This window comes from Camponotus floridanus, unplaced genomic scaffold (genome assembly GCF_003227725.1).
Source record: "Camponotus floridanus strain SB8 unplaced genomic scaffold, Cflo_v7.5 scaffold9, whole genome shotgun sequence".
In the NCBI taxonomy this organism is placed as follows: Eukaryota; Metazoa; Arthropoda; class Insecta; order Hymenoptera; family Formicidae; genus Camponotus; species Camponotus floridanus.
In genome coordinates this window covers 1,035,356-1,179,534 of record NW_020229860.1, presented here as the reverse complement: position 1 = coordinate 1,179,534, position 144,179 = coordinate 1,035,356, and the positions used below count along the sequence as shown (strand labels likewise).

Here is a 144,179-nt window from a genome sequence, read left to right as displayed (position 1 = left end):
TCCGTCGTAATCTATGTGCGGAAGTGCGTGTACGATTAATATTGAGAGTGCAAAGTGTCGTGCGATTATCGTATTTTATTGCGCGATCGTAATTAACAATGTTTTCACGAGTGAGTGTCATAAAGAAACAGCAAAGACGAACAAGAGGAGTGAAAGAAGCCCGAACGAGAAACGATGGGACAATCATAGAGCACGGTTTGTAATTTAATTTAATAAACGGTTATTATTTAATTTAATATTTATATGTGTGTGTGTATGTGCATATATATGAGATTAATCGTTCTAAATTTATGTTCAGTAGTAAACTATTTTATATAATATATATTATTATTATTATTTAAAAAAATATATATATATGTACATAGTATATTCTAAATTTTATTTTAAAATACTTGCTTTATTTATGTAATAGAATTTTTTCTAATATTGAAATTTTTTATATAAGTAAAAATATAAATTTGCGATATAAAAATATTTTAAAATTATATTTAAAACTTATAATTATTTTGATGTTAGCTTATATTTAAGTAACACAAACAAGGAGGAATTAGATTTTTATTGAAAGACATGGTAGTATCTCGCATGAAATACATCTTTTTTTTATATATCATATTTTATAAAAGTTTTGTTATTTTTTTGAGAGTCACATTATAATAATTTTTTATTTAATATTTAATATTAATTCTAATAGCTTTTTTATTAAAAATTTATTTAGTATGGAAATTCAATTATGCGTAATAATTATTTTTTTAATATTGTTTTATTTGAAGATTGTTTTATAATTTGAATTATTTATTTGTATTTTACAGATCAACTGTTGTATATACTACAATTGCGTCATTGTCCATCATATCGGTGAGTGCACAAAACTAATTTTTATTTTATATATATATTTTTTAAATAGATATATATATTTTTTTTAAATAGATTTGCGATTTATATCAAATAAATCGGTTAAAATCTTTTTTTACATAATAATTAATATAAAAAAATTAATTTAAATTTGCTTATAATTAACAAATTTTTAATTTTTAGTTAAAGAACCGTTCCATATTTTAATAAATCTCAATATTTTATTTCACGCGAGTATTTCAATTATTAAATATAATAATATTTATCACATTTTTATATTTTGTTTAAATAATATTTATATTGCTATTTATATTTATATTATTATATTTATGTTCTATTATTATATTTACATTACGAAACATGCGTCAACTTTAATATTGATATAACTTCGATTTCCATTTTAAGTATGAACACCGCAAACAAATATCACTTGATGAATAATAATAGCCGATGCGTTCTTCTGCAAAAAAAAGTTCCCTGAATTAGAATCCAGCGCATGTCCACTGAACGGAAAGTATATGAGATGTGCGTGCGTTATTGGCGCAGCAACAAAAATTATTTACTCTTCCGCTTCTTTCCCATTCAATCGCGGCGCGGATTATGCGCGCGCGAATAAACGATGAGAAGGCCGGATTAATTTGTCAGTGACAGCTCGCAAAATTCGAACCGATGTCCAGATACGTTGAATCGCGCGCATCAAATAATATCGCAGCAATCATATTACGAAACAGGCAAATACGTCAACGCAACGTGTATACACTGAATAATGCATTGTTGGTGCAGCTAATGCACGGTCAGCTACTGTACGGATACCATCCCCGTATAATTGGGAGCCGTGTTTGCGAATCAAAGTCATCATCGGCCGTCATCGCGGGCATGCTGATGAAACGAGCAGACGGTAGCACCTCCCATTGAACAAATACTGTTTCCGTGGGTGAGGTTTAAAAGGTCGCCGAGCTTCGTCGCTCTTGGTTTACCGCGAAAATCGCTTTGTGCATAACTTAACGCGATGTAATATAACGTTATTTCGCGATTCAATAAATTAGCTACGTTGTATTTATACAAATCAAACAAGTTTTTGGGGGATTCTGATAAATAACACTATATTATTCTCTTCTTAAATAATAAAAGAAATACATAATAGGGAACGTGCGCCCGCTAAAAATTGCAGACGTATTTTGATGTGTACAACCAGTGCCTTCGAAAAATTCATAAACTCTTAGGCAATATTTCCTCCAGTCTCCGCAATATTTTTCAAATTGCCCGACGAGAAATATCGTCCTTTCGTCTCGTTCTGTGTCTTTTTTGCGGTTCATGTTATAAAGGGACCACGATTCCCTTGCACATCTCCGTACGACATTTGGACGCGGATAGGTGGCAGGACATACAATAATGGTCGGACGAGTTTTATAGATGCCGCGGTCCACTGTCCAACGGTCCGGTCCAGCATAAGGGCCAATAAGGTGGGTCGCGTCTTCCTTGGCAGAATTTCAGCCAGAACGAAATTACATTCCGTCAGCTTTCGGCCGCGCGTGTTCAAGATTTTCCCTCGAGCGTGTGCGTACTCGTACGTGGAATGCGATCCAGAGAGAAAAGATGCTTCTCCAGACGGTATAAAAGTCGTCTGCAATTAGCCGCTATTTCCCCTGGCGCTGCGTCGAACGTCGTCGATCCTGGAAATTTATTTCCATGACAAAAGAGGAAGTAAGGGCGACCGACAGACCTCGGGAAAATTTATTCGAATGCCATGAACGATTCCGCTGGAAAAATTGTGATTCGGGTTTAATGAATCTTTCTCGAGTCGAGAAGATAAATTGATGGAATAGAGCAATCGTATACTGCACGCTATAGTAACGGTGCATAATAATTATAGATTTTCAATCTGACTTGTGATATCTGACTTGTGAATATATTTTGATGGATTCCTAACATTATTTCTATTTTATCTCTTTACTTTTAAAAAATATATCATTCAATTCTACAGGGGAATATATTTTTTTAATGTAAATATTGTATTGTACTGTTAAATTATGTTTTTACTTAAAGAATACTTTAAAGTTAATACACAAAGACATCGTCGAGGAAACAAAATTCTCGTCAAAATTTTTCGGTACCTACGCCAATGATCGCGTAACCCGGTAGCAGGTCCCCATCCCACACCTGCGGCTCAGCCTCTGCCTCTCATTATCCCAACTTGATCTTTCGAAAGATACACTCGAACTTTCGTTATTTATCACGGGGTTAACGATCAGAATTTTTAAAGACTCCGTTTGGAAACACCTTCTTATATTAACCTTCATATCAATACAGGAGATTCTATATTGCATATATTTAAAATAAAATATTTACATATATTTACAATTAAAAAATCAATATTTTACTTAAATATTTTATGTAGAGTATCCTTGTTGAAAATTAAAATTAAAAGTTGTAAATGTACAATTACACATTTCATATGATTGACATATAAATAAAAGATATTTTACATCTTTTTTATATATGTTTTCTGCTCTGTATATTTACTTAAAATTTAAAATATTAAATATATAATAGATATTATTTAATTATTAATATTTAATCATTTTCGGTACACACACACACATCAAAAAGGTATACAAGTTAGATATTTATTTATATGCGGTATATATAGAATATTTTATAATCAAATTAACATCGGTTTAATCTTTTTCACGGAGAGATCGTGCAGCATCACGGTCAAAATAGAAATTAGAATCCGTCTACAGCAGCCCGCTTTCTTTTCTTTCTTTTCGGCTCCCTTTTCGTTCTGGTCAGAGAAACTTATTTTATTCGGATAGCATCGTGAACAGAATCAACCAAGCGGGAAACCAGTAGCTACCTTGCCTCGGCTTAGTCGGTGACTTGAGCTAGAGACAGGTCCGAGACCCACATGTGCGTTAATAAACTCTCTGTTGCCGCCTATAATATGTTCTAAAATCCTGACGCGGCACTAGAATCGTTTCTGCTTTATTATGTTCTTTTCTTCCGGAAAAAAAAAAACGTTTATTAAACTCAAAAGAGCAGAGAAACCTCTTTCAATGAAGAAAATTTGAATCCACGATTGCAATTCCTCAAAGAATTAGTAAAACATTTTTTTCAGAATATCTTACTAACGTGGACTTTTAGATCTTTTATCAAATTTAATTCTCGTACAATATTAATTGCGATGACATATTAGTCCCGAGCCAAGTTTTCCAATTACTTGGAGTTAATTATCATGTGTCAACGTGGTTAACTCTCTCCCGGAAGGGCCAAAAGAAACGCCATACGAACTTATTAAACATATGCTCGCGTTTTTCCTGACCGCGCAGCGGACACCCCTCGACTTCGGAATGATAATAGCTCGTAATCCGTCTAGCTATAGCGCTACAATGATTGGGGTTGAGGGTCGGGAGTCGCTTCCAAATTCACCTACGGTGGGGTCGAGGCCGGGGCGCCCTGTATATTCTATTTGTATACATCGTGGTCCTGGAATAGAAAACACCATATGGCGCGCGCAGGTGTACCCGAAGGCGATTAGGACCCGTTCGCATGAATTTACATTAATACGCTTCGGGATTTACGTCGTTTACCGGATTTATTATTTCGAACGTGATTCGACGCTTTTTCGAACAGGTAAAGCAGCAATTTCTGCTGTTCATTACCCCGACATAATATAATTTATTATATAAGCTCCTTTAATTGTCAAAATGGCTCCTGATTAGATTGAACGATACAATTCTAGTACGTTTAAAATATTGAAGAAAAATGTGGGGACGTGAAAAATTCTCATTCTTTACGTAAAAGATTATAAAGCAATAAATTAATATAAAATGATTAAAAAAATTAATAAACGCATAACGACTTGTTATTTCTGTAAAAATTATTATCGGTTACTACAATATATATATCGTAGAAAGTTTGTTATTGTTAAATGTAAAATAATTTTATATTTTCTGAATGTTATTTGTTAAATGAATTAGAATTGTATGAGTTTTGTCAAACATATAGTTAGTTACTCGTTGCATCCCTCGCTTCTCATTTTCGAAACATTATATTTCTGGAAAAAATTCCGGAAACACCGTGTGGTCCTCCATGCAAGATGACGTCACGCAAATTTCGGATCAACAGCGTACACGCGATGCCCACCTGTGCGCGCGTATTTTAATTTCGCGATCCCGCGGTGAGATTATCGGCACCCGATTAGGATCCTCGTGGATGCATTAACGATTTCCATTAGCATAGATCTATCGTAGATCTTGCATAACAATCGGACAGGGGAGATTTGCATACATTGCATATCTCGTGCATGAGTAACCGGCACACGTGGTCGAATTCACAACGTGTGCTTGTCTCGTCTTCTTCCTTTATTTTTCTCCGATCGGAATCCATTGAACTATTTTCAGAAATGTATAATATAGTTCGTTCAATTTAACATTAATTAAAATTTTATTTAAATGAAATTATTAACGCAAAAATCCTAGATTCGAAAATAAAACGAGCAGTGTTACGTTATTGTCAAGATGCAATTACGATATTGATAATACAATTTTGTAAAAATTCACAATTACATGCTCTCTGTCTAACTGCGCATTCGGTGATAATTATGATCATCGACCGAAATCCGAGGATAAGCGTTTCGTGTCTCTGATTCATGGCTGTGACACCCTTTTAGAAAGAAAAAGATTACACCATCCGAGTGTGTGCACACTGCACGCATTTACGTGGCGTAACGGGAAGACGTGAGTCAGCTCAATTTGCCGATGAACTCCGCCGTCTGGAGGAGCAGGTATACGGAATCGGTCCGTCCAAGCATTAGCGGGTGCGTGCGGTCGATCGCGCGAGTGTGCGTGTAAGTCTGTGTTGCGTACACCTGTGTGAGAGCAAGCGCGAGAGTGCTACAATGATTGTTATTGCGTAAAGTCGTTTGGAAACGACGATGGAGTGGCAATTAAGCCCGGAGAGTGTCGGGCGCCAATCCGATGCAATATTTCACCTGGACGCCTTATGACGTGATAAACAAAGTCATTACTGCGCGACTCGGCGAACATAAGGCGGGCGAAACTCATTCATTCACCCTTGAGTGAATTATTAAACAAAAAATCAGAACAGATTATTGTTTAAAGGGGCCTGCCCCTACGCGTTAATATCACGTACACACGCGCTGTCGCAATTACACATTGCTTAAAGTATCTGTCTGTACTTGAGAACAATTTTAATTTCCTCGAGAGAAGAAGATAACATAGAGATCCGAGCTATTTTTCAAACAAATTAATTTGTAATAATATATATAAAGAGAGATAAATATGATTATATATATCGTATCGTTATTTTTGCATTAAAAATCTTGTGGGATAATATATATAATATATTTACAAAAAACAATCATATAAAAGTATAATCTTTTTATATGATATAAAGATATATAGAATAATTATATAATTTTTATTACATAAAAATTTCTCTCGGAATATTTGATAATGTCAGTGTTCGAATATCCATGTCCGAATAAAGATTTATCCATGGCATCTGTGATATTAATTTTACGCCAATACCGGCACATATTTTTTTCGCAAATAACAATGATGATTCCTTCATGGGGATCAACGAAGGAAGGAGGAGCCGATTCAATCTGGCTCTTCGATCGTAGGACAAATTCAGCCTAAAGGGAGGATCAGCTGTCACCGTTGATGAGCAAGGGCTTCGAAGGGCCAAGGATGCGGGGTACGTTTTATATGGGAAGTCGCGACAAGTCCCGACATCTAGACGCCAGCGTAGAAGGGAGAACGCAGGATTTTATGTCCCGTAACTCCCTCGGGAGCCCCACGTTTATGTTCTACCCTGTCATCATGATGTCCACCTACACGCCGGACAAAACAAAACACTATCCGAGCTCTTTTTCTCCATCTCTCTTTCTCTTTATTCTCCTCTCTCTCTCTCCCCCACCTCTCTGTCGTAATAGGAATTCGTCCGCGACGAGGAAATGCCACGCATTTCTGCGAGGAGAAAAGTGTTCAAGCTCTGACTTTCATTCTTTCGCTTTTATTTCGTCAGGGCGACTCGGGAATGCCTATCGACTTCCCTCGTAGACGAGCGTATCTTAATTGCGGCTGCAATTTTAGCTCGATTGATATAGATGGTGTACAATCTTAACGCGACGATTGACACATAATGACGTAGACTTTTATTTGAATTAAAAGAGCATGGATCTCAATATTGTTATTTGCAGAATAAATTTTTTTCAAAAAGAAAAGAATATAATATTGCATCGCTATAAAAGTTTATCTCTTTTTAATTGTATTGAGCGTCATATATCGCGCTTAATAAATGTGTCTGAAATTGTGTATCATAACTTTGTTTGAATAAGTGGCATATCTTTTTTAAATTTAACATGTTTACATCGCTTCAGTAATTTCTGCAAAATTAAATTTAAATCGTAAAAAAATTTTAATAGTTTGACATAAGTTGTCTGCGAAAGAATGTAATGCAGGTATTTCTTTTATGGAATATACGGACATTTCTGTTTCGTTTTCCTTCTATTGTCATCTACATTCGCTCTCTTTACATTATAGACGTTACATCGATGTTTCACGCTCGCAAACGTGACCTGTATTTTCTCTCATGATTGTCATGTTTATTCATGTCTGAACTACGTCATCTTTGCACCACTTTATGCATCACGTTTATGCATCGACATCATAATTGACGGTACATCGACCCTGAAACGATCATATATTACAGAAAACATTTTGCTTATATTATTATAAAAATTGCTTTAATTTTATTTTGAAGGACTGATATGATTGCCTTTCTTTTCCTCTCTCGATATTATAAAAAGGATACATTTATTTCTATAATAATACGTTATAATATCGGCAGCTGTCGCGCTTTTATACTCTTTCGTATCTTCATATGCATGTATAACCCTCGATTTGTCTTCTGTCACTGGATTAGTGTATTATCATTGTATAAATTAATGTATGAATATTGCTAATTTGGGACGAGAAGAACGAGGGGAAGAGAACGCGTGAATGTAAAAACTTCGTCTTCGTATATTAATTTAAGACGAATTCTATTCTTAAAGTAACAGTCTACACACGTGTAACACTCTGATAGATTTACCGTGACTAATCTTTCATATATCTTCATCATCTCGTCTACTTACTTCGGCTTATTGTTAGTACTTGGAAATAGGCATGCGATTAATCACAATCGTGGATTCAAATTTCCGCATTGCGAGAGTTTTATAACGGCACGTAGCGTTTATCGTCTTACTCTGATCGATAATTTTTTAAATCTATCCTCTCTGTTTCTCGTACATATCGTCTAACTAGTAATTTCATTATTGCACGTATTTTTTCGTACCTCGGTACACAATAAAATTGTTTCGGAAATCGCAAAGATCGCCGCCGAGGATTGTAGTATCTCGTACGGTCGATTTATCATCAGATCGCGTGAGTAGCGACGGGCAATGAAATTTACCGCGAATGTAGAATGACCGGAGAAAAAGGCAGGAATCACAACACGGCAATAATTCTCGAACCGGCAAATGCTACGCGTGATAACTATAACGTTAGCGGGCGCAACGATCATTATCGAAATAACTTGAGCCAAGGGGCGTATCGTGCGCGCGAGATTTTACGTCTCATTTCGTTTACGGCGGGGAGCTCTCATTGTGGATATGCGTGTACATTTTTCCGCGCAGATCCGCTGGATTTCCGCAAGTTTTAATTCCCGCTTTAAACGTTGGCAGGCAATGTACCGCTTCGCATCCTCTTGGCACGGGCTTTCGCTTAAAATTTAAGAGGCTTTCCCGTAATACTGCTTTACGCCAGATTTCACTGCAACCCTTGAACCTACGATAATTTATCATTCAACCGACATGCGATATACAAAAAAAAATATATAATATTGTTGTGGAATTTTTTTACACAAGTTACAGAGAATAAAAAATACATACATCTGCTATATTTCCAAAGCGAAAGTTATAAATTGGCAATAGCGATGTGGATCATCGTCCATATCAATCAGCCCGTCATATCGATTACAGTTGCGACATTGCACTCGTCGCAAATTGCGTTTGCTGTTGGATTAAATGCAAATTTCGGCCGCAATTGGCTCGGTCACGAATTACAAATCGCGTATTACGATTCCCGATGTGTTATTCGACCGGTAATTATATCACGTCGGCCTCATTAACACCGTCGTACGCGTTACACGTTTCGCCGCAATTTCAACCATGCTCGAAAAAAATTCTCGTCTCGCGAAAGATAGAGCGAAAAGGCTATAAAAGAATATGATAATCCCATCGGACACGCTCCGCAAAGTATTTCATGGAAATCACGCCCGTCATTAACATCGCACAGCGTTACCGATGCAAAGTAATGACGACGATGCGCGCACGCCTTATAACTCGGCGCATTATGCCGCTGCATCACGGTTATAATTTATTTCGTATTACGGTCCTCGTACATCGAAGTGCCCGGTGATCCCTGGCGAATCGCCGGCTGCCCCAAGTCGATAAAATCGCGCCGCGACGCCTAGTTTTACGATCGACAGGGGTCAAGCGAGAGGTGTCATTGAACGTGTCACTCAAACTATGCTCGCGATAATGCAATGACCGATAAATGCAAGATTTAAAGCATTGACGCGATCAGGAATCTAGAGTGCGTCGGACGTGAACTTTCGTAAAGCTGAGTCAGACATTGAGGTCGCGAACTCTAAACACGCAGAAGAAATTTGTATACGTTTTACTTTACTATAATAAGAAATAACTATTTAATTCAAGTCACCAGCGTTTATATTTTTTATACATTTTTAAAATAATTATCTTATTCCTTATGCGACAAATTTATTGCATTAATTATTAATATTAATTTATTGCAAATATTAATTTTTAAATATTATAAATATTATTTTATTATTAAAATGTATTGCATTATTAAAATGAAAATTCCTATTTTAATATCATATGTACATTTCTAATTTTATTATATTAGAGCATATATTTCTACAGTCAAGAATGACAAGGTAATTTTAAATGATGAGACAATCTGATGTCATGGCACTTTAACACGCACGAAATAATAACGAAATAACGCTATTAGAAGATAACGTTTTCTATTCACAATACGTATTGAAAGGCCGTATTTTATCGTAATAAACTCACATCCGGCAATCCTGATGGAATTCGGGGCGGGATTTGGTCGAGAAGAGAATACGATTCACGTATAGGTCGGTTCATCGGCCTGTTTTATCGTAGCACCTGCGATAATCGCTGATGCATGTCGCCCTAAAATCCGAGAGCCATCACCTTCGTAGTCGTAAAACTGATGAGTTATTAGTACGTTAACGAGCGCAGCGCGGCTCCCTCCATTTATTTCCGATCTGCTCGTCAGAGAGAATAACGGGCAGATCGTTTCGCGTCGCACATTGTCCGAAAAACGGTGCGAAATTGAGTTTTGAGAGAGGGCCAGGAATATCATGACCCTAGGTGTTGTACGATCATAAAGGACACGCTACGATGTCGACACTCCCATGATTCTCATAATGGAAGAATTGACGAGTAGCATCATGAATCGTACATAATGTCCGTTAAAAGGTACGGTTACATGCTATGTTGTAATATCAGAGATTTTTAATCTTTTTCATGTTTATTACTATCTCGATTTTTAACTGTCAGTTTAATTTCTAAGTAGTACGTTATAAATTTCTTTATCGATTAATAATTTATTATTTTAACAAAAATCAAGAAAACATATCGAATTTATATTTATTTCATCCAAGAACACACGTGTATTATTCATCAGGTGCGTGTCTTTTTGATGTAATCTGTATATATAACGTCGTATTCCTGCAATCTCGAATCTTGCAGCCTCCAATCAGCTGAGGACACGTAGTCGGATTAGTCATTCGTGCAGAGAGAAATTCTCTGATTCCATCGGATCGTATATAGATAGCTTTGACGTCAATACGTACCTTAAAATGCTCGGATGCGGTGTGTGGTGTGTGGAATTGCACCTTTTCACAGGCGAGAGACTTCCACGACTTGATCCGTATTTACGTACCAATAAGCGTAAAATTGGCCTAACTGCTCTGTGCGAGACGAGCGAGGAGAGGAGGAAGAGGAGAAGCCTCGGGAGAGAGAAATAAGAGGAGAGGCTGGGCAATCATGCGTAATTGAATTCACCTTTGTGCGTGGGAGTCGGTCCGGAACTATATGAATATTCAATTCCTCAATTTGCCGCGCGAGCATACACGTTCAATTTGGCGAGAAGCGTCAAGGAGTTATAGAGCGGCGCTTCAGGAGCGACGAGACACCATCGTCGACGACCAATTAGGATCGGGCTCTCGTGTACCGAGAGACAAACCGCTCCGTACCTAGTTTGACAGCGTGTTTCTGCTCGGCAAACACATTCGATCTGCCTTACGGTCTCTAGATATTTGTCTTCAAACAGCGACAGCGACAGTCACACCTATCGATGGAAGGCTGAGAGAGAGAGAGAAGGAGAGAGAGAAGCGACAAATGGCGATACGAATGGCGCGCTTGGCGTAACGAAAACGAACGTTTTATTAGGATTGATTGCAGCGCGTACGGCAAGTGGCAAGATCGTAACGACGAAATTTTATTGCCAGGAAGTCGATCTCGCGCCGCACACGCGCGCACCTTATATAATGTACGTCGCGAGTTTCGCTCGATTGCTACATAATGCGAAATGTAATATGCCCCAGTAACATTACTAATAAATAAATAGAGAGAATCTCTTCATCTTATACATATATATATATATATATATATATATATATATATATATATATGTAAAGTATTACGTATGATCATATTTCTAAGAAAGAGGAATATTAGGAAAGACTTTGAAAAATACGAATGAAAATCCTGCATCCACATATCTCTCGGAATATCCGCGATTTTTCGCGCGTAAAATTCTAGCAGCAATTTCTTTCCATGAATTCACCGCCATTAATTTCTTACAAACGGACGTGCAGTCGTTTAAATAAACTGTTCGTGTAACGATTTTCCAGACGGGCAAGCGGGTGGAAACGCGGACGTTTGTTTTAAAGAGAGATTTTCGCCGTGTTTTCCTACGCGACCGGCGAGTCGGGGAGGAAGGGGGAGGGGGAAGTTTCGGGATTCGCCGACACGGTGCGTACGCATGCATGCACGCACGCACGTGTACGCATATCCGACGCGACTGTACTTTGGAGCGACTCCAGAGTCCGAATTTACGCCGGTGTATAATGGCGTCGTGCGGGCATTACTTACACCCGATGATTACAATCAACAGCCATTCAGAGAAACCACCCTCCGGGGCGTGTACGCTCGCTGTTTTACTTTCCGTTTGAGCGATGCGAGCCGCCACGTGACCGCAATCACAACGCTGTTTGTAGATACTTACGCAACTGTTTAACAAATATATCGGTGGGAGGAGAGGCTGCACGCTTCTCCGCAAGATTGTTCGGATTAGTTACCCGCGATATGATCTTTCCGCATAAGTGTCGGATCGAAGAAAAATAATTTCGATCGCATAAATACGAAATTCGGATTGGCCGCTTATTTCTTTGTTTCATCCTTAAACACAGTAGGAGGCTAATTTAATTTTTCGTAATATTATCTAAATGATAAAGAAGCATTGCTTCGTATAAATATTATGAGCTGCTATTTAACAGAAACAATTAAATTAATATCTTGAGTTTATGCGTCTTTCGGATATAAATTTCAGATCTAGTAAAATAAATAAAATCGACATATACGTCGCGACAATACGCGGAGGTGATAAACGTCATGAGATTAGTCTGACTTTTGTATCGTAAATAAACCATGCATAAAATCTACTAGATGCAGTTGGAGAATATAATTAAATAGTAGATATAATTATGCGAATCTGCTATAATAAACTTACCGCAGAGATAATGCATTCGAATGAATATTCAATTTGCGTATATGCAGGATCAAATTAATGTGAAAGGTCTGTTAATTTATATCGCGATAGATAGACTTTTTATCAATACAATTTTATTGCTTTTCTCTCTTTTTTGTGCATCTAATTATTCGATCGTATATTCACTTTTTGTATTCTTTCTTACCTGACTACCTCATAATAGGAGTATAAAACAAGTCGTAATACATATTCATATATTTAATAGCATATTTATACCGTTTATCTTTCATTTTAAAATTTAAATAAAAAAATTAAAATTAAAATTGTATACCGCTTATCATTTTATAAATACATTTTATAAATACATTACTACAAATCATGCGACATAGATAGACTTTTTCTGATTATTAAGTCGCGTATGAATTCTTTTTTATTCTTGGTTTTTTCTTTCGCAGCATATTGATCGCGAGTTGTAAAATGGTACATCTAGAATCGAGTAACAGATCACTGTCCGAATTAAGGTATTAAGTTTAAGTATCCGATTGATGCCGCTCATAAACGCGCTGTCTTCCTTGTGCTGGATCCTCATCATGTGATCTTCGTGACTGACGATTTGCATCATGTAAGAACTTGACAGCTGCGTTCAGCAGAAGAAGCTACTTTGCAACTGTTGTAAAATTTGTGAGCCTGATTGATGTATGCTCTTAATTTTGACTGAATCTAAGAGCATATACCAATCAGACTCACGAATTTTACATCAGTTGCAAAACAGCTGTTTCTGCTGAGAGCAACCATTGTCGTACCGCACGAGGAAAAGCCGTGAAGATGGTTGCTGGATTAATGTCACTTGAACGTGGGTGGCCCAGTGAGTGCCAAGAAGTGGTGAAAGGTTAGCCGTTGATAGATGAACACGATCGGAGGTTTCTCAATTTATTTATGATCACATAAATAATGACGATCATAAATAAAGGGACCATAACCCCTTGAAAATTCCCTGAAAGTATTTTACGCCGATCCTATAAATTGTAGAATCAAACTCTGTTATTGTAAAATAAGCAGAAATCGAGAATTATACAATTAAAGAAAGTATCTCGTTTGATTCGGCAGGACCGACGAAACGTACATGTATTTAAATATGTATTGTAATATTTAATTTGCATAACCTTATTAGAAAACTATTTAGTATCATAAAATTTTTGACAATGAGATTAATCGTCTTAATTAAAGGTTGATTTTTTGTCTCATAAATTTCAGTTTTTATATTGAATTTAATATTCGCCCAATAGTATCATTGGGGAATTATATTAGGCTACATAAATATATATTTCTATTAATTTGCTGTTTGATTAAAAGTTTTTAAAGTAAGAAAAGAGATGTAAACATTGATGAAATATTTACTCTCATATTGCCCTCTTTCTCTCTCTTTCTCTTCTCTCTTTGTTCCGAAAATATTTCCCGGCGCTCTCGCGCCGTTATATCTAAATCAGGCCGTAGTCGTTGCGTGAAAAAACAGCGAGCTTCGCATACGCACCCGCGCCATTAGACGCGGCGCATTACGTTTTGTTCTGCGTTTAATTTTGGCAGTTTTCGCCGCGCCCTCGCGCGCTAACAAGCGTCGCAGGCGCCGCAGCGGCGGCGCGTAATTAACAACACTAATTTTAATTGCTATGCAACAAAGAGCGGATGAGAGCGGATTCCCACGAGACTCCTATGAGCGCTCCGTTGATGAACGATAATTTCGCCAGATTCTCTTTTGTCCTTTCCTCTCTCTTCCTCCCTCCCTTCCTCCCTCTCTTTCTCTCTCTTTCTGTCTCTCTCTTCCATTCTCTTCCTTTCCATTCATTTTTGCCACTCGGCAGTTATTCGATTCGGTTCCTCGCGGCAGGAAAAAAGCGTCCTTTTTCATTGAAAGACGCAATTTAATTTTCGTGCACGCACGGTTTGCGGGAGAGGCGGGGTTCGTTCGCGGAATAAGCTTGCAATTCGGCTGTTGCAGTTTCTCGCATGAGAAAACACGGCGCAGAGACACGCTGCGTAGCTTCCCCGATTCGTGCCCGAGCAACAAGCATTCGCGTCTAATTGGCGGATAAAATATGCGAAAATTAAACTCCATTGCTTCGTGTGTGTCATGTAAATAACGAGAAGTAAAACGTTTGCTCGGTAAAGAAATTGTGATTCGGAATTATTTATCGTCAATATGTCTAAAGATACGCGCGAATAGGCTTCGCGAAATAAAAAAATTCCGAAAATGCTAGCGATTGGATCGTCAACGTCGATGAAACGGGAAAAACACGGCCCGCGATGGAAAGCGGTATACGCATGGCCCGGATAATCACATTGGACACTGATCGGTGGCCAGACAGGTGAGCCAGCGATGAAAATCCCATCAGGGCGGTAGTCATGAATAAAAAATTTGTATGGTCTATCAGGGCATCTGGTTGACCAGACACCCCGCATTAAGGCTGATATCCAGAAACACTCTGCGAGATTGTTATACCACCCCCCGGCCCACCCCTCGCGTCGCTCTAACACCCTCGGAAATTCGATGGTCCGGGTAAACTACCCCTTATTGCCACGCTGATCGACTCTGACGAGAGGGGTAATCGAGCCCGTTTCTCGCTCGTCATTTTTTTCTTTTGCTGGGACAAAACTAATAAAACGATCGATTGCGCGCGTCATACGATCCGTTTATGTAATACACAAATTCGGTTTCGAATATATATATATTTTTTAAATAGCAATTTACTGTTTATATCAAATGCAAATCCTATGAAAATGATAACGCGTACAAAGCTTTCAGGGGACAATATATAATGAGCTTAATTCCGGATTTGATTATCTTCTTCTTTGCAGACGCGTGTTTAACAGATACAAATGACGTGCCAAACGAATATAATCGTATTAAGTCGTCGTGTGACTAAAGTTTTCCCCCACTATTCCTCTCTATCCTCCAATTCCATCTCTTTTTTATCCGTCGGATTTTAATCTCGTAATGTCAAAGCTGTGCTTGGATACTGGGAATCATTAGTCAAACTGTCATACTGATATTAATAGTCCACAAGTATCGAAGTATGCACTCTATGGAAATGCATTTCATTTATTTCCCAGCCGGTGGAGTGACATTGTTGAATGACTTCGGCCTCTTTTTCCCGATTTTTCTCCCAGACCGACATCTCGGTAGCCGTCTTACGCTATGCTTTCGCGTCTCGAGAACTCGACGGTGAATTTGCACCTTTTCGCGATACCAGATCACTCTACAAGCCATTATGGCGGAAGCAATATTACGCAGATTGAAATAGCGTTCGGCTATGAATATCGTGTTATTACATATAAAATTACGAAAAACTATATAAATAAACTATTAATAAATATCCAATAATTAAATATTTAATTATTAAATATTTAATATGTAATTATTGTCATACAGTTTTGTTTTTAAATATTAAAATATCATTAATTAAAATGATTTATAGATTTTTCATATCAGCGAGATAATTTCGATAGGTTTCGAATAAATCAGATGAAAATATTATTTACATTTTGATATTTTTACGCGATATTTATTTCTATTTTCTCTTTCATATATATTTTTTTTAGCAATATTATACGATATATAATATTATATATTATAATATTACACGAATGTAAAATAAAACTGGTGAGCTATCACATCGTAATAAAATCGTTTATTCATTATGTATTTTCATTATTTAGATATATTATTTGAGACGTAAAGGACCGTGAATACGATTCATTATTGGAAAATGCAGCGATAAACGCAATGACTCATAATTCGGTTGACATGTTCCAAGTAATCTAAGGAACATACATTACGATCCCAGTATTAAAAATAACTCGGCCGTTATTCTATCATCGTGACCACAGGCACTTTCTGCTGCCACTTGATAAAATCTTATCTCATTATTTCACCTATAGTTACGTCGCGCCGCTTGCTACCAGGATCTGACTGTACAAAAAGAATACACCGCTGTCGAGATAAGGTCTAGCCGCAGCTGCAAAATCGAAGTTCGAAATCACGCTACTGGAATTCACGGCGAAACAGGCCGATAAAATTGAACAGGTTTCAGTGCGTCCTTGAAATTAATCACATTCCGGAGCGAGTGCTCATCACAGAGGATGAGATTAAATCGAAGAAAATGCATGGTAATATGTGTATAAAGATAAAGAAATCAATAAAAATAATTTCGATAAACACAGTAATAACGGGTAGTAAAACAAAGCTTTGACAATGTTATTATCGCGAAGGGAATAGCCATCCGATAAAAAGCTTGGCGACTGTGCATCGTCGATTATGCTGTTTGCAAATCGCGCGAGCATCGAGCCGACTTCCCGTACCGCGGCATCCGTCAGGGACACACCGGCTGTTGTACGCGGAATAATTAGCAGCATCGTGCAAGGTGTATAGGGGATCTAACAAGGTTAGCTAGTCTGTTGGCTAGCGCGTGGGGGCCTTACGCGCGAGAAGGCGCCCCTGCAAACCGCACCGTTGGCATCTCCAGGTAGGGGCCCAACGGTCGGATGACTCATCGGGGCCCGGACATAATGATGCTCGTGATGATGACGATATCATGACGGTGGCAATGACTGCGAGACCCCTATCGCGAAGTTACCCCCTCGACGCAACCTAATGCAACGCGCCCCACGTGTACGAACGAGTTCTTAGTCATCAAGTCATCCGGAACCGTGAGCTTCCATTTTTTTCATTTCCTTTTCTTCACCTTCCCGTCGCACCACCTGATTCGCACACGTGTAGAACAGGCGACTAGACCGATGTCTAGGTCAATGTACGGTGTGAATTCACTGCCGATCACGTGAGTCATCGCGCGCAGACCGGTGCAAACGACTTTACAGGAGAACGAGCCACATCCCTGGCTCGAAAGTGCCGAGCATCTAGGATACACGTCGCATTTGGCGGCTCGGTCTTCGTGGAATGCGAAATATTTTGGGTCGACGAACTTCGACATTTGTCTGCCGCCGACGCCGCCGGTGCATACGAATACGTTAACCCGGGCGACCGAGGGCGGGGATTAATTTTTATAGACTCGGAGATCGAGAAAAATATCGTCGCCACCCGGACCGGACGGACATTTGAATATTCCCACGAAGGGAGTTTCACAAAGAACATTAATGAAACTATAGGTTATATACTTAGATATATATATTTTTAACGATTAATAAAAAATGATTAATTATTTTTCAGCGAAATATCTTTTCTTTGCTAAGCAGAAATATTGTCTTTAACACTTAGATTTCAGAAAAATTATTGATAGCAACAACAAATACGATACGTATTACGAAAAATCCCGATACGTTATGTTTTTTTTTCTACAAATAAAATAAAAAAATATTTTTTTTTATTTTATTTGTAGAAAAAAAAACATAACGTATCGGGAATTTTAAAACGGTATAGAAACTGTTTCATTACTGTTCGACTTTAATATTAAAACATCAATGCGGGCTGAAGAAACATCAGAAAAATTTATTCGAGCGTTGATTGGCTCCATTGTTAATTCATGGGTGAAAAACAACCGTAACATTCGGAAAACACCTCGGCGCGGCAGAACAAGAATCGTTTTTCAGATTGCAATAACAGAACGTTTTTGCTCGTACTTCGCCAACAATGCGTTCGACCGTGCCAGCCACTTGAACGGCATAGCTGCGGGGCAATGATACATGTGCAAGTGGAACACCGCTGCTAATTGGTTAATCGTGTCCATCAGTGCGTCCCGGAGAAAATAGGGAGACCGCGGAAAGCCGAAGGCGCTCGCGTGAATGTCGAGAATAATTTTTTGCGCGTTAGTTAGAATGCACCAGAATAAGTAGTAAACTAACCGAAAGTACTATTCCGCGAAGTCGGTTCGCTACCATCATCTGGGCAATGAGAACATAAATGAATAACATCGTGTGTGCCAAGTATAAAAAGTGCATGTATGAATGTGATTTGAAGATTGACAACTAATCGATCAGCTTATCTAATTTTTCTGTCTGCTTTCTATTTTTTTTCTTTTAATTTTTATCTCAATATTATTTTTTTAAATTTGTTGCTTACATTTGTCAATTATTTGCTATACACAATATATTATTATTATTGCATATTATTTGCTATAAACAAAGTTTACAAGAAATAATTCTTTTTATATAAATATCAAATAAAAATTAAAGTTACGATATTATTGAGATAAAAATTAATCGTACGGATTATATAAATATTTAATAGATAATTATTTGCACACTATGGTAGATTAAATGGGAAAGTTTTCCTTTTTTTTCTCTGTCTTACATCATAGGATTCTCCTCTTTCCTCGTTCATCGCACTCTTCGCTCTTTTTTCCCACTTCCAATCATTTCTTACCATATTCTCTCTTGAAGACCAGTAGTCGCTGATTCGTTTAGGCACACTCTCGAGCCTCGAGAATAAAGAGACGGAAGGAGGGAAGATGAAGAGAGGGGTAGAGGAGAATTGCACAATCGAACATTGCCTTCTACGAGCGGACGATGGTTCCTGAACGTGACGCATAACTCATGCGGCTGGAACCAGAAGCAGGTCACACCATTTCACCAATGATTTGCGCTCGAATAAAATCATATTATAGGACGCTGCCGCGTACGTTCACAAGAATGCATAACTCGCGGCACGATAAGACAATCACGAATAACTGCATCGTGCAATCGGATTAGCGTTATCTATAAAACACGTAATTCTTGCCATATTGATTTTGCATCTGAGAAAATTTATATATGTATTAGAAATTTAAATTTATTTCGACAAGAAAAGAAAATTTTTTATTTAAAATAAAAGAACAAATTTTTTGAGATGGAAATAAAGATATTTGTCGCTCTCGAGGAAATTATGTCAAATCGAGACATAACATTACGATTGAAATATAAGAGTGGATGAATCATACATATTTTTAGATATGAAATCTTAGATATAAATCCAAGCGCGACATTTATACACTGTAGGCAATAACATGTCGCTATTTACACTAGTACAGCTCATAATATTTCACGCACGAGATATAATTAGCGTAATCAAAATCATTTATCTCTTACTCTTTTTTATTGCTCTTTTTTTTTAAGAAATAGCAAGATTGATTTCACAAACTTCTGATTTCTCGATACAACTTTTTAACAATTCAATTTTATTCTGATAAAGTAGTAAGAAAACCCTCTGCCTCGAGAACCTTGTTTACGATTTGCGATAAGGTTTTCGTTCGTCAGTGTCCCGAATTTCCCTCACGGCAAGCGCGTTTTTTCGATCGAACAGGTCCCTGAAACAGCGAGATAACGAGTGCATAGCCCTGCAGGCGAATGATGCAACATCGTGTGTATGTATTTGCGGATTCCACGGGGATAAAAAAAAATCCGAGCACCTCTCTAATTATTTATCATCGTATTCGAGAGAAAAAAAATAGAAATTAGCGAACCAGCTTGTTTCCTCTCGACTAATACTTTCATCTAAAGAGGATTTTGGCCAGCCGAATTCCGGTTTGGATTAACGAGAGAACTCTACGGGGTCTTCTTTATTTCCCTTTGGTCAAAAATATGTTTTTCCAAGCTGGTGGTAAAGCTCGTGCGGGACAGAGCGTGTTTAATCGTGTTTCAGGAAATTTAAATTCATCGAAGCGGAATCTGTTTTAATCTATATTTAAAAACAATTAACACACACACACACACATATATATATATATATATATATATATATATATATATATATGTATTCAATAATAAACATTTTCTTTCTTATTTTCACATAAAGTTCTTACATAAACTCTTAATAAATGTCATTACATCTATCGACAACGATACTTTTTTCGGGTAGCAAGCGTGAAGCTACGCCCGTCTTCGTGACGAGAAATACAGTAACGTAAATGGATGACGTTAAAAAGAGTCCAAGAGTATAAATTTGTAAATCGTTGTGTCATTGACTCGTTGCCAGAATGCGCAAGCATGAAGAGATAATGAGACGGAGTAAAAAGGAAGAAAGGGACGATCGACATGACATCACTCATCCATAATTTTGCGATTCAGAACGACTTCCTTCTTACGAATTCGGTGGATAACTTCCGTGAACTGTCACTGCAATCATAAAAAATGATAAATGCGTACAATCTTTTCCTACACAATATTCGTCTTTCTATTTAAATCAGATTTTTTTTTGTAATATAAATGATCATAATCTTACTTATTGACTGTATAATAAATGAGAATTGTATTTCAATGAAAAATATGATTATATAATTTAAAAAAGCTTATTTTAATCTCTTCTTATCTTCACAATTCATTAAAAACTGAAAATTTTTGAAAAGAGATATCGAAAGAACAAGTCAACGAATGCAAAAAATTGAAAAATAGACAAAGTCTATGCCGAATCATGAAAAATAAAATAACTTTGGATTTAGATTTGACTTAAGATTTAAAAAAGTTTATCTTCTTAAAAGCGATTAATCAATATGTTTATAAAAATTTTTGGGAAGACATCGAAGAAAAGAAATTGAACAAAAAAATCGAATGGCAGGTAGACACACGCAGACGTCATAAGGTGAAGCTATACCGGATTGTGGTAAAAGATGGATAAGAGCTATAGTGGATAAGAAAGATGGTGGAAGGGAAAGATTGGGATAAAAAGCAAGGATCGACGTAGCCTCACTAACCCATAATTTCCGAAAGGGCTCCCTCCAGGCCCTCGGGCCTGAACAGAGAACCGGTAAATGATTCCTCGGAATCGCGAAAGCGAGTTTGTATACCTGGTCTGGTCCTCCGTGCATCCCGAGGTCAAGGAACGTCTCTTATTGACCGTCTCTATTGGGCCGGCCGCGAAAAGGAGATCGTGAGGCTTTCCGCATATTGCGGTTGCACAGCGCGAACTTATTGTTAAAATAATTCATCGTTACTTTTTGGCTTCCCGTAATAATCTCGCGTAACGCCCACCGATTATACGCGCGTTGACCATCGCCGCCGGCGATTTCCCATACGGCAACACCATAGGGCTCCTCTCTGCTCGCTCCCCCGCGCCGCATTCACCCTCCCACTCATGGTTCGTCTATCAGTTTCTCTTTCTTCCACTGACTAAGCATTGCTCTCTCGCGTTTATTAAAATGCATCGTGTACGAGACGCACCGGAGCATCCCCATTCGTGGCTCCCATAACAAAATTACTGGGATTAGGGCCTCTCTCTCCCACGCTAACCACCGTTCTAGCTTGTGCCCTAATTCCATCTTCATGACGATCCACAGAAAACGCACGCGTTTCGCCGTTCTTTTGCTCGCGCATCGCACCGCAATCCAAGGTTGTTGTCCAAGCCCTTCCATCATTTTTTTTTTTCGTGAACCGTGTCGTTTAGAAGGTTGAAATGCGATCTAATAGCATAATTTCTAGTTCCTTGTACTGATTTATTTCTACTCGCATTGGAGTCGAGTGTCTAAGCATTTATGAGAATTTTAATCTGTCCGCATGGAGCTTCCAACGATTCTCTTCCTTCTGTCTTTATATTGAATTCCCCGAGACTTTCTTATAGACCAAAAGGGTTTTATAGCCAATAAAAAAACCAGTTATGCCAGCGTGTTTCTACGGTGTATATCGTTTCCATTTCATCAGATCTATCGATGTTATTCCGATATACTGAATGTATCTGTTGCTCGCTATACCCTATAATTACGTGGCTCGAATAACGCGTTTAATGCTAATGTAATTTCGTTCCAGTAAACGATCGTTCTGTATTCCTTTGTTCTTTTATTGTTCGATTATTCGCATTTTAAAACATTGGATGCGTATCGTGCGAGCCGACTAAAAAAGAATAATACATTTTTCGTCAAGATATAACTCAATATTATTTTACAAAGCGGGTATATAATATTTATATATTTTTTATAATTTTATATTTTTTATATTTAATCGGATGAAAATAAAAGTAAACCAAATTTAAAGAAAAAGAGAGAGAGAGAGAGAGAGAGAGAGAGAGAGAGAGAGAGAGAGAGAAACTATGTTAGCGTTTGCATTGTTTTTGTAATGGACCGTCAATGCTAATAATATTATCGACATGCTTTTAATATTTAGTGCACCTTACTTGCATTTCGCATTACTAGAAAATCATTAGTCATAATTTTTATTTTGATCACAGGTAATAGTATACACACCTGTGGATCACGAAGCACTTCTTCAGGCCTCAAATAGAATACAATAGATTTGGCACTACTGCCAATTCCTTCCTTTTCTAAAAATACTTTTCCACGCGGAAACATCACCTGTCGATTTATTCCGTCTTATGTTTGCGAGCGAACTTGAATCAACCGAGCGGAATTTTTCCGATGCGCAGTAGAGTCTCATCGATAGCAGGATTCACCGTATGAGTCTTGAAAGTCTCAGAAAACCTTTCCCGATTCCAGGAAGCACGCACTTCTCGCGAGAAGAAACGAGAAAGGAGAAGCTTTTTGTCCTTCTCACAGAAGATGCCATAAAGATAGAGACCCTGTCGAGCGGGACCAGTTTTCGAGTCTTTAGCCTTCCTTCTCTTCTCTCGTTTATTACGTGACGCGCGAATCTTTTCAGAAATCCCAACGAAAACGGACAAGAAACGACAACCAAAGGAGAGAGAGAGAGAGAGAGAGAGAGAGAGAGAGAGAGAGAGAGAGAGAGAGAATAAGGAGGCATAGAAAGGAAGAACGAGAATAAAATAGTGCCAGATGTGACATCGTTGCACGCAAAGAAATCCTCAAAATAAACTCTTGCAAATCTTTCGTCAAATAAAACCAGTGATCTATTATAGTAATAACGCAGAATAGAGTGCATTATCTGTGGTGAAGAGTGCATTTAAAAGGAAACTAACTTCTTTTGGGGACTGATTAGGTCAAACTGACAATATGAGATAAAGAAGTATGAAAGTATCAGATAAAATAAAGGAAAGTATTAAATACGAGAAGAAAGAAAACAACAAAATTCGTCTAAGTTCAAATTCACTCCTTTAGAATCAACAAATCCGAAACTATGCAATTTCGATGAATATCCCATTATGTTTTGCTTCAGTTCACACGATGTTTTTTTCATAAGCTATTAGTATCCTACTGCGCTAGCACCTAGTAAAATTTTAAATATTTTAACTTGATAGTAATATGTTCGTTAAAGGAAGAAAAAACGTATTTATTTAGTAGTATTTTAAAATACACAATGCTTTTTAAATGTTAACAAACTAATATAATAGCAGCTAGTGAAAAGCATTGTGTGAATGAACGTAGCTTTACACATTTCTTTTTGAACAAACAGTCTTTGGAAAAAAATAAAATATCTTTTCCTACAAACTAATCCTTTCTGAAAGAAAAAAAGGACCTTTAACAGTATGGTAAAACATTTGGGATTTCGAAACTAGCCAGTTGACAAATGTATTTTAGAAGTAAACAACTGTTATTTATTTTTAAAAACGGCGCAAATTATGATTCTTTAAAATAATAAATTCACATAGAGCAGCAATAAAATTATAATATGTTATAAGCTTTAACATATGATCAAATGGTTCTACATTTTCCGGACAAATTTTTGACATATTGCGTTTCATAAATTTCATAAACAAATTTAATTATAAAATTATACGTGAAAGAGAGAAAGAGAGAAGGAAAGAGACAAAAATAATAATGAATAAAAATTACAGTACAAAATCTTTAATAATGTTCTCTTCAATTCTGAGGATAAATGGTAACTCCAAACGCGTTTTCACATTTTTTCTGATCGTATAACATTATCATACAACTCTATTTTTGTGAATTTAAAACAAATTTAATATATGAACAAATCGCTCGTGACGCTATGATGAAAGGGAAACCATTCAAGTCATAGAGGTAGACTTCTTTGATTCTTGTAAGTATAACAGGTATCTATCATAGCTCTTGAAAATAACTACACACCCTGGAAAAACGAGAACAATAGAGAAAAATATCTTTTGTTGTGTGAAATTGTGTCTCAGGTTTATTCGTAGAATCGCACAATATCACTTTTGTATTACTTCATCTAATAATAATATGCCTTTATTTTCGCAAAATTCCATGCCTTTTCGTTTAGTGCGTTTTATTTATGATTTCATGTAAAATATGTTAAGACAAAATTTTATCTTAAATTATGAGATTTAAAATTAGATATTTTTAATTGACGCGTTTTAAATATCGAAGAGAATATCTAACATTATATCCAAAATCCTGAAAATACGTATACATATATACATAAAAAATAATAATTTTTAAATTGGGCCCGGACGAATTCCGATACAAAGTATGATGAATATTTTTAATGCTTTCATTCCCAGGGGAAACATAAGAAATATTAAGGTTGATCTTAATGCTGCCTAAAAAGGTGAAAAAAGATTTTTGTTTTTATTGTTCGCGTATTTATTTCCCTACCTGCATATTTGTTCATTGTATGAATGCATTACTGACACTATTGTTATTATTATAGTTATGACATATTTCAAATATTTTTTGATAATGAGAATTAGTGAAATATAAATTTTAAAGATTGAAATTAGCACTTGGAAAATTAGTTTCTTCTATAAATATCATATTTGGAAGACTTTTCGCATTTAAATTTACGCGAAATGATCATAATATTAATATAGTTACTATAAAAATTTTGTATTTTTTTTTAAAAAAGAGATATTCTTTCTAAATTAAACGGATAAAAATGTAAAAATATATCAAAGAAACAAATTTTCGTAAATGCTACGTGTTAATGTCGTCGTGATACATTCCGCAAAATAGCTATTATAAGAAAAGTGTAAAATGCATTTTCGCAGATTATGAGTATATCTGAATCCGTAGTAGCCTTTGTGTTTCTGTGGCAGGATAGCATTAGGCTGGGTCTACAATAGGTAATTTAGGTCTTAAGCTTTAAGAAATTGACCAATCATAGTATGAAGAGAATACTCGACTGTGATTGGTCAATTTCTTAAGGCTTAGGGCTTAAATTATCTATTGTAGATCGGGACTTATGCGTATTATTTCCCAGTCTCTGGGAAGAGACCGGGCGGATTTCGTTTTCTCATCTTTCGCAGCACATGAAATATATCGAGGAGCATTTATAACCCGCTCCGAAGTCGGTCGTTGTTCGCACGTTATCGGGCAAAAATATCGGCCGCTCTACGCAATCCTCGCATCCTGCATGAAAAATCGCCTTCCTGGCGCATTTCCTGGAGCATTTCCTCTCGAAACCGACATCGGTCTCGTCATTCCGTGTGAAATTAACGAGATCGCGCGCCGCACGAAAATGCAAGTCGGCAGATTCGGTCGCGATTAGAAGCGCCTTATTACTGAATTATGCGGTGGACGACTTCCGGCCAACGAACATCTCTTAATTACGCTGCGTGCAAGTTAAAACGTCTGTGGCGTAGATCCGTATTTTCTGAGAAAAATAATTTCTTGTCAGAAGCCTCGCCACGAAATCGTATGAAATTTCTACGAACGGATGGTTTAGCTTTCAATTTAAGAGAACAAAGGGAAACGAAAAGGGAATTAAAAAGTGTCAAGTGAGAGAACAAAGCAAATTGCAAGTAAATTCTATTTTAATAAAAGAGTGAATGAATTTATTATATTTATTTAGTATTAAAATTCAAACTCATACACAATCAAATACTTTAGTGTATTTTTAAAGAATATATAATTTAAAAAAAAATGCATGTAAAATTTCGAGTCTAGATGACAAAAAATGAAAATTTATTTTTAATCATGATAATATTCCAGAGCTATAAATAAATTCTTCTATATATTTCAAAATGTTTATTTTAGTTCATTTATTTGCGATTCACGAGACTTCCTTGGCATTTGAGATGCTCGCCATAAGAATCGATGTATATACTGTTTAGCATTTATGAAAAATGAAAGTATAATCCAATTGTCACACTCTTATTAGCATTAACATTTCCAAAAGTTAATAAAAGCCTTAAAAATGCATGTAACTAAATATATGTAAATATATATTTTATATATTTTTTGCAATTTTTATCATTTTTATGGCATCAAAAATTTATTTAGACACAAAAATCTATGTTAAAAAATTGAAATTTTCGTTATTATTTTGCATGTATGTTGACATTTCTCGAACAACCGTGATTGATTTTTATAGATAGGATTTATAGGATATAAATCGAGAATGTCAATATGGTTGAACTCTAACAAAGCTTTATTTTCCTGCGATTTTAAATGCGTATGTGTATATGTATGGGAGAGAGAAGAAGTCCTATATTGTCTTAATAGATGTTTGTAAATAATGTTTAATTGTACTTTTCGTGAAATTTCCTTTGTTTCCATTTTTTAAGCTATTTAGATCTCAGCACAATATCAGCATAATACTTAATTTTGTAATTAAAGTTGAATTTTTTATATTTAGTTTATGTTTACTTCGCCTAGTAATCAAAAGTACTAATTATTTGATCATTTTATTTAAAACAAAACTTTCAATGGTCGTTATGATATGGAAATTAATTTTTTCTAATAACAGTATAGCTCTGTCATTTATTTCGTCTTGTTCTCAATCGCATAATAAGTCCAATCTAGCATATTCATAAGAGATTACATGATGCAAAGATAAGTGTGCAGTGATGTCAGTAGTGTCTTTGTTAGTTCATTTCTTCGAATGAGTCATCGAATTTGTTTCCTCCCAATGTGCTTGTCGACGATTGGTTTTAAATTTTTAATGGTCAATGCGAAAAACATCCCTTCTTTTTAAGAAATCTCAGATCTCGACCGGCTGCTGGGTCGAACCAAACCTGTTCCTTCGCATCCCGTTTATGATTCATCTCGCTTCTGAGTAACCTGCTTGATATTTCACTGAAAGTCTGTCACGACATACCTTTCGCTTTTGATGAGTCAATGATTACGGATATCTTGTAAATAGTTATCTCTTTTCTATACATAACTATTGTTTTTGTTGCATTACATTCGGACGATCAAATCGATCATGCAGATAATATTAATAAGTCAAAATCGATCGATGCGTTTTACATGTGTATCATATATATATCTCACATTGTATTTCTTATCTATCGCGATGTTTTGTGAAATACAAAGACATATTTAGAGCGAAATAGATTCATGTTATCTTATCCACAGTTTCTGATTTGTATACTTTTATCATTGGAAATGTGTTTTAAGTCTACCGGATGATTAGAATCATTTTATTAAGTTGCATTTTAGTAAGTTGCAAATGTTAATGAATAAATGTTAATTGAATAAAATATGTATTTCTTTACCTTAATAAGATTACTGTGCAATATGATTAATATAAACTTTTCTTCTTCATCTTCTAATTTAATGTTTTTTTAATATAAGAAATGCAAACTCTTTTTAATTTTTATCAGGAACTATAGAACTATGAAAAGTGCTATCAAAATTCTTAGTTTTTTTTTTTAAATTTCGTATATTGTCGTGCCAGCTTTATAGACACCTTGAACTTTTAATTCTAAAGTTATTATTATTTATTATTATAAATTATAAAATTAAAAGTAACACTAAAATACACATATATTAATTGTGTATGTATACAATTAGCATTCGTGTTCCATTTTAGTGTTATTTTTAATTTTATAACATAATAATAATTATAACAATAATAGCTCTGTAAACAATGCAGTTATAGAGCAATACGCAGTTAAAGTCCTCTGTGATTTATAATTAATATCGTCCCTCAACTCGAACATCTTGTGTCTTCTCTCTAGAGAACCCTAGATGCTAAACAAAAGAATAAAGATGACAATAAATCAACTGGAAAGGAATGGCAACATGGGAATAGCCAGATCTATATTTGGGGGGAGGGGGGATGGGCTAAAAAATATTTCTGTACTTTGGTGACTATCATTTATTTTTTTAATTATTCGTTTTGTAAATTTTTAAATATTACAAAATTTTTTAATACATCACGAAACAACAAATCTAACATTAAATATTTAACTTTTTAATAAGCACAAAACAACAAATTAAATAGTTAAATATTAAGATCTAACTTAGAATTTTTTTAGAAAAACAAGCATCTCTTTAGACAAAGAAATTATTACACAATGCTTTATTTCTTAAATTTGATATAAACAAAGAAAATTAATTAACAAAATTATTTAAATTATTATTTAAATTATTTACAATTTTAATTAACAAAACTCTTTTTTTGAGACTTTCAGTCATTGACTTGAAGGCTCGAATGAATGCCACTGAAGTAGCAGGTAGGAATAAGAATATAAAATAAGAAAAGAATACAAAAAGATATTTTATAGAATTCGACAAAAGAAGAGACTTTACTTGGATATGAACTACCCCTAGTAGATTTATTGCCTAGTATCTGCCAATAAGGCAGATGGAAAAGTATGGCTTATGATCATCTTAGTATGGCCAATAAGGAAAAGAGCAAAGTATCTTTGTCACGCCCATCTCTATCCTAGGAAAGACATTTGTTGATGGAAGAAATCTTGGTAGAGATTTGTTGATCTTACCTTTTCGTCCCCTCTTCTGTTTCGCCCTTTAAAAGAACATCCGACGAAACGCACGTTTTTATTTTAATAATTATATTCAACATGAATACATTAGTGTCCATTGCCTGTATTTATTGTTAGAGAGAAACTTAGTGACATTTGGAAACATTATTACCCGTTATATTTAAGTGAGTATCTGCTAATTGTGTTAGTAAATAGCTTAATCTCAGATTTAAATTTAATCTTAAATTTATCGGAAATCGATGAAAGTGAAGCGTGGTAGATTATTTTAATTTAATCGATATTGAACATTTTTGTGTAAAACAAAGTGCAAAAATAGAAACAGAAAGTAAATAAAGAAGTGTGTGTGTATGTAAGAAAAAGCGATATATACAGAGAGAGAGAAAGAGAGAGAGAGAGAGAGAGAGAGAGAGAGAGAGAGAGAGAGAGAAGGAGAAACAAATAAAAAGAAAAAAATTACAAAAGACAAAAAAATATAATTTATCCTGTTCCTTCAAAAAGTGAAACTGTAAAAAAAGAAACACGATACACATATAAAAATTAATACGTGAATAGAAACCACAGCTTGATCCGGTTTACGATAACACGTACCGTTTGCAATGTTATTTCTAAGAATTGCATCATTATAACGAATCATCATAAGCGAAAGGCCAATTAATAAAAAATTATTTGTGATTAGTATGTACGATGGAATAATAATGAAAAAGAAATATATACAGGAAAATCTCTCGCATGCTTCTCTTTCATAAAAATTACAATATTCGATATTTTGAAAACACAGCTTTGTCTAACACATATTTTAATTTTGTGTTTCAGGACTACGTTTTCAATCGCAATAAAACGTTCTTTGGAGCTATAGTAAAACCAGTCGTCGCCTTATCGCCGTCGGAGGAAAAAAAGCAGGTAAAATTAGAAAAAAATACTATATGCGCATATATCAGAAAATTTCTTTATAGAGAGCATTTTTTTCAAAAAAAATATTCTACGTCACGATTTACTGTCATCGATTTTATCATCAAATAGTTGTGACATTTCTTCAAGAAGCATGTAATAATGAAATTATTTAGTACATTTCATATTATTACGAAAGAAAGGAATAAAAAATTTTTTTGCTAATGATACGCGGGGTAAATGTAATAATTAATAATGTATTTTGTTATGTGTCGATAATGTAAGAGAAAGCTGTAATATTTACGTTATATCGTTTTATAATTAATCAATAATGATACGGCCTCTTGTCATGACTAAATTGCAATCGTCTTTATTACATCTTAATGATAGCTGACGGTAAATACTTATCCTCAAGTGCAACGTAGGACGTGTCTGCGTATTACATGCTTACCCGTGAACCTCCGTGAATACTCGGTCAATTATTGATTGTTGTGTGCGCAATTGGACATTTTTGCTCGTGAATATTTTATCGGTCGCGCATCGTTCTTTATTGTCGCAGCGTTTAACGTTACGAACGTATTTGTCAATAACAGGTTGTAAGACACGTAAATCAAGCTCAGCCGTCGTGCGTAAAATTGAAACAGCATCAGCATCAGGGGAAAAACCAAAATTGCCCCGAAACGTTTATTAAACTCGTCCCATCGTATGTATAAAAACGTAGCCGGGCGATCGAACCGCGATAAAAACGGATTTTGCGCAGAGACCTCGTCCGCGATCGTAACTACGTTCGATATTTATCGTGACGGTTCACGGCTCCGCCGTCTCTTAAAAAACCGCAAGAACGCGGCAGACAAGAAACCTTGCGGCTAAAGAGCGACGATTTCGTTACCACATCCGCAAACACCCTCGCGAAGTTCCGGCCTCGCGATCCATCATTCGTATCCGACTATCATTCGCGTTTGATAGTCGCATATATAATATGTATATGCGTATATAAGAAAGGCATTTCCTAAACATCAATTTTTATTCATTATTTTTATTATTTATTTCAATTTTACTATGATTTTTCACTCACGAGATCATTTATCTTTACTATTTTGTTCTCCAATATTGGATGGAACTTTCCCTATTTATGGCTAAATCAAATGGTATCGTGTGCTCTTATTCTTCAAAGCTACTTTTCGCTGTTTCTGCTGACCTTAAAAGTGATAATTGTACGTCGAAGCGTGACAGGTAGAAATAACGTGTAATTTTTTTCGTACACTTTGGTCATTTCTCGAGAAACTAATTCGCCGCGACTTCCTCCCTTGACACTGGGATTCACTTATCGTGGAAATCACCGTAATGAACGCATCAATGTGTCTCGAGGGTTTCGTGACTAACGTTACGAAACGTTCTCGGAAGCAAGTTCTTTCACTCCAGGCAGTTAGCACGTAGGCGACGGCTTAAAATTGCAAAATTGCAGATATTAGTCGTACTTTTGCAGCTGCACGATGAATCCGTACGTACGTACACGCATGTATCCGCGTTTGCTGTACTTGCAATGAGAATTATGCATTGAGTTGTTTTGAGATGTTTACCTCGCAGTCCTTCTCACTTATGTCATTTATCTTGTAGTCCTTCTATTTATTTATCTATCTCTCAAAACGTTTATCAACGATAAGACAGAGAGTATTATTTGTCTTGTATAGTATAACTGCGTTTGGTCGAAAGGCTCTGGATTCTACGTATTTTATTAATCTATATTTTAGTATATAATCTTCACGAGAAGTTAATCTCACATGTTCTTCTTTAAATATAATTAATCTTGAATAATATTATATTTAAAACGCAAACGGATGTCGAGAATGACTACGAAAGAGATGCGTGCCCACGATTTTCCGGCTCTATTATTTTCAGCTTCCTATTTTTTTTTACCCGTTATCATCAGCCACGTGGATGAAATGAGGCCATATAGTGAAACATGTCCGTGAGATACATATATTCGTGGCTGTTCAAACATCTATTATTTACAGAAGAGTGCGCGCGAAATCTGGCTCGATAAAACTGAAAGGTGAACGCACTAATGACTCGATTAAAATGATAAGACATGCAATTCGTAATATCAATCTGATAAGTTGAGTCATCTTTCGAATTTGATTCTTTTTCTGTTGTTTCTCGCGGTAACTCACTTTAAAATATATAAAGTAAAATAATAAATATATAAAATAAAATAATAAATATATAAATAATAAATATATAAAATAAAATAATACAATATATAAATATATAAAAGAGATGAGAAAAACGTAAACAATTTTTATTTACAAAGTTAATTTGTTGCGATACAAAAAGTATAAGACAATAAAATAGCAATTTTTCCTTTGTACATAATTGCAGCTCCGTTCTTACTCCGGCCGCCTATTACGGAGAGCGTTTAATAACGCTACTCTCGCCGCGTTAACCTTGTAAGCGATGGCAACAGCGTGTCTGTAATACTACGAAGAGACATAAAACCCGTTCGAACATGTGGACGCGTGTCGCGCGACGAGCGATAACACTCCCCACCGCGGTAATTGCCCCGATAATTAAGCCGCTTCATTAATCGCGAGAGACCTTAAACTTTAGACTTTTCTTCCTCGGCGTTTCTATACCGATGGAACAGATATATTTATATACATAACTGATGTTTTGGCTATGAATCATTCTCTATAAGCATACGCTATCTCTCATAGATTCATTTTAACGACGTGGTATGTTTATGTACATGGCGTACATAAACATGATTTTCATAAATACAAAGTATAAATTTCGCCTACATGGTTCGATGATAACTGGATTGAATTTTTACAAATTTACGCACTTATCTTTATATATTTTATTAAACCAATAGTCTTCAATCATCATCACTTATGGTTGACGAGTGTGCTCACTTTAACGGTTATATGAAATGAAAACCCTCTTGTTGGCGTGGAGGATTCTACCATCGGATGAATGAAGAGATAGTGTACTTTGCTTAGAGTTACAAACAGGCGCGACGATAACTTACACGCACGTCATAATTTATTATCGCGAGTTCTCCTGCTCCAAAATTGCGTCAGATATTGCGAGGCCTCGAAATGCATGGCCGCGATTTGTCTCTCTTTTTCTTCTCTCTACGGTGTATTTTATCCTGGGCTGCAAACTGTAATCGACGGAGTACGCGAATCAGTCCATCACGAGATCATCGTGATCAAGGTATACGCTCGAGAAACAAAGTAGCGGGGATTCTCCGACCGATGACCATCGTTCGCCCACGCGACCGCGTCGTTCTAAAAATATACAGCCCGGTCCTACGGTGCTACCGGTTTTAAATCTCGGACGATTGCGTTGCGCGATGCTCTTTCCACCGAAATAAAACGATAGACAGACGACGAGATTGTGGAAGAGATAGGAGAGAGCGAGAGCGAGAAAAAGAGTGAGAGGGGAGGAGGGGGGGAACATGGTTGCTCTTGTCGAAGTGTTTTTTTATGACTCTCAACTCGCGGATCGTTAATCTTGATCACCGAGAAGCACCTGCGACATTGACTCCGATCGGTTCGGGAATCCTGAAAGTAATTAAACTGACATTTGCATCTGCGATTAATAGATTCGGCGAGATATCGCGTCGATCGAAAATCTTTGCACGATGGAAAGCCATTCGAGCAGCCGATTATTTATTTATTACAATCGTTATAATCGCGTTTGGCGGCTAAAATTCGATAAAATTTCCAAAAATTGATCAATAAGAAAGTGATGCGTGACGCATTTAATCAGAGATTTCGCTGATATCATGCCTATAATCGTGCTATCTCTAAACTACTACCAAAGGAACAATTTTGTCGGAATTATTGATTGAATCGGATATTGATTGAAAGCTTATCTAGAACTCGATAAGATGTATTTTATTAGAACGTGTATATCAAAGAAAATGAAGTTGAAGTTTTTTTAAGGAAATTTAACGATCTCGAGTCTTCTGTGATTGCATTTTATAATGCTTCTTTTCAGTCAAATCTCTCTTATTTTTCTGTAACGATAATGTGACAGATTGTGTACTTTCTATGCCTACTCAGCGATCTTAATCTAATCTGTCAAGACATTTCGTTGCTTATATTGTGTAACATTTCGCAATTTCACCTTTCTCATATATCTCTTAAATAAAATGTACTTTATTCGTAAAAAGTATTAGAAAATACTCTTCAAAGTTCTCTCGAGACAAAATTTAATCTTGTTAAAAGAAATGAATTGTCGTATAATGATGATACTCTCGTCCCTTTTATTGATGTCACCTCCTTACTTTCGCATATATTGAGACAATGGTTTCATACTCGTAGACGAAGTTTCGTAGAAGTGGTGCTTCTCGTAACGAGTAATTCCCATGACAAACGTTCGCGATAAGCGTATGCGTATCGATTGGCGAAACTCAGGCTCGAGGGATATCACTGATCGCCAATGATTTTGCGGCAAAATTATCACCAATGTCGAGCTCCACCGTCTTTTATAAGTATCGATCCATCGATATCAGACACATCATTCGTCGTTGAACGATCTACGGCACAACATCTATCTAACATCTCAGCGCACATCGACTCCGATTTCCACGATCTATAGGTAATGTCATCTCTCTGTAACGTCATCCCCGACGTGCCGAGATTCACCTGGCCTTTAACTCCCGCATCTGATATCCAATGACAATACCTCTCCCCTCCCGTCTCCACTCATAGCATTAATCTCTTCCCTCCCCCTCTCTCCCTCCTCTCTCTCTCTCTCTCTCTCTTCCTTCTCCTATTTGTGTACGCAGACACGTAACATACTGCCAACAGACCTAGATTGTCCCTCGATTCAAGTGGCGCGCACGTTTACGCTCTCGAGACTGTTTAACGCGCTCGCTAGTGCACATCTCTCGAGTCTATGTTACGTTATGCAATTCAGCATGTGAATGGAAATTCGCAAGTACTCGAATTCTTCCACGATTTAATTTGTGCGCCAGTCTTATTCGAGCAATGCTGTATATTTTACAAGTGCTAAAATCAAATATGTCAATATCGAGAAAAATTTTAAAGAATACATACACAATGCGTTTTCGTTTAGTACGCTTTTCATCGCAAAATGCGTAATTTATAAAATTCGCTAAATATTATGCGAATTGTATGTACAAAGAGAAAAATATTAATATTAGTATAATATCAATTTCCTTGATTCGCGTTGAATATGGGATCTCGTATTTATTTATACACTCGCACTCTGTAGTTAAGTGTGTGTGTGTGTGTGTGTGTGTGTGTGTGTGTGTGTGTGTGTGTATGCCTGCATGTATGTACACGTGTATGCATCGTGAATCAGTGCACGCGATAGGGGCATATTGTGCATTTTTATTTCTCTCTGTTTGTCCATTCATCGGTATTCTGTACGAAAAAAAAATTGTAACGTACTGCGATATATATATATATATATATATATATATATATATATATATATGTACATGCATATGTCGTGAGCATCGTTTGCGTCGTCATAAATTATCGGGAAATTGAGCACCCCACTCATGTGTTTGTTCGCTCATCCGTTCCTAATTAATTATAAGCATGAGCTTATTAACTCCGCGTAGTCATTCGAGCGATTCGAGTTAATCTTTGACACTGCAGACTGATACTCGTTATTATCTGAACGTCTATTATAATCGTCGGAGAGAGTATAATCAACAATTATCATAACAATATTACCGCAATAGTGCTTATCATTAATATCGATGACGTACGATTCGCGATTTCGCCACTGCACACGAATTACTCGAAACTACTCATTTACTAAAAAAAGGAATATCTGGATATTAAAATTCCAGTGAATTAAACTTGCATAAAATCAAAGAATTAAAATCATTTGGAAAACGAACGAAATTTTTTTTTCTTTTTTAGCTTCTTCGAGAATTTAATTCCTTCCTTTTTTTCTTAATCGAGATAATGCAAACAGTTTCGATTGGCGGTAGTAAATCCCACCCCTGTACAAAGGTCGCGCTCGGTCTCGCGTAAACTGCGCAGTTGCGCTCGAGTGTCATACGCGCCTTTACTCCGGTAGTGTTCGCTCGTGTGCGGGGCCTCTCACTCTCTCCCTCGTCGAGAGATCCCATTGCTACGTGCTACACGCTCCGCTCTCGCTCCAAGATCGTGTCGCGCGCGCGGCGCACTGCAGAAATGCACTTGCGTCTTCCAAGCGCGCAACGAGTCGCCCTCGCGTATCACGTCTATCAAAAGCCGCAAGACGTAATGCGAAATATATAGACGTGGGAACAATGTACGCGATATTTTCTCGTAGCAGAAAAATATTTATCCTTGTCTAATCTCGATAAAGGAAAAGTAGCGATCATACGTCTTCCTATTAAATCTACTATTAAATGAATACGATTTTGTCCTTATTTTATCGCCCGCGCAAAATCTCGATCTCCCAACATAAATATCCTGGAATATTAAAAAAATACGTTATTCGAGTCCATAGGGCACACCCTCCCCGGACGCAGCGTGTATCTGGCGACTGCAAACGCATGATTGCAGTAAATATTGGCGTTCAAACGGAGCTCACTCGCGACGTCCGAGGAGCGGATAATGTATTGTCACGCTCCCCGCGCGCGCGCGCCCATCCCCCACCCCGGAGTAAATCGACTACCCTCCCCAGGCCGCTTTATTTTTCGCCACACGAGAGTTGCGCGCGCACGTCTCCCCACCGCTCGACCAATCGGCCGCGCGAGCGGCAGCGGAGTAAGGGAAGAGCCGGTTGTGCTGCCGCGAGGCAGAACGTGCGGATCGACTGACTGTGAAAGCACAGCATCATTACCACGCCAGACCTCGAGGAGAACAGACGTGTTTCTCGTTACTCTGACCTCAGTCGAGATCTCGTGTCGCTCGTAGTAGTTTACCGCCCGCTCTCGTCTCTCGCCGTACTCTTGTTTTCGGCGCGCCGCCGATTTGACACGCGTGTGATATATCGCGCCAAAGAAGAGACCGCGGACCCGGTGGACCGGGTGTCGACGATTTTCCGATCTCGTCGCGTTCATCTTCGCACGCGCCTCCGAGGCTCACGTGACGGCTCGCGCGACGACTCTCGCCTGTGTGTTTACTCTTGCGAGTGAGACGTGAATCAACTGGTGCGGCTGTCAGATCACTGTGAGAAGCAAGGACGTTGAACGCTTGTGCTTTGACGAGAGCTTTCCGCTTTTTGACTCTCCTCGAGGTGAGAAACGTCGCCACGTCGCCTCTTCGCAAAGTTCGGCGTACGTCGAGCTCGGTGTTGAAGTTGGCCAACGATAGCTCGCGGGAAGGGGACAGTTTCGTATCTCGCGATTCCCATCGAGGCCAAGAGCGCGAAAGTGAGATTCTCGAGACGCAGATTTCCTCGGATGCACTCCGATTTGATCGGTCGCGCGCGAAGAAGAATAAAAAAACTCTTTCCTCCGGTCTACACGCGCACACGCGTACACGTGTATACGCGAACCCTGGGGGCTGCTGCGTGCGCGCACCACGTGCGATCCACTACGATGAACGTTGGAAGCGTGCGTGCGCCGGTGAACTGAACGGTCACGTGCGGCATCTAATACGCGTTCTAATACGCGCCGCGCGATTCATTGCGAGGACTTGTATGTAGATAGACATCGTTCGAGACTCTGAACGAGGGCGATCAGGTGCGCGGGAAGAGTGTGCAGTGAGCTCGACCACGAACATTGTTTGCTTTCGTTGCAGTGCGTCGTTGCGGAGCGAGAAACTAAACGGAACTCCCGGAGTGCGTTTACCTGCGCCTACGTTCGAGGACGAAGAGAAGAAAAGAAAAGAAAAGAGAAGAGAAAAGACAAGAAGAGAGGAAGCGAAGAAGGCTCTAACCATGGCGATACCATTCTTGCCCGGCGATGACAACGACGAGGGAACGCAAACGAGAGAACAATTGATGCTGCAGCTATATGTAACGCTACACAATGCCCTTCGGAGCAGGAACGCCCACCATCCGTCGCGAAATCGTGAGTTGTACGAATTTATAAAATTTTTGCACCTTAGCGTCTCTTTCTATCTCGCGAAGTACATGCGGGAAAAATCAATGATTTATCGGACGAAAAAGATGAATGCGAAAAAAAAAAGAAAATAATTGTCAGACAATTGTCTTGCGTGCTTGAAACTGCACTCCAGCAACTCGATTCGAAGATTAATAATGAAATTATTCGTCATTCGTGCTTCAAATGAATTAGTAACTGTATGTAATAAAGAAAGGAGAGAGAAATTTTTGAGACCGATTATCGTGTGATATGCTTGGTATCATTGAATTGTGTGATTAACAAACCATAATTTTGACTGAAAAAAAATTTTTAAAGTAAAAAATTATACATGAAAATGATAAAAATAGATTGTTTTTGTTCTCATAGAAGTTCTCATAGATGTTGCATAAATAGCATAGATAATAATATAGATATAATAATAATAATTATTATAATAATAATAACAATAATAACAATGATAACAATAATAATAGTAATAATAATAATAATAATAATAATAATATAGATGTAGGCTAGAATTTATTTATTTTATTTATTAATTGTATTTGAGAAAAAATGTGATACTGACGGTTTACTGACGTATGAAAGATAAATGTTACCTTTCCTGATATTTTGTAAAGCGATTATCGTGAGAGTACCGATGCGACCTCTCTTCGCGTCTATCTATCGATTGCGCGACGCAATTGTTGGAAATAAAGCGCAATATGCGCTATTCTCGTTTATGATTGTATACTCGTAGATTATAAAGCAATAAGCAAAGTATGGAATATAGTATGGAAAAAGTAAGATATAAGAAGTCTTGATTTTTTGTAAAAATATCACAATTACGATTGATTAATAAACTTCTAAATAAAAACAAGACAGTACAAAAAACAAAACAATCTCTTGATCTCGTTCATGATGATTTCGCAAACTCACCACTTTCGTTAAAGCTACTACTGGTTGTAACGATGCTATCTAAATTTTAAAGACGTTAAAATTACCCGAATATCAAAGCCATTAGATTACCAAAGCTGTCAGAATTGGAATAGCGCAACGAGAGAATGGTCGATAACATCTCGGACAAAATTCTGGAGTGCAACACGTGGTTGTGGCGGGGAACAATTCAGAGCAGCGCAAGAAATATGAGAGGGATCCACGTATGACATTTTAATTTCTGCGCCCAGCGTTATTAATTTTTTCTTTCGCGTTGCGAATAATTCATACAGGCTGTTTCGAAAAATATATTTGTCAACATGCGTCGTAAAAATTTATGTTCCCATCGTGACGTTCAAAATGATCGATTGAAAATATAAATATAATATTGAAATTATATGTACACTTTTTGTGTTTCAAATAACGAAAATTTAAAATATATCAGAGAAAAAAGAGAAAGCTATAGACCGTTACGCATTTACTAAAAATGTCAAACCGTCCTTTCTTGACCTGCTCTGTTGACAATTGGAGAAACTTTCGGGTTTTTCGCATATGTTGCATCACATTGCCGAAAATTGCATTATTGACTCGGGTCATTGTCCTTGTGAATCACCGTTGAAACATTCGGTCCAGCAAAATCTTAAAAACCTTGACTTTCAACTTTGTACGATGACTCGAGCCTGTATCTTTGACGTCATTCTAGACGTAAAAATAATAGGACATCTTCAAGCATTATCCTCGCGATAAGTAATATCCTGCTATCATTCTTTTGGCATAAGTTACATCATGTTGGAAATAGTAATATCCTCACAGGAATAATTTATTTCACTTTTATATTTTTGTGCGCTTCTAAATTGTATCTTAAAATACAATCAAAGTTTACGAAACTTGCATATATTTTTCGTCGTAAAATATAACACTTGAAATAAATCTATAAATTCTACTTCAATAAAACGATTATTCTTTTACATTTACGAAAACGTATAAAGATATCTATAAGATATTTCATTCAATATTGCATCAACATAAGTCCATTTCTTGATATTTTTAACAATGTTTTGTCATTTTGGAAAAGAGTATGTGCGGATTAGATGGCTTTCGGAAATAAATACTGCATATATTTACATATAAATATAAATTATTCCATACGCGGAGGTGCAATTTTGCGTTTAGAAAAATCGCTCGTAGATCTATTCGATGGAATATCTCTCGCGAAATCTCGATGGCTCATATTCGGCTCACTGTAAAGTTGAGCTTTACGAAAGTACAGCACGAGAGGGGCAGTTCTATACTGCACGCGAATAGAACAGATGTAACGTGGGTGTAGAGCATCGAGCGAAACAGAAAGAGAGAAAGAGAGTACGGCAGACGATGTCCGGCCATGACCCTGCCCCGCTGGTCGTGCCTCCTTTACGAAGAAAAGAGAGGAGGCCAGAAGAGCGAGAAGGTTTGGTGATGCGTACGAGGAGGATACGAGCGCGAGAGAAGGAAAACGAAAACGAAAGAGAAAGATCACTGGTCAGTCGCAGCGCACGCACTAAAACACACTATAAAATTATGCGCAGCCGATGCTGCGACGAAGCCCCGAATGTCGATCGTGCTAGCGCATCTTATAAAAAGATTGCGACTATCGCGATATTATCGATTGCTCTTTCATTCTCTTCGTTTTATCTTTTCTCTCTTTTTTTCGTCGCTTTGTAAATTAAATAGACAATTCGCGAGAGATTCGATTCTCGTTAAAATCTCGAATATGTGCGTGCGAAATGATTTCGAAAAATTTTTTATTTCTGAGTAAAAATTATAATATCTCGATCAAAATATGTGTAAAAGGTTGATAGTCGTGCGACTTGTTGAAACTGATAAATCTCCATCAATATTGGAACCTCCCACAAATGGAGCAACATCACGATTGAAATTTTATCGACAAACGACAAACGTCACAAAATTTGCTTACTTCAATTTAATTGCAGTTTGATAATCGTGATTGAGAAAAATCTCTGCAGATTATAATTACGTAAAATACGTGTATATCACTTTGATGCATTAAAAATATATTGAGAGAATCAAGTAGACTACAGTCGCTACCGCATATTACACTTGGTGGCTGGAATCGTTAATGAATATCATTTGTACAATGAATAATTTATGGAGATTTAATCTTTCGCGGCCGTGATGGATAATGTAATCCGCGGATAAATTCCCCGCTTTATTGTATAATATATTTTATTGCATTTTGTGTGCCCGGTATACGAATAAAGCTGTACGTCAGGCAGAACATAATTATGTCCCACAGACAATAATCAAATCTTCAATCGTAATATATCGTTTTAATGCGAATACACGCTCCTCTTATTTTACCATGCGGGTAATTTTCGTTTACTGGCCAAATTGTGAAAATTCAAAAACGTTGTCATTTGATTGACGAATATTCAAAGGTTATTTGCTATTTATTCTACTTATCAGAGAGGATTCATTCTCTATAGCTTAATATATAATATAATTATCCATAATTGATTTATTAATTATATAATTAATTCGTCAATCAATCTATAATTCGTGGAGATATGTATCTCCTCTTTTTCGAAGCTGATGAAATTTATTAAAGATAAAAGATCTTTGAGAGGGCAATTGAAAAATAAGAAATTAGCATTCTTCATGTATATCCAAACATGTAATGAACAATTGGAAATAATGTATCTCGCATTTACATCGGATTATGTAGTCAACGCATCGAACCTCGGGATCCATCGTTGCGCGCGTTTAAATCACACGTTACGATGCTCGCGGGCCATTATTTCACGAACGGAAATAGTGCCGGGCCCGTGCGCGCGAGGAGGGTCAATAACCATAGTTGCCGCGCTTTCGCGAGAGAAGATGCAGAATTGCCGCCGCGAGCGCCCGCTCGCTCGGTTGCATCAAATCGGGGGTTGTTATTTATAGGAACAGCTGTGGGCAGTCCCCCGCGCGCGCCTAGAGTCTTCTCGTAACACATTTGCAGAAAACTTCCCCCTCGTGTCGTCGGCAAACGCCTCGCGAAAGCGCGATGATCGTCGCGATTACGCGCGCGCGAATATATTTTAAGATCGCCACCTCTCCGTTCCTTTTTAAGGGAAAGATACAATCGATCCGAACGTCGCTCGATCATTCTAATGGGATGTTTACTCGAAATCGAGCGCCGAAACGACGCTGCGAATTAAGCATGGCGTATGATTCGACTCATCTCTCGCATCTGCCTCCTCTCTGCGCCTCTTTCCCACAAACAGGTCTGATAAGAGCCGAATCAAATGATCGGGATCATCGCGCGCTCTAATCGGAGGAGTTTGATTTCTCGGTACGAGAAAGATCGGGTGACGTTCGTGTAACGCGATACGCACTTGACACTGAACTTGGTATTACGTTACTCTCTTTCTCTCTCTCTCTCTCTCTCTCTCTCTCTCTCTCTCTCTCTCTCTCTTTCTCTCTTTCGTAAATCCTCTTGTAGCAGCTGCTCACAATTTTGGACTGAATACCCATCCGCGCGCTAAAATCACCCTTGAAACTTGACATTTCTCGAATTTCTGCAATTATATAATATATAAAAATCATTAATTACATTAACGTGGGCGCTTTTTCATCATCGACAAACCGAGCGTGAAAGCCACGACGACTATGACTTGCTTGTTTTATCGAAGGATATCCCACTTAGAGTAGCGGCGGACGGGATCGATGCCCGTCGAGATGAGAGAACAGTGACTGGAGAGTCTATAGACTTCATGAAATATTGAAAGGAATTCGTCATTGCAGATTGCCGGGTCTCTCCACCGCTTCCCGCCATTCATATATACTTGGCGAGAGCGCGACTGCTATTGACAGAATTCTTCAAAAATTCATCGCATCCCTCATTCGCGCGGACGGAGATCCTCCGATCCTCCCCTGCCTCCCATCCTCGCATCGACGATCCGTTATCGTCGGAAGCGCATGTAAACCACGCTTTATCTCGTCGCAAGGCAGACACACTCGAGGGCACGACGCCGCTTCTTTTTATCTATTCGCCCGACGAGCTTATCGAATTTTTCTTCCTCCCTCTCTCGCTTTGTTTCTTCGTAGTTTTTCTCTCGGAGAACGCCTCGTTAAACGTCGATAAATCAGCATCACGCGCGAAAAGCAAACGATAATAAACGCGTGTTGTAGCGGTTTCCGGATCGCGGACAGACGCGGACGTTTAATTAATTGTCGGTGCGGTCGTTGGTCGTTATGCAAGCGTCGCTGATTGAGATAAAAGAACGATCATTGGAATACAACGTAATAATGTGGTTCAAAGTAATGGAATAGTAACAAGAAGTCACTCTAGATCGCACCTTTTTTCAGTCTGTAATTATCAACCGTGCGTCCGTTCGAGATTCTATATATAATGACGCTTAAATCTGTTATTACAATTACATAAGGATAGTTAAAGTTGAATAATTGGTGCGTTTTACGATGAAGTAATAGCGGCGGATTAGAGGTATATAATCGTCAATTCAGAAAAATGAGCGCGAAAAAACGTGTAGATGTTTCCCAACAATTTTCCGTAATATTTAAATAACATACGAGTCGTTTTTCCGCTCCTTTTTAAACCGTTTATGAATCATTTTGTAATCAACGTTTGTAAATGAGGTCGTTCCCCGCAAATGAATATTTATCTTCGACGGACGCGCATCTTTCCGGTTTGTTAATTCCAGCGCTGATTGAAGCGGTCAACAGGCCTCTTCGCTAATTTTGGTGTAGTACTACTAACTACCTGCAGCGACATTAATAATTCATCGAGAAGATAATATCCGCTCTTTGCTCCTCCATCGATGCACCAGCATTAACGCGCGGTGCAAAACATTTTTACGGTCTCCTGAAGCAGCGCGTTTCTGATAGACCGCATCAGATAGGGGCACGCGTATCCACCGGCTCATGAAATTCGGCAGATCTTATCTACGCGAGCCTTTTCCTCTCCTGCGTCGCCGAGATTCCGTCCCGACTCTCGCATTATATATTTATCGCGATTTGTCATCAAAATTTTATCGAGCGTGAGTCAGGTGCGCGTATGCATTCCTGGGATCCTTCGACGCGCATCGCGGAACGAATTGATTTTTTTTTCTTTCTTTGCACATCTTTAGTTCTTCCAAATTGTTGCTTTGGTTCCTCCCTATCTCCATCGCGTCACAATTCAGTTACTTGATGAAGTAACTTGAGACATGCACGTGAGTCATATTAAAAAAAAGAGAGAGAGACTCCGTATGTATATTAATTAAAGTCCTTCGCAGTTTTTAAAAATAATTTCTGATTGCATGCGCAACGCTCGTTGACGTTATCTTTTGCATATTTTGATGAAATATAGTTAATCAAAAGTTCAGTCCTTTCTTAAGACGTCCAGATGCCACGCTGATTAATGCAGTGGCTTGTCCTTGCGCGATCTTTGTAAAACGCACTTTTCGAGAGTTAAAAATAACGATAAAGATACAACGATAATAATATCCGCGCACGGGCATTCGAATAGATTCTGATTTTACTCTGACGAAATAATTCTAAATGTCATATAAGAAATATAATTTATTGAAAAATTTAAATTACTATCATTCGAATTACAAATTATTAAATTATAATAACGGATGCAAGAAACTTTAATTTTGTTATTACGAGAAAATGCGAAAGAGAAGGATGAGAAATGCGACGAGGCTTAAAAATAGGAGACTGACAAGTGACACTTCGTAAGAAGCACGGAGCGAATAAATATTACTCTCTTATCTTCATCGCTTTGTCCTTTACCTTCGCGTATGACTGATGGACTCGAATCACGCTCCGCAAATTTATCAGGGACAACGAAGGAGAACGGCTCGATGGGGAAGGGAAAAGGGGGAGGGGGACCGTGACGAGGAACACGTGAGACGAACAGGCGATAAAAGAATGAGACAATTGCGAGGAAGTGCAACGGGCGTACAATGGAAAAGTGGGGAGGGTGGGTACTTTTTAATTTTCGCGACTCACGAAATGCATCCTGCGTCGCACGTGTCCCGGAGCGCGATTCGAAGAGCCGGTCACATGCGTCTTTGCATCGCAGATCGTTGCCTCTTCGGCGAATTGCCCTTCGCGGAATCGATTTCCGCTCGCGCGCGCGTTTGCCCGCTACAAAACTCGTCTGATTATTACCGAGTATTCGCGAAATAATGACGGTGGCCGGGGACGACCGTTGCGTTAATAATCGTGATTGTTGGACCGACATCGAAATTGCGGCCGCTGCGTAAAGCCGCGTTCGTAACAAATCGATGAACGCGAACGTTCAAAAATAAATATCAAAATAAACGTGGAATTAATTATTAAAAAATTTTGCATTTTATTTAAAGAATTTTTTAAAAAACTTTGTACATTAAAAAAACTTATTTGAATCGATCTTCAATATTGTCATGATATCGATTTTATAAATATTGAATATTCTACTTATCGAAGGTATTTAAAAATATACTGAATAGTCAACGATAATTTAATTTCCAACCAATTGGGACAAGTCGAATAGTTATTAGAAATGCATGCCTAATATCGTTCGCGTCGTAACCGTGCGGTTGACGTAACATTATTGCGGCATATATTTTCTTTTTTTTTTTAATAGCATTTCGATTGCGCGATACCAGGCGGGATAACGCGCCTGGTAATATTGTCGGCATGTTAAAATCGCCGATAGATAATGACGCCTTTTATTAATCAGCTATTAAACGCAATGCGCCGCGAATCCGACAGATCGACCTTTCTGTTCGCCCCTCGATCGATCGACGGTGCATCGCGTTACGTGTAACCTTTCGACTGGTACGCGCGCTTTGTATAATCCCTCTCGAAACGTATAATATATTCGACATCGCAAGTCAGGCATGAGCCGAATACACAGTGAATCCGCGGCTTTTGTTTGAAGCGTTTACTGTGTAAATTATCCGTTTCTGTTTACAGAGTAAGAGTATGAATTTATGATGTTAATTTTATCCTACTAATTCTAGCGAACGATATCTATATTTAAACGATTAATCGTATCTAATATATCTATATTTAGACGATTAATCGTAGACTTTGTCAAATGAATGAAAAGATTTCCGTTTAATCTTTGGCTATTTCAATATTTCAATTTTTTTGTTACGTTATCACATCATCATTTATTAGAATTAATATTAAATTTATTAAAATTACAATTTAATTTATAATTTCACGATATGAAATTATTAATTACGCAAGATTGATTCTCAATGTAAATAGCAGCTGAGCGGAATTCTTAAGAGAACATCAATTATCAATTGCCTAAATGTCAAGATACATTACGTCTTTTCGAAATGAGGAATCACGATAGATCTGCGAAACGACGTAGTTACAACCGTGTGCTCGCTGTTTCATTGTCCCGGAAAAATATGTAAAAGAGTAGCGCGATAAAAAGAGCGTCCGATTGTCGCACACACGCATATGTATACGCATATGCACGCGCGCAAAGAAGCGGCCGAGGTGCATTTTACGTATTTCGTGTATGTCGTATGTACGCGATGCTGTGCAGCGCTTCGGCGGCCTTGAGAGAGGTTCTTTGTGCGTTCACTGCGCGCGTATATACACCTACACAGTCAAAATCGGCTCGCGCCGTTACATGCATACACTGTAACAAGTTGCGTTGCGCTTATGTACAAAGGGCGCTCCGTGTGACTCACATGCTCGCATATGCTACCGTCTCCGTCTCCCTCGCTCCTTCTTCCAGTGTTGATCTTTCTTTTCTTCTCTCCCTCCGTCCTATTCCATTTATCCACTTCTCTCTCCCTTCTCATTCCTATCATATATATACATGTGTGTGCGTATGCGTGGATATATGTATATCGCGTTTCTTTCTATTTTCTGCGTTTCTTCTCTCTCTCTCTCTCTTTGTCGGTCAACGTCTCTATCCTTGGAGCGTGCACATAAGCTCGAACCAGATATACGCGCCAAAGTGTGCACACATGAGACCGTGAAGAGTTGCATGCGGGTGTCGGCCACGTGCGCGCTGCACTTTTTGCTCGCGGGGCAACCTTCGGCTTTTATGCGTCGCGCGCGCCAGCGCTGGAACTTTACGCCCTTTTCGGCGATTTGCCACGACGAGCTTTTCGATGCGCGTCGTTGAACAAAGGTGATACGAGAAAAATGTTTTTTGTGGAAATGCCTCGAGTTTTTTTTTTTTTTGATAAACGATGCTGTCGGCCAGAAATGTATGTACTAATTCGACTCGTTCTCTAAGGTCTCTCGTGTGATATATTTTATTAGATTTCTACTAGGTCTTATTATATTTATATGTCACCCAATTGTCTTAGGATAATCTATCTTATTGCATTATTGCATTATTGTTGTAATTTATTTGATAAATAATTATAATTGACATTTGTATGTCTCTCTTTTCGATTATTTCTTGCAAGACGCATCTCTCTCTGTACGTTGTTTTTTCTAGATTTATAATTTTTGGTGTTTGCGTATTAGTCAACTAAATTAATTAGAAATCAATTTCCAAAGAGATATCGCGTCTCGCGGCTGAATTACGGATAACTATCGCTTATCTCTCCATCGGAGGCCACACATCAAGTAATAATAAATAACGAGTTCGATTATTATAAATCTCTGTGCAAAGGTTCCAGGCATTCTCACGCGGGCCACGTCGAGTGACATTTGGCTGGAAAAACAAGTAGAAAGCAACGGGGCGTCGATGCCACGTATGTTTCGCAAGCAACGAAAAGCACGGCCGGTCGCATCTTTCTCTCTCTCTCTCTCTCTCTCTCTCTCTCTCTCTCTCTCTCTCTCTCTCTCTCTCTCTCTCTCTCTCTCTCTCTCTCTCTCTCTCTCTTTCTCCTTCTATCGCGGATGCTGCGGCACTCTCGACGAGCTATCGAAGATCCCGCGACGGCGAACGGCGGAGGCCGTAATCGAGTGTAGGTGACGACAATGTGTGCGTCGTTGCACAAGTGAAAGAGCCCCGGGGCCTCTACTCGAAATGTCAAGGATGCAACCATGTGCGCGGTTACTCGCGAGAGAAGGCGAGGGAGGAGGGAGAGAAAAGAGGGATGCGTAGAGTCCGCGAGACAATGGGCGGCCGGGAGGCACCGTAGGATTGTTATTTTGTCACGCATGGGGCTCCCCGGCCGTGTATTCGCGTATCCATCCATCGCGCGAAAATGAAAAGTGGCCGTGTCTAAATGTTTCTAGAGCCTAACAGTACGGTGAGCAACGCGTTGTAGATTCTGCTTTCACCGCGGATTCGTCGGACGGTCTTTCAAGGTTGCAATCACAAGAGCAGAGGAGCGTGATGACATCGCGCGATTCTGTTTCGTAACGCACGACAAGTGTTTTCTCGATGCTCCGTTATCCGTAGGGAAGGAATGACGTCATCGGTTCGCGCTGCTGTATCTTACATGCAATCTTATCCGATACTGATTATACGAGATGAGGAAATATTTATTTATAAAAACTAACTATTTCTGTGATAAGTAAACAGTATTAGAATCCTTTTATTCTCCAACTCGAGAAAACAACGCAGTCGTTGGTAAATAAAACTGCGTTAGTCGATGACGCGATAACAAGAAGAAGAATAGAATCTCGACTGGCAAATAAGTGACGACATAAGTATGCGATGGAAAGCGTGTTACTCTCGGTGGCAGAAGTCGAGACTTTATCGATGAGCACTGTTCTACGAAATCATAGTTGTGAGAGATAAAATGGCACGTACATATATACATATCTAGACACGAGACAGGCAGTCTGCCGCGAAACATGATAACGCACGTTTCTCAAGCATAGATAGTGACATGTGTTTGTCGAACTCGCAAAACAGAATCATTCCGTTTAAAGCCTCTCGCTAGGTTGACAGTTGTTGTATCATCGAAAAAATGCGCTCGGGAATTTAAAAGTGCTTTATGCCAGGGAAATTAAACATTAATATATACACGATTGCGCTGTTTATTGTATTTTTACCCTGCATAAAAATAATTGCTTGCGCGAAATTAGAGAGCACGATTGTATATTTCTTATATTTTTACCTAGATAAAATCGTGTGCATATGTGACTCAGGAGATTCTCTCTCGTAACATGCGGCAAATGTCGAAACTGCGAGGAAAAGGTTGTCCCGCGAATCACCCGTTAGAAATTTTAAAGCTATCATTACTCAACAATGTTGTTCTCGCCATACACGGACTGCACGTTTACCTTGCAGCGAGCACTTTGTGTATTAAAACCTTATAAGCGAAGTAATTGTCTCATACTCCAGTCACCGGAATGGAAAGTCACCATTGTGTGACGTAATTTACGTGTAATCAATCGTCGTTATATGAGCGTGGCGACACGAATACCCGGTGCTCGTACGTTCGTTTCCCGACGCGTTCAGGGAGTTGTAAAACGCGATCATTATTAATTTACATATCACGCGACTGCTCGTTAAACACACGCGTAAAGGGAATCTCGAGTCGAGATGACGAATTCCTTCGCCACAATCTTTGTCTGTTCACATTGTAAATTAAATATGAATCTTAAAGAAATGCTCATTTTTTTTTTTCTAGATCGAGCACGTCGACCCGGCGGTCGCGAGGCCCAGCAGCCTCTGGTGATTTTTCTACAACCCGGCAACGCCGAAGATCTATCGAATCTGCCATTGCCGGATCTGGTGCAATCGGCCCTAGATCAGCTGCCACCGCCGTCGCCCCAGGTGACGGTATCCGTCCCCAACAGCCCGATGAGAGACGCGACCTTCCAGTTCCCCGAGTGCACAAACGGCGGCGGTGCGCCGCCGCCGAGCCCAAGGCCACGGCCGCGAAGACGCTTCGCCTCGGAGAGCTCCATCATGGAAACGGGCCCGATCGAGGTGAGCAACTGCAACAACGGGAACACCTGCTGCTGCCTGATCCTCAACGAGAGGCAGTCGTGGACGAGCGTGGGTGCCAATCTCAGGAACATCGCCGGCGACTTTCATGCATGCAGGACCAAGGTCAGTGTTGTTACGCAATCGCGATTAAATCGCGGGGAAAGAATGCAGATTGCGGATCTCAATGCGGAATAACGTTTCGAATACATGGAGATCCTTGCGTTCTTTCCCCGCGATTCGATAACGCTTGACACTTCATATTGGATGTGGAAAACGTTTATCAAATTTTTTACATACAATTTTTACAGCTTACGAAATTAGATTTATTTTCCACCGGTTGGTCGGTAATTTTTCGAACACTGCTGACGTTGTCATCGTCGTTTTCTATTCTATTCGCCGCTGATGGTATAATATAGGAGCAGTTTACGGTGAGAGGAGTACAGGTGTAAAATGCCTCGTATAAAAATTGTACGGCACCCGTTTCCGCGCACGCACGGGAGCCATCGTGTAACTTTTCACTCCACGCGTCGCAATTTCATCTTCCCCATGAAGGGCTTTTATTCGTCATAAAGCCACCCTCGCGTCGCGGGTATTATAAAACGTAACGAATATGCGCAACGAGAGGTCCTCCGGCGGGTGTTTAGTTTAAAATTTCGCTCACCCTCGAATCTCCTATTAAATTCCTATCGTTTAATTTACAAATTTTATCACCGGTTTTATAAACGTATATATATATATATATATATATATATATATATATATATATATATATATCTTTTATATATTTCTACATAATACATTTTATTCATGAATTTTTCACAGAAAAATGAAACGTGACGGGCTCCAAAATATCTTTAGCTTAACATAATTAAAATTGACATTTCCCTTATATAAGATTCAGCTTATTATTTCAATGCATTCACAGACACTATTTGTCTCGTTTAATTGGTCTATATTTGTTTCAACGACATCGTGAACTGAAAACGAATTAGATAAGATTCAGATCCTTCTGATATTCCAAGATTTAATAGTGTCGCGAATGATTCAGGACTTCAGGTTTTATTCCGAAATTTCCAGGCATTCCATTACGATAGATTCGTGGTGTTAGGTGTGTTTATTTCTTTAAGAAAGATAGAAACTATCGTTGAATGGGGTCCATAAACGCGAATTTAGTTATATCAGAGTATCCCGACGACGTATATATGTGTGTATGTATGTGTATGCGTGTCCCGTGGGTGCAATAAATATCGGTTTCACCATCGTCGAGACGTCTAATATTGCCCCCCGTGAGTACGTGCCCCGTGCCATCGGCACTTCATCAAAACTCCCGCCCCCCCCTCCACCCCTCCTGACGATCACGGCTCGGTCGTTCGATCAAATATGTATCGCCGACCGGTATGGTTCTTCCGCGGGATTTTACGACGGTTCTCCTCTCTCGTTCGCAGTCGGAAGAAAGGAAGCAGCGATTGTTGTGTGCGTTGGCGAACGGGCGGATAAGAGAGATGAATCGGGAGATATTTGATACGTGTACTAGAGGCACGTAATGTCATCATCCGCGAGATTAACGCAGCGTGGTTGAAACGGTGTCTACGATATTATCTTGATGGATCGATATCCTTGCGCATTGGTAGCTCGAGAGAGAGGTAGCTTAGACAGAGAGACATGTACGGAGATATGCGGGGCTAGACACCTTGCTAGAAAGAAACGGCAAACGTTTTTCGTGCTGCGGAAAATTAATTGTATAAACACTGCTTTGCTAAAGATGCCAAGAAACACACGTAAAGATCGCAATTCTTGCTTAATGAAAATTTGAATTTCAAACGTTCTTTAACACATTCTACTCGATTATGAATGCAATCTCCTGTTGCCTACTAACCGAGTATATTACGCGATGTTCACGATACCGACAATTCATTCGGCTCATCATTTTTACAGACTGCGCGAAAGAATTATTGAGCTCAATTATTGCGGAAAGTTTCTGATTAATGCTTTGACAGAATTACGAGATATCCATCCCATCGCCATTAAGGATGTTTTGTATGTACAATCCCAGCAAAAAGTAGCTGAAAATTAATATTGACGAATATCCACTTTTGATGTATTTTGAGTATAAGAAATTGTGTGGAATATTCCAATTTGATCTTAGCTACAGTACAGAGATGTATTTTTTAATATTTATTACGTTTTTATTGAAATATTCCGAATTTTGTTAATCGAAATGATTAACTTTTGGCAGAAAATTTCACCTTGTGACAGATACATGGCCAACTTTATTAAATTATATTTAATATCTTTTTAACCAGTTAATACTTGTATAATATTATTTGACCAAATATTTCCTCTGTATCTAAACTTTTGCAAATTTTAAACAAATTCTGAATATTATTTCCATGTGTTTTTGTCATTTAAATCGACGTGGTTATACGTTTCCCATAAGAATACATGTTAATTCGGTGCAAATTAAAATCCTTATAACTTGTGAACGCTTTAGTGAATCGATTTAAAAATTGTACCGAAGATTCTAAACATATGTAAGGACATTCTGTACAATTTTCATTAAATTCTCAATATTTTGAAAAGGTACAAAACATCCTTAAGAGACTGCGGAGAGTCGTTCAAATATGTATCGATGAGCGAGACAATTCTCTCCGGCTTTACGACGACTCTTGTTTGCCGTTGCGGATTGGAAGAAATTGAATGGCGGGAGGATGAGACATTAATAGAGAAGGAAAGACGTAGAGGAAGAAAAAGAAGTGAAGGGAGTAGGATCGTAAACGCGAAATAGAAAGGGTGTTCCTCTTTTATTCCGCCTCCGCTTTTATCCGCTTTAAAGGTCTGTCGGCGTGATACCCAATCCCGGAACGTCTAATTATTGCTGGTTAAGTGCCGGTAATTGAAGGGAGCGAACAGACCCGTGAAATTGAAGAAATCTTTCCTCCTCGCCCGTCTGTAGAGGAGATCGGATACCTATCGGTTCCTCGGTAACTCGAGCAGCGTCTTGTTGATAATTCGAATCGCCGAGAATCCTCAGAATCGTCCTACTCTCTTGTTTGTGCGCGCCCGAAGAAATTGAAATGTCAGATTAATTACCGCTGGCAACAGATTCATATATCGGTGAACGCGTAGCCTTGTGCGCCTTACGTCTTTTATTGCTTTATAAAAGTTGAAATTAAGTCATTTTGTCATTTAATAAAATCAATATCTCGAAATATAAATAATCAACGTCGAATTAAATCGTGTCAAATACAAATTTGTCGCAACTGCTTGTAACATTTTCGCATTGACGATTTCCTCGCATGACGGAACGTGGGACATACGTCGTTCTCGCTCCATTTCTGTCGCTGTAAATTCATAAGTGACTGTCAAATGTATTATCGCGTAAGCACGTAGCGGTCGAAGCTCGCCATCGGATCGCGGCTAAAAGCTTTTCGCGGCCTAAACTTCCGGCAATACGTCATAAGTCATGGAGATCCTCTCGTATGTTCCCTTCCCGCGCCCCTTCTCCTCGCGTCTACCCATCACGGGAAACCACCGACGGCGCTTTACATATGCATGGAGAGTAAGCGAGCATGTAAACGGCTAAGTGGCCACATCCCCTTACGTGAAAGTTAAGTGGGCATGGCAGCACGAGCCGTGGCCACAGGCCGAGAAAATTATCTTCAATTATCTCGTGCAATCGGAATCCTCCTCCTCCCCTCGCCCCGCTTGTTTGCTCCTACTCCGATCTCGCTCTTTCGATTAGCCTTTCGACTGATCGTCGCTTCTGCACTCGCTCCGTAATGGGATAGTCGTACGCATTTTCGTTGACCTCCGCGTAGAGAGGGTTTGCACCTGGTGCACTCGCTGCTTTTTATGTAATATACGGGATTATGAGCGAGCGGGCGCGCGTGTAACGCGCCGTAAAACGCGAGATATAGCGCTCCGACGTGTCAGAAACGGGGAAATAGCCGGCTCTCCTCGTATCGCTCGGGAAATTGAAGCCAGGCAATTTCCCCCGCGAGGGAATATCGATACCGCGCGTTTCGAGAGACTCATTACTCGCTGAATACGCTGAATCCTCGCGTGCATCGAGAGTCTATCTAAAAACTTGCCAAACAATCCGATCCGATTTATCTTCGGGGGGGGAAAATCCTCCGTTTCCACGAAAGCGAAACAACGCCGACAGCGAAACAGCGCGTTGACATTTATCTAGTAGTTCAAACGATCTGACCGACGCGCAAATTGATGCATTAGCGTACCCTCCTCACGGTGAGATAACGGATCTTTCGCGATGGCGCAACCCGAGGAGAGGGAGATAGGGGAAGGAGGGCAGAGAGGGGTTCGGCGCAAGAAAGTCGTCGATATTTCTTCGGTCGTTTCTTCACCGCACGCAAACCGCTCGACTCTCGCTTACGTCTTATTTTCACCTTCGCCGGCGTATCCTACGATCCTACCCACTCTCGGCGACGCCACTCTTGCTTACGCGGCCGCGCTACTGCGCGTAATCTGCGCGCAAATTTATGACGCTTTGTCACGCTGCGCAAACTTCCCGCTCGCCCGCTCGTTGCCGCTTTATTGAAAACTTGAGAGAAAATGATCGTATATACCGCGCCTGTTCGATTTCGCCTGCCGGCGCCGTTTAGCCGATAATTTATATAATGCTTCATGCATCTAACGATACATGTAATAATAATAATAATAATATTCTCCGCTTGAGATAAGCGACCGTCTCGCGAAAAATAGTGAAAGTCGCGAATAATTTCTGCAATACGACGATAATCAGCATCCAGACGCGGTTTATATTATATTTGTAGACGGAAATCGCGCAATCGTAAGAATCGATGCTGATCGACATTTAATTAATATCGATCAATATATAACATGTCGACTGATAATAATGGGAAATTTCTTTCCATTTAATTTTTAAAAATGAATCTTGCGAGGAATAAGATAACGACATGCGATATGCATTCTTGTTTACGTTTTTACTTGGAGATGGTACTTTTGTTACCGCCGATCATTCGGTGTCGGTAGACGCAGCTCGTTTCATCGGTCGTTTCATTGCGCGTTACCGAACGAGTGCCAACCGCAACTTCTGTTTTCCATCAGCTTTTTCTTACTTAGCCTCCGCGGCAAAACATTGGAGCCGGGCGATTGGCCGTTTCCACGGCAAACCACGCAATTACGTTGCACAATAATCCATCTTACCAGTAGTAGTCGCGCGTGGCTGTAAAGGCCTCTCTATCGCCCCGCGTCTCTGAAAAGGAAGACGGAGAGAGAGAGAGAGAGACGAACGCTCAACGTCGCCCTCCTTCTCTCTCCATCTTGCAAAAGTCGCTCGTGCGTAATCGTTTTTTGGCATCCTTTTCCGCGATCGAATTCGAATCGTAAATCGGCGCGAGCGCGATTTTTACCTCGATGATTTATCTCACCGCACGCAAATTGATTTACTTTGAGAGACATATAATGGGAAACGAGCGACTTCTTATTTCGTTACAATGACTTGCTATTTTTTTATTTATTAATACGACAAGTGAACCGAGATAGCCCCTTTACAAGCGTGAGAAGGCGATATAAGTATTGATTCTCCTTTCGCAATGCACTTTTGAAGAATTAGTTGCGGTTGGTAGCGCAATCACCGGGAAATTTACATTTTACGATTCATCCGTCGTAAAGCAACGAGCGCGCTGCATCTTTTCTAATAGTTTACTTTCCAATCCATGATGCTTTTTTGTTATATTTTTAATTGTACTATTTTACTGCCGTATATAATTGTGTGTGTCCTTGTTTTTTCCTCTCTTCAAATCCACAGGATTACCTCACCTATCGTGACGACGCATTTTTCTCTTTTTCCATTTTCCTTCCATTCTCCACCCTTAAACGCACATTGAATATTTCAGTTTCTGACAATTATTTAATATGTGTTTTCTATTTAATATTTCTTTTAAAATGATAAAAATTTCTTATTTATCTCTTGCATTATACACTTTATAAATATAAACAATACATATATCTGTCACACATTTCATTTTCTGTAAACCAATTTTGACTATAAAAAATGTTGACTATAAAAAATGTTGACTATAAAAAATTTTTCTGCTTTTATACAAATGACGTAGACGAGCCATATATATTTCTCAAAGAAACATTTTCTCTCAAATCATGGAGCTATAAAACGACAGCGATATTTCTATAGCTCCTTTTATACGCGCGGAGAATAACCGTGTGTTTCAAAGAAAAAGAGAGAGAAAACTAGAAAGAAAGAGAGAGAGAGAGAGAGAGAGAGTTCACCCGCGGTTATTGTCACAGGTGGCCGGTCTCGCAGCTCCTCGTACGTGTTAAACATTAACGGGCGTAGATCACGCCCGGTGGATCTCTCCCTGCGAGACTCGCCCTACGGAATCAACGCGTGATTCCGCGGCGAGAGGATGGGACACTATTAATTGACGAATAGAACTCCCACGACGGAGCACTCTCGCGCCCTCCCACATAATTCTCTCTTAATGTGACATTTCTCGTCTACTCCTCTTACTTTCCGCCCTATCCACATCCGAGATAATCTTTCTTCTCGCGTCGACGACGAATCGAATGTTTTTCCCGCACGTGATTGCGAACGTACGAGAGCGTGCGATTCTCCCTTTCTCACTCTCCGTCTTCATGGGGTCGAACCAGCGAAGCTGTCCAGATATTATGGTCGTCCCATAAAAGCCCGCCACCTCGGCGATTGGGCTTTCCCCGGGCATTTATTATTGCGCGTCCGGTCGCAGCGAGTGGATTAAGACGAGACGGGAATCGGAAGTCGCGGGTCGGAGCCGAGATAACGTCGGCGCGGGAGGGAAAGGGGAAGCAGACAGAATGGAGAAACAAAAGGAACCCTTGGGAGTTAATCGTCCCGCGGCAGGGGATTGTTCTTTCACGCGAGATATTACGAGAGATCGTATCGTATCGAGATCTGCGATAATTTTCTCGGACTTCGGCTAGGTCGATGTAATGGATTTTTTATGCGTTCTCCTCGTATTGTATTCTAGATAAGGCCACTTCTCTAGCTATACTTTACAGAGATATATTAATCATTTTCGGCAGGAATTGTCACGTCATCTCGCATATAACTTGTCTCGAGAAATATATAAATCGACGATAAAAGTAGAAATTTTTAATTTTTGTAGGGTGAAATTTTACAAACGAATTTTCGCAAAATCCATAGAATAATCTGACTCGTCTTCTTTAATGCGGCATTCTCGCTAATACGCGGAATTATTATATAGCGGATATTATATATCGGATTCACATTCGCGGATAGCACAAGCTAATTGGATAAGTATCGTTCATAAGTACGTTCTAACGGAATTTCTTTTTGCGCGCGAGCCATTCGCACGAAGTGGCCCCGCCAGGCACCAACATCAGTAGCCGCGAGCGTCAGTCGATGCAATGGAAGTTAATTGGGTAATTAGTGTCGTTAATAAGCAGGCTTTAATTGAACTTTTTTTTCCGGGTCGCGAGTGGTTTGCGCGTTCGTAAAGGAAACGTAAGGGAGTAGACGCGCTGTAGACTTTGCGAGACGCGATATTTTTCCCTTCTATAACGTCGTCGTCGTCGTCGTCGTCGTCGTCGTCGTCTTCGTGTAAATTTGTAGGGATAAGGGGACTCGATAAAACGACCGCGCCGCTTTTTCTTCCCCTTTTTTCTCCTCCGTCGAAGGCTTAGCCGCAAGAGAGTGCCGGATCGTCGGTAATTCCGTCCAATTAGGACACTCCCAATTAGGAACCTTAACCCCGCGCGTCATTCCTTTCCGTACCCCATTCTCCAACTTTCCGGATCTACTACGCGGAGACTTACGACAGGTCGCCTTCGCCAAGTCTTGGCGAAAGTATCGGAGAAACTTGGTTACGCTCGCTTATCGGATGTCGGATACTTTGGTTCATTTTTACAGAGATTAGCGACTTAACTGCTGATATTACAATGTTTATTTCATTTTATCCACGTGCTTTCCAGATGTCAAGCTCATGATACTTTGACATCGTGTTTTAGTGCTTTAAATATCTAATTTAGCGACGTTCTCTTTACTTACGTCACAAAATCGAATGATATTGAACGATCTATGTTACTGTTTGTTGTTGCAGGATGCCGAGATCGAGAAGTCGAGGTTGCCAGTAATCAGTCCGGGTTTATCCAACGGTCGCAACAGCAACTCGTCATCCGCCGATAGCCTCCTATCGCTGCTGATCCCGACGCCGTTGCGAGAGACCCTCTGGGCAACGGTTGCTCTGTACCTCGGCTGGAGACTTGTCTCCCGCTTGCGATAGACGCATCGGTCTTGCCCAGCCAGCGTTCCTGTGGACGACGATCATGTCAGCGACCGGAATGACGGCATTGAAAGTCGTTAGAATGGACTTCCGCCAGCAATTCCTTTCTGGATGTCTTCCGGAAGTCCTGGAATCCTCGATCGGACTGATCGTCTCGAGAGAAGGAAGAAAACAGTCTGCGGCGCGTACTGCGCATCTCACTTTGTGATCGGATGATGGATTATCGAGGTAGACGTATCGAGAAGACGTACAATCTCTCGTTTGAATATTCACTCCGATTGTATTTTGTATATCTGTTTTGTATCTTGCGCGTCCCTGCGCGCAACTACGCGAGAATGCGCTTGTTTGATTTTGATCGGATCTTGCAGGTCTATCTGACTGTTTAGAAGATATTGATATAATCGATGATCGAATCATGATGATGATAGTATCAGTGCTGATTTCTAATTTTGATAAATAATAATTTAATCATTGATTCCATAATAATGATAATAATTATAATTATATTAAATATTGATTTATTTAACAATTGATTATTAGAATAATTGATTACAATCTTTGATTTGATAATTGAGAATCGATAATGATAATTATTAATAAAATTGATAATTGTGATCATTGATAATTATATTGCTTTGAATCAGAGTCCCTCTCTATTTAATGTGGCTCCCTTCAATCCGACGAGTAATAAGATTTCCGACTAAGAACCTATTTGTAGAGTTCCGATTTCTTGATTATTTTCTATCGATGTTAAGTCGACATCGAAAGAAATCACTCGCCCGATCTATTTCTACCTCGCTGCTATTCGTCGCGAGAGTTGCGTGCTGTCGATAAATTATGACTGTGATTGCTGTAAAATGACGAGGCGAGTAGGCAACGGCGGAGTGGCGATGAATTACAAAGTACAAGTGCATTCTCGCGCGATGCAGGAGTCACTCTTTCGAACGCTGTACGTGCCGATAGTTTGCCCTGCGGATCCGTAAGCGGAGGGCGAAAGACAGGAGGGGGCTAGAGAGTTTTAGGGGAGATAACCCGGGCGAGAGTAACCGAATTGCATATTACGTCGCGTCGGAGCCCGAGACGACACGAGGAGGGAGAGGGTATAGAGGGGCGAGCCAAGGACGAGATCCAAAGAGGATTAAACCCAATAATCAAATGATGATCTCATTACGGATAAATAAAGAGAATTAAATAAAGTAGTGTGATTACACGGGAACGAGAGAGGGCGGACCGCAACGTCCCTTATTCTCCGACGTCTTCTCTTTGCACATCCGTCCCTCTCTTGGTCTCGCCAAGATAGAAAGACTACTCTTCGATACGCGGTTTGTAGATAACGCGGTCTCTCGACCGATACCGCTCGACGGGATCGAAATTTTTTTTTTTCAAGTTTTTTTTTTCTAACGATGCCACGCTGTGCGACATTTCGCGAGGTTTGCTCAATATATTTGGTCTGATGATATCGCGAACCTAATCAACGAATCTATTCCGTCTCGATTACAATCGATTGAGATTTTCCTTACGATCGATCGGCCTTGCTTAATGTCGGAACGGCGCGGAACATATGTATATACATAAAGAGAGAGAGAGAGAGGGATGAGTATGCGTGTTTGCATTTAGAGGGATGACGACATATTCCAAAAATATAAGATAATAGGGGACGCTGCGAGGACGTGAGGTGGAGACAGGGGAGCAAACTTGCGTATGTATAGAGGATTTTATCTAAAATAATAAACAAACTCAGTAAATAAGTCGATGTTATAATAATTAAAATAGATAATCGATTATATAGACCGAGGATCGCAGCATCTTGATTGGCTAGCTGCGATTCCCGTGGACAGTTTTCAAATGATCTCCGGTAGCTTAGCTATTAGGTAGGCGCCCTCGTCCATGCGGGACGCCTTTCGCGACACATTGGAAGGAGCACTTCCCTCTTTCCCCTGTGCGTACTTTTTCTACAACTCGTCTGTATTCTTCTCTTTCCTTCTCTTCTCCGCGCGTTTCTATCCCTTTTCTTTTGTCGGCAAATTGTCTATCGATTCTCTCGCTCTGAATCACCTGTTTTTGACGCGATTCCCTCCGTTTCGCTTCCCCGCTTCGCAGTTCTATATAATTTACCGATGACGATTTTGTTGCGCGCGATGTAACGTAATCTCTGATGATCTCGAACGTAGCGTGTATCGATAGAATATCATATATTGTTTTCACTCGACAATCCAGAGAGTCTCGATTTTCACGGTCGAGCGGATCAGGATTTTTCATTTCGTGATTTTTCTTAGGGTTCTACGGGAACGGCGAAGAAAAGAGCGAGTGAAGGGGAGGAAACGCGTATATTCTCGGGCTTTCGGTTGCAGACTATCCAGACCAAAACTATCTGAGGCTGCTGTGTATAGTCGTCCCTGCGGGCCGCGTTTTCTCTTTTCTCCCGAGTACAAGTCTATTGCGTTTTTCCTTTGTCTCCCTATTGATAGGCTGATTGTGACGTTACTCCGTCGAAGTATTCCAATGTGTAGGTCCATAGTATTTATTTATAGGCGATACAGTTTTTCTATTCGTCTAATAGGCGTTTGAGAAATAAATAGTATATATGCGCGGGCGAGATATATTACTGCCATTTTTCGAGATAAGCAAATTCTCGCCAAACGCTTCCGTGGGAGCGGTTTTGTGGAAAGTCAATAATAATGTCGGTGTCCGTAATTCTTAAAGACGAAGTAGTTAGCGTCGCTGAGACACAAATATTTTAAGAAAATATGAGAATTCGTGAAACGCGCTGCAAGGAGAAGTCGTCTTAGACGACGAAAAAATGAGTATTTAACGCGTCGTTTTAATCTCGGCACGCGCAAATTTTCGAGTCTTTATCATGTGTATTTTCATCATATTTTAGCGCTCCATTCTGTCGTGTTTTTGCGAGAATATTTCTCATGTTTAGAAACTCAAATCTATTTCCACGGAACGCGAGTCAACCGTTGAATCAAATTATACATAAATGGTGAGATTAGATTTCCATCGAAGCATTTAGCAAGTGAATTTAATATATAAATAAATTTATAAATTTAATATATAAATAACAATTGTGCGTGATTTTTGAATTTACTAAAATAAAAGAATAAAAGAATAAAAAGTTGCTGCAGTAGATTGTTTAAAAGATGATCTTTATATACATATACATATAAATTGTAGAGTTTTAACATTTCACGTTTATCTCATGGAATCTAATTTCACAAGATAATATTTACAATTTTACATAAATAATTTTTCGTCATATTTATCTGGAAATTTGGGCTCTTACAATCGGCGTGTCAAAATTGTCAACATTTGATGAAATTGTCAAAATTTGAATAATGCGCCGATGATCGAATTCGCGCCAACTGTCAGGACCAACTGTATTGACAGCTGTTGCGAAAAATTTGTCTGAATTTAATTTAACGGTGTGATTCGCCTCGCACTCTCATCTCGGCAGAATCTCTAATATTCGATCAGGTTTCCTCTGTGCAGCTTGCTCCTTTCGCGGAGAGAGCACGCAACGGTACAAGATTATCGTGTATACATATTAATACGATATAGATAGTGTTTGTCGTTGTCATGGGGAGGACCACGAGTTTTAAGGGGAGGACGACTCTTACTCTCGTGGAGGTTGTTGCATTCCGACCAAAGGGAAAAATTCCCGTTTTCCTGCAGCGCGATAAAACGTGGCGCGTGACGGCCTAAAAAAAGGTCGCAGCCATTTAATTCTTTTTACTCCGTATAGATAGGGAAAGGCAGAGCGAATTCGCCGAATTTGGCCCGGGGACGGAATATATTATATATATATATATATATATACACATACGTGTTGGAGAAAAATTGAAAGTGAGAAAACACGGCGCATGTACATAGTCGCTTTTTTTCGGGGCCGTAAAAAACGCGATAACTTCGAACTACGGTTTTTTCCCCCGATATATTTTTTTTTACTTTTTTGTTCTTTTTTTTAGATTAATTGCTCTATAAAAGCACTTAGGTAATAGTCAGCCATATTGAAGATATAATGATATATAGATAAACGCATATATATTATAAAAATATATATATATATAATATGGAAGATATATATAAAAGCATATATATATATTTTAAATGGTATATTCGGGGATATTATTGTTTCGGGAGAGATGATAACCCGTTATATGCGGAGGAAAGAGAATCGTATATTTCAATAGGGTTATGTGCCCAGAGAAAGTATAACGGAGAGGTGGTGTTACAAGGATAGTGGAGATTAGACGATTCTTCGGAGATTGATGAAGATCGAAGGGCGTAAGTCGAAGGTGGGAAATAAGCTATAACTGTGACTATGCGGATCATGGGGGGCAGGCTGTCGATACGCTTACTCAAAGAGAGATAATTTCGCATCTGGGATAATTTAACCGCATCTTTTAAACAACTTTTGACATGGGAAGACACGAGAAACGCGGTCTTCTCGAGGGTCTTTCCGCGTTGGAAGAAAAACAAAAAGAGTCAGCAATATATGTATATATGTACATATTTTGCACGCGCAATATATAAGAATAAGTGCACATACACACACACATACACAATGTGACGGAAAAGAATGCAGCGGTAGACGCAGCCCGCCCACCCGAGATCCCCGCGCGTCAAAGCGTCACTGTGATCTCGTAATTATTAATAAAATATCCGATTATTATAACGAATAATCATATTGAATACTATAATACATCCTTCCCCTTCCCTCTTCTATGACAAAGAGAACCCCTCCCTTCCCGGAGACGATTTAACGTACTTTTGCAATTGCGGTTGCGCTTTTCTCTCATTGCATTTCTTTGGCCCACCTTGTTCTGTTTTTTTTTCTTTTTCTTTATTTTTTTATAGTACGCGTTCGCGCGCGCGTTAGTTTGTAATAATCTCATAAGATTAAGTATATGTTAACGAATCTTTCATATGATCTCCTGGAGGTATCGATTGTTACGCGAATTCAGCGGTCGACGCCGTTCGTTTCCGCCCGTCCGCGCACAGAAAGTCTTTTTTTCTCTCTCTCTCTCTCTCTCTTTCTCCCGTCTCTTTCTCGATTTTTTCTATCCCTCTCGATTAACGGTTCGTCAAAACGAACGGCATCGGCGCTCGATTGGCCGATACCTCAATTAGATAAAGATAGGATTATTAGGATTAAAGAGAGATAAACCATTATATTCGACGTGAGGCGAAGGATGACGGCGTTGTTGTAGCGATCTTACTCGGATAGCTAGGTTTATAACAACGAAAAAACTGTTTATCGCTGCGTTCGCACTCAATAATCATCTACGACATAGTACGATCACTAATTATTATTATTATTATTATTATTATTATTATTATTATTATTATTATTATATATTATTGATTATTTTATTATTTCTATCATTATACTCGTCGCAAAACATGTGAAAGCTCGAGGTCTCAAACTCCCCGGCGCTATAAAGAGATAATCGCTAGTCTTATCGGACCAACCATTGAGATTCGTGTATTTTTGTTTAACGACGCATATTTTCTAAGATCGAGATTTCCCTCTCATACATACATATATATACATACATATATATATATATATATATATATATATATATTTACAAATATATATATATCTATATTTTTTTTGTTTTAAATAATCGATTAAACCTCTCTCCTCCTAGAAAGGCAATGTTTGCCTTTCCTATAATTGCGATCCCGAAGTATCGAGTTGGAAAGTATTGAAGGGAAGATGGGCTCTTTCGGATTCGCGCGCGCAGATAAATTTTTAATAGGACCTCTCCGGATATCAATCGATACGAGACGACGAATATCGGATCGAAGTGCACTGACACTTGTATTTCTCCGTAAAAACACTCTTCTATCAGTAACAAGCTATTATAGTACGTCACATAACGCATGCATTTCGATTGTGATCGATACTCTTTTCGCGCAGGAACGGACGAGCCCCTCTTGCCCTTCGGTTCAAGTAACAAATTGAAATTGTATGGAGACAAGAACTCATTGTACCCAAAATTACATCTATATATACATATTTACGCTGACACGGCATACAAACGTGTATGCATATTACATGATTACATGTACACACAGACATACACTTGCCCTTAATACTATTGTAATTGTCTAAGATCTTATGAGAAATTTTCGTTTGCTCAGACTGTATAAGTTTGCCATAAAATGACTGTTGTACGTTCTTCGGATGTGTAGTACTCGTGTCTAGAAGTAAGAGAATTATTCGCGATTCTATCGCCCCAGCCACAGTCAGGTGCCAACCGTCGCTCACGGTTTCGTTCTCTTTAGCGGAGCACGCTGGGACACGTAACAGTGACCCTCGGCTCCGATCGATAGGTCGATCATTTGTGTCACCGTGCCACTTGGAAACCCCGCTTTTCTCTGAGTCCCTCGAGTGTAACTCGCTCGACGCTCGAAATACGTATCTCGATTTCATCTCGTCCGTTGATTTAGTATTTACGCAACCGTCTTGTCTTATTTAATTCTGACCATTGACTTACGTCACGAACTTTCAAATATATACAAACACGACAAGAGGATATTTATATTCTGGTTAAAAATTTTGTAAATATAATTAATTTTTTTTTCGAGGGTAATTGTTGGCAAAATAAAATCTTTTTTTTTGAAAGATATTCTAACAAGAAAGTTTTATCAGATTCTTTACGTGTAATTCGCAAATCTTTATCGCATTTGTTTCATAATCGCTCCATGTGATAAAGTTGATCGAATCAAAACGAGAAGCGAGCGAGTCACACTCGGCGGACCATCTTTGCCTATCTCTTTGCTATGTAATCTTTTGTGCTCCAATTTAAATAGCAAGAAGCTCGTAAACTCTGAATGCCTACAAAAATACGTTACCTGTAGCCAAATGTCCCGTGGACCATATAGACCGCCGCGATCTATACGTTATTTGCGAAAGAAGGAAAACGATAGGAAAAAAGAGAGAACGAGGAAATATGTATTTGGGTCGATCGAGCGTGCGTGAAATCGTATGAAAGGGAGCGTACAAAGAGAGCGAGAATGAGAGAGAGAGAGAGAAAGAAAGAGAATAACTTGATAACAAAAAATAAAAAAATTTTAACCGTTAGAATTTTCCTCCCCAGAACAAACTGTTATGGGGTCTCTCAAGTCGTATGTAAAGCTCGCAACTGCCTTGTGATAGAGTCTGGACTGCAAATAATTCCGACACGTGACAGAGATAATATATAATCGGGCTGTAAAGACTGTCAATGGAATACGATCAATGTGTATAATAAAACATAGAAGAGACAAAAAAAGACACATAGAAAAGACAATACATCTCGTTGATCAATTTTCGTCCAGCTGACCAATCCAAAGAAGCGACCAAATAAGTGAGGAGGGAAATGATGCGAGCGCTTTGCACGACACTTGAGGTGCTTTTCTTTATCTTTTCTTTTCTTTTCTATCGACAACACTGAGATGCGATATTGAGATGCTATACGCGTGTCCGTTATTTTTTTCTTTTTTTATTTTTGTTCTTTTTTTTATTTTTAGATATATGTATGTCTTTCGTTTTTTTTTTTTTTTTTAGCTTCGATTATCCCGACGCGAGTGATGGACGGAAGATGTACGGCGGTCACGTGATATATATTATACAAAATATATGGTATTATGTAATAATCTTCCTTCTTTAGTGCAGATGTGAGCGAAAGAGAGCAGAGTACTGTTGATTTGTTTTTTATTTTTAGTTTTGTCTCTCCTCTTTATCTCCCCTATTAATTTCGATCGTTTCGACTCTCTCGTAACGATCCACTTGTCTCCTCCGTCTTCTGCAACTCGACTTTACTTTCTTTTCTTTTTTTTTTTTGCGTTTTGTTTCTCCGCGCCTCCAATTAAATTTCGACTTAAGACGGTAGCTCTCCGAGCGGTCTAGGAGTGTTTTCGAGGCGAGGAGAAAAACCCCGAACAGAAAACTCTTGAGCTCCTCCTCTCTCGTCGTTTCTTCCCGTCATTTCGACCTGGAGCAGCGACGGTAGCGAGAATGTCACAATAATCAACGCAGAATGCAAGGACGCTCGAGAGAATATATCTCCTCTGTTTCTTTTTTTTTGTTTTCCTCTTTTTTTATGTTTTCGTCTACCGTTTTTTCTCCTTATTTCTCTTCTCCCTCTCGTATCCTCCTCTCTCTCTCTCCTCTTTCGCGTCTTATTGATGTTTTTAGTTTTAAACGAACGTATGGTCGCGCGATTGTCGGGATGTGCCTCGGCTCCTCGCGCGAAATTTCGCGGGATACTGCCGTCGATTATCCCCGAACGAATGGAAAAAGGGGATAATACGTGAAAGTGATAAAAAAAAAAAAAACACATAACGAGAAGCCGGTGCGTATCTGGCGCGCGGATCTAATCATACAATGCAATGCTGTGCTATTATAAGTCATTACATATACCATATGTTATCGATTACTTTTGGTTTTAGTTTATGACAATTTTTCGTGTTATTAATTTTATTGAGTATGATTTTAAGTACTATGTGCGCGGACGTTTATGATTATTATCTATTAATAGATTATTATTATTATTATTATTATTATTATTATTATTATTATTATTATTATTGCCGAATTTAATTATTATTATTATTATTATTATTAATATTATAATATTAAAAAAGAGATATCATTACTATTATGATTATATTATCATTGTAATCTTAATATTTTGTAACCATCATCACTCCCCATGGTCGATTACTTTTACGAATCGCTCTCACGTCCGCTGTCCGACCGCCGGTCGACGAAGCGACCTCCGGAAGCCGCTGCTGCAACGAGAGAGGAGTCCGACTACTTATCGTTGTACACTTTCGTTCTTTTCCCTTTTCGCATGCTCTCGTTTCTCTCATGATGCGCGGCGCCTCGGAGGCGCGACGACGACCATTGGGAGTTCGCAAAGGGACGGGGGCATCTCTCCGCTACCCACCATGTCTTTCATTGTACAGATTTTTTCACTTTTATATAGTTATCTCGATATATCGTAACGTTACGCAACATCGATTGCGGCGGTGGCCCCACTTATGCGTCGCCGTATCATTATTGTACGTTTTTGATTTTTCTATTGAATAAATGTGAACACGCCGAAAGCATTGACACACATGTATCTTGATATTATATCATCACGCTCCTTCACCCGATCCTGTCTCTTGTCATCTTATGCCATTTATGTTAAATGTGTTAGTGAAAATTTTATTTTTATTCCGAATGTATAGACGAATAAATCCAAGTATAGAATCAATTTTATTTTAAATAAATTATAGAATAAATCTTAATTGTATTGACAAGAATTAGAGAGAGAGCGTGATTATATATAGATGAAGCAGACGCCTTGGTTGCCCAATTTGTATCGATCTGCGCGGGTCGGTCATAGTGTTTAGAATCATTCTAATGGGTTTCCTGAGACGTGCCATCTGCGAAGCTCATTATTAAGGGATGCGACCGCAAACCAATCGAGCGTTGTGCCCCATTCTATTCAGCGTTCTGAATCTAACGCGGACCGCAAGACGTTGGGTTGCCGGTTGTTCCGTATGCCGGATTAGAGCCTGGCAATTGCTTTGTAACGGGCTCAGACAACGGTATATGCAAATCAGGAAATTGAAATATTAATGGCAAATTAGGCGCTACCGATATTTTCTAGCGCACGTGTGCGGCATGTCTCTCTATGTAGGTAAGTAAGATATCTCTTTAATAATATTACATGTATAATAATGGTTTTGTTTAAAAATCGAGAGGAGAAATCAGTGGTAACGATGGTAACATTGTGCAAATGCATCATTAGGAAGATTTTCCGGTGTATCGCTTTTGCAGTTCGCGCTACGTCAACGAAATTGCATATCGGTGGTTTCGAATAACGAGGGCGCGCATATGCCACCCGTGAATTTTCCCCTCTTTCCGAGCCTCATTTTTGCTTCGATTTTCACTCGCGTGTTTCCCCGTGGATTAACTCGATCCGAAACAACAGCAAACAAGAGAGCGCACATATCCGGCGTGTAACTGAAAAAAGATCACGCCGATGTAACAGCGCGCGTGGAGAATATTCGCGGCGCTTTGCTATGTTTTTAATAACACGGGCTATATATCGGAAACGCAGGTGTGGAAGGTCGAATAAAGTAGAAATGCGCAAACCGAAACATGTATGGAAACTAGCGAACCAATGAAACAATAGATTTAATTGAACGTGCAAACTATGTACATCAGTTATACATATATATTTTTTCGTATCTGAAAAATATGTCGAGTGTTGAAATATTTTCAATTTCAATTTTCAATCTGACATTTGATACTTTAAGCAGATTTTTTAAACTACTTATATTGTAACTTTGCTTTTCTTTTTTAAATTTCTAAGTGGGAAATTGTTCATTTACCATCTATTTAAATTAAAAAGTTTAATGTCTACATTTAAAAAAATCTATCAAAGTCGTCTTGAATCATAGATGTGAGAAAAATTAAGATTGAAAATAGCAACCAAATTTCGATTTGAAATCATATTGCGCATAAATATGAATATGATGAATAAAAAACTATTTTTCATTTTGGAGAGGATCTCTTATATGACAATGAAAAATGGCGTCAGTGATATTTATATATGAAAACGTACACGGAAAATTGTTTTTCTAATCGATCGAGTATAAATAAAAAATCTCTCTTAAATCATCAAATCGTAATAAATTATCAACTATATGTTTTGTTTATTTTTTTAACTATTCAAGTACTCGAAATCATTTAAGCAATCTAAGCGTTAAAATCCCGAACGATGGATATCTGTTTTTCCTTTTAATTCTAGCCATCGTTCGCAATCTCGATCGATTCGGAAACCGCGTGCAAACAACGCGGAAACGCGTTCGAGCGGCGTGAATGAAAAATATATTCGCAAATCTGTACGGCGTCGGTACGTTGCGTCGCATGTGATAGTCTCGGAAATCGCGGAGAAAAACGCGAGTGGGAGGCGAGCGGGAGTTAAACCGAGTGCACATGTCGCCAAAAGCGCGCGTGTCACCGGGTAGAGAAAGCGCCTGTATATCTGGCGTGCATCCATATGCAGATCCCCATTGATATGACAACATTTACATACTGCATATTCGCTCTGGGCCATATACTCGCATCGCCAATTCCCCATTGTTGGCTTTCGGCCACCAGTGCGTTTGATTGACATTATTGGTCGCGCCGCTGACACCAGATTACATTTCTATTTGCATACATTCGCGAACCAGTTTGAGCCCATCCGCTCGCCTACGTGTAACTCGCTCTCGTAGTAATGTCCCTCTCTCGTTTTGCGTTTTCGTCCGCGTCGACGATTGGACAACGATTCTCGTCGAGGCTCTTCTCGCGCGTGTCATATTTTTGCACGCGGGATGCAAGCGCGATAGACGCCGATGATTTAGGGGCGGGTGTTTTTCCCGCGATTCTGAAGGGTAGCAAAATAATTTGTTATACATTTAAGGCTTGTTCTGAATACTCATTATTAACATTTATTGATATTCAAGCATAGTCGAATCTAAATAACTTATCTTATCTTTACAACTTAATTATTTGCGATCAATTTTGTATAAGATCCATATATTACTCGCTTTAATGTAGCCGAAAGTCAACAGTGAGAAATCTGCAAGCGAGTATATATGTAATCTAGAGCAAATAGGCAGCACGTAAATGTGTCGTATAAATTTCTCTTTAAACATTATAAAGTAAACGTACATGTCTCTCTCAATAATTTTTTCTGAACAAAATTAACGTCTATATATTGCAAATTATTATATAGACACGTAATCGTTATATTACCCAAGCAGTTTGCCGCTTGGCTTGTGTGAAAAGTCTATCGCAGTACCCTTTAATCACACTGTGAAGTGAGTACACGTGTCGATATCTTCCACCGACTGCACCGTGTTGCGCTATCAAATTTTTATTTATCGGGCTCGGCGAGAGAGAGGAAGATCGCGGCTTCCGTTCGATTAGATGTCGTTGCGAAAGAAACAATAGATAGCCGGCCACAAAAGGGCGCGTGTCAGGCGTTAGTGGGTTATGGCGGTTAGCCCTTTATTGGTGACCCTTCGGCCCGTGAAATATGAACGTCGCCTTTGTCCGCGAATAAGCGCGTCGCGCGGATATTAAACGCGGATATGCGAGCTTTATCCGCGAAAATTAGACTATATGAGTAACTACTCTCGCGGAAAAGGAGCGAGAGGAGTTTTTGAATGGACCGGTGATCGATTGTTCTTGATCACTTATTAAGTTTCAATAGCGCGTGGGAAAGCTAGTGCTTAATAGAAATTGTTACTTTAAAAATTGATATTTAATAATAAAATAATAATGAAAATTGTAAGTAATAATAAAATTATATCATGAAAAACTTGTGTGTTTAGATTTATATTTTATGAAATATATGTATAGCGGAAAAGATTTCGCGGCTTTCTAGCATTACACTATACAATTCCATTGTACTTAAAAATTGTCTCCGATTATTATCAAAATCAATAAGAAGGAATAGTCTTATAACTTGTGTTGAAAATATTATATGTGGAGGATAATATAAAAAAACGTTATGCAAACAATGTGGGGACATGAAATTTAAAAAAAAATGAGTCTGAATACATATAAGATTTAAATAAAATAATTAAATAGAGTTTTGAACAGTCTATAATATTTCCAATATTAAATTATGTATTTATATGTTTGTTTTGATGAATGTAACAATCTATAAAAATAATTTTATTTTTCAAATCTAAGAAAATATTTTTTTTCAATAATAAGTGAATGCGTAAACACGCATGAATATATATAAATACGATATTGATAACTTATGATAAGATATCTTTGATAAGATATGATTTAGAGAATCTATTGTTTTAGTGGTAGCAATTCTCTGTTCCAAAAAGATTTACGATTGTTTTTTCTTTTTAATATTAAGAGACTAATAAAAATTTAAAAAAAATTGAGGAGGAGTATAAAAAAATACCATCTTATGTGTGACACTACATAAGCATACGTAAAGCATATTCAAAATTATATTATCTTACAATGTATAATGTGTGATGCTACATAATGTATACTCACAAGTATTATTATTTTGAATGGCATTTAAAATATATGATAAATACATTTTTTTTAAGTGATTATCGTTTGGATTATTTAAACTATGTTATCTCAAGATCCTTATCAATATACACGTATGTACGTAAAAACCTCAAGATAACTATAGATAGATAAAACTGAGACGACTGGATAAACCACTGCGCAGTTAAATACAACAGCGAGAATATATACCGGCCAATGTTACAAGCACACTTTCTATCGTTGCAGTAGTAAACAGTCAAACCGCGTGATCGGACAAAAAAGTCGCGGAGTTATTGCGTCGCGGGCATTGCACGGATTTTCTCGTCTCGCTCTCGCTCGTGCCACGCATGACTTATTTTTTGCATACATCAGGTGTTTCGCGTGTTTTCTGACGCGCGCGCGCGACAGAATATAACCGGGTTAGACGAGTGGTGCGATCTAAAATGATTCAAGGTGACGGAACGTGACAATCGTGCGGTTAACATTAAAATGCGATGACTAACTAAGATAGATAAGGACTAATTACGTAGAAAACTTTGTTCTTTATTTGCAACAGAGAAGGATTATTGCGTATTGTAACTTTTGTATCTAGCACGTGCGGCGAAGAAAAGATACACGCCCACTTTCTACTCGAAAATTTCATCGATTCGATGATATAAAACGCTTGCAAGATATGACTCGATAAATATTTGTTCAAGTAAAATAAGACCTGTCAAAGCGAGGAAAAAGAAACACTGGACTCGCTTTCATAGATGTGATAAAATACAATGAGTCATGATGATTTTTTTAAATCATTATACATGTGCATATCTCCGGGCTTGCAAACAATACAACCAATGAAAAGGGCTATATAATAATGGCGCTTATCGAGAAACATCCAATAAAAATGCGACTTTTATGTGTGACGTAAGCGCAATACAATTTCGTAGATTAACTCACGTCTAAAATAGTGCGGTGAATCACCGGTTTTTGATTGCATCGATATCGTGGTATTTTTCTTATCAATATGTAATCAGTATCATACATTTTTCATAAATCTTTTGTAGAATTTATCAATGATAAGTGCATAGAACGATAAAATTACAGGCTTTAAAGAAATGAGTAGACAAATAGAGAGACAATTAACAAATGTGAGTACTAATAAAGATGATCGAATTTTAATAATCAATAATCTGTCTCGAAATTTTTCCCTTATTTTTACTTTCAATTTGCAATCTAACTCAACCTAATACTTTGAAAGCAGCATGAAATTATCCTTTTTTTTGAAATTATTTAATCTATAATTATGCCGAAAACTTGTCTCTTACAATTAGACCTCTAATGGAAAATATGTATTTATTGTCTATTTGAAATAAAAAGTATATGAGAGCTCAATTTCTATACAAAATAAAACTATCAACATTTTCTAAAATCTATAAATGTACAAAAATTAAAAATAGGAACAAAATTTCGATTTGGGAATTTATTATCTTCTGAAAAATATCGTTACATGAAATATTGTAAATGCAAAATTTCTCTTTATATTGTAACATAATATTTATAATTTTGACGCCAATAATAGTAACAGCAATGTTAACAGATTATAACTTGATTCGCAACGTCCTAGCCGGACTTGTTGCTCAACAATGTTCTGAAGAACCCAGAGAGACTTAGAACATAGATATAGGACAATCCTCCGATAACCCACATGTGGTATCGGGATGCTTCATGCGACGCGTCATGAATCAGCCTTCGGAGACAACCTCACTGGAGCGGTAACGAGCCGATACACCTCGAGAGCAAGCATTTAATCACGCGGAAAAGCTGACCGAATAAACAGTGATCGATCTACAATCTACAGCTAGGTGAGCGAGGCGATACGAGAGCGGGACTACCGCGTGTACACAGGTGCGAGCCACGCGACACTGCGTACGTGCGTGCGTACATGCGTACGCAATCGTGTACACATCGCTGGCCGCGAAAGGAGAGAACAGTTTGTCATATCGCTAGACTGCCTGTCGCCTGTGGCTCTTTATCGGCTTTTTCTCCAGTATGATTGTCGTCCTCGGCAACCAGTCGACCGATAATGATTCACTTCCTGCGATATGGTAAATCAGGTGTCGCGAGGACAAATCATCCACAGATACTCGTCGACGTACCTGAAGATTGTAGAAGCAACGGATGAGGAAACAGTCTTGTTACAGAAATACTAACCGAGCTTGAAATTGAGAAAAAGAAGCGCACCCCGAGTTATACAGTCGGTTAGGATAAAGTCGTTTCTCGTATTCCTGAAGCAAGTAGTTTTGCTGCGCGACCTCATTGTCTTCTTCTAATCGTCTCGTGCTCGAGCTCGAAATGACTGGATGCAGACGAGTCGTCCTGAAAGCGGAGTAACCGTGGAGAACGGGGTATACTTTGCGAAGGTAATACTAATAGCCTAGAGATGTTCCGAGGATGTGCGCGCACTTGTGGGCGGAAATGGTATCGTAAAGCGGCTATTATGACGCGGCTCGTCTTTTGTGCGGATAATAAAGACGGTGATGTTATTATTATTATTACTACTATTATTATAATATCGCGGCATGGAAAACACACTTGTTTCCCGGGTATCGTTACTCGAGAGAGCTTAACGTAAAAGACTGCCGGAAGGAACTTGAAAGCAGGTTTACCGAGGAACAAGCGGGAGATAGTAAAACCCAGGAAATGATATTTAAGAAATGCTATATAATGATAAAAGTTAAAGTTGAAAGAGGAATACAATAAATGGAACTCACGTGTCAGATAAAATAATTTATTTAAATTTGAATTTATTTAAATTTATTTAATTTTTCAAGAAAGATATTGATGTTATTATATTAATTGATGTATGATAATTGTCGTATATATATATAAACATTTTATATGTATCAGCAATTTTTTATTTCATATTATTACAACTCGGACTTTATAGATATCATTTGACAACTGCAGCGTAGAAGTTTTTCTCCTTCATTCTTACGTAATATGTCAGCAGGTAATCTACCGAGAGATACGATGGGAACTTTTAGACTATGGCGCATGAATAACCGTCGCCCTCAACCTCATCATTCGTTTACCAAAGAGGTTGCCAAGAATTTTTACGGACGATGGAAGAATTGTTGAATTTAACAGCTGCGCCAGACTTCGGAGTAGCGGACCATGAACAGACTCACGAGATGGCCCGTAAGAAGATTTAAGAAAAATATTGCCCGCGGCGCAGTGTTTACGATTCCCCTTTATCGCAAAAACTCCGATGGACGTGATAAATATTGATAAACGCAATAAATATTAATAAGTACGGCTCGACCAATCTCTTCCGTTTAGCGATTTCCAACACTTTACATTCGTTAAAAGAGTATTTTAAAGGAGTATTTTATTCGTAACATATAATTGACTTCTCTCTCTTATTCACTACATTGTTTTTTTCGCATCGCTCTCCTCTCACGTGCTCTTTCGTCCTCTTATTTTCTTCTTTGCCAGATTCTCGCAATTTCTCCTCCTTCCTCCTTCAATCATCAATCCACCGGCCAACGAATCTCGCGGTGAAACCAGTTTCTAGCTCGCTTATTTCGTACTCTGTATTTGCGCAACAATATATATTGGCGCCGATCGTGTTTGCTCAAAGCAAGTGTCGTTTTTTCTTCAGCCGCGTGATTATTCGTTCGCGAACGGCTTCCGCGATTCACGATGATCAAAATCGCCGCACTATTTCATCACAAATGTTTTTCCGATGAATTTTATGCGCAGCGAAAGCCAACACCTATTCCGTTTGTTCATCCCGCGATTCACGCCTTGCATAATTCGCATCGACGCGCCATTAGCATATCGAACCACAAGTCATCGCGTGAGTTATGATGGAAAGGGTTGAATTGTGCACGAAATTATTCGAGCGTCGAATTTAAATGCGCTGCCCCGGAACAGAGAGTCAAGTGATATTAATTGTCGTGACAAAAAGAGCCGAGGAGTCACGAGGAAGAGGGCCGCCTTTGGACGAAACTAATTGCTCGCGAAGAGAGTCGCGTGTCACAGACATCCAAAGAGATGAGTTGAAACAATGTCAAGGCAGAGAAGGTCAAGAGCAAGAAAATTCGAGAAAAGTGAAAAAAACCGTTTATTGAAAATTTTGTTGTTATCTGTTAATTACAGCGCACATTTATAATTTAATATAATTTGCTGTTATGATAATGATTAAAGTATTCCAAGATAAGCAGTGGCTACAATATTCACTACAGGACGCTACAGGACACTAAAGGACGCTAAATATTATAAAGTGTCTCATCGATATAAATAAATGTAATTATTACCGGTAGCATTAACGCATAGAGATAATTAGCGCGATAACGCGAGCATATCTCGGCGATATAAGATTTAACAAAATAAACGAAAAAAGTATTGAGAGAGAGAGAGAGATAGAAAGTAAAAGGAACGACGAATCTTAATGAATTTCTAGGAAGCTAATAATTTCTCTTCCTAGATCGTATCGCGCATGCGCCCCAGGGCTTTTTATTACATTTCAAGTTCGTAAATGTGCAGCCGGGAATTAATTAACCACCTTCCGAGCGAGCAAGAACGAATAAAAATTCATTCGCTCTCGTAATAAGTCCGATAAGCGCAACATAATTTATTGTTTTCTCCTTCGATACGCTGAAATTGATGCATTCATCATTATCCTGTCCGCGAGTATATTAACGTGCGTACCGTTACAATCGCTCGAGTATCGATCTTTTTTTTTTTAAATAAATGTTGTGAAATAAGGAAGTGTCTATACTCGATATATTCATTAATCACAATAAAATATTTGCACTGCACGAACGGTTATTGTTTAAGCATCATTTTTCAGATTCAACTTTTCATGCAAAACTAATTATATTTACGAAAAATGTCAATTTGAATCGTAAACCGAGTGATCGGAAGAAACGCGATCGACATCGTGTCTTCTAATGTCTCCTCATGGATGATAATTACATATTACCTCGCTGCCGATACCACTATTTAATCCGATTCTTCCGATCGCAAAACGCGGTATTAATTAAATGCCGCTCCCGGGAGTAAGATCTATCTCTTATGCAACGCGGACATAATAATTAAAGCGCGGTGATTATCAGTCCGTGCTCCCCGCGATCGGTATCTCAATTGTTTACGCTTCGAAAGGCCGCGCTCCCGAAGACGCTTGTTCACGCTTGTGCGTGCAGCAGCACGCAAAATGCCGGTCCCGTCTATACAGAGTATAATTACGACGCTCGCTTTGCAGTGAGTCTTGCGAAATAGTCGTAACCGGAATCTAATCGCTGGCATATCGAGTCCTGATAATTAACGCTGTTTGATAATTAAGTGACTTCGTCGGCTGACCGGCTCGGCTCGGTTGGGCTCGGAGATGAAACGGAATAGTCGCGTGCTGCTACGAGAGACGGTAGAGAGATAATCGGCTTATTTGCAGCGTCAGAGAGAGAGAGGGGGGGGAGAGGAGAGAGGATAGAAATCGCGCGCGTTTGTCATTCAAGCCGCACGCTGTCGCAGTGTCTCCCAAAGCAATTTCGTTGCGAAAATCGCGAATCGAATTTTTCCTTAATCCCCGCTACTGTCGGCATTATGTTTTATTTTTCAATTTTCGTGAAGAATATCCGTATCTCTATTTTAAAGTATTATAATACAAGTATTATAATACTTTGCATTGATTTACAAATTAGCAACAATGCGTTATTGACACACACGTAATTGGGAATTATATTAAAATATTTTTTTTAAACAAAACGATGCGTTAATATTTTCGAAATGCCTCAGGACTTTAGCGATTATCTCGTGGGATTTATTTGTCGAGATACAGTTTTGAGAAACACGGTGTTATCCGGCATATTTTACACCAATACTTGTGGAATATTATTTATCAAACTGTCAAATTAGATCGCTTGACGATATTGATTGTTGAGAATTTTGAAACGGATAATACAGTTAATATGGCTTTAGCGTGTCTTTGGATATTTCTTAAGCGAGAATTAACTAATAAAATATCATCGATAACTATAATAGTGCGAAAATGGCAAAAGATTCTTATATAGACCAAGAAAAAAATTTATTAATGTATGAGATGAAGATTATTCTCAGCTGTTAAATTCAATTTAAGATTTACCGATCCCTTCTTATTGCTTGTCTATAAGATATTTAATTAATATCTTACAAATATTATTATAATAATTATTGCAACGAAGTAGAAAAATGTAATTGTATTCGTAATTATTTTATTCTTTAATAGGCCGATAAATCTCAATAATCTTTTAATCTGTCTTTAAGTTTGTCGTCATAAGATCAGCCTTATCGCGTAATATTATCGCAAGCAGCGCTGAATAAAAATCATTCAACAAATCGAAGCGATTGACCACAAAAAAAGCCATAAATCTGTCGTTATCTCACAAACATTATTGTATTATTTAAGGACAAAAAAATGATTGATTTTATTATCTTTGCTGTAATCTTTAAATAATAATTATTTCTTGTTTTTATCGATATGAACATCCAAACATTGTGCGAAATTACAATCATCAATTTTCACAAACATAAATCGTTACGATTCAATTTTCATCTCGTTACGTAACTTTTTTTTTAAACTTTACGAACAGTAAGTTAATGGAATTTAACGGCAAGACTTGTATATAACGTACATCAAGAATCGCAATTACCTTCTGCGGAAGTAAAAACGGCATTATAATCGTGCGATGTGAAATGTACACAGAAACCGACCGTAGGGGGTGAAAGGCTAACAATCGTTAATTCGACTTGAAAAGAATGAGTGGAGAACGATCGGTGGCGTGAAGTCTATAATTATCGGCCACTGCAGGTTTGGCGTGTGCCTCTTTATTAGAGGCGAATGCATAGTACAGCGATGAGTTTCACATTCGAAGCTTTAAGAAAGATTCGAGAAAAAAGATGATATTATAACGTAATGAAGAGATCTCTCCCATGTGTGACTAAATTGTAAACAATATTCACATTACATAAATTATATTTATATTTTCAGTAATACAATTATGCATACAATATACGCTTACATATCTTTGCAAATGTATTATATGAGAAGTTTCTCAAAAATCAAACGATCAAATGAGTCCAAATTATTAGGAATCATATGATTAGTGTTATTAAAATTAAAAACGTGAAGTAGTTTAGTTTGGCTTCTGAGAGGTTCATATAATATATTTGCAAAGATATAATTGTAATTACATATCTGAAATGTGTAAAGCTATTAAAGTATTTAAAAGAGAATTACATTAAACGATGTAATCGCAGCCGAAAATGTGATTTTTCGCGGCGGCGAATCTCTCTCCGATTTTTCTCCCGCGATCGACTAACGCGAGAGGGGAAGAAGGGAGGAAAGAGCACGGAGGTTCGTATAATTATAGCACTTTTTAAATGGCAGTCCGACCCCGCACGCGTCTCTCCATTATGATGCATGGGAGTCGAATTTCGACCCCATCGGCCAGCCGCAGCAACCCCAACGTATTGTCGGCTTAATAATACACGCCGCCGTGTACAAAGTGCGGGGCTCCTTGCACGTATACGTCACTGACACCGTATAATCACATCTCGGGCGAGCGAGCGGTGCCTCCCGGTCATGATTCATGCGCATTACGAATATCAAATACTCGGAAAGCGAGCAAATATCGCTCTCGCCATGGAGAGACATTAAGGGTGGCGTTTCGCGACTCACCCACACACAAACCGACGCAATAATCATACGTCGCCGCTGCCTTCTCTCTGTTTTGTTTGCAGAAATTATATCATTGACATAACGACAGTCCCTGTACTCTTTTTACGCCGATACGACATGATATAATTATATTTGACTTCCTTGCAAAGTTATAATTTCCATCGTGACAGCACCGTTATTTTGTTTTAGACTTTGGCAGTTATAATGCGTTTTACACACAGCGTAGTGTTATAATATAACAATATCTCTCTCTCGATTTTTTATTGTGGGAAACTGTCACTATCATTTTCTGGTTCTTTAGCGTGTACTTGAAACTTTATCTAAAATCAAATTTTTTGTTCCAATATGACGCAAGTAATTTAATCGCGTGTCAGTATTTTCGTATTATTCGTATATTACAATTTTTTTAATTAAAAATTTGATATATTAAATTAAGAAATTATATATTTCTTATCTTATTTGTTGTTTGTATATGATAACGCATGTTTTCAAATGTAGATATTGTTACATAAGGAGCAAATTGCTATGAAATTATTTCTACGTACACACATACACATACTGTTTCTTCAAACAAAATTACGATTTGCTCTTTCACAATTCGCGTACATCTTTATCCCGCGATTTCTTGACATAAACGACACATTCGTGGCTTTTTACTCGCGCGCAAACCTTCATCCGACTGTAGCTTCGAAGGAGGTCGCTCGAGAAAAAATTCGCGAGACTAGCTGTATACAAAGGCCCGAACATAGTACGTCTGACGTAACGTCCTCGAAGACAAATTAGCCCGGCGAGGTGGAACGAGCATCTAATCGAGCAGAGCCTAAAACGTCTCGAAGACGATGCTCTATGAAGATTGCCAGCCCTCGGGGCCACGAACCGCCACTTATGAAGTATTATCCGCGTTAGTCGGGGTTAGCTCGACGTCTTTCACTCATCATCTTTCTTTCCTTCTCTCTTTCTCCCTCCCTCTCTCTCTCTCTCTCTTTTCACCTTCTAGCTCACCTATCTTCTTCTTAGAAGGTATCAGCCACTTCTTCAATCGCAATTTCTCTCGCGCGGCACGTCGTGATAATTTGCCTCACGAAGGAGTTATGACGCATCGCGTAGATTTCATTGCATTGACAGATAGTTATATATGATTCTCATCAACACTATTTAGTTATGCAACATAAGAAGAGGAATATTTGAGAATTTTGAGATCTTACATATTAGATCGCTATATATATTGTGTTTTAAAGATTGAGATCGTAAATATAATTTTCATGCTTTATTTTACATTGTACACGTTCGCAGCCAACGCTATCTATAAACTCCGTCAACGCTTTTAATTAAAAAACCGACAAATCCCGGCAGCTGACAAGCGATCGACGTGACGTGCCAAGGGGCGTTCTTAGAATTCTGTTTACACGTCCCTTATCCGCGACGATCTCGAGCGAAATCCGGAGTCGGTCCAGCCGCATAATCCCGGCCGCATTAAAGCGTCTGGTCGCATTAAAAAAAAACCGATCCTCTGCGCATCGTTTGGCTTTCCCTGCGACACTCGTTTGGCTTTGCGTGCAAACTCGAGGTACTAGGGGCGACGACATAAAGGAAGAAGGAAGCAGAAGAATGAAGGAGAAGGAAGGAAATTGACGGGATAAAAGGTAGTAGAGAGGAAGGTAGAAAGAGAGGGAAAGAGACGAGCAGGCACCCTTCGGCGATGATACGAAAATACTGACACGCGTCCGACGATTGATCCACGACACGTGTCTTCAATGCTGCAATCAGCGTAGTTGACTGACGTTGTACGGTGCTACCCGCAGCCAGATTCATTATTTATGAACGATTTGAAAACTGATCTGCCGAATAAAGTGGTCTTTTTTAAAGATGTGGGAGGATCGACCGTGCACCCCCTGGGCGGTTTTGCATCGCATGGTGTGCATAGAGTTTATAATCTTCTAACGCCGCCACAAACATTCGTAAAAATATTTTGAGAGAGATTTATAACACACGCAAGAAGATACGGAATGAATATAAAAATATTTTAATCGCGATTATAGCTTTTTATATGCACGTTATTATTTTCTAGCTTATAGCGTGAAAAGAATTTCTTAAAATAAATATTCTAAACTTTCTAATATGAAACGCATATCTATATTTGTCATCCATTGACCGTTCATCCCTCCGACAATTGGTACGACGTCTCCACAAGGAATAAGAGAAATCTGACGAACTGTGATAGCAGAAGGTGGAGGGTATCTTTTCTTTTGTACCGGTAGAGATACCCACTTATCCGGTGGTTTGACCAGCGCGTCAGAATTTCACGGATTTTCAGGGACCCCAAACGCGAGACCGCGAAGGGAAGGATCGCCGAAGGACATGAATTTTCATTCTCACCGAATTATTCTGTCCGTCAAGCGGCCGAGGGTGGATGGGAGGCGAGAGGGGGAATCCGTTTTCAACAGGAGATTCTTTTGTGCAGGCGAATTGGCGTTCTCGGTGACAAAGATTCGACACTCCGAATTGAAAAGTCTATCGAGAAGAAAAGGATAGTCCATGGTATATTGCGACGGTAAGATATTGAGGCATTGTGAATCGCTCGTGGGGAAAAATATACGGCTAAATAAGGTCGTGGTGGTGTTTTATGGTCGTATGGGGAAGGGGGTGAGGGTGTATTCGAGAATTTATGTCTTATTTTCGGACCAACTTGGATGTTGGAGTAGCTACTGCAGTCTGATTAGATCGCGCACCGTTAAAGCTGCTTAGCAGGGTTTGATTTAGTGAATCTTGATTGTATTTCACGTACATATATCTTGAGGGAATTAGAATTTCTTTTTTATAAGACTCAACAACGTAAACTATACTATTTAACGAAATAGTCTCATGAAATATAATTATAAAATTATTTCTATACTTTTTAAATTCTATTAATATGAATATTTTTATTATTATTTTTATTTTTCTCTCCAAATGACTTCATTAATCGTTAGCCATGATATTCGAGTTTATTTCGAATTTAGAAATCCGTTGCAAATTTCACTTTCCAAGATGGCTGTTTGGAAATCTCATCAAAGATGTCTTACTAATCCCTTCACGTCGAGAAAATACTGGTTTTTCCTCGGCGTGTGATAAGTTCTCCTTGGTCCTTTCCTTGGATCACCTGAAATCAATGATGGTGGATTCTACCTGCATTTTTCCCTTTTGTTGGGATGACCTACCACAATCGTGCGGCAGATCCTTTGTTGAAAGGACCAAGCTACGTCGCACATAGAAGCTCCTTTGCATCAACCATCCACCAATTCGGGAGGATTTGTTTCGGCACTTGGGGCGTGGTAAGCCGACATGAGACCAACGCGCCCCCCGACGAGGTTAATAATGAGGAATTATCGTCGCGATACAATAGGCCTGTAGGAAATCCTCTTTGATCCTCTCGATGAAAATAATACCGCACTAATAGAGTGAGATTATAGCCGTAAGACGATGACGTCACCGTTGCTTCGCATTCTAGTTGCACTCTCGGCAATACCTGTTATAACTGGCTCTATTCACTTTGACATTCAGTAGCATCACCCAACAATCCACCTTCTCTTCTAACTCAAAAATTTAATTTAATTATAACATCAATCGTGAATTAAATATAATATATTAAATTAAAAAAGATTTGAAATCCAAGAGATAAAAAATATATTTACGGATCAATTAACATTACATAATTTTATGAAGGAAGTATATTATATATACCTCCCGCAGCGAATTATAAATCAACGGTCTCCATCGCGCACAGTACGTGTTCCTCGTAAAACACTTTGTTCCGCGTGTCACGATGCGTGAAACGAATCTTTGTAAAGTTCCTACGTAGATCGCAGAGCGTATCACGCGACATTGGATGTATCAGAAGGCTAATTGTCTTCCGCTGTCAGTTGCACCCTACTTGGCCCTGTCCGGGGCACACGCCCCTTTAGGCTACGGCATTGCCGTGGACTCGGCCGTACCATTTTCACATCCCCCCTGCGTCGAGTCCATGAACGCGATGCACGCCCCAAATTACACGCCAGAAAGGATAAAATAATTACACGTTGTCCGCCGCTTTTTCGACGTTGCGCGTTCCATTTCTACAACGTCACCGAGCGGCGAGCCGCTATTTGGAGAAAGTCATACGTGAATTTTACAGCTGCGTGTCAAACGTTTCACACCGCAAACAGATAAACGACAATACGTTGTACAATAAATATTTTTTTCATTTTAATAACGAATTTTTTGACAAAAATTCTTTTTTAGAACCAATTGCTTCCCTTTTTAGAAAAAAATTTGCGAAAAAATATTCTTTGATGTAAGTTTTTAACATTCAAAAAATATCTTTAATTCAAATGTCTTATATGTATATATAATTTTTGTTTAAGACTTATACATATATTTTATACTTCAAATTTGCATTATTCACATGTACGCATGCAAGAAAAAATGCATGAGAAATGCAAGATGTCATCACATGAGACGTGAGAAAAAAAATATGAGTCAGGGAGTAACATCCTTAATAAACGGGAGGGCTGCCGAAAGGCGTGTACGATCACCTGTCGAGGAAGCTTCAACCTTACGTGGCTAAAATTGCTAAGCGGGAAAGATACACACTTAAGTTGATCATAGACGTTATCGGCTTACGCTTTGCAAAATTCATGATACTGATCGAAAATTATTACGAATTATCAAGTATGATTGCACATCATCATAAACCTAGCAAAGAATCTTTGGACAACTGATATTTCATGAAGACACGTCCTTACATGGATGAAAATATATTAAGAGAGGATAATTTATAATTTCGAAAATTGTGTGCTCATGATTTATTGCTTTATATAATCTTACAGGATAGATAAATGTCAAATTAAATAGTTTTCAGCGAAATAATAATAAAAATAAAAAACTATAAAGCTATCGATAAATTTTAATCTTATATCTATATAATATAATTAATCCTAAAATTATACATATATTGTGTCGAACGCTTTAGAAAGATATAAAATCATCTATTATGAGAAAAGGTGAGGTAGGCGAATAGAGAGAATCCCTTGCATCAGCGAGGATAGAATATGCCTTCGCACGTAGAATGGTCGATGCTTGCCTATCGACATCAAAATTGAATTTTCAGCTGAGTCTACAATTTCTAAATTCTGCTAGCCATGCACATCGATGCCGTGATGTAATGGATAAAAAGAGTATATAACTGTGTAATATTAAAAGAATGAATAGAATAAAAAAATTAAATGACTTGTTAAATAACTTGTCCCCTCATTTATGTGAGCGCGTTTGTTTGCGAGCCACTCGGGCTGCCGAATCTCAGGCGATTGTGAAAGGTATATATAATGTGAGATTTAAAATATACAATTTAAAACAATATACATATAATTAATTTTTATTAATAATTAAAGTGTATATTAAACAATAGTAATCAAATTAATTTGTTAATCTTTTCCTCCAGCTTATGTAACATCAATTATTTCAATAGATAAAATGTATAAATTTTGCATATAACAGAAGGAATATATCATCATGAGAAATGTCATTTCTCGTGATTCTGAAATGATTATTCTAAAATTTCTCCAAAATGAAAATCGATGATTAATGCGGAAAACGAAATGTACCATGAGATGTCGAGTCTGAAACTTCAGGGGTAAAACGTAATATGCGAACACCTTGCTCCTTTGATTCCTGAAAAATATTCCATAAAGATAATTTTAGATATCATGCAATATGTATTAAGTTTAGAAATCATGTGTGTTCATTTATTAATGTAAATTTAAATTTGGTCTCAAAAGATTATGTTTGCAAATATTATTGCAAGCCGAATAATTCTTAACTTTAATTTTATTTATTCGAAACAAAATATTACCTGAGGAAAGAATGGAATAGGATCTTGTGAAAACATATTAGAGCTCTGTAAATCTGTCAAAAATTCGGAAAATCTATTTCCTGATGAGCGATGATCGTTTCCGTCTTTTAAAGATTCTTCATTCAAAAACACTACTTGTCCTGAGCCCTCCAGCGTATTATCTTTCGAAAAAAAGTTTTTTCCATAATCTTGAGCAGTTGAAATAATGTCGAGGTTTAATTTGCCTGTTCCGGTCCGATCAGCCTCTGCTCCTACGATGCCTGGGGGTAAAGCTTTTCGTCCTTTTTCCCCAAAGGATTTCAGTTTATTTTTGTTGTCGAGAAAAACAAGTTATTTAATTCATGGAAAACATTAATTTGAACGTCGTGATAAATTAACGGGACAATCTCTACCTCGTGAAACGTAAGATGATTGGGGTAAGCTGTGTTCGCCTCTGCTGAAAAAGCGGAAGAATCCGCCGTTGTGATTGTTCAGGTAATGCACCAGTTTGTCGGGATTACGCGGACACCTAGGAAACGCGCGATAACACATGGCCGGATTTCCGTTGCTGCTGTAACCCAGCACGACAGCTCGGGCGAAATTCAACATGGGAGACGCTTCTGCCGAACCGGCAAGCCATCTGAAAATATAATGAGAAACTAAGTATAATGATTTCACCATGTTTAATTTTCACATTTTTAGTACGTCGGAATTTTATTGATATCGTGTTTCGTTTGGCAAAATTAGTGCTTCTCTATCGCATGTATTATGTTTCGCGAAAATATACATACTGAGCGAAAGTACTTCTTCCAAATTCCTCCAAATAATGTTGTTTATCATTTCCCATCGATGCCTGTTTATATCTTCCTGGTGGCTTCCCACTCGCTACTTCGCAAAGTATTCTAGGCACACACTTTAGATCGTCGTAGCGGGAGATTGATGACAGAGCATTAAAAAGATTTATTCCGAGTCCGCCAAACTGGTTGACAGATTCACTTGGATAATTTAATTGATAATTACTAGTAGTAGGATTCAATGGAAAATCTTGAGGTATCTACGAGATATTTATAAATAATAATAAATAATAATAATAAGTTTTGTTATAGAATATAATCAAGAAAGAAGAGAGAAAGAGAGAGAAAGAGAGAGAGAGAGACAGAAAATACAAAAGCTACACTTACCGATGGTACTTCATTATTAAATAGATTTAAAATAATATTTCCATAAGGAAATTCATATGGAGTTTCTCTGTAAGCTGACAAGTCTGATTGACTCGATTGCCTTAGTAATCGATCATCATTTTGAACCAAAAGATTCGTTGCGAATTGACTCATGCATCTATATGTATAATTAACATAAATGAATTAATTTTTAATTAATATAAATGAGTTAATTTTTTAATATTTTCAATCATAATATGTTTTTATCAGAATATATTTACCGTAATAAATCGGTTACATTATAAATCTTCTGTGAGATATCGAAAATACATTGAGTATTATCAGATGATTTTTGGGAATATTGTGATGAGTAACCAACGTAAACTTCGAGGTATAAAAGGCACCAAACGAAGATCAATTTACTTATCATTTTGCAAAATAAAAAATACTAATTTTTTTTATTTATTATAAATACAAATCTTTAATTGATGTGACAAAATTTGATATAACTCTTCTTAACACATATACAAACACACAGACAAAGTTATAAATATAATATATATTCAATATATTAAATATAATAAAATCTTTAATATCACATATTACATTGTTATAATATTGATGCCTTCTTAACACTATAAATATATATGATGCACCAATTTACGAGAAATTTGTTTGCGCTTAATTTTACAATCGCGACTATCGGTCTATTCTGATTTTTTATTTGCAAGACAGATATACTTAACAACGCGATTTATTCATTTTCGTAATACGAAACAGTCGCCTCTCTAGGTTTTGTACCAACTGAAACTTTCCTCGAAGCTGATCCTCGTTTAACCGTTCAGTCGGAAAGACGTGGGTTGGTAGTAACATCGCTAAAAGAGCAACTCTCACTCCGTACATGTACATACACTTTCGCGTTCTTACACATATGCGTGCGTGAGTGGACATGCGAGTAAAGCTTTCCGCATGAAATGGCACAGTTTTCGCAAGAGCTCTTCGAAAATAAGCAGATTCCAAGTGTATGTGGTTCCTTAAATGTCAAACAGTTTATTTTCGCAGAATAACGGCAGAATGATACATAACGACGTATCATGTATATAGGATACATTAATGGAAGCAATTTATGTGATGTATAATGAATATCGGAGAAATAAGTGCGTGAGATTGAAAAATGTTCAATATATAAGACGTATATTGATTCGCACAATAATTGTACTAGAATAATTTAATATCTGCAAATCTCTCTGTAAACGCATCAATCATGTTTCTCACATATTCTCTTTAATACAATATCATGCTTATCATTTGACTCTTTCCATTATAACAAATACAAAATATATGCAGATGTTAATTAACACGCATAATAATATAAATAATTTAATATAAAATAAAAAAAGAGAGAGAAATATACATCAGTTTTGTACAATTAACATAAACAATTATAACATAGAAAAATGTATATCGTCATCTTACATAATTATATTTCTATTATAATACTATAATCACTAATTAATTTGATTCTAATCAAATCCATGGCATTATTTACAAGTCAACAGAAACACTTAAATGAATTTAAGCATATTGTGCTTTCAACTAATCCGACAAAGTGCTATTATCGCAAGCTCTTCCTCTTTCCGCCAATGAATGACATAGTTTTGGACTGCTAATAATGTTGCCCAGGAAGATACTCAGCAAATAATTTTCCTTCATCAAATTGGGCGATGATTTGTGTTCTCTGTAAAATTATAATAACACAAAATGACAATTATTATCTTATCGCATCAAACTCGCAAATCCAACTATATTTATATGTAAAGAATTTTATAAAAAGTAATATATATATTATAATTATAAAAAATATTAAAGTGAAAGGTGTAAGATAAAATATTATCGCGTGTTTAAGTTCGTGTATATATATGTGTGTATTCTTTTTAACCGCATTACAACTCCAAAACTTTCTACGAAACAACCGATACTTTGTCACCTCATCGTTGTTATCTACGCAACCTCTGCCATCTCGCCCAAATGGATTTCTAATTTCTAACGACCCCATTTTACTTACAATTCTTCTACAATCGATTAGGCTTTTCCGAACCAGACTAGAGAAGGCGCTTCGAGACGATTTTGGGATAGCTTCGTCCCTCATCCATGGACGGTTAAGTCCGTCTAGACGGCAGTTGCCGCCAGTATTCGATCTCCAATTTATCTGCTCCCCTCCTCTCCCTGCCGGCACTCTCTCTCTCTCTCTCTCCTTGCCACGAACATTCGCTCCTGTACGAGATGCCCGCAGGTGACCGGCGGGAAAGCAGAAGGAGGTCGGGCATCGAAATGCGTGCCCCGAGAGATGCATCGTGCGTTGACAGGCACGATGACACGTGCTCGCTATCTCGCGTCACGAGGCATTAGGAGGTTCAAGATAAGCCGACAGGTTCTCAAACCCACGGACCCGGATAGCAGGGCAATCGTAAAATGGTAGAGTCTGCTCTGGACACGCAATGGTAAAGACGATCGAGAAGGTGGGTACGTGGTTTGGTGAAGTAAGGGAGATGCAGTTATCAGGATGCATTAGAGTCGCCCGTGGAACCATTAAAGGCTATCTGCTCCCGGCGTTACTTATAACTGAACTTGTGTAAGCTTCACGAACGGATGCAGAGTGTAAACAGTAGCAGGGATTTCTTTTATATGTTTGAGAAACGGATGCGTGAGGAAAAATATTTCATTGTCATTAAGAAAAAGCCATCTCTTTTTGAATGTGCTTTCTTTTAAGAATCTGTACAAGGATCGAGTCTCTGACGTTATCGTTGTTGTTACGATTCCATGACATATGTCGATCATTTACTGATTGATTAGGCGCCATAGACATTAGAGGATTTAAATGCCCTTGATTAGAGATATTTTCGGCATATCTGTCAGAATATATATATGATAAAATCGAAAATGGAATGTTTCTACTTCAGTATTTTAATGTGCACGTAAAAAACAATTTTATTAATATTCATGACTACTTTTCTAAAATTTAATTATATGTATGTCAAGATATTACATCTTTCACGAAATGTGATAGTTTCTAAAATATTTTATGAGAAAAATCTTTTATTTCGTGGTTTTGTCAAGAAACCTGTTTTCATGCAACTTCGCATATTTAATTATTTTTTATAATAGAAATCCATTTGTTGCCTTCAAGAAATTTTTTGCTGCTGCAAAGTCTTGCAAAAGCAAATAAGATATTGCATGGAATTGTTGCGTATCATTGCACAAGAACGGCAGTATCTTTTTACGTCTCACTTTTTTGTCACTCTCTTAATAAATGCGACTTATTGACATTCTTTTTTTACCCTTTTGTTTTTTTAACTGATCTATCATCCACAGTTTAGCTCGTATCAGGCTGTTTATTGTATTTATGTTTCTTAATCTTTTTACATTGTTTTAATGAATCTGTTAAAGCTTTGTTCGATTCATTATCTCTAATGAAGAAATCTCTAATGAAGAAATGAATCGCGTGAAACCTGTTTTCAAAACATAGACTTGTTCTTCAAGCCATGAACTTCAGAGTCACAGTTGCGTAACGTAATTAGAATTGCCTAGCAATAATGCTTTGAATGAGTTCATAGTATTTTTTCAACTTTACAGCTTATGGCTATCACGCAAAGAAAATAAGTTTCTTCTAGATATCTGTATTTTGTTCTTCGATATTCGTAAAGCAGTTAAAATCTAATTTTCATTCAAATCAGCATATATGAAGATATATCAGCTAAATGAAAGCAATTAAAATGTTGCCAGTTGTATATCCTACCTGAATACTTCGCCCCAATCAAGAATATTCCAATCACCAAGTTGCCGGCTTCTCCTTCGAAGCATTCGTTCTGCATATTCGACACAAATCTTCTCGTAGATACAAACATTATTTCCGAACTCGGTTACTAACTTCTTTTCAATTTGGTCGATGTTTAAAATCTCTTCGTCGTGCGTAGAGAGATGTGCTCGTTTCACTCGACTGACATAAGTATCTAAGGGAATTCAAAAAAATAATATCTTCGCGAAAGCTCTACAAAGTATTTTATCTAAATTTGATTTCATTTTATTGAGATTTGATAACTTTATTTATCTAGAAATCCTCGACTAAAACAGTTTCCTTCTTTACGCTAATGATTTTGTAAATATCATAAATTTAATATGTTGCTTTAATTGGCAATTATCTCATAATTAAAAATAAATTTACATTCAGTAATAACGATTTCTCTGGTATTTTTAATTTCCTGATATGCGTATTTATTTAATAGGTGGACAACTACACAGTCATTTACAGAGTGATTGTATTCGATGATAGGAAAGATAAGATACTTTCGCTTTTGCTGTTCACTGATTCGATTTACGTGTTACATGAATTAACCGCGGAAAAAGCGCGCATACATGATACATTTTTCTTCTTCACGCCTGGCGAAGCATACTAGTAGATTCTTTTTATTAAACTATACGGATGTATATATATGTATATATATGTATATATGTGTGTGTGAGAAAATCTATATTTTTTTTCTTATTCGACCCCTCATTTTTGACTTTTGTGATTTTTGCCGCATATATTATCATCCGTTATATAAAAAAAAGTAAATATATGAATATATATATATGTGAGAATCATATTAAAAGAGAGTTTTTCTAGATAGAACGCATTACCTGGATTCAAAATATAAGCGAGCTTCTTGAAGAAATTGGCGATTCTTACGCTCGCTATAATTACCGGAAAGCCAATCAGGTGCACCGGAAGCTCGAAAAATGGCTCCTCGTTACCAGAAGGTGCGGCTGTCACGAACGTCAATGCCAGAAAGTAACAGCCGAAAAGCAACAATGTCCTTGATAATTGCATTATGTAGCGGATCTAAGACATTCGTTAATTACAATTCGTTATTGTAAGCTTATGAAACTAACTAACAAGATTGTCGGGATTGAACAACTTCCGGTATTCGTTGCGCGAGTGTCTCCTAATTTGATTGCGCGGTTATCTCAATTACTTCCGTTTGAAAGGGAAACTCTTTCTTAATATATAGAAGGAACGATTTTGTATTTCACATGGAAAGTGATCTTGCAACTTTATAATACACGTAATTTATCTTTTCAATTTATTCCTTGCAGTGAATAATCATTGCTAAAGTATAAATGTTATAATAATAATTAAAATAAAGCGTCGTGAAGTACACTCGACATTACGATCATCTGATTTAAAGACAGAAGTTTCTCTTCAATTAAACTGTATGTGATTTCTAAATATATCTACGAAACTCGAGTCACAAAAATTCCACAGGGTAAATTTATCCCATCGCGCCACCACAAATAAATCAACCAGTCGATGTTCTCAAAAACATCCTCATTACATACACTGCTGCACTTGTATCGTGCCGAAATTGATACGCGTTCTCGCGTTCTTACTCGAGAATACACTTCTCTTACGTTAACGTACCGCGTGACTTTGGCACCAACGCGTGAATTTGATCTACTGATTAAAGGTGTAGCCGATGGATCGGTGGTAACTGGTGTTACTGCTTTGTGTAAAAACTCGTTGCTGAATGTTCCTCGACGCACCACGAGGCTGTACCGACAAAGAGAAAGTGATCGCCCCTTCCCATCGCCGGTATGTCCGATCCAACATTCGAGCTTCGTCTTACGACATTTATTAGTACATCATACGAGGGGTTTCTCGTCTCCCCGAAGTCGATGAAACTTCGTCCTTCTCTTACTTTCCCCCCCTCTCTCTCATTTTGTCACTTTGACAATGTCGATACGTGTCTCTTTTGAAGTTACCTATGGCGTGGATTCGATGTAGAAATTTTTTCCGTGAATTAATTCTGCAAACTTTTAAGAAAGTGCGTTTCCTTGACTTTTCGTCCCTGACAAGATCACTAGCGAAATTCATCGACTCACCGATTTAAATGTGTTGTGATATCTTTTGAAATTGTCAAGCAAAAGCTGCATATTTCAACTGCTAATTGGGTTGATCGTGCAATATAATTTTAAATAATGCTTCTAAAGTATTTATAAAAATGACTAATCTAAAGTTTTTGAACGCAGAATTCATAATCAATTGCTTATCGAAAGATAAGCCGATGTTAAATATAATTCTAGTCATAATCGAAACATAGTCGAAAGAGTAGCTTCAGAAATTAATCGTACGAATATTTTTTTTATGATTAAAATGAACAACTTGACCATGAAACAAGAGATGTTCGCTTGCAGATATATATATATAATTTAATAGTGTTGATGAAGTGTACTTTTAAATAATTAAAACAAGACGAATCTTTCAAGTATTTTTTAAACCATGCCACGTAGATCACAGTTACCTGATTGCTTAATAGGTGACATTTTTCTTTCCTGTTCCGCCTTTATCGCCCTACTTTCAGGTGCCAAGACTTCTCGCAATTAATTGTACATGCAATGCACAACATTTTGATTGCATTCTGATACGTAACATTGTATTATGCACAATACAATGTTACGTGTCAGAATGCAATCAAAATGTATTTAGATAATGCATCAAAAATGTAATTCTTTTATTACAATAATTTTCATATTTATATATATATCGGACAAATTAATAATTTTAATATTATATACCATTTTTAGCAAAGCTGTAGAACTTTTTCACCTCGGAATTGCAGTCGTATCGCTGAACGAACAAGCACGTAACGAGAGAGGAGCAAAATTGTAGCTGTAAATCGCCAGAGTTGGCAGAGACGCTGATAGAGACTCGAGTCGCGATACTGCGCGATAATTTTTTGCAAGTATTCCAAATGTCGCCAGCTGTTTCGGGAAGGGGGCGGGGGAAGCGCAGTTAATGGTGCGGTTTCATCCCATTCCCCTCCTCGTACATCGCGCCGAATCCTAACCGAAACTCTTGGCACGATCTCGTTTACGATCGCACGGCTCGTTGGGAAACGTCCACTCTGGAAGTTGGCATCGGGTTTAAGTCGATAAAGACGCCGGCGATTATTGTAATAATTTTCGCGCGTTTCTCCTCTATGGGCTCCCAGATTATATCAGCAATGGCGGCGGCATTGTATTAGAAAAGAATAGGATAAAGAATAGGGTGTAGAGAGAGAGAGAACGGAGATCCTGATAATTTGGCAAAGTGTCTCCCGATGCTTTTCGCGAAAGTGCATTGTGATTTCAGGATCGTATAGAGTAAACTTATAGCAATCTCGAGGAATATTTTATAATAAGAAAAGAAATTTTCTTCAATTACAATTTTTATTTGTCATTTCTTATTAAAAAGTACAAGAATATATACAATATAACAATGCAAATAAACGATCGTACGCTATTAGTTATAAAGGATTCCTGGATTGTAAATGTCATACATCAAAAGTAAGTACAAGAGTTATGAACGAAAACACAGGAATACGTATAAATAAATAGTATGATGTAAAAGCGCACATATTTGTGTGTTTTCTTTTAAATATTGAGTTAATAAAACCAAAATTTCACAAACAATAAGTAGTGCCTAAAATGCTATTCAATAATTAATTATAAAATCTGGCAAAACAGTTTTTTGATCGAATAGAACCGTTTTGAACACTATCTTAAGTATTTTTTTATATATCTTAACTTTTTAATTAGTATTTAATTAGTATTTTAATTAATCTAGAACTTAAGTAATCTATAATTTTTATCTCGCGATTTTTAAAAAAGAACTTGAACATCGCAAAGTGTTAACATTTTTTTTCAGCGATTGACTTTATTTTGCACATCGTTTGAATCATCAAAAACATTATTTAAATACGTATTGAATCATCGATGATATCAATGATCGTGCGAAAAATAACATTCTCACGATATCACAGGTTCAGCTATTAAAGTGATAAAGTTGTCTCATCAGCGTAGACGGACTTTCTTCATCATGTTTAAAACGCTGTTGCCCGGCAATGGACACGTCGGGTAAAAGTTATGACAGCCTTGACCTTCTATACCGGAAATCAGTTGGCCCATATGAGCCGCGAAGTGATATCTCGAGGGCATTTCCGCCATTGTGCTCAGACTTGTATCTCTGAAAACAACATAATGAAATTTTTTAATAACATAAACTTTCTATCACGAATCATAATTTTGCATTATTATGATATTTATTAATTTCATTAATTTTTTTAATTGTAAAATAAATTTTTTCCATTACTAAAATTATGTCAACATTTTTTATTCTTTTACATTGAGAAGAAAAGAGGTTGTGTGTTTGCAATTTAAATGTAATTAAGTGTCATAATAATGTAATCGTTAAAGTATTATAATTGCGAAGGAATAAAACAAAAAGAATCATAAAACAGAGTCAAATGACGAAATACTCGATTCTATTAAACTCATCAATAAGATAAATGAGAATGAGTACAAGGTCATATTTGCGACTTTTACTTTCGATATCGTTTGCAATCATTTGCTTACAAAACCTAGTTATATTTGATCACGTCTATCGGATCCTTTCTCTATTTCAATATATTCGTATTTGCATTCCTATACGAATTAAAAATGAACGAATAGAATTTATTATTCTTCTGTAACGTCATAAATTTGCAAATGTATGCTAATATTCCACTTTCTTTAAAATTCACTGGATTTCAAAAGAATAAGAAACGTAGAAGTATTATAGTCTAAATTATTACATTGTGCAAAATACAAATTATCCAATTATCGCTCTCAAGATTTTTTGAAATTCAAAATTTTTGTACAAGAATTAAAATTGATATCATTTTCTGTCTGAAATTTCAAGAATTGCTGACACTCTTCAAACTCAAATATCATCCAATTTCCATCGAAATCGAGTAAATGTGCTGAATCTTTCGAAAAACCATTCAATCTGTCGAAAGAGCAAAGAAACGCAGCAGTTTTATCACGCATGAGTCTCGTGAAAGATGTCTTCCTTCTTCAAAAAAATGGAAGAGATCCTTTCTTCCCCTTTACGACTCCGCATCCTAACTCTCTTGGAAGGGAAAGGATATAAAGAATAAACGCAAAACGGCTTTTTAGCCTATCTTGATCGGTTTAACTCGGACTGATTCACATAGATAAAAATCGGACCCGTCAAAACGGACCGGTGCGTTTACGTAGGCATAAAAGTAAATATAAAGCTCGGATCCTTCCGGGACATTAATCGCAGCATTCTCTTTAGTTCAATGTTTACTGAGAAAGAATGATAAAGACGTGCGAAAGATAACGCTACATTGCTTTATTTGAGAGATTTTCCTGATTATATTTAAAATATATCTAAAATCTCCTTTTTTTGGTGAGAAGTTTAATATAGAACTAATATTTTCATTCCCATCATCTTTTCCAAAATATTTATTTTCAAGAAAAAAATTTTTATTGTAAAATTTTATTTCTCTTTTAATAAAAATTACAGGATTTATCTTACTATAATTATATATATGTATAATTTTTAATGAGCGAATATGAAGAAATATGATGCATTTAAATGAAAAGAAAAATGTATGAGACATATCGAATTAATTTTTTTTTGGTTCATTATACTTTCTAATGAAACTCGTTTTTCTGCATCGATTCATTTTACTGTTCGTCGACATCGTTTCTGTTTAACACGAGGACGAAAGTAAATGACTGTAATAAATATGAGATTTTTATTTGAGCTCGCCGCTTAAAGAGATAAACTCAAACTCTATCCATCTCTATTTATGATATCCTATATAAAAGGCTTTTTAAATTTTTGTATTAAAGTGATTAGTTTTTTTATTAACTTTTGGTATTATATTGAGAAGAAAGAAAAGACTAAATACATAAGAAATTTTTTTAGCGGCTATTAATAAAATGAGAAGCTATGTTAATCGACGAAGATATGTTAATGAGATACTTAATGAAAACAACTGGTAAAAATTATCTCCAGAAATGTTAACATGTTTACTCTTTATAACATATAAGCACATATTATGAATAATGCAAAGTCTACATGCGTCATTGAATAAAACAACAATATTTTGAGGGACGAGTATAGAAGCGATTGATGATTAATTTCCTCTTTCATTCGTAAAAGTATTATTAAAGGATCAAGGAAATAATTTTCTATCCTCGTTGGTATAAATCACGAAAAATGTTTGTAGGAAGTAATGTTCAGAAACGACGGATGCGAAATCTCGACCAGTTGTATAGGAGAAAGTATGCGTGAAAAGGAAAGTGCTCGTCGGATGGAGAGATATGGCAAGAGGTACGTCTCGTTTTCGGATCGGACTTACGTAAGACTCGACGAACTTTCGCGACTACTTTCGAACAGTACTTTCCAAAACATTTAAGATGCAACTCTTACTTCATTAATTATGTGTATTATACGAATTACGCGATTTTGTACATATATAATTTCTTTAAAAAATCCATCGACAAAAGTATTCTCTTATAATATTTATCAAGATGGCGATAAATTGTTATAAGCAACTATTAATAAATTGAAAATAAATGAAATAAATTTATTAAATATTTAATAATATTATATTTATTAAATATGAAATAAATTTATTTTGCAATTTATGAGCAAAGAGTAAATTGCGTTGATTGTTGAGTGAGATAGATTTCGAAAAACGTGTTTTAATTTCGAAGAGAGTAATCTCTAATTTGCAGTATTGCGGGGAAAATGTGTTAATTTTCTCGGAATTCTTCGATTTTCTGATTTTTGCTCATTCGTTCAATTGACGAACAAATTGAACGAACGCAATGTTCACGAGGTCGACGCGTGTAAATGTGTAATTAATACATTCACGGTGGAAAGTCTCGCGCGATCGTAGTATATATATACTGCGTTACATTCCACGCTATGCAAATACGGGCATTTAAAAGCGTTCCAGGGGGATCGCATTTCCCGATTTTCCCGACAGAGACATGGTCCGCTTTAACATAACTTTGCTTTTAATCAGAACGTAAAACGGCGCGAATTCGCGGTATAATTCTTTGCATTATTCGCATAACGCGACGTGTGTGTACGCGATGCGGAATTCGGCCGCGTTTTACCGGCGATCGTAAACGAAAATTGCAAAATACGCGCGTTCATTTACCCCGGGCGTCCAATTTTCCGAATCGCGGTTACGATCCTATACCGTCGTTTTTCGAAACGTCCTACAGTATTATCGGCACGTACGCGGCGGATATTACTGCATTAGCCTTGATGAGTGAAAAAGTTGCAAAATGTGCACGCGCCCTTGCACGTTCATTCGATGAAAATTATCGGTTCACGATTTCGAATAAAAGATATCGACGTTTATATCCCGAAAGATCACGTTCTTCGTAGCTCTTTTTAAAGAATGCACGCAGAATTTGAGAAATGTCTCTTTATGATCGTAATCCATGCACATATATTCAGGGTCGATGCACTTGAATCGTATAATAGGAATGTGTCGATCGAAAGTTGTGAAAGTAAGAGTACCTAGTGCAAGATTCTCGATGATGAAAGTAAATTTTCGACTTACCACATACATTGAATAAATCGATTGAACCGGTTGAAACCGATCACTTTAGATTTTTTTCTCCAAGCAATGTCAATAAAAACTAAATTCTACAATTATCAATTTCTACCAGTCTCTAAATCTACTTGTCACGAGAAAGTGAAATTTAACATTTAATAGAAACTGAGATCTATTTTCCCTACTTCTTAATAATACGGATGAAAAGAAAGAGAAATATAAAATAATAATAAAAGTTTAACATTTAAGTACCTTATGAGATTCAAAAGAGATCGCTCCATTTCACTTAACTGATCTTGGTGGACGGACGATGTGAGTTCGCATATCAACTTTGGCAAGCAAGCAGTCTTGATCGTCGCCATCATCTTCGCACGACGTAAGGCAACTGGCGGAGCAGAAATCAAGTTATTATTGTCAATTAAATCGCTGCGCATGCTATATCATTCCAAAAGCTGACAAAACGATTAATGAAGCGAGATATTATTTCGAATGACCGCGCATACTTTGTGAACGGCTTTATTTAATTATGATGTTCTGATAAGTGACAAGTTAATAGCCCAGATCTCACGTGTCAAAAATTTTTCAAGATTTCTGAGACACATAACGAGGACACTTTCGAGAAAACACAATATTGTATAATATATTATAATTATAATATATTTATATACTTTGATATGATTATTGTTGTCTATCATGTTGCTTATTGCTTGTGAGATATTTCTCGATTTCTATTTTTTTACAAATTAATAAAGTATTTTTATAATAAAAAATTAACAAATTATGCATGCGTCAAAATAAAAACAAACTGTTTATAATTCAGATATTCTATTAATAATATATACAACTATAAAATCGTCGTTAAATTATCTTTCAGGATGCACAAAGATCAGCAGATAGCAAAAGTATTACGTCATTAATGCAATTATTTATTTTAATACATCTCGATTAAAACTCGACATTTCTTAATATTGTTATATCAAAAGAAAACCACTGTTATGTTCTTAATATTGTTATATCAAAAGAAAACCACTGCTTATGTAATCGAAATGAAATACATGTTACATATGTTATAATTTATCTGCTTTTCAACAGTTTTTTTTCGATTAAAAACTGGTTTTGTTCGTGAACGAAGTTCTGATAAACAGCGAAATAAATAAAACGTAAGTAGAGGGGATCTCGATAACGTTACCAAATAATTAATACACACGAGCGCGCTGCTAATTAGCAGAGTGGCAATTAGCTTCACGCAGGTTGACAAGTAAAACTCGACAAATATTTCCTCCCTTGGGTAACGACGTGACGACGCACGAGGCATGTGCATAGGCTCCGCTTACTTATATCACTATATAAGGAATGAACTGTAGCGTGAAAATATTAAGCAATTGAAATACGCATTGAAATTATATGACTCGCATTGCTTGGTGAAACAAAGCAACTAATTGTACTTTGTTAAGAAGATTTTCTTTATAACTTTTTTTTTTTCTGACGCATTCTTTATAACTGAGGATATCTTTTATAACTTATTTTTTTCTGACGCAATAATATATTTGTGTAAAGAAAGAATTTCATATCACATATCTTTTATGCGTTATTTTTTATTCTTACCGTTTTTCTTATCAACATCTTTTTTCGAAACGACGTCTATCTTATCGTGAGGACCCTTAAATTGAGCTTCGGGTCCTCTAACAGTTACGTTCCTCTCCGTTGCATTACCAAAAATCGATGAAATCAATGTGCTATAATCGCCGGCGAAAATCAAAAACATGCCCACAAATATCACCAAGCGTATTGTACTCGTGTCCATGATGACCTTTTCGATGTGATGAATCTCTTGAAGAGATTAGAGATAATCAATTGATTTGTTAACAAACTGATTCTCAGACATGCGTTTAATAAAATAATGTACGAATCCAATGCAGTAGGGAATTATATCTGAAAGTATGAAATATCACATTGATTTTATTAATTAAACACATCAACTTAATTTTGATATTATTAAAGAAATAGAAAAGAAGAAATTTTGTATTTTTTTTCATATATTAAAACACATATAACGTAATTTTAGATAATTTTAGATTTTATACAAATATATAAAATATGAAAAACGGTAATTTAAAATTTGACCGAAATCCAATTGACTATTCCGTTACATAACAAAATGATGCATTACAATCGTGAAATTACACATCGTATCACGATGTACATGCAAACGTCGATTCGCGACGATGATTCCACCGCTTTCAATTCACACGTATTATTACGTAACCATGTAAGTATAGTCGATCGTCTTATTTCGAGATGGCAACTGGTTTTACCTTAACCTGAATTTTCAAAGATACAAACGATTACTTATACCATCCAAACAGATACCTGTCCCTGGATTCGTGATCGACGTTGCGGAACGCGAGATCGCGGCTTTTTTCTCTCTTTCTCCCTCTCTTTCCCGAAAAAGAGAGAGAAAAGACTCTCACTCTCCGTTAACTTCCACTTTCTTCGAGCTCCGCACCGCACTGCACGGTGATAAAGTTAAATTCTCTTCCGACGTCCGTACTTTCATTCGTGACAAAGTCGCTCTCGAAACTCGACGATTTCTTTGTATCGTCGAATGCACTTTTAGCGCGTGGAATCGGGAAAACGGTCGGCGAAACTGTAACGGCGGTCCTTCATCTATTGTTCTTAAGAAACTCTGCGAACAAGTAACGCGGTTGAACTTTTCTCAGGGAATCGTAACAACGTCGTGAAACGAGAGCGGGATCAAAAAGCCTGCTTTAGAAATTCGCGCTCGCGTTTATTTGCCGATTAATGCCGTCCGCTCTATCCTTCGATTCTCAGAGTGCAAATGGCGATTTGCCCACTATTGCTATCACGCACACATACATGCATCTAAATTTCCAAAAGCAATTACAATCGCGAGAACAAACGATCAATCCCCGGATGACATCGCTGACTGAAAATCATGCGCGCCCAACAGCCGCTTAAATCAAATCACGCGTAAATCGAAATCCGCGGATCGTAACTCTCAATATTGCGCGCGCAGTTTCGCGATTATACATATATGCGGATAGCAATAGTTCCACAACGAATTTCCCTTTCCATCAATCGTGAAAAATATCGATGAAATGTTGGACGTCGAATATCACTGCGTCACGGATATCCGTCTGCGGAAACGTCCGCGCGCGAGACGCACAAACAACTTTACAGGAACGATTGCGCGAAATATAAAATTCGCAAACTACACATTACGTATCGCTGATGTAGCACTGACCGTACATAGTGACAGCTCGCACGAAATCCTTCGGTAGAAGGAAAGAGAAATACGAGCAGCCCGCCTGTACCGAAGCCCGTCGAAGTTACGGAATGACTGTGAATGAGACTCGAAACCACGGCAGCGAGCCTAACGAGTCGTCAGTGAAAGTTAACCGATCGTTCGCAGGTTTACGAGTTTCCATCGCTCGCGGCTCTACATAGTTCTACGGTTAAAACAAGATAAACCTACGCACAAATAGATTCCACTTAGTATCGGCGGTAATTATATCCTTGAAAGTATCGCATTATTTTTTGTTCGTTATCGGACAAATCATGATAGGATAGGTGCGACATTTTTTGTTCCTCTATCGAATAAATTATAATATAGATTAAAAAAAAGATTATATAATAAATCTATAAAGAAATTATAGATTTAAAAAAAAGAAGTATATTGTGCCATATTGATAAAAAAATATATGTAATGTTTTCTAAGAAACAAGTGTTGGAAATACCTAATAATGTAATTAATAAGTATAAAAAAATTGTTAATATTATTTTTTAAAATTTTATATTGGCAAGTAGAAATATAATCGTTTCTCCTCTTTAATGAATTTTTCACGCAGTTTTTGTAAAATAATCACTTGTGACAGCTAAAATACGATGTCTTTGATTAAATTATTACTGTTTCCGTGAGAATTGTAACAGAAAAGAAAAATAATAATGTCAGTAAAAAATAGGTCTTACAAGTAGAGCATGATATTACATTGACTAGTAAGAGCTTCTTAACACATGCCATTCTAACATGGACAGATCTAATTGACTACTTTCGTCCTTTCAAATGAAAGTATATAATTTAGCAATCCTAGTAGGTATATAGTTTACAAGAAATAAATAATTAATATTAATAACTTAAGAGAGAGGCTTTTCTAATGCAATTTTTATCTATACACTTGCAGGCATTTATTTTTCCGAATTTTTTTCCGAATTTTCGAGAAAAAAGATATATTACATTCTAACAAGATAAGAAAATATTACATATCCCAACAAGAAAAAGAAAAAATGATTCCTACTCGAAAAATTAGATAAAAAGATATCATATCATTAAAGTAGTAGTAGTAGTTATTATAGTAGTTATCTTATTAAAGCAAAATCATCTTCTTGGCAGAGAAGGCTAATTACACAAGTAATTGTAATTACGAAGCAAATTATAGAAGTTACCAAAAAAAAAAAAAAAATTCTTAGTGGAAAAGAAACTGGCAAAGATAATTTTCATATCAATATTAATGAATTTCATCGTATTGCAACAAAGTTTTTGAGCCATAAATTGCATGATATGTATTTTGACACGCACTGTTGCATTCTCATTGCCTTATTGTTGAATATGAATGGCGTTTTCTTTTCCACTAATAATAAGTTCTATATTACTTTATTGCTATCGCTGAATCGAGAAATTTTGATAAATGTAACGTAAACTCTGCATTTTGATGCAAATACATCTACAATTTATCAGCAGCAAATTTGCAATAAAATGGCACGATTAAAAATAATATAATTTCTTCCACACGTAGATAGAAATGTAAAGCGAGAATATATGTGATTGATAATAGTATATTAAGTTGCTGTTTATTATGCACTCTCTCTTTCTTTCTTTCTCTCTCTCTCTCTTATCTATAAAATCATATATCAAACATATTCGATTAATTAATCATTACAAAATCCTTCACTGTTTACATAAATATTCATTTCGATCAAGTGCTATTTTTAAATGCGTATCGAATCATATAATTGTAAATGCAAATGTAATCTGGATAATTAATATTAACTTGTTGGCCATGAAAAAAAGAATTTTTAATATTAAATTAAATTTTCCACAATATAAAACAATGTTATTTACATATACATATAAGTGCTGCTTTTTCTTATATTTTTAAGTATTATTTATCATGTAATCATTGTGCTATGATCGTAACATATAATTAATTACGCTTGGAAGATATACAGCCATCAAATGCAGTTATAAATATGAAATTTATTGTGTAGCAGAAATATAAGAAAAATATTGCCTACAATATTTCAACTAAACCCAAATTAAAATATGAGATATAAAAATGAGATATAAAATGAAATATAAAAATAAATGATAATGAATAAATGAAAATGAATAAATGAAAATGATAAATGAGATATAAAATGAGATATAAAAATAAATGGATAACAAAGATATATGTTTATTAAAATTCCACACACAATTTTTATAAGAATTACTCTCTAAAAGTGAATCAGTGTATTATCACTGTAATTAGCACTGTATTATTAGTGTATTAACACTGTATCAGTGCTGTATTTATAACTGCTTGTAATCAGTGAATATTTACTGTTTTTCAGTGATCATACACTGATTCAGTCTAGTGAAAGTAATATATATACTACTTTCATTAGAGTGAATCAGTGTATTGTCACTGAGAAACAGTAAATACTCATTAATTACAAGCAGTTATAAATACTGATTACAGTGATAATACACTGATTCACTTTTAGAGAGTAGTATAAAAACTATTGTTATATTAAAATCATATTACTTGTAATACATATAAGTAATAATAAAATATTAAATAATAACATTTTATATAAATAATTTTTTAAATATATATATATAAAAGTAGAAAATGATGAGAAAAGATTATAGAATTCATTACTGATACGTTAAAGTTATCGAAATATTATATTTTTATTAATGTAAAACTCGATAAAACATTGTAGCAAGGCCTAATATTGATTTGGTAAAAGGTGTGACATTCTTCAAAGAATCCATGTGAATCTTACGCATATTACTGTACGAAGATTGTCGCGAACGCATTTTTAGTCGTTTAGGATATCTCTTTCGATCACCGTCATGATAATTGCTGTACCTCGAAGAGATTCTATTCGTAGCTGTAGAATAGAATTTGTAGAATTAAATTCACGAATGTAACAATTTAAGAACATATCTCGAGAAAAAAAAACAAACATTCAAAATTTAACGTACATAATATAAATTTTTAATGCTGAAAAAAATGAAAGATAAAACTTGGAACGATGTTGATACAGAGAAAACAAATAATTAGATTATTAAATCTAAAAATAAATAGTATCAAATTATAATTGCAATCAGTCACATGACTTTTCGGTCTAAATCTACATCAATAACAATCTATGTTTGAATTACATTTTTGTTTTGAAATCATTTGTTTTACACAAATAAGAAATTTATAATGTTCAAGTAGATTGAATAGAAATTAAATTATTTTTTCGAAATTAAATTATTATAATTAAATTATTATAATGAGAATATCTTACGACGTCGAATAACGGATTCGGAGGAGATTTCTGCCGAAGCACTATTATTTGAATCCGACTTTTGGCGGTGGAGTTGCAGGTGCAACTGCTTTCTCCGACGGCGCTCTCCGTTGCCCAGGCGGTCGACTGACAAAGATCCCGTATTTCCGAGGCGGAGGTTCCGGTGGTACGGACGGCGGAAATGACGGTTCGAGGATCTTAAAATCACGTTCGACGATAATTACACGATATAACGTATCATTAATTTTTTCGATTAACTTTTAGCCGAGTCGACATAAAAAAGAATATTTAATGATGTCTTCGTCAATTGCATATGAATTAATAAAATTAAATTACATCTTACAAAAACTTAATATCATATTCTTGATTATATCATGATTATTTTTATATAGTCTTGATTAGCTCATAACGTAAAAATTCAGAATAGATATTTTTAAGTATCTTATTTGGCGAAGAGAAACAAAATATGTATATATTTTTTCACCTTGAACTTCTCAAGTGGATTTGCGGTGCTCTCGTGTCCTTGTGGACATTCGCCTTCACCGGTTGCGATGACACCGATTGAATATGCAAACGATTTGTCTGGATATTTGTACTAAAAACCATCTACGATTTAATAATAATTACTGAAGCTGGTAAAAATGATTGGCAATAGAATAAATATCAAATAACAACGATTACTTTTTCAACGATTTTTTCTAATTCGATGATTTTATTGGACGTCGTGATTAATTCTGTGCTGAGCTTGTGCGTCTGAATATTTAAATAGTGTTTATGCGAATATTAAAGGAATTTTGTTTATACAGATTTGTACATATTGTTTATACAGATTTACAATTTTTTAAACTTACTTCATCTTCTAAATATTTTGTAGTGATTTTTTGTGTATTTGTCTATAAAGTAAATTAATTATTACAATAAAAATACATTAATTGTAGATTAAATTATTATTAAATTATTATTAAATTATTATTATTATATATTGTAGATTAAATTAGAAAAAAAAGACAAGATGTATCTAACCGTTTTTACGATCACTTCTTCAAATTCTTCCTTTTTATTTTTCAATAATACCAATCTGTCTAATTTCTACAAAAAAAAATAAAATTTTTAGTAAAAAGAGCGAATAAATTGATAATGGATTATTTCATAAACCAAGTAAAATAGAAGCATAATCCTAAACTCACTGTCTTGTTCTCTGCAACTGTCATTGACATTTCTCGATTTGATTTTTCAATTCGTTTTATTATCTTGAATAATTATATTAAAAATTGTATTAAAATTAACTAGAATGCTAAAAGCTGATTTTTCAAATTAATTATACTTTGGCTTTTAGAAGAATCTCGTAATGATTACTTACATAATTAGCATACCATAATGCCGCGTAAAACAAGATGTACATCAAAATGCAGACGTAAAAGTTATCCAAAACGTATGCTCGTATAAAAGACTGCGAATATAAACCAGGGAAAAGAAAATATCACATATAAACAACATTTGTCAAGTTGAAATTATTTCGCTTTTTCACTGAATCGCGGTTACCTGGCGATCGTAAATGTCAACGAGTTTCAAAATCGGATAGGATCTCGACAGCTGGGAGAAATAACACGACCTCTGCGAAAACATTCTTGAGAGCGTAATCCATTAGCGAAGTAAAGAGCTACGGAAATCAAGGAAACCCGTGCAAGTGCTGACAAGCGTAGAAACTGCGCAACATGTATTTCTGTGATAAAGTGCAGGACGACAAATTTCCAGGCGACTTTACGGCATCGTGTGAATGTGTCTCGTTTATATATCCGTTCGATAAGTTACTCGCGAATAGCGGAATATCGCGAGAAGACGCGTTGAGAACTTCACGGAATAAAGTCATTTTCGCCAACTTCTATCGATGAACATAGACATAATCATCACTTTCCGAAAGTGTAGAACCGCGTTTACGTGTGTATATATGTGTGTATGTATGTGAATATAAAATTTTCGCGATTTATTAAAAAATTATACAATATTAATAAAAATATTAACAAAAAAATTATACTTGTACAATATTGAGAAAAATATTAATAAAAATTATACTTATACAATATTAATTTCAATATTATTTATATAATATATAACATATATTCACTTAAAATAACATATATTCATTTAAATTTGAATAATTTGCTCTCAACCTATAATTTTTCATACGTTGTATCATAGCTTTTCAAAGTCCTTATCACGTAAAATATTATCTCCCTGTAGAGATTCGTATAATAACGTTTAAAGGGGAATCACGATAATATAATCTCTCTCGTATAAACATAATTAAAATCTGAAAGTGAATGTTGAAACAGGTGACTTTGTACATCGATTATTATATTGATTGCAAAAGTTACGAGACGAGAATATCGATAACTTGTTGCGATAAAATAGCGTAATTTAGCAATGAGCAATAACGCAGAAAATATAACTAATCTTATCATTGTTATAATCGTTATTATTTCACTGCTAAAATGTCTTTAATATTTTTTCATGCTGTTCTCCGTTGAATGCAACAATTTCTTTTTAATCTTTTAATAATGTAATTATTTTATTTGCTAAATGTTTTAATCATTATGCGGCATTTTCACTTTAAACAACGAGCTTTGTAATTTTATGAGCTCAAATTTCCGGCATCAGCATCGCCGGTCATCAAATGTGGCTTGAGGCAATAATGTATTAAGCCTAACATTACAAGGCATTATTACAGGCATTTCGTCACGGATTGGCACCAATAGCTAAAATACATTTAACGTAGACTTAAATAGACTTTAATAACTGTTACACTATATGAACCTGTAACCCTCGAAAAACGCGGCAGAAATCAAAGTCGAAAAAAAATCTAAACTGTTGAACAAACACTCGTCTGGAAAGTTCGTCATTCGAGTGCTCTCTCTATTTTATCCTCCGCTCAAAGCAAATTATGAACTAATCCACGGGGGATCGTTTACTTTTTACGTCAAGCACCGAGTCGGCTCCATCGATGTCCTCCGATTAAATACACAAGGATTATCACATGAAAGGCATACAGACTGTTCGATGCAGCGACAAACCACATACACACGGCTAGCCATCTACTATCTACGCACACATACATATGTATCAGCATCGCTTCCGAATATGTACACAGCCGGTGATACGCTCGAGCCTTCGCTGGGGCGAGACCGGGCCACTTGTCGTTTCCCATGACGCCTCGCGGGCAGGGTTGACTAACTAAATACCGAAGTTAGCCGGATCCCGAGGCCAGGGTTAAACGGGGCTTAAAAAGCTCCGGCGAGAACGCCGCGCGAGAACGTCGAATCAACTGCGAAAACACTCGAGATCACTTAGAGGAATCTCCGCGACATTCGCGTCCCACGACACGGTCCGCAACTTTGCTTTCACCGATCCACCTCGTCCTCCCGGGGATGTTTATGTAAAACAGTAGCCGATAAACGTGCCGACCCTCGGAGGATGGAAGTGAGATGGAACCACTTGACGCGTCAAAAACGTCAGTTACACATCGGGGGCGGTGCCGCCGCAGCTGGGTGTGTAGCTTCGAGGGTGCTTTTGTCGTAGAAAAAAAGATCTGGTTTGAGGAGGAGCGATCTGAAATATCCAAAATGGAAATGGACAGGCTGCCATGAAAGAGCCGCTTTTATTTTGAAAGAGAAGAAGTCGGTTTGCTCCAGAGGATGCAAGGAAAGTTACGAACATACGCGACTTGAATCACATCAGTAATAACTGACTTCGAAACATAAGATGTAATCGTTTCCGTGAAACAAGTGACATATTTCACTTTTCATGTTTATTTCTTGTTATGATGAACATTATCAACTTTAAATTGTCGATAATTTCGGAAGTTTAAAGTCTCATTTGAGAAAGATGAGTCATTAACTTTCTACATTTCATTATTCACATAACTGTTTCGAAATTACAGATATTTACTTTCTCTTCTAAGACTTTCTATGAAAATATAATTAAAGTAAAAGGTTAGCCACTATTCGCAAGGATGTTCGTTTATCCTTCTTATCCCTTGAATGAAGCCAAGCTTCACTGCACTAAACTCTGTACGAAGGACGAGCGACCACAGTCGCCCTTCACGAGCGAGTTATCGTGCGATCGGCGTAAGCGCCAAAGATAAAGGCAAGCGAGTCACGGGGGAGGAAAATTGGTCGCCCACCTAGAGCAGGATATCGTGGATCCTGGCAGAAGGAGCTCTTTCTCTCTCTCTCTGCCTCTCTTTCTCTCTTGTATGCGAACTAACAGCGGAGACGCGCCGTTTGGAGGCAACAGCATCGGGACATAATCGATTTGCCGTGAGCTCATCCGTAATTCGCTCCCCGCGACAAGAAAGTCTCGGCGGCAAAGGCGCCAGCCGAGCGAGAAATTACTCATCGTTCTGATTGAGGTTAATTAATTAGATAATTAAGTCCGCCTCCGACGACGTAGGGGCGAAACGCAACGGGGATACGACAAGTGAGCGACGACATGGCGTTTGCGATTAGCAAACGCGAGCGAGGCTTCTGCTGCTCCCCCAAGAGAAGATCGTCGATCCTCGTTATAAAAATCCTCCTCGTTATTATCTCGAATCGACCCCGCGTCCGCCTCTCTTATCTCATTAACGTCCTTCCTCGATCATTCCGCTCGCATTGCGCCGCGAATAATGTCTCCGACTCTTTTTTCATGTAATGAAGACAAAGAAGAAGAATTTATGTCGCTGAATTTGATGTTTCTTATATTCGTCATCACGTTGGAATCATCACAAGTAAGTGATATTCAATTGCATCTTGTTATCAAGTACGAGAAATGAAGTTGAAATATGCGACGAAATGAAACTTACTTTGAATCATATCATCAAAATTAGGAAAATCAAAATTACAAAAGTATTAGTAGAAATATAAAATTCTTTACACAATAAAGTATCTACATCTATCAATGCAATCTTGTTTCCTCTCGTTCCCGCGATAAAACTGAAGTAAGCCAGCTTACGTTCCATCCCACGTATATGAGACCAGGATTTGGGGGGAGTTTAAAACGAATCTTCGAAAACCCGGCGCGTTCGATAAATTTTAAAATTTTAAATGTCACCTTTATTTGACGGTATTTCACGAGCGACGCTGCGGGTTGGCTCGGTCGCGTATGAAAGAACTCTTTACACGTGACACTTAACAGGAATCTCATAATCTTGCGGCGGCTTTCTCTCTCTCGCTCACTCTTCCTCTTTTTCTCCTTCCCTCGCCCTCGGAGAGACATCCTGAAAATCCCTTTGAAGATGTACATTGACGCTCGCGGTTTAATATTCCGTCACGGATATTAATGCTCTCCTAGCAACGACTCCTCGTAAATCAGCAAAGCCCCCATGCTGATGCACTTTTCGCTACCGTTTCCCGACATCTCCTCACCTTTCTACTTCGAGTATCATCTCTCTCTTTCTCTCTCTCTCTTTCATTTCGCCCATAAGATCCTCAGATCCGTGAGGACAGTCGCGTTGATTGAGGATAATGCGACATACCAATTATTCATCTGTACGAAGAATTCGTTAGTAAGAAAGAAAAAAACGCAACGACAAAGCGTTTCTACACAGGCATGGTATTTGTGTGACAAAATGCATCTTTTATCACCGAGTATTTCCACCATTGTGCTTTGATGTCAGTCCACAAATGCCAAATAATATACGGCGTGTAATATTTACGGGAATTCTGATCAATATTATAAAGAGTTAGAATAATGGGAAATATATATAAAAATAAATTTGATGGATAAAAAATCTATTGTCAGAAATCAATGTAAAAAATACGATGTAAATGAATGCGAGATGATTTTAATAAGTATTTTATTAAATTATAATTAAGAAATTATAGGAATTTAACAAATATTATTAAAGATATTATTAAGAAATTATAGGAATTTATAAAATATACTTATATAAAATACTTTTTAATATCTTGTAAAATTTTTATTTGAGCAAACAGATAAGTATCTTTTTTTTAATTTTTTTTTGTATTTTTGTGTGTTAAACATATTTATAATAATAAAAGACACATATCGATTTTTAAAACAAATATTTTCGGGAAGTTTCTTTTTTTTTAACTTGAGAAAAAATTTAAACGATGTGTGTTTTCAAATAAATATTCATAAATGATGTTTCACACGTGAAAAAATTGGAAAGAATCTAGCACAAAAATAAAATGGATACATAGAACGTTTTACATTAACGTTTAACTTTACCACAATCATGCACATAGTGTTAGCGCGTTTCTATAAGTATCATTTCTAACATAAAAAGTATATATTTCCGAATAATATTTCAAGTATCTTAAAACTGTTTATTATTATATTTTTTTTCTTTTCGTAAGTATATCATCCGTCCAAAATTATTACGGTTCGTGCGTCGAAAAATATTCCGCTCCGGCTTTCTTCGATTTCGCGTACCTTACGAAAAGAGAAAAGGATGTTCCCTTCGAGTCCCGATGTTCCACCAAGCATGAAATAAGTGTACACACGACGTCCTCCCGCGCCGCTACGAAGGGGCGCGAAGGCTTTCCACGGCGGTCGCGACGATAAAGCGAATTTGCACAGGGGGTAAGAGAAAACTGAGGGAAGAGGAAACACTTCGCGCTCTGTGGAAACACGATTCCCGTGTTCTTTTCTTCAATCGAACAGGGGATAAGAATCCCTTACGCGCGAGCTGTTATAAAACCATAAAGATGTAATCGCAGACCAAGGTGATCGCCGAGTCTTCTGTTACCGCTGGAGAATTATTGCGTGCGAAACATGCCGAGCAAAACATAGTGAGAATATAATTGACGTAGTAAGAACATAAATGATGTAGAAAGCAAACAAAAGGTAAATCGAATCTCTCATGTTCGCGTTAAATGAGAAAACAGGTCAAGTATGACAGAGTTCTAACTTAATTAAAAAAAAAAACATTTGTCATGTGAAGGAAGAGTAATTTAATTAATTTAATTTTTCTATGGTATTAAGGTAATTAAATTTCTTACAACAGTAAGCAAAAATATATAGATACCTATAGATAGTTTAATATAATTTTCAATAATAATTTCAAACTGTTATTGTTAATATGAATATAAAAATTTATGTAATGCATATTTTTTATAATAATTACTGGTTCATAAGTAGCGTTCCGGAAGATTAAAAAAATTGAATGCGCAGGATTTGAGAATTACATCATATAGCTCTGAATCATCCCTGAAATCGAATCTAAAAGTGATTTCACAATGACACTTGCTCGCTCGGCTGTCATTTTGCACGACGTCGCCGCACCTACTATGGATCCACTGTGTGTAGCACGCTACGCCAGTGCCCCCGATTATCCCGCATGCAAGTGTCACGGGTATTCTGTCAGTCAAGGATCAGCGAACCGTAAGGAGGAGCGCATTGTATACGCAAAAGTATAACAGAAATGGAATCGAGGGTGTCGCCGAATTCCGGTCCGCGCGCAAACGAAGGGAAGGGTCGGCCGCACGTACATGCGCGCGTGGATCGTGATCTGGGGTTCGGCTCTGATTGGATGTCACTCGAGAATACGTCAAATCGAAGAATATGCTGTGACTTGAAATTAATTTGAGTGGTTTCCGCGAGGCTGCCCGCCGGAGGGCAGCCGCACGCGTCCGTCCCTGATTAATTGTTTTCGTCTGCTCACGAACTGCGATACCCTCTATGAGGATTGGACTTGTCGTATCTCAGAAACATGAGTCCCAGCTGTGACGAAGAAATATAAGATATATGTTTGTTGTTTATATTTCTTCCTTATAATCAATGATTAGAGACTTTGGCAATTTTGTATAGATGTTTGTATGTGTTTTACATAATAATATATTATCTTGAATGTGTAATATATTATCTTGTGTGTGTTATGTTATATATACGTACATAGAGAATGCGAACAAATTAACAAATTTATAAATTAATAATAAATTAACAAAGAATGCGCATAAATTGACAAATTTACAATATGCAAATTAATAATAAACAGAGGTTCCATGGTGTAATGGTCAGCACTCTGGACTCTGAATCCAGCAATCCGAGTTCGAGTCTCGGTGGAACCTTTATTTTTGCATAAATTTAATATTAACAAAGAAAGCGCATAAATTAACAAATTTACAATATGCAAATTAGCAATAAACAGAGGTTCCATGGTGTAATGGTCAGCACTCTGGACTCTGAATCCAGCGATCCGAGTTCAAATCTCGGTGGAACCTTTATTTTTGCATGAATTTAATATTAACAAAAAATGCGAATAAATTAACAAATTTACAATATGCAAATTAATAATAAAAGAGGTTCCATGGTGTAATGGTCAGCACTCTGGACTCTGAATCCAGCAATCCGAGTTCAAATCTCGGTGGAACCTTTATTTTTGCATGAATTTAGTATTAGCAAAAAATGCGAATAAATTAAAAAATTTACAATATGCAAATTGGTAATAAACAGAGGTTCCATGGTGTAATGGTCAGCACTCTGGACTTTGAATCCAGCGATCCGAGTTCAAATCTCGGTGGAACCTTTATTTTTGCGTGAATTTAATATTAACAAAGAAAGCGCATAAATTAACAAATTTACAATATGCAAATTAACAATAAACAGAGGTTCCATGGTGTAATGGTCAGCACTCTGGACTTTGAATCCAGCGATCCGAGTTCAAATCTCGGTGGAACCTTTATTTTTGCGTAAATTTAATGTTAATAAAGAAAGCGCATAAATTAACAAATTTATAATATGCAAATTAGCAATAAACAGAGGTTCCATGGTGTAATGGTCAGCACACTGGACTCTGAATCCAGCAATCCGAGTTCGAGTCTCGGTGGAACCTTCATTTTTGCATGAATTTAATATTAGCAAAAAATACGAATAAATTAACAAATTTACAATATGCAAATTAATAATAAAAGAAGTTCCATGGTGTAATGGTCAGCACTCTGGACTTTGAATCCAGCGATCCGAGTTCAAATCTCGGTGGAACCTTTATTTTTGCGTGAATTTAATATTAACAAAGAAAGCGCATAAATTAACAAATTTACAATATGCAAATTAATAATAAAAGAGGTTCCATGGTGTAATGGTCAGCACTCTGGACTTTGAATCCAGTGATCCGAGTTCAAATCTCGGTGGAACCTTTATTTTTGCGTGAGTTTAATATTAACAAAGAATGTGAATAAATTAACAAATTTACAATATGCAAATTGGTAATAAACAGAGGTTCCATGGTGTAATGGTGAGCACTCTGGACTCTGAATCCAGCAATCCGAGTTCGAGTCTCGGTGGAACCTTTATTTTTGCGTGAATTTAATATTAACAAAGGAAGCGCATAAATTAACAAATTTACAATATGCAAATTAATAATAAAAGAGGTTCCATGGTGTAATGGTCAGCACTCTGGACTTTGAATCCAGTGATCCGAGTTCAAATCTCGGTGGAACCTTTATTTTTGCGTGAATTTAATATTAGCAAAGAATGTGAATAAATTAACAAATTTACAATATGCAAATTGGTAATAAACAGAGGTTCCATGGTGTAATGGTCAGCACTCTGGACTCTGAATCCAGTAATCCGAGTTCGAGTCTCGGTGGAACCTTTATTTTTGCATCAATTATTTATTTTTATTCGTTATATTTTCATAAAAATATATTAAGCGAATATTTTTGCAAATCTTTAAATTGGTGTGTATTTTTCTAACAGAAAAACTGTTGAAACGTAATTATATCTTGCTTCTAAAATTTGAAAGATAAAAATATTAATCATTTTAAGATAGACTTTAAGATATTTTAAAATTTATTTGAACATTATTTACATATATCTTAAATTATATGTTCATGAAATAATTTATACGTATTAAAATTTATTGAAGTATAGTAAATCTCCTTATAGTAAATCTCCTTATACTTTTATAATGCGAATTCGTGTGACGCGGTAAATAATTTCGACATAAATAAATTTTAAAATTTTTATGAAAAGTCTTATATCTTTTTTATAATAAACGTATTTTAGAATTTTTTACAATCGATAAGTATCATACTATATATAAAGCGGAATCTATAATGTGGAATATACAGAATGTTTCAGATTACCCATATCCATTTAAAAACTAGAGAAGTGGTTATTTCAAAAAAGTAAAAACATTTTCTTTATACAATCGGGTGCGCTCGAATGGTGATTTTCAACTTCTGGTTCCGGCCAGAAATAGGCGATTCAGACCGGAAGTATGCACCACTTTTTAAAATGGAACTCCCTATTTTTCATTGCATATTCTTGTAGCTTATCTCGAGAGCTTTCCAAAACAGAAAAAATATGTAATTTGCAATTAACAATTACATATTTTTTTAAAAACAACTGTATGTTTTCTTTACACCAATTGATTCCTCTCATTATTTTGTACATAAAAGTATTAAGGTAAGATAATCGAAAAATGAATATTTTACAAGATATTTTATGGTTTATGTAAAATTAAGAAATGATTTCAAGCCTCATAACTCGAAAAGTACTTCATGGAAAAATAATTTATTGTAGTGTTTTGGAAAACTCTCGAGATAAGCTACAAGAATATGCAATGAAAAATAGGGAGTTCCATTTAAAAAAATGCACTTCCCATCTGAATCACCTATTTCTGGTCGGAATCACAAGTTGAAAATATCACCGTTCGATAAAGCGCACCCGATTTATAAAGGAAATGTTTTTACTTTTTTGAAATAATCACTTCTCTAGTTTTTAAATGGGTGGTACGGATGGTCTGAAACATCCTGTATAAAGAATTTATTATCGATTTATGTATACTTGTTATGTATTAAGAATTTATTACCGATTAATTTTATATAATTATATAATTATATAAATTAATTATATATATAATTTAATTATATTATAACTATTGTGAGTTTATGAACACTAAATATATAATCGATGTCGACAGATAAAAAAAAATATTTCAAAAAAAAATCCTTCGAGCCGGATTCGAACCAGCGACCTATGGATGCCTATATCAGATCTTCCCAACTACAGTCCACCGCTCTACCAACTGAGCTATCGAAGGCTTGGGAACGAACGTCGTCAATTAGATACTTCAACTTACTATATACATTTTATATCTCAATACATAATTAATATATGCACGTATACATATCTATACATTGTTAATTATGTAGATGCAAAATATTTATGGTTAGATAACGTGATAAATATTTTTGATATTTAAATATTTTCATTTTTATACGACTTATAAATAATCAAAATATAAATTGTGGGAAAAATAGTATAATACATTAATAAGAAAACTTATTTTAATTTCAACTGTTAAACATAATTAATTAATTTATAACAAATTATTTAAGCGACGAGAATAAATATATTTTAGAAGCAACATGTCCAATGCTTATTATCTTTTATCGATTGCTTACTATCGTGCAAAAAAATAAGACAAAGAGAGAGAGATGTATGTTAACTCAAAATATACACAGATAATTTTTCTCCGTACTGTTTCATTCTGCAAATTTTGATACTTGATCTGGTGTTTGTCACCATGTCGCGATATAGTTATCACTTATTACGCAGCTTTGGTCTTGAGAAGAATTACGTATCAAGCGCTTACGTGCAAAGTAGTCTGAATCTTTTATGCACCGAGGACAGCGTTTCACAAACTTGTTGCACTTGGAAATAAACTTTTTTATATTTTATTTTATTCTGTATATTATTATTTTAAGATACAATAGGATGAAATTATAATTTTTCATAGATTTCTTAAATTTAATTGAAGACATACATATATCATAATATCAAAAATCCATGTGGTAAATAGAATTGTGAAAAATATGTTGAAAATTCCTTAATCAAAACTGAAACCAAAAGTAAAAAGAATAAAAAAGAAAAATAAATATTGATAAGTAATTGTAGCGAAAATAAATCGATTATCTGAAATGTATCATTCAAATGTTATAATTTTAAAAACGAAGCACATCTTAAAGAAAGTACATGCTTTCGGATATGAGTTTGGGAAACACTGGTCTCTGGAGTATTTCACGATGCATGCCAATCACCATCAAAGCGTCATAGACGCCCGTGCTTCATGGCCCGATACAGTTTACATAAAACTATAAAATTATGGTCGTAGACGAAGGAGACGCCCCCGGCAAGAAAACGAGGAGCCCCCGCGGGGGTGGGCCATCGTAAAGCCGATGGGATATTTTTACATGAAGTCATTAAAGTCAGTTTACGGCGAAACAAAGTACCTTGCCACCCGCGCCTTTCCTCTCGCGTCGCTTAATTACTCCTCATCGTCGAATTAAGGTCCTAGATCGCACTCTGGTTTAATGAGAGACGAATGTTTAATGAGGGATTCGCGGAGAAAACGTGTTCCCGGTTCACGAGACAGTTTTCACGATGTCTAGAAGATAGAGCCCATGTTTTCACCCCCCCTCCCCCCCCCCCTCGCCCACGAGGTAGGATGCCAAGAATTACGTGAATTGCTGCGTGTTGTTCGCAAGAGAACAGCAGATTCTCCGCGTATTTCGTGTTTTTCCAATCTCGCAGATGCTATTTAAGACTTGACCTCGTTGCCAAACGATATTGGTTAAAAATTCATAGAGAGTGTTCCAGCGTTCAGATCGAGGGCACAAGATATTTTCTCATCTCTGAGTGTTCCTGTTGCCAAATACAAATCCTGGAATATCGAATAAGTCCATTTCGGCCATTTAAATTCGAGCGGACACAATATTCTGGCAATTTCAGACCTGACAAAATTTAAATATCTAAATATCTATATAAATTCTCTAAAATATCTCGCGTATGTGTAAATTTAAAATATAAAATTCAAGATAATAAAAGAGCTATTTAAAAACAAAAATAGCGCGATGAAAACATTCCACCTTATGAGATCGTGTCTGCATCTCCGTTTCGCAACGGACAATTTTATCGTCGTCGTGCCAATAGCCCGTGCTTTAAAGTTCATCTTTAAACAATGACGATAACGAGCAGGGAGATGGACCGGCTAAAAGCGGCGCCACGATGGATCGTATAAGGCCAAAAGCGTAGACAAACAATTTTTAGGAGGCAGTTAAGTCGCGACATTGTATACGAATAGATGGAGAATCGCGATCGCCACATCTTAGCGATCGCTCGCGATGGCAGGAAGCATCGACCGTTTCCGGGGGCGTGTTCGAAGGATTCGTTTTTACGGAACGCCGGCCGCTTTTATGCGAGACGCTCTTTGGACGTATAAAAAAATTTCTCGTCTTATTTAAAGACGCCGCCTCACTCGCTCGATGCCTAATAAATGTTTTTACGACATAAATTCGAGAGTGTTGTCGCGAAGGGGGTCGCACACCGCGTCACGTTCCTAGAGGCTGTTATAAAACACCTTGTAATTGACGTGACGCGCGTAAATCTTAGATATCGACGTTTTATGAGTAAATGGGAAATTGGCTCAAGAACCTGCCTGCCGCTGAATTTATACAAAGTTTCTTGGCAACGAGATTACTGCAGGCTCGCGATCGCGATACTTCGCAAACGGTAATATTATTTATCGTAGTATTTACCAAATGGTAATATACATGTACATTTATTTAATTTATTTACCGAATAAATTTTCCTGCTTCCTTGTGGATTTAAAGTCTCCTAGAGGTTTCGTAAAAAGAGCTCTTTGGAGCGCGTTGATGGAATCGCCCCAAGACAATATACATATATATATATAAACATATAATATACGCGATTCGTGTATAAACGGACGTATATAAACGGACGAAGTTACTTTACGCTCGGATTTAAGGAATACGCGGCCATAAGCTATAAAGATTCTCGTCATAACTCGAACGGTATCACATTTTATTTAATTGCCCCGCGGCTCAGTCGCTCGCGAGCTTTTCCCGCTCGTGCATAATATTATTTATTGCGAAAGAAGCTGTTAAAGTTTAACGTCGCGGAGGCGCTCACTCTCAAAATTAAATGCGATAAAATGTTTGTTATCCAATCGGCCTGTGCTACTTAATGTCTTTTCGCCCCCGTCTCTCTTCCCTCTCTCTCTGTCTATCTTATTTAAATTTGTAAAGAGAGAGAAAGAAAAGAGGCAATAATCCGCGCAAGGACGATTCGCGACGTATTATCTCGCGGATAAGAACGAACACTGAAGGTTTACTGCCATTTACCTGCAAAGTTATAAGTGTTCTCTAAAATACCTAAGTGTCATTACTATTCGCAGGTAACGGAAAGCTTGAAATTATTTATATTACTGTGCAGTAATGTACACATGTGTTACATACTGCATTCTAATGAAATTTCAGAATGTTGAAGACCTAAGAAGAAACGCAAGGAATAAATTTCAGCGCGATGATGAAAGCTTAAAATAAATCTTAAACTTAAGTAAAAAGCTTAGAAATCGAGTTCGCATTATAAGTTTGATTTGGAAACTTTTACTGCTCATGATACATTATATTGTGAAGATGCCAAGTGCAATTATTAAACGTCACAGCTGTCATTTTCATAACACATTACTATTCGCAAGTAACGGAAAGCTTGAAATTATTGATATTACTGTACAATAATGTACACATGTGTTTACATACTGCATTCTAATGAAATTTCAGAATATTGAAGACCTAAGAAACGCAAGGAATAAATTTCAGCGCCATGATGAACGTTTAAAATAAATCTTAAACTTAATTAAAGAGCTTAGAAATCGAGTTCGCATTATAAGTTTGATTTGTAAACTTTTACTGTTCATGATACATTTTATTGTGAAGATGCCAAGTGCAATTATAACATTAAACAGCTGTCATTTTCATAACAATATCGTGCAATATTCAACGTCAACTACGAAACTCTCGCTAATCTCGATAACGCTACTCGAGTCTTCTCATTTGCGAATTCTACGATATCCGATAGCTGTTTAATGTCCTCTCATCTCGTCTCTCCTCGAGACGACGGGAAGCTGCAGAACGATCCGTACATTATCTCGCGGATAAGACAGACTTTACAGCCGCCAAGTTCCGAGAGAGTGGGCGGTTATACGAAACCTTTCGAAAGTACCCCGGGTACGACGGACATATTCGCCAAGTAAACTCGACATTGTCGATCAGTTAAGCTTCATCGCGGGAAAGCCCGAAGCGCGATAAATTCGGCGTCGCGAAAGGATGCATAAATCTCTTTAATTTACTGCCGCGTAACTTTTATTCCGCGTATACCACCTACCCGTGTTACGTTGGCTGGCTGCATCGAGACGTTTAAAATTTTTAGAGAGCCACCTATCTCGCCACGATAAACGGTCCTGTTTCGACCGTGGAATTATTAATTTAGACTCGAAATGGCCGTGCTTTATATCGCGTTACACGCGAATAATAGAGTTCGATTCACCGAGATATCAAACGGATAATAATCATTTGAGATGTAAACATCCCCCCCATTATTCTCGAGGTAAGACCTGACAATGAGACTGAAAATTAAACAGCTGCGATGAATTTCCCGAATGAATCGTTTGCCGACAGACAATCGACATTGGGGATCGTTATGGAATCTCTCGATTTTGATATCTCTTCAGAAATGCATTTCCCCCGAACAAGATATCAAGATAAAAGCTCGTGTGATTCTCGATTACACGTTCCGTCATTACGAGGAGTATTTTATCGCCCGTCTGAGTTCCGGGGGTTCCGCTCGTTAACCGGAAAGTTCGTCGGGGATCGTCGTGCTGAAATTTAAATTGAGAAAGTATTTTACGAGCGCGCGCGGGAGAGTTTCACGGTAGCGTTGTCACATCTTGATGAACTTCCGGTAACGATCGTAGGAAAATGTCGCCGTCGTCGCCTACGTTGAGCCCGCTATACGACCGCGCCGCGGGAATCTGGTTCACGAAACGAGAATCCATCGGCATTAATGAACGCCGATTACTTATTCGTGCCATTTACTCCTGATTGCGAAGGCCGCCGTGATTTTCATACAACGGATTGTACTCCAGTCTACTGCGAAATATGGTATCCATCTATTTAACACTTGTAGATTTCGACGTCAGATGTAAATGAATCGATATTATCTCCCAATGTTTTCCAGAAAGAAAGTTATTCAAAAATAATTATCCGCAGAATTTATTTATTAATTGCCGGTTGAATATCAGAATGATATAATTTCTAAAAACTATTTAATTTAATTAAATATTAAAAATTTTTTTAAAATATTTAATTAAATTAAGTTGTTCACATGGACGATGCAAAGATCAAAGCACGTATTTTTATATTTCAACTTTTACATTTAAAAAGATTTTATTTACTAAAGAGGAATAATTAATATTTCATACATTATAAAAATACATACCCGATTTTTCTATAACACACATGGTGACTTATCTATATAACTTGAGCTTCCCACCGTGTCTAATAAACAATCGCGTGGTATCTCAATTAATCACCGCGTACATACGCGAAACAAGTAGCGTTTGTAGCAGAAAGGTTTGTGCAACGAGGCGACAACGAGCACGTGAGGCGGCATAAACGCGCGCCATTAAGCCCGCCTTCGTGTGTTTACGAAACAGGCTCGGCGGAAAAGCGCTAGACGGGGAAAAAAGTGTACAGTATCCGCATTTAAAATGGATGATCCATCCCCCTCGCAACCCTTATCCTCGCAGTCGCGATTTACGCACGCCTCCGTCGTCTCTGTCTCTCTCCCCGTGAGGCTAATGCCCCAATGTACAATGAGAATACGTTCTGTATAATCTCCCATAACGCATAGGTGTAACGTTTAAATTGCATACGCGCATATACAAGGTGTTTCGCATAGTACGATGATAGTAAAACATGATATTGTTTGTTAAAGGGGAAAAAAAATCGGACAAGTATCCGTGGCCTCGAAACAAAAAATTTTTGACTGCGTGCATTTTCGACGGTTCAAACATCATTTTATAGAAATTTCTAGGACACTCCGTATACTCGGGATCACCTGCGGATCGGACGCACACGCGCATCCGCCCACCTGACAATACGCCGTCTCCGCGGGATCGTAAAGCCGCTCTTTATGCCGCGCTGCGAAATGGTCAGCGGATAAACGTACCGCGGACACTTGGCCGGCTCGCAGATTACGATAAACCAGCTCTCGGACATTTCCACTCGACGCTCGCCCGCGCGCAAAATTATCTTTTATTCATAAAACTCTTTCTTTTTTGAATCGTAAATTTTTCATGAAGAATTCAATCGGCACATGTGCATGTAAATGCATTTACATGCTAAATTTAACTAGTGAATTTGCATAGAGAAGTCCGCGTCGCGAGAACGCGACCTGGACACGTGTCGCAACTCTCTTTTGCGGCTTCACGGTCCGTATCTCGCGATTCAATCGCGTCGCGATCTCTAACCCGGAAAATTAGCGGAATTCAGTCCGTCGAGAGTCCGTAATCATTCGTATATCGCAATCGCGACACCGCGAATCGTATTTCTGCGCAATCGCGCATACGCTTCCTCGTTTTTCCGAGATTACACGATATTATCGCGTCGCGCCGTAGCCTGGCGCGCAAAAAAAAAAAAAACGAACCAAGCTCGAGTTAAACGACAGGTAATAAAAGTCACGGATGCGTCCGACGGCGATTCGCAGCGAGATAAGGGACTGATGGACAGCGCGCGATCGAACGGGGCCCCCGTTTCGCGATAACACGCGGGAATCTCGCGCGACGATTACGCGCGTAGACGATAAACGAATGACTGTGTTAGGATACACTCGTGATTGTGTAATCGCTGATTAAGCGACTTCGGCGATCGAGCGGGCGCGACTTTCGCGACTGGTTCGCTTGATACCAGCTACTATCGATTGCATTGTGTAACGAGCGCGCGATCCTCTTTGACACGTATCGATATAGCTTATCTACGTGCATATTTAAATCGCACGAGCCGATTCTGCGCCACGCACATGCACAATCAGTTCACATTTTGAATAATGTAACAAGATGTATGTGTGTAAAAAAATACGAATGAATATCGTACGCAAAAGATAATGAATTGCGCGTGTCAAATGATTGAAAAAAATAAAATGATTTGTACAGGTCCCACCGAGATTTGAACTCGGATCGCTGGATTCAAAGTCCAGAGTGCTAACCATTACACCATGGGACCTCGATACAAAGAAGGTCGAATTTATGAGGCATACGAGGCGATTGTCTAAATGAAATGTTTCATTAATATTTATGCGTCACAATCTTGTATGTAATAATAATTTATACTTATTATTATCCCAAATAGTTACAGCAAACAATTAAGCAAATAATTTCATATATTTCATATCAATTAAATTATAGCGTTACAAATGATATTGAAAGTAAGAAAAAATAAGGGTAAAAACGATATAAAAATATAAGACATCAAATATAAGAAAATCTCTTACACCTTATATCGCACATTTTTATTTAATTTAAAATATATATACATGTTCTTATCTGTATGCCAAATTTACACGTGTCAGGGAGGTGACTATTCCAACGTCGAACTTGCTGAAATAATGCTCGTTCGCAAATAAATTTTATCCCTTAGCTTCACGTTACCATTCGCTCGTGTAAAAGTGATTATTTACAAACCCCTTGCTACGCTTTCGACGCCCCCGATATCGCGAGAGAAAGAAAAAAAAGTCTCTCGAACTGCTTCGCGGGTATCGTCATGCCGAATCGGAAGAGCGGGGTGAACAATGTATAAATTCGAAGCACCCTTCCGAAGACACGAGACACGAAGAGAGGAGGCGAGGGGGGGGGGGAAGAAGAGGGTGAAAACATAGATTTCGAAAGCATCGACAAGCGCGGGAGATCGACCCCTTCTCGCCCCGTGTCAACCCCTAATTGAACGGAAGCCGGCAATAAATATTACGTTTCTTTCGTGGGGAGAGAGGGGGCCGATTTTATAATAGCGGCGCAGGCGGAAGCGGATGTGCAATCAGTGTGACATACGCTCCGGCCCTCCACGGATTTATACTCCGTGTCGCTCTACGTGCGATTAAATTGCAATCGGGTTGGAAACGGAAAATCGACGTCGATCTGCGCCGCAGAAGCGACTCGAGCGACTTGCACCTATTCGAAATTCGCGAGAAACTTTCCCTCCGAACCATCTCTATTTGCAATAAGCGTGAAAGTGGGCATTAACATTTGGTTGATTTCGTAATAGTCTCTCGGAAGAAAATGTCGAGATGGCAAAGAATCTCTTACTCTCGAAGTTGTTTTCTTTGAGTCGCGAATATTAAAAAAAAAGGAAAAAATATCCACGATTATTTCATCGATTATTTACCTGGTGATTTAAGATTGGAAAAAATGCATGGATCATCGCGGTCAGGCATCTCGAAATAGCTGGCAAACAGCAGAAATATCTGACAAATCATGTTTAACATGCGCATATCTTGAATTCTGTTTGCCCTTAAGGCGCTTTGTATTTGCCTTTACTCTTTTATGCTAATAAATATCGACAATACAAGACGCAATTAAAATCGGTTGCATGTATATACGCTTACAAAGAGTAATCCTTTCGCATACATTCGTCTCTATTAATTTAAATTGAAAATTCATCATTTGTCACTCGGCAAACGCGCGATAACGCAGGTGACAGTCGTGGGGACTCGTTTGTCATCTCGCGACGCACACCAGAATCATCCCCGTCAGACGGTGCCCCGCGATGCCTGCAAAGCCCGGTGTCACATAGGCTGCGCAACTTCCGGTTCCTCCACGATAATTAGAAACGGTACCGGTATAATAACAACGATAACAGAGCTACGCGGCCTCGGGGCACCTCGTTTGACATCAAAGTAAGGCCCCCCCCTCTACCTTCCCCTCCCTCGTGCAACGGGGCACGACTAATGAGATTCACTTTGCTTACCGTTTTGCCCCGCGCTCTCGCTGATTACCTCGAGTCAGGCTGGTTCGCTCGCCACCTTTCGATCATTTTGATCATCGCGACGATACCGCGACCCTCGTGACGGCGGCACACCCCATTTTTTTCCCGGCTTTTCACGTACCACGAGGCGGCTTTTGTATCGTTCTCTTGTAAATATTTGAGCTGCGGGCGAGTCGTCTCGTTAACGAAGTTTGTTGTTGTTTATTTGATGCATTCATGGAGCGAATAATGCATCCAAGTTACGTAAACAATGAGCGTTATTCTTAACCACGGTTGGCGCATGCGTATAAATTCGCATATATATATTGCTATATATAAATCCTTCTATACTATTTATTAATTTATAACTCCACTTGTTATTTCAATCATTTTAATAGATAATGATTATGAACGGAGTAAAGAGATCCATTTTATTTTCATTGCGGATTATTATACGCAGCAGATCCCCTTTGTAATATGCAGACAGAGAAGTTACAGAGCCAGTTAATCTTGTCTACTCCATAGATGCAATTACCCCTACCAGTCTTATCGTGCTTAATTGAAATAAATCATTGTAGCAATTTAGACTTGTCCCACATACATGATCCGTTCAGCTACTTAATATTATCTCATGAGCATTGAAGCGGCTCGTTTTCATTCGCGCGAAGTCATTTTATTCAGCATTATAAGAAATTAATTATAAGAAATTAATTATCGACTAAATCAATATCGCGTCATCCTTTATCATTAACATCTTTATCTAAATGTCGACGAATGTTGATCGATATTTATCATCGTCGCTATCCCGACACTCTCCATCCGCGCGTAAAAATCAACCGCTTACACGCCGTTAGACCCATTAGCGAGTCCTCTTAATAGACGGCATTAATTATGTATGCATCTGGGTCGACGACAAGGAAGAGGAACGAGATGAAGGCGCGATGGCGACGACGTCGACGACGAATGCATTAAGCGATGCACCCCTATATCGCCACGTGCCCGATCGCTCGCGGGGCCCGGGCGGGATTTTAAAGCGCGCGGGAAAAAGCGGGGCACGCGGATGACACGTCGCGCCGTTAAGGGCGGCACGAATTAACGCTGGAGAAAATAAAAGAGCGCGCCCCGTCACGCCTGGTGGCAAAATGGCCTGTGACTAATGCGCCATCGCTGCTCGAGCCGCGTCCTCGACTGAAGAACGATCGCGACACGCTATCGAGAATCCTACGGACATACTGCCGGATTGTTCCGGCTCAAAAAGATATCTCCCCCTCCCCCTCGTCGCCCTAGTGCGCCCCGTCGATATAATTAATTACAGGAAGTTAGCTCGGCATGCGCGAGACTCGAAACGCGGCGAAAATCGAATCGCCTGTTATTCTCGGACCGGTCTTGCTCCCATAGTCGAGTGCGGTTAATCGTCGTCGAGGGGGGAAACCAAGTCGATCGTAATATCGCTAGTGGAAGTCATCAAGGTGTTGCGTTACGGCTAAAGTGACGTGCTGCGCGTAACGGATCTCGGAAAATTATTTCTTTTCAGAATTCGATACGTCCTATAAATTACTCTTTTAATTTAGTAATGTGCCAAGGTTACGCGCTCATAAAATGAAAAGAGAAGATTAATGTCCGATAAAATACTTTCGTACTTTGAACAATAAAACATTTCTCGTCATCCATAATCGTCTTTCCAAGATCTTTTATTTAATGATCACCATCTATCATCTTGCATTTTGCGAAAAACGGCATGCTTCTAAATTAAATTTTTTTTTAGATAAAAAACATTCATGCTTCTTTCGTTTGAAGCGTCTTGCGTAAGACCTCCCCCCTTATTCCTGACATATGTTGCACTCGTGTATACCACGTACGGCCACGTGTACATTTATTAGCGTACATTATTACGACGCGGCATAATTTTACAATACGGGCAGATTATTTCCTGAAGATAGCAAGTCTTGCGGAAGAGCGAGACAACTGGCGATGGGGGATCTCTTGGATAGGTCAGTGTCGGCCATTCATGCGGAGGGCGCGACGACGCCGCGGGAGGGAGGGTACGCAATGAAGTTTTTCGCACCGAGAGAGTGCCTCTCTCCCCGGCTACAACTGCGAATCATTGCATAGCGCGTTCACACGCGTTCACGCGCCGACACGCACGGTGTTTCAATCATTCTTATCGGCTAAATCTGCATCGCGCTCGCGCTCATGCTCGTCCGGACAAAAGTGGACGTAGCAGATGCCACGATGCGGGCACTATCTGTCGATGGCATCTGCGATCTGGTCGCGCCCATTTCGGATCATTATTTTAGTTGGCTATTATCATTTCATTTTCGTTGACACTCCAGACCGATAATGGGTAGGAAGAAAGACTCCGAGAGGCAGCGGGAGAGAAGCGGTCTTCTCTTTCGTTTTCTCACGCTGCCGAACTTTCGTCAAAACTCCCGCGGTGCAATTGTATAGGCTTAATGGTTTTGAGCGAAAATTATTCATCCCACCAGGAGATGACGACCGAAAGAAAAATATAAAAAGAGCGACGCTTTTAAAGGTTAAGATGTCTCCGATTTTATGCCTCATTGCAATAGAAAAAGGAAATTAGAAAAAAGGAATTCTGAAGAGCGACATCTTTTAGCTTGCTGAAATCTGTTCGAAAGATGAAGAACCCGACTGGGCGTTAAAAATTGAAAAACTGTTTTTCTTACTACACAAAGGAATGAAAATTGTTCGGACATTGAGCTTCCAGTCGTTGCATTTCCCAAATTTCTCGCTCTTCTGCATCCTCTCGTTCACTTTCTACGCGAAGCTTGATAGACTACTGAGCCGTTGAAACGTATGTCGAGTATCCTACGATTACGTCGGATGCTGATAGCGTCGGTGCCACTCGCGAAATGTACACGATATATATTTTTCGCAGGAGACACTGTCGATAGCAATTGTCGCGGCGAGTGACAAATGGCAGCCCGCGGCCGCTGAATGGTCCACTGGTGGATTCTTGTAATTTTAGATTACACTTCGTTGCCCAGCGGCCATGGGTTAACGCATGGTCGGTCAGCCCCCTAGGCCATCACGGAGTATCTTGTCCAGAAGGGTTAGATTAGATACGTCGTTCACTTCGGGCCATATATCTGTTCGACCCCGTCTTTCCATCGCTATGCCGCGTGTGTAAGCACACCTAAACCGACCGTGCGTGTTTATTGACCGTGCGTGTGCGTGTCCGCAATGTGTGCGTGCGTATATGTGTGGACGAGCGGCGCGGTGAGTTACGGGGCTGCGGACAGAGTGATGCATTGCCGCAGAACCGAGAAGGACCAGATCCCATGGGAATCGAACAGGGAAGCCTCGCGCCTCGCACCATCGTGCCCCGTGACAGGAAGGGGCTGAATTATTGGAATATCGACGCCACCGGGCATTAAATGCTTCAATTACGATTAATATCGAAATGCGTTAGAACAATGCGCGCGACCCATCACAAAATGGATACCTTCGAATGGCGCGTTCGCGCTCGTCTCTCGATACTCCGCATTGCTGATTAAACGCTTCATTCCGCCTCGGCGGCTGCGTTAGCACGGAAATAGGGTTCCGCTTCCGCATATCATTAATCTCATTTCTTACGTGCAACATTACATGTGCACTTGCACAAATATTTATTCGTTTGGAAAAGAGAAAGGGACGAACGTGCGTGTGAGGTAGTTGATCGGTATTCGATATTTAATCGGTATTGAAATTTAATCTTAAACAATTACATGGAGGTGCATAACAGCGAAATATATTTCGCGTCTCGTGCGAAAAACTTGATGTAACGTATCGGTAGGGGAATTTATTATTACGGTCGGGGCGATTTATACGTAACGCGCGTTTGCATAATAAACGCGCGATGTAATATGACCGCGAATGCAAATAATCCGCGTAAAGCCGCGGCGATTATATACACATACTCGTATGCAACGTCGAGGTTTTCGCTCTCGTTGCGCGTTATACCGCCACAGTAAAACTGTCGTCGTCCCCGTGAAATACACTCTAGTGCGCGGAGGGTAAACGTTATTGTTGCACCATATAAATCGCGCTTGATCGCGGAGGAGTATGGATATCGTATATCAAAACTACTGCCGCGCGCCCACTGTAATTTGTGGCCGGTAATAGAAGAGGGAAGCATCTCCCTTTCTCTCTCTCTCTCTCTCTCTTTCTGCGATGAAATTATTATCCAGAAAATACATGAGCTCTGTGGTGGCGACGGCGACGACGACGACGACGACGGTACTTCGGGGTCGCTCAAAGGTCGTGTTACGCCTCCCCGTAGTCGCGATACTTCGGGGCTTCTGTAGGCGAGCCGACATCGTCGTCCAGCCAATTCCGGTAATGCACAAACACGGAATATCGCAAAGTTATTCGCATTTCCCGCTCTCGAGAGCGAGGTCTATAATGAAATCTCATCATTTTTTTATCATGTGAGAAACTTATAACTTCTCTTTCCGCATACAAATCATTGAGGTGGACATTTTACCTCGATATTTTAACCGTTGGATTTTCTCATACATCTAAATTGAATTGTTACAAAAATTATTCTATCAAGAAAAATGCCCAATTTAAATGAGATTCCAATTTTAAAGATAATTTCTTGCGAAGAAGATTCTGATTATTTCTAGCAAACTCGTCCGTTTATCGTGAGCGTTGAAATGCTTTGCAAAATTGGACCGAATACGAACGAATTCCAACAGTGGAAAAGACTCGTTAAAGCTAAACTTGCAAACCTCGCCCCAATCGCTAATACGTCCGCCCATGCACACTCACGACACACCTTATTTTTATTTAAAGTACCCGAACCACGCGCACCCCCCCGTTTCGGTCGTCGATTGCTCGACTAGCTGGCTGGTTCGTCGGCTTCCGAATCCCTTCCTCCTCGTCTCATTCCGACGAGTTGAGAGGGTACGGGGGAGACGACGATTCAATCGATTACCGCGATTAAAATAAAATGTAAATGGCGGTACGCGTGCGCGACTCGTGTGTTATGCAAATTCGGTTCTCCGGTAATCACTGAGTGGAAGCTGATGTCTTCCTCCGGCACTAATGGTCCCGGGAAAATGCGAAAAAAGAACGAACGAAAAGAGCGAGAGCCGACAAAACGAGGGAGAAAATAACAGTGCGAAGTGTATTACGGCGCGTACAAGCATGCGAATACGTGTGCGATAACGAATCGAGGAAAAGTGGAGAAGGAAGGTTACACTCGAGGGTGCAGTTGACTTCAATAGTTTAACGAAATTGCCGAATAGCCTCGCGTCGATTCTCATTCCCGGAGATTTTCCGATTCCGAGGCTGTTTTGATATTTATTTCCTTCTTCATTGATATTTATTTGTTTCGCGATAAGCGCACGTAAAACGCGCGAAAGAACGAGAAGAATAGAATTATTACTAAAATATCTCTATCAAAGAATGGCTTGCTATTTAAATAACAAAGTTACAATATTAATTTATAATTGCGTTACATAACAAATATGCCGTTTTACGCGAGCTCCGGGTAAATCAAATTATTACGACGCGTTTATAAAATGTTTATAGCATTTGAGTGCAGCGCAATAATAATATGTTTAACGACGCACCTGTGCGCGGCGTTTAATTCTTCCGTTTAAAAGCGAGACCCGTAAAACATAACGAACCCATTTATCGTGATAAACGAATGAAAAATATCCATTAGCGTCCGGTAGTGCGGAGTGTATCGCGAAACTACGGTAATCTACTTGCGGAATACGCGTTTATAATACATTACACCGGCCCAAATGTGTTCTCGATATTACATATTATACGGCACACCGCAGCCATTAATCTCGACCACTTGCCGCGGCCGTAATTAATGCTAAACCAACACGCGCGATCGCGCACTTTCCTATCGAAACCGAATCGAACGTCCAACCCTGATGAAACCGCACGCCGACAGTAAGCGTAACGCGCGATTCGACGGGTATCTGCAGCAGTGTCGATAGGCAAATCGAATGGCGATCGCTATTTGGGAGAGAATAGTAGCTGCGGACGGTGCAACTGGGTGCACACGACGGGTAGAAAGGACGATACAGAGAATGTAGCGGATGAATAGAGACGGAGAGACGGAGAGAGAGAAAGCGGTTCGCGTAGAATAGGGCGCTCGCGAACCGGACAAAGACGCAAAGCTCGGCCATGTACGCGATTGCGGCGGCGTGCGCGTCACAGAACACCCGATGGAATCAAAAGGACGTGCATGCCGATGCATTCATTGTATCACGCACTCACACGCACACGCGCCGCCGCTAACCCTTCCGTTGCAACGCGCGGGCGGGTGCGCCAGGATGATTAATTAGTTGTCGCGCGTTCCATGTCACCGTGTCACTCTTGTCACGGCTTTGTCACTTCGCTGCGAGAGCACGCGCGCGCGCGCGCGCAGGGGGTGAAGGGGAGGAAGGGGACGGTGCTGTCCCGCGATGCAAACATCGCTGCTGGTCCGCGGCGTTCGCCGCGCGCGCAAAGCAAATTGCATTGTAACCAGGGCTGCAACAGGCGCGCCATTAATCAATGCCCGGAGCATGGTTGCGTTCTGCCAATTTCCAAATCGCGCCCCCGACGACGGACCCCGCGGACAAAACAGTGGATAGGTGCGCGGTCGATGATATGGAAATGAAGGCGAGCGAATCTTCTTCTCTCCGATCCGGGGTTTCGATTCCGTCAGTTGGCAAACAGTCGCCGAATATCGCGATTTTGCTCCGAGCGTTGGTCATATTTATCTTATTGCGCGCATCTCTAATCGTAATCTAATAATAAAATGAAGGAAATGAAAGTAATATTAGGATATTGCTTTCTGAAATAATTTCTTTCTTTATTCATGTTTTTGGCAGGAAGAATTCATTCGTGACTGCGCTAGATTATTTCCACGTGCATATTCGCGACAAATTGATGATGCAGAATAAACGATGCAACTCATCGTAGTAATAATATTCGTATTATACGACAACGTTCGCAAATTGAGGACCATAAAATGATTATTCAGCGCTAAGTCCGGTCCGTTAGTCCGAGCAACATAATCAAGAACCAGTGGTTAATCGCAGACCGAGCAAACGCGACCAGCGTTCAGCATAATACCCTCCAATGTAATCAGGTCCTACAAAGATTAATTGCCGGCGCGCCGGGGAAAAGCGCATTAACCAAAAGGATTAATCTCGCATTATCGACAAGATATCTGCATATAGGTCTAGATGCAACTCGGAGTAATTCCCTCCACTCAAACCGTATTGCGGTGAACTAAAGCAACCCTCGTTCGTCAGGAAGTGATCGGCCAAAAGTGATTACGCTGTGAGCGGCATTATTGAGATAAGTAGTAATGAGATCATATCCGCGTAACGTCGTGTCGATTTCTTTTAACGACTAGCTTGATTGCTCTTTCGATTTACCTGTTGCGTCAACGATGCTCGAGACGCATCTCGTCGTGTGCCTGCCATAAATATTAGATTCGACAAGAATAATGATATTCGCGACGTTTGCTTTTTTCTTTTATTTCCCGTTTTTCTCTTTCCTACTTTTCTCTCTCTCTCTACGACGTGTGTTACTCAAATTAACATACTTTTATTCAAATTAAAATACTTCAGGAAATGAAGATATTAAACATACAGTTTCATTCACTCGCTATGTTTACTTTCCTCTCTGTGTGAGAATTTTTTTATAAATATTCTATTTGTAATTAGTAGGAAAGTGTATATTTATATCGTATATTTATTTCGAGTGTATATATATCGCAATCCTCTTAATTAAATGAACACCATTATTAAGATAATTCATCATATATAAAATTATATATATATAATTAATTATCTTAATAATATCCTTCTTAATTAAGAGGATTACATTGGATTTCTCTTAATATAGTTAAAAATGTTAAAATACATAAAACGTAATTTAAATGAATTAAAATGACGTACGATTTCGACAGTAATACAATTGAAAATGCTATTTATAGCCTAGATTAATTAATCAATTTTAAACTGTTAATTAAAAGTCTAATTAAACTGCATCGAACCAACGTCAAAGCTACTCGTATGAATATTTTACAAAATAAAATATTTTTATATAACAATATAATTGATTCTGTGACGATTACAACAAAGATTTAAGGTGCTTTTAATCCATTATACGATTAAAACGGTATAGCTATTCTTTAGGCATTTTACAGATGAAATGTATTTGCGTATCACGTCAATACAATTCACGAGACATGCTGATTCAAGTGTCCGGTGCTTGACAGTTAATTAAGAATCAATTTACAGGATTGTGGGTGACGCCTGTAACGCATAGAAATCAATCAATCTACATGCAGATGCATTTGCGGCATTCGGAACGAACATTGCACCGTCCGTATTTTGAAACATTCTTGTCGTAACGAATGCTCGCTCATGTGCGAATCAATTAGCGCAAATCAATCAATTTATTGGCTTTTAGAGCAATTGCGAGCTTTTCCCTCGCAAATGTTTGTAAAATGTCTATTCAAATGTCTGTTCAATTTTATATTATTTTAATGTAATTTTTTTTGCACGAGATATTTTATATACAAATTTAGATATATTATTTAAAAAATAATTAATACTTGCATGATAATTATGTTAAGTACAAATAATTATGTTAAATACAACAATAAGAAAAATTAGAAAACTTTTCACAGATATCTTTGTTACATTTTACACATATGATGTAATCATTTCTTATCATTTTACGAAAATTATTATATAAGAAAAATGTTACTTTTCTTTAAAAGAAACATAAAACATGATAAAATTGTCACGAGATAAAAAAAAACAAATTGAATATAACGGGCTGAGTCTCCGAAACACACATGTTCCACTGAATGCAATCTAATTAACCAAGATTTTCGTCGATTTGTCAAGAACAGCCTCAAGCTAGATCCGATGGCGAGACGCATCCGGTGCGTCGACAGCGAGGGAATCTTCTTTTCACGCGCAAATCCGGAGAGGAAATACTCGGGCTCGGGCTGAAATTTCGTGTGCTAAATATGTAATTGCGCCAGCAAGTGAATCACCAAAGTAGAACTGAGATGAACGAGGAAACTGGGCGCGCGACGTGTGCGGGGGTGACTGCAAGAAAAAACGAAGATGGCAAACGCGGTGGAGGACGAGAACGATAAAAGGACGGTTCTCCTCCTCCTCTTCCTCCTCTTTCTCCTTCCGACCTCTTTTTCACCCTCGTCGGCTTGACGCGCGCTGCCGTGGCATCGGACTTAGTCGCGACTTTGACTACGCCCGCAGCCTTCATTTTATTATTTAGCCCGTGCAGGAAACGAGCCGGTGGAATTAAAGCAGGTAGAAATTAATGAAAGGACGTTGAGTGGCTGCTGAGCGGTCGACGGCCCTAAAATCTACAGACGAAGTTATTTGCAGCGTGAGACGTGAGCTACAGTTGGGAAAATGTAAGAGCAATTAAGGACAAATTTTTGTAACTTTATGCACATTCAGCGTAGTTGCGAGATGAAATATGTTTGTTTAATTGATAAAGAAACTATGCGTAACATATCCGAAAATAATTAGTATTACGTGTATTATAATTTTTAAAAAATGTTAAATTCATAATTATTTTCATGTCAATGATCAACAATTATTTGCTAGAGTTGTTTATAATAATTTTCGAGAAAATTGAGAAATAATTCTCTCATCTTGCACTATTCTAGAACGCTGAAGGTAGAAAGGTTTCTTGTATATCTATCTCACAATTTCTTCAGTGTTGATGGAAAACTAGATCGTTAAGATGAAACCTTTTCGATTACCGACTTCCTTCCTTCATTTAGAGTAATCAATCTAGAATAGAAATTGCCAAGATTGCGTGTGCATATGTTTATTTCCTGTCGCTATAAATGACAATTTATAATGCAGTAAAGTAACTGATTGTGTCAGTCACGTATAACTATTTATTATACTTTACACAAGTTTTATAAATCTCAATATTTTAACATTCTCCTTTGTTTATATCAGATTCGTCTATTTTCATACAATAGCTTATCAAAGTTACTTTCGCAACTAACTCGATGCATCCTCTAATTTATCAATTATAATCCCTGAATATAAATATACTGAAGAGAGAAATTCGCCAAATGTTTTTTTCGCAATTAAGTATATCGATAAATTTATAAAGCCATCTCTCGAAAAGCTCACTCGTGAGATTATTATTAAAATCTAACAACCGTCACGCGTATCAAGCATATATTAATGACTTTCTAGAGATTATGCCTAATTATAATATCTTGAGAATTATCCACGTCAAAGTCATCTCTATCTTCTCCGAGAGCGTGTCATTCCGCTTTGATTACGCCACCCTGCGCCGACCGCCATTTTCGCGCACAAAGTAAATCCATCATGATCCCGGATTCCTCCCGGGCACCATCGTCATTAAATGATCGTACAAAGCACGGCGAAGCCTCGGCTTTAAGATCTCAAGCTGTTGCTAAGGGATTGATGGTGTTACCATGGCAACTACTGAGGGCCTATTGTTGCACCCCGCTGGTAGATTCATACCCCTTCCCTCTAACCCTTTCGCATCCCTCGTATGGCATATTTATTTGCATGTAGTATAGGTACGCGCGTTTTGCGCGGCCTGCACACGCACGCCACGCATCTCTGGATGCAGTGTGCATGCGTGTCGTGCGTTTATGCATCTATGCCAGTGGTACCAAACCCCTTGACGTACTCGGGGCAATGTCCTGAGTTTAAAGACGAGGGCTCGAGGGCGAGTTGAATCCTGGGGTAGGAGAATCTAAATTTTCTATCACGATAACGTCATCCGATATCTACCTGATTGATTCTCTCAGACTTCGAGAGAGGATCGAGTGTAAATAGACTTAGGCAAGGATGATCTGTTTAAACTATGAATAGAAAATACAATAATGAAATTCGATATTCTTTTCGATAAAAGTTATCATTCATTTTAATCGTGATTCAGATGCAAAATTTATCTCATTCAGATCTTATTTTCACTTATCTCTTTCCTCTCTCTCTCTCTCTCTTTCTCTCTTTAAATTAATTGATGATACAAAAATAAAGTTATATCGATCGCTTGTAGCTCCAGCTGACGCAATCTGGTATGAAACTCTCCATTTTATTGTTCTCATCTTCCTGATAATATTGTGAACAATAAGAATGTTTCTCGAGAAAGGGCTAAATAGCTGTTGTAAACAGCGCTATCATACCCGCGGAAATGCTGAGGCCAACGACCTCCGTTTAAATGCGAGCAGCCGAGCTGCATGCGGTGCCTCGTTACGCGCGCTTTTCGAAGAAAGCCAGTTTAAACTTTTCCACTAAAGATAAATTATTCGTCGACACGGGGAAGCGCCGCGATGGCACAAACACGAAATTGAAGTAGGTCAGAACGAGAATGGTCGGGGTCGGCTTGTTCGTGACGTTACCGCAATCAAAGTCGAGTCGCGGATATTGGCGACTTTTTACCGCGTGTCGTAAGCAAACCTACTGCGCCACTAGTGTCGTTGACATAAAATGTTCATTGGAGTTCATGGCACTTTCTAGAAATATTAAGTAAGAAAAAGTATTATTGTTCACACTGGGTTAATCGAAGTCTCGTACTCGAGATGGTTGGAAAAGTTCGTCGCTCACTTTTTTAAAATTTGTTAAAAAGCTATTGCCTTCAAAAATTACATTTCCCTACCTATCTATTTGCGTTATTGAGAATAATAGTCGTTTTATAGATGTTTTCGTCGAATAAATAACGTTTCTTATTAATTCTCATAAAAGGAAAAATTGGCGCAACCGGGATTTTTTCGTATCAAACTCGAACGAATGTTCTATCTCAAGTATTGGAATATCGCAGGGAACGTCTTTATACTCACGATGACGATCCACAAAGCCCTGTACGGGAAGCGCAGAAAACACAAGAGATCGCGGTAGAACGCATGGATAATGCACCGTTGAAAGGAGGAGGGAACGCGCGTCACGCACTTTCATCCCGCGTAATTACAACCACGACGTCATCCTTCAAACAGGGAGAAGCGAGCATAATGCGGAGATGCAGACCGCCAGGACAAGAACCATCATCGTGTACCGCGCACTCCATTCGCGCGTGCATCTGACGTGCACACGTTCCGTTATTCACGTTAACGTTCGATATGTCAAAAGTTTAAATTTAACGATACAAAGATATGGCTAATATTCACAAACTCCCCTCTGTATCCCTCTGTAAAATATAGAATTTCACTGTCAGATATATCAACCGCACGTATTTTATGCACGCATATAAAGCACATCACACAGCGTACTCGCTTCACAAACTCATATGAATGATGCGGTACCTTCGATGATTACCACCGAGTTATTACTTAGATGCGCTTTTGTAACAACCGGATTCCCGCTCGATTTGCATCGCCGGTGCATTGTAGGCCGTAGCGAGTATCTCTGTCTACGTATCAAGAAAGATGGGAGGGAAATTCTTCCTCTTCTTCAGGATCATCATTTCCGGTCTATCTCAACCTCGCATCCGCTTTGTCGCTACTGATTACGTTGGATTGATTCGCAGAACGAGAAAATCTTCGTGCAAATGTATAACGAGGATGCGCTTCGTCATCGTGATGACAAGTCAGCAGCCCCGCGAAATTGTCACGTGATAACATGATGCATGAACAGCCTCCTTCATTCTTCATCGCAATGAATACATCCGTTTCCAATGATATAAAAAAAATTAGAATCGTAAACGATCGATTTTTTTTATAATAAGTCATTAAATCATAAAAAAATATTTAATGCTATGGAAAAGTTGAAAAATATATTACACGCTTGTTTCGAGAATATGAAAGTATAAATCGTAATTAAGTTTAACTTTCATTTTATATCATTAATTAGCGCGACGTTAAATTAGGGCAAAGTTCGATGAAAACTCGCGATACGAAAATAATTTCCAAGAAAGTCCTCTCATCGTAAAAAATAAAGTTCGGTCTGATATCCTTTAAACTTCACACTTTTCGCTTCTGAAGGTATTTCCGCAACTTTTCTAACATAAAAGAGTAAAAAGAGCATCGTTAAAGTGTACAAGTTGGTTAAACTTAACAACCATTAACGAGTTGCGGCAGCAGCTCGCTAGCGAATATCGTGCCCGTACAATCTTTTTCTCAAGTACATGAAAAGTAATTTGTGAAATAAGGAAAAAATCCAACTCTTAAAGAGTGAGATATAAAAAGATAGAAGCAGAAGAGAAAATTAAGGTAAAGAAAAACAAGAAAATTTTGTCGTCCTACTAAGTAAATAGAAACTTAAAAGGCGAATATAGTTTCAGCAGCTTTTTAATTCATCTCCAAAGAATTTCGTTAATTGTATCATAACACAAGCTAATATTTCTGAATTACTATCCTGTTTCAAATAATTAAAATATGATTAAAACAATTAAACTTGTTAAATCGAAAGAAGAGAAAAGATGACAAATATACACAAAATGCATAAAATATCAAGCGTGTAGAGAGACGTCTAAACCCGCCCGTGTGTATGTAAAAAAAAAAAATTATTCCAACGAAAAATAGAAAATTAAAAGTATAACAGATAGTCCTAACATAAAAAAACACGAAAGAAAGGAAGAGCTCGCGCGGATCGAACGTATCACTACCGGATCGTAATTTTTTTTCGCTAGGATTATAAAATTAACGCCGAGCACCGTCCTATTCCCCGCCGCATCCCGCGAAACTCCCGCCCCCGCAAATCTCCCCCGGAGGGCCGCAATAATCGTGAACGTCAAATTTAATGTTTGCGCTCGCCCAATGCAATCCATTAGATATTGCTCGTAAAGAGACCTCGTATCTCGGCTGCGCATGCAAGCGTACACGTTCGCCGGGACGCGAACGGCCTTTTTTTCGGGCGGCCACTTTTAAAAGCGTTCCTCCCCCGCTTGCCAGCCACCCCCCGGCACCTGCCCGTCAGTCCGTGCCCTCGCCGCGCCGGTGGCAATCAACGATCGCGACAGCTACGTAAAAATTTCCCCGTTTTCGAGAATCACCCGGACAATTTATACGCGATGCCACGGCAGTAAAAGCAACGCGGGGTCATATTCCGCGATGGGCAACCGAAATTTCGCCGTCGGCCGTATTTTTCATAATGACGCTTGCCAACTGATTCGCGAGATCGACGTGCGGGATGTGAGGGTTGATTTTTTTTCTCTACCCCCGCGCTCAATTCGCGATAGGAGGGCGACGTCGATCGCGCGCGATCCTTGGCAAATTTCTCGTTATTCGAGCCGGAAACGCATTCACAACGAACCGACTCGCAGAATATTCGGGATATGACGTTTCAAATATCGCATTTTACCGTTTCGCGTCTCGCGTCATTGACGGCAACGGTATTTTATGTGCGCGCAACTCGAATATTTCGAGGTGAACGCTACACGATTCTCACATACGTCCAATCCATGGTTTGATATACGCGCTCGTTAAGCGACTAATTGAAAAGCAAACATTTCTCTGGGAGATTGTAACCTTTACTTAACATTAAAAAATATAAGATTTCCATTATATATATATGTATTTGTACGTTATACGTTTTAACATGTTTGAATTCGTCGAACCTTCGACTAGTATAATTATCAGTGCATTCGAGATTCACCTGAAACTCTACCATTATCTCAGTCAATTCCAGTCCCCCTCGATTCGTTTGTCCGTAATGCTCGCGCGAGTTCTCGCCGAAAAGCGTTCGTTCCAAGTCGTTACCGGGTATGGACGGCGCATTCGTATCGTATTCGATATCTTAATGATACAACAACCCCTCCGCGATATCGCGATATCCGTCCAGTATGCAATCTACGGATGCGCATACTGTGCAAATACAGTCGCGACTGCAAACCGCGGTCAAACACGGGCTACGATAATACGAGTACTAAACACCGGGTATATCGCTGCATTATTGCTGGTACTTACACGCGTACCGGGGGTGCGTATCCCAGGAAAGCGATAGAGGAACGATATCGTCCACTCTTGTACATTTGTGCCTCAGCTCCATGTGATAAATGTATATAGTAGTCGTTTGTTTATATAATATATACTAAAATAACATCGTTTTTACGTGATACATGATTAAGAAATACAGATTTTAATTCAACAATTTTATTCTAATATTTTGATGAATCGCGTTCTATTATCTCATCTATCAAATTCATTCTATTAGTTATCGATCATGGAAATAATTCATTCTATTAATTATCGATCATGCAAATAATTCATTCTATTAATTATCGATCATGCAAATAATTCATTCTATTAATTATCGATCATGCAAATAATTCATTCTATTAATTATCGATCATGCAAATAATTCATTCTATTAATTATCGATCATGCAATATAATAAAGATGTAACGTAACGCAACATATTATAATAATAATATTCCAGCAAGCGAGATACACATGCATATAACGAAAAACCCCCAAAATCGTAAAATAACGTCGAGGAAAATAAAGTTTTCCACCTCTGCTTCGTGCATTACCTAATCCAACTGGCCCATCCGGCAAACCTACACGTATGTAGATATTTTTACGTGGGCAAGCTATTTGCGTTTACGAGCGACGGATGCTTTTTCGCCGTCCGACGCGGTTTAATTCGTAATAAGCCCGGTAAAATCCGCAACTTTTAATTCCTTATCTGCGATAGTCGAGTCAGACGAGCGTCGAATTACGCGTATGAAGAAAAATGTATCGTCTCTAATATATGTGCGGCTCTCTTGTACCTATATTTTCGAAAAACTAAGCGCATTTCAGCCGGAAAGGGAACCTCGACAGTGAGTTTCGACACTCAAATCGGAAACTAGCGATATATAACTACAAAAGAGAAAACATGCACGCGGAGAAGTCGCGACATTTAAATATTGACGAATTTTATCCGGTTAAATTTCTCCGATTTTCTGTTCGCATGGAAAATATAAAAAAGTATTAGTAATACTTCTCTCCGCGTGAGAAGTATTATTTCTAAATTATATACTCGATGAAATACTCGGCGAATTAATAATAAAGTTGAAAAATATCAAATATAGGATGATATCGCCTATCATGTTACAAGATTTCATCTGAAAATAGAAGAGAAAAAATACATATAAATTAAATTGCATGTTCTATTTTATCCAGAAACATCTTTCATTTCAATTGAAATATACAAAACCGACTTTGTTAGGAGGGGATAAAATATTATACCGCTTGAAAGCAATTATTCCGCTCTCCATGAAAAATCATCGTGACTCGGCATGAGGAGTACACGAGCATAAAATGCGCGACCAACTGCAATCAGAACCCATAAAAAGCAGCGCTTAATGTCAGTTCCATGCAAAGCTCGCGCTGCGATCTTCATAAAAAAAAAAGAGTAAATGTATCGTTATTACTCTCTTGGAAAACGCATTCAATTAATAATTTTAATTTCATCATACTCGTAAAACTCAATAAACATCAGTCTTTTATCATTCGTCAGTCATGCGGTGATAACGACATGCTTCACTTTCTATCGAACATGTTTCCGATTTTCTGCATTTTATTTCTTTTCTTTTATTTTTTTTTGCGTAAAAGGAAAATACTTGCTCTCGTTCGATAAAAAAGCGCCGAAGCGGAAACGAGACGTGGACACGTGGGACCTATCGCAAACGCGGCTGGCTTTATATTCGCGTAACAGGGTAAACAAGCTCGTAGATCAAACGGTATCCACAAGAGTGTATGCGTCGCGCATGGAAAAGAGCGACAAACGCAATATCTGATTTTCAAGAGCTCGATAGAACGCGAAAAAATATGAGAAAAGGAATAAAAAAAAGGAAAGTCCTTATAGCGAAAATTCCAGTGAAAATTTCCAGTGGAAATTTACTCAAAAGATAAATAGAGAGAGAGAAAGAGAGAGAAATCCGGATCTAGATACTCTTTAAAAGGCGAAAATCAAACACACTCGAGTGAATATATCGAAACCACGCACCGACACGTCGTGGCTTTCTCGCTGCGGCTTCGGCCACCAAATGATCGGTGATAGATAGAGGTAAATGACGGGTTTCGCAACGTAGGGTCACGGCGTGCAAAATACCGCGGAGGACATCGCATGACCGCACCGGTTGCAATACAGAGAGACAGGCCTGAGAGACTGGATGTTATAACGCTGTTAACACCAGCGATCGCTTTCAATCCACGCAGTTCATCATCCCATATTGATTCCGTCGCGGCGAACCGACAACGCCGAGGGATGTAAAGGGCCGATCGCCACGACGTACGTTCTTAATAAAGTACAATTCAGTTGCGTTACGTTATGTACAGAATATCCTAAAGTCATCGAATGCTCTTTTAATAGAAAATTCTTTTTTTGAAAAGGATTTTTTTAGCGAAATGAGAGAGGCATCAATAATTTTCGAGTTAAATTTGTTGTGAAGTTAAAAATTGACGGTACTAAATTCTTTACTTCTTAATTTCATGAAACTTATTTTACTGTAATTTTAATTTAATGCTTAATTATAAAAATATACGATAAAAAAAATTTATAAAAAATGCTGTATAAAATCGATCGGGAAGAATCTATTATTAAAAAAGAATATTTATTGACTTTGGAATCTATTAGAATATTATTTAAAAAAAAATATCAATCACGACTTATTAATTACTGAAAAAAGTCTTCTTCAAAAGTGGACATTTCCGATATCACGCTGCTATCCACTCGAAACAACCACCGTATTTCATTGTATTGTATGCGTCATCCATGGCAGAAACCATCGAAACTCTAACGAGATCATCAGCTCGGGCTACAACGATAGTCATCATCATCGTCGTTCCGCACCATGGGTAGACGATCGCCTACTCAACTGCACTCCGAGGGTCGGGTTGGACGATGATGATTGCGCGGGGCTTGATTTATACTTTCATTCGATTATACCGCCGCCAGACAAGACGAAAACATTCATCCTGTTTATTTCATCAGTTTTAAAGCTGCTTCTAATGAACGTCCGATAGGATTAAATTTCGTAAATAATAAATCGCGAAAGTGATGGTTGCAATTGCAGCGTGCGATCCCACCGTTCGTTATCTCATATTGACAGAAGAGACAGTGCTGCGATATAAAGGGTGAGAGAATGAGAGAATAAAGGAGAAGAGAGTGGGAAGGACAGCCGGGAGCTAATGAGCGTCCGTGAATCATTGGAGCTGCAGCTCGACGGTCATCGTATATCGGGACATCGTAACGATGATCATCGTTATCATCATCATCATCGTCTCTGTGGCCAGCAGCCACTCATTTGCTTTTCAGCGAGGGACGACGGCGTAAAAGCCACGTGATTGCAGTCGCCCGATTCGTCCAACGAATATCCATGAAGCCACACTTTCGATACCTCATCGCGTTTATTCGAATCTCTATGTATGCTGTCCTATCGTGATTGAATGTCGAAATCCGCTCGCTTAAGCGGAGTTTCGTATTTTACAGATATCTCATAGACTACAACAATGATAAAAATCGTCATTAAAGTAGCGAACATAACTTTTCTTTGAATTAACTTGGTACAAGTGTCTATAAAAAAAGAGAAGGATATGTATATTTTTAATCTCTCTCTCCCCCCCCCCTCTCCCGAAATGCACTATGTTCCGTATAATTTTGTTTATGGTACACAAAATTGCTTTACGCCGGACGGTTTTCCGAAACAGCCCAGGGGACGAAATTTTCGGACGCGAGCTAAACGGATTATTGAAATTCGAGTTAATTCGTTTATGCGTTTAAATGCGACAGCGAGCAGGCGCGTCATGCGATCCGACGCGGGAGAGCAAATCTTTTCCGGGCGTCGGCTTGCAAAAACAGCCGGTATATGTTCGCGGTAATAGCGTTATCGCGAATTTTAAAAAAGAGGGAAAGAGAGACGCAGAGAGGTCTACTCCGGTAATACACCGTGAAAGTTCGCGAGGGTGAAATAACGGGTGCCATTTCTCGAAAACGGCGCGTGGACGGCCGTCGAAAAATCCAGGAAAATTCGACGCGAAAAATCCTGTAAAATGCAACGTCCGCCAAACTGAAGAGTTAAAAGAAAATTCGATCAAGCTCGGTGGTACGCGCGCTATTTCATTTTGTTTGCAGCAATATTTCATGATCGTTAAAACACAATGTAACGATATAACTTTGTAAGTATTGTGTAATACTGTTTTTTTTTTTATTTAATAATCTTTTTGAGCAGCGCATTTTCAATCGTTTTTTTTCAAAGAGATTTTCTAATATCATGTTCCATATTAAATAAATAGTTCCATATTAAATGGTTTTTTTCTTTTTAAGTGCGTCCCTCAAGCAGTAAGAATATTTATTTATTGCAATATATTTATTTCTATCATATATAAAAATATAATTTAACTTATATAGAAAAAAATATATTTAAATACTCGGTACAAAATACGTCCAGAAGGGATTAATAGGATTTCTATCGCAACGGTCAATTGTACGTTCGCGTTTCAGCTTTTAATTTCATAAAACGAAGTCGTGAACATCGAACATTTCGAAATGGCTAATGCTTTCAAAGCATTGACGAACACGTTGAAAAATCTGGAAAATCTCGAGCCCGAAAATTCTATTGAATAAAGGGATGGGAGGGAAGGCGGGGAGGGCTACTAGCGATGGTGCTCAACGCTGGACGGTTTATAGCCATTGTGCTTTCGCCCATGGCGCAATCAAAGCGAGAATCGAATGGCGGCCCGAGTGAGCGCAATTTCACAGGGCATGAAACACTGACTTCATTATCCGGTTGTTAATCCTACGCCATGGACTCCTCTCATCTCGCTCGCTCCACCTCCCGCTGCGGTGTTAAATTCGAAATCGACGAGCCACCCGCCGATTCGAGGCTACGTATTCGAGATATTTGTCGACCGAAGACGATAGTTTTCAGATTGATCGTTAAAGTAAATTTTCGATAAGCGTGATATTAATAACATGCACATGTTTCTAAAAAATTTAGTTTGCATTTTTATAATATATATAATATTTATACAAAAAAAATGAAGTCAAATAAATATAACTATAATCAGAAAATAAATATATACTTTCGTTAAATAATCATATATTAATAATTAAAAAAGAATTATTTTGTTGTATATTAAAACTTGTGATAAAACAAATTTATTCTACAAAGTTATAAGAGTCTAGCGAATTAAAAAAATAGAATGCCTTTTAACATTATGTAAAATTTACATATATGTATAAATTTATTTCTTTACACTCCTGTATATAATCCCTTAAAGATATTTTTGTTTCAATCAGAAACAGAGTATCAAATTCAGCGCGACTCGATATATCTCTTCCTTGGCCATCAACTATCCTCGACGACACCGCCTTCAGCTAACACCTGCGACACCCGATTTATTATTCATCGTTTAATAAGACTACCGTATCCTGCGAGTATACGCGCCGAC

General features: G+C 38.0%; 6 protein-coding genes, 2 long non-coding RNA genes and 13 other non-coding genes across 34 annotated transcripts in view; 14 read left to right on the top strand and 7 right to left on the bottom strand.

Annotated features, from left to right (window-relative positions):
* The window catches only part of LOC105259264, a 59,822-nt gene extending 1,210 nt beyond the window's left edge, over positions 1 to 58,612 (top strand). The window contains exons 2-7 of one of the 3 annotated variants that reach the window (XM_025414843.1): positions 1 to 195; positions 810 to 855; positions 30,040 to 30,126; positions 37,839 to 38,110; positions 49,600 to 50,024; positions 58,001 to 58,612. The exon at positions 1 to 195 is cut by the window's left edge and continues 45 nt beyond it. In XM_025414843.1, coding sequence (XP_025270628.1) covers positions 37,978 to 38,110; positions 49,600 to 50,024; positions 58,001 to 58,183 — 741 coding nt within the window. In that variant the 5' untranslated portion in view covers positions 1 to 195; positions 810 to 855; positions 30,040 to 30,126; positions 37,839 to 37,977 and the 3' untranslated portion in view covers positions 58,184 to 58,612. Of the gene's footprint in view, positions 196 to 809; positions 856 to 30,039; positions 30,127 to 34,666; positions 34,723 to 36,858; positions 37,333 to 37,838; positions 38,111 to 49,599; positions 50,025 to 58,000 lie in introns of those variants that run through there. The other 2 variants (XM_011271104.3, XM_025414844.1) reach the window with 2 other exon arrangements.
* A 5,195-nt stretch (positions 58,613 to 63,807) lies between these two features.
* Positions 63,808 to 67,297, top strand: LOC105259265. Its single transcript, XR_889800.2, has 2 exons — positions 63,808 to 65,586; positions 65,745 to 67,297. It is a non-coding gene; the product is annotated as an uncharacterized LOC105259265 (long non-coding RNA).
* A 4,160-nt stretch (positions 67,298 to 71,457) lies between these two features.
* Positions 71,458 to 75,528, top strand: LOC109610573. Of its 2 annotated transcripts, none has more exons than XR_002192922.2 (3): positions 71,458 to 72,379; positions 72,829 to 73,651; positions 74,242 to 75,528. It is a non-coding gene; the product is annotated as an uncharacterized LOC109610573 (long non-coding RNA). The 2 variants fall into 2 exon arrangements; XR_003123677.1 differs by having other exon boundaries at positions 74,239 to 75,528.
* Positions 75,529 to 84,445: 8,917 nt separating this feature from the next.
* Positions 84,446 to 86,127, bottom strand: LOC112639777. Its single transcript, XM_025414835.1, has 5 exons — positions 85,975 to 86,127; positions 85,585 to 85,847; positions 85,207 to 85,433; positions 84,815 to 85,095; positions 84,446 to 84,633 (listed from the first exon to the last, which is right to left on the bottom strand). Exons 1-5 carry the CDS (start codon positions 86,125 to 86,127, stop codon positions 84,544 to 84,546), a joined length of 1,014 nt encoding a protein of 337 aa, XP_025270620.1. The 3' UTR covers positions 84,446 to 84,543.
* Positions 86,128 to 87,452: 1,325 nt separating this feature from the next.
* On the bottom strand, positions 87,453 to 92,694 carry LOC105259266. Of its 6 annotated transcripts, none has more exons than XM_025414865.1 (6): positions 92,569 to 92,694; positions 92,295 to 92,363; positions 91,415 to 91,755; positions 90,634 to 90,835; positions 89,750 to 89,963; positions 87,454 to 87,691 (listed from the first exon to the last, which is right to left on the bottom strand). In XM_025414865.1, exons 4-6 carry the CDS (start codon positions 90,821 to 90,823, stop codon positions 87,550 to 87,552), a joined length of 546 nt encoding a protein of 181 aa, XP_025270650.1. In that variant the 5' UTR covers positions 90,824 to 90,835; positions 91,415 to 91,755; positions 92,295 to 92,363; positions 92,569 to 92,694; the 3' UTR covers positions 87,454 to 87,549. The 6 variants fall into 6 exon arrangements, with proteins under 6 accessions (XP_011269407.1, XP_025270653.1, XP_025270650.1 ...); XM_025414867.1 differs by having other exon boundaries at positions 92,295 to 92,347; XM_025414866.1 differs by lacking the exon at positions 92,569 to 92,694 and having other exon boundaries at positions 92,295 to 92,424.
* Positions 92,695 to 93,810: 1,116 nt separating this feature from the next.
* Positions 93,811 to 100,777, bottom strand: LOC105259267 (hypothetical protein). Of its 6 annotated transcripts, none has more exons than XM_020030008.2 (5): positions 100,666 to 100,773; positions 99,756 to 100,086; positions 99,006 to 99,332; positions 97,653 to 97,785; positions 93,811 to 93,997 (listed from the first exon to the last, which is right to left on the bottom strand). In XM_020030008.2, exons 3-5 carry the CDS (start codon positions 99,202 to 99,204, stop codon positions 93,826 to 93,828), a joined length of 504 nt encoding a protein of 167 aa, XP_019885567.1. In that variant the 5' UTR covers positions 99,205 to 99,332; positions 99,756 to 100,086; positions 100,666 to 100,773; the 3' UTR covers positions 93,811 to 93,825. The 6 variants fall into 6 exon arrangements, with proteins under 6 accessions (XP_019885567.1, XP_025270614.1, XP_011269413.1 ...); XM_025414829.1 differs by having other exon boundaries at positions 100,671 to 100,773; XM_011271111.3 differs by lacking the exon at positions 99,756 to 100,086 and having other exon boundaries at positions 100,666 to 100,777.
* Positions 100,778 to 103,989: 3,212 nt separating this feature from the next.
* On the bottom strand, positions 103,990 to 105,608 carry LOC112639782. The gene is made up of 8 exons (XM_025414872.1): positions 105,525 to 105,608; positions 105,343 to 105,432; positions 105,170 to 105,232; positions 105,006 to 105,071; positions 104,834 to 104,875; positions 104,664 to 104,735; positions 104,467 to 104,577; positions 103,990 to 104,179 (listed from the first exon to the last, which is right to left on the bottom strand). Exons 1-8 carry the CDS (start codon positions 105,606 to 105,608, stop codon positions 104,027 to 104,029), a joined length of 681 nt encoding a protein of 226 aa, XP_025270657.1. The 3' UTR covers positions 103,990 to 104,026.
* Positions 105,609 to 111,979: 6,371 nt separating this feature from the next.
* Trnaq-cug lies at positions 111,980 to 112,051 on the top strand. The gene has a single exon. It is a non-coding gene; the product is annotated as a tRNA-Gln (tRNA).
* An 81-nt stretch (positions 112,052 to 112,132) lies between these two features.
* On the top strand, positions 112,133 to 112,204 carry Trnaq-uug. The gene has a single exon. It is a non-coding gene; the product is annotated as a tRNA-Gln (tRNA).
* An 80-nt stretch (positions 112,205 to 112,284) lies between these two features.
* Positions 112,285 to 112,356, top strand: Trnaq-cug. The gene has a single exon. It is a non-coding gene; the product is annotated as a tRNA-Gln (tRNA).
* Positions 112,357 to 112,437: 81 nt separating this feature from the next.
* On the top strand, positions 112,438 to 112,509 carry Trnaq-uug. The gene has a single exon. It is a non-coding gene; the product is annotated as a tRNA-Gln (tRNA).
* An 81-nt stretch (positions 112,510 to 112,590) lies between these two features.
* Positions 112,591 to 112,662, top strand: Trnaq-uug. Its single transcript has one exon. It is a non-coding gene; the product is annotated as a tRNA-Gln (tRNA).
* Positions 112,663 to 112,743: 81 nt separating this feature from the next.
* Trnaq-uug lies at positions 112,744 to 112,815 on the top strand. Its single transcript has one exon. It is a non-coding gene; the product is annotated as a tRNA-Gln (tRNA).
* Positions 112,816 to 112,895: 80 nt separating this feature from the next.
* Trnaq-uug lies at positions 112,896 to 112,967 on the top strand. The gene has a single exon. It is a non-coding gene; the product is annotated as a tRNA-Gln (tRNA).
* Positions 112,968 to 113,047: 80 nt separating this feature from the next.
* Positions 113,048 to 113,119, top strand: Trnaq-uug. The gene has a single exon. It is a non-coding gene; the product is annotated as a tRNA-Gln (tRNA).
* Positions 113,120 to 113,200: 81 nt separating this feature from the next.
* Trnaq-uug lies at positions 113,201 to 113,272 on the top strand. Its single transcript has one exon. It is a non-coding gene; the product is annotated as a tRNA-Gln (tRNA).
* Positions 113,273 to 113,352: 80 nt separating this feature from the next.
* Positions 113,353 to 113,424, top strand: Trnaq-uug. Its single transcript has one exon. It is a non-coding gene; the product is annotated as a tRNA-Gln (tRNA).
* An 81-nt stretch (positions 113,425 to 113,505) lies between these two features.
* Positions 113,506 to 113,577, top strand: Trnaq-cug. The gene has a single exon. It is a non-coding gene; the product is annotated as a tRNA-Gln (tRNA).
* A 1,358-nt stretch (positions 113,578 to 114,935) lies between these two features.
* Positions 114,936 to 115,029, bottom strand: Trnay-gua. The gene is made up of 2 exons: positions 114,993 to 115,029; positions 114,936 to 114,971 (listed from the first exon to the last, which is right to left on the bottom strand). It is a non-coding gene; the product is annotated as a tRNA-Tyr (tRNA).
* A 6,970-nt stretch (positions 115,030 to 121,999) lies between these two features.
* Trnaq-uug lies at positions 122,000 to 122,071 on the bottom strand. The gene has a single exon. It is a non-coding gene; the product is annotated as a tRNA-Gln (tRNA).
* A 19,958-nt stretch (positions 122,072 to 142,029) lies between these two features.
* Positions 142,030 to 144,179, bottom strand: part of LOC112639781 — a 2,730-nt gene continuing 580 nt past the window's right edge. The window contains exons 2-3 of the mRNA XM_025414871.1: positions 142,662 to 142,771; positions 142,030 to 142,162 (exon numbers count right to left, since the gene is read on the bottom strand). Of these exons, the coding sequence (XP_025270656.1) occupies positions 142,030 to 142,162; positions 142,662 to 142,771 (243 nt within the window). The remainder of the gene's footprint in view (positions 142,163 to 142,661; positions 142,772 to 144,179) is intronic.

Excerpts from the sequence above, each read along its gene's own strand:
- LOC112639782 (XM_025414872.1), bottom strand. The coding sequence starts at position 105,608 with ATGTTTTCGCAGAGGTCGTGTTATTTCTCCCAGCTGTCGAGATCCTAT. Across the intron at positions 105,072-105,169 it reads CAGTTGCAGAGAACAAGACA|AAATTAGACAGATTGGTATT; the intron begins GTGAGTTTAGGA and ends TTTTTTTTGTAG. Across the intron at positions 104,876-105,005 it reads AAGAAGTGATCGTAAAAACG|ACAAATACACAAAAAATCAC; the intron begins GTTAGATACATC and ends TTTACTTTATAG.
- LOC112639777 (XM_025414835.1), bottom strand. The coding sequence starts at position 86,127 with ATGAGTCAATTCGCAACGAATCTTTTGGTTCAAAATGATGATCGATTA. Across the intron at positions 85,848-85,974 it reads TTAATAATGAAGTACCATCG|ATACCTCAAGATTTTCCATT; the intron begins GTAAGTGTAGCT and ends AATATCTCGTAG. Across the intron at positions 85,096-85,206 it reads ATCATCTTACGTTTCACGAG|GACGAAAAGCTTTACCCCCA; the intron begins GTAGAGATTGTC and ends TTGGGGAAAAAG.
- LOC105259266 (XM_011271105.3), bottom strand. Across the intron at positions 89,964-90,633 it reads CGCTTATATTTTGAATCCAG|ATACTTATGTCAGTCGAGTG; the intron begins GTAATGCGTTCT and ends GAATTCCCTTAG. Across the intron at positions 87,692-89,749 it reads GATTGGGGCGAAGTATTCAG|AGAACACAAATCATCGCCCA; the intron begins GTAGGATATACA and ends ATAATTTTACAG.
- LOC105259267 (XM_011271111.3), bottom strand. The coding sequence starts at position 99,204 with ATGGACACGAGTACAATACGCTTGGTGATATTTGTGGGCATGTTTTTG. Across the intron at positions 97,786-99,005 it reads AGATGTTGATAAGAAAAACG|TTGCCTTACGTCGTGCGAAG; the intron begins GTAAGAATAAAA and ends CTGCTCCGCCAG. Across the intron at positions 93,998-97,652 it reads TCTCTTTTGAATCTCATAAG|AGATACAAGTCTGAGCACAA; the intron begins GTACTTAAATGT and ends TGTTGTTTTCAG.